Genomic DNA, 144,179 nt, shown 5'->3' on the forward strand with positions numbered 1-144,179 from the left:
TCATTGGAGAATGAGTTCACTAATTGATCCGCTTACAGAATGCTGGATGGTTGATGATACCTTATTGTCAGACAGTAATTTCGTAGTCCTAGTGGTATATCTGGTCCTTAGACTTGAGACACCAAGGATGTCCTATATAAGTGCTCCACTCTTTGATACCAGACTTATAGGTTTGGATGTACCAGATCTAGTACAGTTGGTCATTGGGAGTGATAGTCGACCTTACGAGGGCTATTGAGTGTCAATAGAGGATAATCCACTCTCGGCGTCATGAGAGGAATATCCCATGTGTTCTTTCTCAGACAAATCCCTGGCCAGGGTCATTCGGGTTGAGAGAAAAAGAGTTCTCCGAGAGAATCCGATTAGAGCGAAACTCGAGTAGAAACCGTATGGGTCTAACAACACCATGCTCGATATACGGTTTTTGGGATATTAGATGGATGAGGGACTATAGGTACACGACAATTGAGGACAGACAGGTCCAATGGATTGGATTCCCCTGTATCATTTGGGGACTACGGCGTAGTGGCCTAGTACGTCCGTAGTCGATGAGTCGAGTGAATTATTACAGAGATAATAATTCACTAAGTTAAAAGGAGTTCTGACAGGTATGACTCACAGCCAGCTCGATATTGGGCCTACAGGGTCAAACACATATGGTAGGCATTGCGATGAGTAGAGGTTCGGATATGAGATATCCGACGGAGCCCTTGTCTTATTGGATATCCAATAAGCCCCTGAATTATTGGATCCCATGGACGAGATCCAATAAAAGCCCATGAGAGATTATTGGATAGAGATCCATTAATCTAAAAGGCTTGGGTTATTGGATGCAGATCCAATACCCACTAGGGGAGGATCTATTAGGGTTTGACAGGGGACCTCTATAAATAAGAGGGATTCAGAGCCTCATAGGCTAGAGCCTTTGCTTGCCTCTCCTATTCTCCTTCCCCTCTCCACCTCAGAGCAGGCTTAGAGTTTTAAGGAGCGTCGTCGCAGCCCTACTTTGTGGATCACCACTAGAGAGGAGGATGCTTGACCTTCTTCACCCTCTCCTAAAGATCTGCAAGGAAATAGGGATATACGATCTCCCTAGGTAACACAATCTACTCTATACGTAGTTTTTCAGTTTCGCGGATTTTGTGCACCAATCTTCGCACGACGACGAACATCTCTTTGGGAATCGGGGATTTTGTTTTCTTGTTCTTCCGCTGCGCATCTGATGTTGCCCCCAAGATTTCCCAACAGTTACCCTCTCTCACCTTTTGTGTCAATGATTTTAATGACAAAAGTCTTCCAAAAACATAGCACACATAGTTCAAAACCAATCTTTCGCATGAATAACCTGGCTCTGATATCATTGTTGTGAAATCTAGGAGCGACATCACATGCATAGTGGAAGAATAGAAAATAAAATTCCCAAATTTCCCAAATTTCCCAAATATATGTTTATTGTCGTGCAAAGATTGGTGCGCAAAATCCGTAAAACTAAAAACCACGTGTGAGATAGTTGTGTTACCTAAGGAGATCATATATCCCTAAATCCCTATAGATCTTTTGGAGATGATGAAGGAAGTCAAGCGCACTCCTCTCTGGCAGTGATCCATACAGTAGAGCTGCGACGATGCTCTTCAAGTCTCCAGGCCTACTATCTAAAGAGGAGAAGGGGAGAGGAGAATAAGAAATGACAACCAAGAGAAGCTCTAGCCTATGAACCTTTGGTTCCCTCTTATTTATAGAGGCCCCCAGTCAACTTAACCCTATTGGATCCTACCTTATTGGGTATTGGATCTCCATCCAATTACCCAAGCCTCTTAGATTAGTGGATCTCTATCCAATAATCTCTCATTGCCTTTTTTTGGTTCTCATCTATAGGTTCCAATAATTCAAGAGTTTATTGGATATCCAATAAGATAGGGGCTCTAACGGATATCTCATATCTGAATCTCTACTCGTCGCAACACCTACCATATATGTGTGACCCTCTAAGCCCAATATCGAGCTGGTCATGAGTCATACTTGTCAAAACTCTTTCTAGCTCAGTGAATTATTATCTCCATAATAATTCACTCAACTCATCGACTGTGGACGTACTTGTTGAATCTCAGATTTTGATGATGAAACCAATTGATAAGTGTTTATGTTTTAATTTGTGTTTTGAGTGATGTAGGATGCTTCGATCAAGATGAGATAATTAAAGTAGGAAGAATCATGTTGGGCCGGAGGAAAACATGTCAGAAGATTGAACGTCGAGCCGGTGGATCGGTTGACGTATCGACAGAAGGCTTCGGGCCATGGATTCAGGCATCGGGCCAAGAAGAATGAATATTGCACTAAGGATATTGGAGTTACGGAGTCAACTGGCTGATTGGGCAATAGGCCGCAAGAGAGGATGACGCACCGAAGAATCGGACGAAGCGTCAAGGGACCAATGACATATCGAACAACATGATTAATGCTTAGTATTAATTGTATGGATCGAAGTATGTTTTACATGTGCAAGATTAACTATGATAGCAAGGCATGTAGCAAAATGAAGTCCTAGAGTCAATATCAAGATCACGTTGGGAGTACGAGAGTTCGTCGGTAGTCCACACGTTCGTCGGTAGTCCGGACGTTCGTCGAAAGTTCTACGAGAACCAGTTGAGAAGTCTAAGAGCTTGTCATAAAAGCTTATCAGAACTTGCCAAGAAGATTGTTGCGAAGTCCAGGAGCTTGTCGGGAGTCCGCCGAAGCATCGCCGAGGGTTCATCGGATGTTCGCCAAAAGTACACCGGAAGCTCGCTGGAAGAAGCGATTGACGTATCGGAACACAGAATTGCAGTAATCATGTCATAATTGTCATAGTTAAAGTATAGATTAAGTTAGGGTTGGGAGGTAATCCCAGTAACTTAATTAGGGACCAATTGGGCCCTTAACAGACCCAAATTGGGCCGAATGGAACAACCTATTCGGACCTAGAATTCCAGGCCGACGGTGGCACCGCCCAAGAGACTCGGTCTTCCAGGAATTCTAGATGATGGTACCGCCCCAATCAGGCAGTGGTACCACCAGAGCTCAATCTCCGAGCTCTGTCAAGCGGTGGTACCGCCCTAGTCTGGCGGTGGTACCGCCAGGACCCCGAAAATCCAGGAATTGACACTTTTATGCTCTATTTTCAAACTCATTGGAGCCTATATAAACCCTACCCTTTCCTGCATGAAAGGGCACGAAAACTTGACATTATCTTGATTCTTTGAGGCCTTAAAAGTGTTATAAAAGCTAGAATTCTCCTCCTTTCTTCGAAGTGTTGAGATCATTCAAGAGAGGAGTGAAACTTGTAAGGGTTGTCTCCTAAGCCCGGCAAAAGAAGAAAAGCTGTAAAAGGGTGGTTGGCCTTCGCCTATTGAAGGAAGGCCTTTAGTGGACGCCGATGACCTCGTCGGAGGAGGAAGCCTATAGTGGATGTAGGTCACATTGACCGAAGCACTCTAAAATCTCGGTTTGCATTTACTTTGAGCATCTTTCCTTTATAGCAAACTGCCTCTAATCCTTACTATGCTTTAAATACGTCTACATTCGCTTTGACGAAAAACATCTTCCAAGATCAGCTTTCTACGAAGACTTTATGAAATCTACGTTTTTGTGATTTATTCTACTACAATTCACCTTAGTCTTCTCTGGCATTTTTACTTAAGACTTCAAGCTCAAATTCCTTCCAAAACGAATTGAGTTGAACTCATTCTCGTTGAATCAGCTTCAATTGAAAAAAGGGTTTTTGAAATCGTAAAAATTTTTCGCTACACTAATTCAACCAACCCCCCCCCCCGGTCTTAGTGTACTATTGATCCTAACAACTAGTATCAGAGCCTCATGATTTCTCAGTTAGTTTAACACCCAAGAGAAATGGCTCTTTTTGGCTTTCAAGAGGGTCACTCTCTCATTCATCCTCTCTTTTTCAATGGGACGGACTACACTTATTGGAAAACTCGAATAAGAGTTTTCTTACTTTCTTTGGATTTGAACTTATGGAACATTATTGAATCCGGTTTTAAAATGTCTTCTCTTACAATGAAAGATTATAATGATTTGGAAAAGAAGGCTTTTTCTTTAAATGCAAAGGCTATGAATGCCTTATTTTACGCCTTAGACAAAAACGAATTCAATCGGGTTTCTTTGTGCGAAACGACTTTCGATATTTGGCACACTCTCGAAATCATACATGAACACACTAGTAGAGCAAAAGTTTCGAGGATTAATCTTTTAATATATGATTTCGAGTTGTTTCAAATGAAGCCGAGCGAAACTATTATTGACATGTACACCCGTTTTACGAATGTCATCAATGGTTTAAAAGCTCTTAGTAAAACTTTTTCAAATTTTGAACTTGCTAGTAAAGTTTTACGCTCACTTTCTAAAACTTGGGATTCAAAAGTAATGGTTTTACAAGAATCAAAAGATTTGAACCATTTCTCTATCGAAGAACTTATCGGGTCATTGATAACCTATGAAATGACGTGCAATGTACGTAAAGAACTTAAAAACCACCTTCCAAAGGGCAGGAAGGATTTCGGACTAAGAACAATCGAAGACCACTCGAGCATAAGCTCAAGTGATGGTGAACTTTAACTTTCAATGAAAATTTTAAAACAAGAATCAAAAATTAAAAATTAACTTAAAAAGAACAAAAAGAATGCATCTACTTGCTTTGAACACAAGAAGAAGAATACAAATTGGGATGAATCGAGCTCCTCCGAAGATGAGGAGAAAATCAACAAAGGCGATGTGGCAAACTACGCCTTAACGGCTTTCAATGATGAGGTAGTCAAAATCCCCCTAATTGATTTCGAAATTACATGATGCATTTTCTTTTTTAATTTAGTTTAGAATTAATTTTCTTTAAAATTACATGTTTAATAATAAAAATGCAAAAATTAGGACTCATGCTTATCATTCTAGTAATTTTGAAAATATTCATGAAAATTACATGTTTATGATAAACAAAATGATTTTGATTAAAAATACCTTATGAAATTATGTTTGATGATATCATGCATAATAAATTTATCTTTCGAAATGATGCATGATGATTTTTGTGATTTATGGATTATTGATTTTCACTATAATAAAAGTGGCTTTTTCGGTTATAAACAAGATAGATGGTTTTTATGACGAAATTTATTTTTTGATCCTAAATATTGATGCATGTTTTTAATTGGCATAAATAAAAAAAAGGACATGCTTGAATGAAATAAATCACATGAATTGAAACAACTAAAAGAGGAAAGGTTTCTCCTTGAAAAATTTATTTTTCAGACTTTATCGATTTTTCCAAAAAGGAGATTAATGAAAACATGTATATTATGCTTTCATGAATCTCATGGATTATGAAAATGATTTAAATTTAATGGGTTTTTATCGAAATCATGATCTTGATTTCTTGTAATTTATAACTTGAAATCATTTATGAAACAAGATCTCTTGTTATGGGTTCTTGTATCTTCTTACTGAGATTTATCCATATGAATCATTTTTTTTTTAATTATAATTTTTACGATTCATAATGAATGGAGAGATTAATTAATCTATCTATGTTTTTCTTTTTTTGAATCTTTTGAAAATGATTTTGATTTGACGATTTGAATTTGAATGAGTTTTATTCAAATCATAATCTTGAATTCTTCGAATTACTTGAAATTTTTTCTGAATCAAGATCTCTTCTTTTTACCCCTACAAATTTTCTTGGTATTTTATTTAAGAGGAGATGTGTCAAAATGAATCATGTCTTTTGGTATTCACATGATCTCATTTTTCATGACATGATTTTTTTTTGTCTTTGTATAACTTCTTGTATTCATCACTCAATTAATTTTTCTTGATGAGATGAAATGAATGTGATAATATAAAATTATGCATGAAATACTCTTGATATTATTTTGATGCATAAAAATGTGATGTTATGATCATGCATAGTAGGATGTAATTTAACTTCTTGATACCATCATAATTTGAATTTTTTATGATTTGTATATCGCATGATATGATTGAATCATTATTGTAAAAGAAAAAGAAGATTGTTAGCTTGCAGATTGCAAAAGAGAACAAAAAATATATGCTAGCTTGAATGATAAACAAGAGATTATGTTTATAATGCAAATTTATTTTTCTCATGATGTGAAAATTGATGTAAAGGGAAAAGAATGATAAAATTGTATTCTTCCCCTCTTTTTGACAATGACAAAGGAGGAGAAAGAGTTGCTAATGTGCACATCTCAAAGAGAAAGATGCTAGCTTGCACAACTCAAGAATGAAGCAAAATTTGCTAACTTGTGCATCGCAAAGAAAAGCAACAGTTGCTAGTTTGGACATCATAAAGAGAAGCAAAAAGCTTGCTTATCTCAAAAGATGTAATGTTGAATCTCGGATTTTGATGATGAAGCCAATTGTCATTTGTTGATCTAATCTATATGTTAAGAAACGTGTGCAAGATTAACTACAATGGTAGTAAGACATACAACAGGTGTTGTGCTGGAGTCAAGACCAAGATCACATTGGGAGTTCGAGAGTTCGTTGGAAGTTTGGACGTTCGTCGGAAGTTCTACGAGAACTATCCGATAAGTCCAGGAGCTTGCTAAAGAAGCTCATCGGAACTCGCTAAGAAGATCGTCGCAAAGTCCAGGAACTTGTCGGGAGTCTGCAGGAGCATCGCCGAGGGTTCATCGGAAGTTCGCCGGAAGCTCGCCGAAAGAGCGATTGACGCGCCGGAACACGAATTGCAGTAATGATGTCTTAATTGTAGTAGTTAGAGTATAGATTAAGTTAGGATTGGGAGGTGATCCCACTAACTTAATTAGGGGCCAACTGGGCCCTTAATAGACCCAAATTGGGCCAAATGGAATAGCCCATTCGGACCCAGAATTCTTGGTCGGTGGTGGCACCGCCCAGGAGACTCGGCCTCCCAGGGATTCTGGGCAGTAGTACCGCCTCTGTTAGACGGTGGTACTACCGATAGTTATTACTGCCAGCGGTGGTACCGCCAGAGCTCAGTCTCCGAGCTCTATCAAGCGATAGTACCACCCAGACTAAGCGGTAGTACCGCTCAGTGACAGATGACAAGCGGTAGTACCACCCAGTTATGGCGGTGGTACCACTAGGATCCCGAAAATCTGGGAATGGACACTTTTAGGCTTCATTTTCAAACTCATTAGGGCCTATATAAACCCCACCCTTTTCTGCAGGAAATATAACAAAAAACTTGCTTTAATCTTGAGTCTTGAGGCCTTAAAAGTGTTGTAAAAGTAGAGTTCTCCTCTTTCTTTCTTTCTAAGTGTTGATCATTCAAGAGAGGAGTGAAAACTTATAAGGGTTGTCTCCTAAACCCGTCAAAAGGAGAAAAGCTATAAAAGGGTGGTTGACCTTCACGTATTGAAGGAAGGCCTCTAGTGGACGCCAGTGATCTCGTCGTAGGAGGAAGCCGAAAGTGGATGTAGGTCGCGATTGACCGAACTACTCTAAAATCTCGGTTTACATTTACTTTGAGCATCTTTCCTTTATAGCAAACTACCTCTCCTCCTTACTGTGCTTTAAATACGTCCACATTCGCTTTGACGTAAACATTTTCCAAAATCGGTTTTACTTGTACGAAAGCTTTACGAAACCAATGTTTTTCAGTTATGTGATTTGCATTACTGCAAATCACCTTAGTCTTCTCTTGCTCTTTCCCGAAAGGTTTCAAGTTCAAAGTTCTTCCAAAAGGATTGAGTTGAAACCATTCCAGTTAAATCAGCTTTAATTACAATAAGTCTTTTAATCGTAAAAGTTTTCCACTACACTAATTCACCCCCCCCTCCTTCTCTTAGTGCGCTCTTAATCCTAACAATTGGTATCAGAGCAAGGTTCACTCTCAGTTGGATTAAAACCCAAGAGAGATGGTATTTGCCGGACACCAAGAAGATCACTCTATTACACATCCACCCATGTTCAATGGGATGGATTACACCTATTGGAAGACTCGAATGAGGATCTTCCTTATTTCTATAGATTTTGAGCTTTGGAATATTGTAGAAAATGGATTTCAAAAGTCTTCTCTTCCAATGATCGATTGGAATGAATTGGAGAAGAAGACTTTCGCTGTAAATGCAAAGGCTTTGAATGCCTTATTTTGTGCACTAGATAAGAATGAGTTCAATCGTGTTTCGATTTGTGAAACTGCTTTTGATATTTGGCACACACTCGAAGTAACTCATGAAGGCACGAGTAGAGTGAAAGAGTCAAAAATCAACCTTTTGGTACATTATTATGAACTATTTCAAATGAAACCGAGTGAGACCATAGGAGACATGTACACCCGTTTTATGGATGTCATCAATGGTCTGAAAGGACTCGGTAAAAATTTTTCGGATTTCAAGCTCGTTAATAAAATTTTAAGATCCCTTCCAAATAGTTGAGACCCTAAAGTCACGGCCATCTAAGAGGCCAAAGATTTAAACAACTTTCCTCTTAAAGAATTAATTGGGTCACTAATGATCTATGAAATGACATGCAAAGCTCATGAAGAGCATGAGGACACCCTTCCAAAGAACAGGAAGGATATGACACTTAGAACTCAAGAAGACCACTTGAGAGAAAACTCAAGTGATGAGGACTTTGATGTTGACTTGGCACTTTTAACAAGAAAATTTAAAAAATTCATTAAAAGAAACAAATTTAAAAATGACACTAAAAATAAATTTGAACCCAAGAAAGACCAAGTAATTTTCTATGAATGCAAGAAGTTGGGACACTATAAAAGTAAATGTCCCCAAGCCAAGAAGAGAACACCAAAGAAGAAGGCGCTCAAAGCAACATGGGATAACTCAAGCGCATCTGAAGAAGAGGAGCCCAACACCAAACAAGTTGCTCATTATGCACTAATGGCAATCGGAGAGGAGGTAACAAATTTAATTGATGCAGATTTATCATTTGATGAATTATTAAATACTTTCCATGATTTATTTTATTAATGCAAAATAATTAGTATAAAATATAAATTATTAAAAAAGGAGCATAATACTCTTGTTAGTAATTTTGATAAATTAAAAATTGAGCATAATGATAGTTTAGCTTCATGTACGAAATGTCATGATTTAGAAATACGCCAAAAGGAGAACTTGCTACTCAAGGATACCTTGAAGAAATTTGAGGTTGGTAGCAAGTCCTTGAACATGATCCTTTCCAATAAGGGTCACGTTCATAAAAGAATTGGAATCGGCTTTGTGAGAAGCTCTCACAAAAATCCAACCACCTTCATTAAAGGTCATATCTTGCATATTTCGCACCAAAACAAATGCAACTTTTGTTGCAAACATGGACATAGAGCTTATCATTGTCCATTCAAGAAGGTTAGTCCAAACAAATTGATTTTAGTTCCTAAAGGAACCATAAAGAATTCCATGCAATATGATAAGCAATTTAGATTGGTTTTTGAGGCACCCAAGATCAAATGGGTACCTAAAAATCATCCTCTTTTGTATAAACGTATACCATCACAAGCTAAGAGCAAGAGATGGTACCTTGATAGTGGATGCTCAAGGCATATGACCTGATATCTATCTCAATTCTCTAAGCTCACTAGCATAGACGAAGGATATGTCACCTTTGGAGACAACAACAAGGGTAAAATTATTGACAAATGAACCATAGGTAACAAATCCAACTTCTTTATTGAAGATGTTTTGTTAGTTGATGGTTTAAAACATAACCTCTTGTGCATTAGTCAATTATGCGATAAAGGATATATTGTTAAATTTGAATCTAATACTTGCATTATTGAAAAACCACACAAAAACACATCTATGATCGCATTAAAATTAAATAACATATACACCATTGACATTAATGACCTTTGTAATGAAATGTTTTTTCGATTTTGAATGATGATTCTTGGCTTTGGCATAGGAGATTAGGTTATGCTAGCATGAAACTAATCACCCAAATTTCATCCAAAGGACTTGTAAGAGGAATTCCTCATATCAGGTTCGTCAAAGATAATGTGTGTGATGCTTGCCAATTAGGAAAACAAATAAAAGGTAGCTTCAAACCTAAAAATCAAACAAGCATCTCTAGACCTTTGCAATTGATCCATATGGACTTATTCGGACCAATCTCTACCTCAAGCCTAGGAGGTAGCAAATACGATTTTGTCATTGTAGATGATTATAGTAGATACACATGGACTTATTTCTTGAAACACAAAAGTGAATGCTTTAGATATTTCACCAAGTTTTGTAAACTTATTCAAAATGAAAAGGGTTTTATGATTTCATCAATTCAAAGTGATCATGGTGGTGAATTTCAAAATCATGATTTTCAAGAATTTTGTGAATCTAATAGATACAACCACAACTTCTTTACTCCAAGAAATCCTCAACAAAATGGAGTAGTAGAAAGAAAGAATAGAAATTTACAAAAAATTATAAGAATCATGTTGAATGAACATAGCCTACCCAAATATTTTTGGGCTGAAGCCGTAAACACGGCTTTCTATGTCATGAATAGAGTTCTAGTAAGACCCTTACTCACCAAAACTCCTTATGAGTTATGGAACAACAAAAAAACCCAATGTTTCATATTTTAAAGTTTTTGGGTATAAGTGTTTTATTTTGAATGAAAAAGATGCCTTAGGAAAATTTGATGCTAAATCCGATGAAGGAATTTTTCTTGGCTATTCTTCGATTTCTAATCCATTCATGTTGTTTTTAATAAGATTTTTGAAATTAAGAAAAAAGATTTTGATGATGATGTTAACTTTGATACCTTGAATTTAAATGAAACCCCTTCTCCAACTAGCAACTTGGATGCATCCACTTCCGAAACATCCTTACCCAAGGATTGGAAGTATGTAGATGCTCATCCTAAGGAGCTAATCATAGGAGACACATCTAAGGGGGTTCAAACATGTTCTTCTCTTAAAAATTTTTATGTCAACGCCGCTTTTCTCTCCCAAATTGAACCTAAATGTATTGACAAAGCCATGAAAGATGATTTATAAATTATCGTAATGCAAGATGAGTTAAATCAATTTGAGAGAAATGAGGTGTGGAAGCTTGTTCCTAGGCCAAATGACAATTTAGTTATTGGTACTAAATGGGTCTTTAGAAACAAGCAAGATGAATCTAGTATCGTAGTTAGAAACAAGGCTAGATTAGTGGCCAAAAGTTTCAACCAAGAAGAAGGTATCGATTACGAAGAAACTTTCGCTCCTATGGCTCAATTAAAAGCCATAAGGATGCTCCTTGTCTATGCTAGTAGTAATAATTTTAAGTTGTTTCAAATGAATGTTAAAAGTGATTATCTTAATAGTTTTATTTTTGAAGAAGTTTATATTGAACAACCTCCCGGATTTGAGAATAATAGTCTCCCTAATCATGTATTTAAATTGACTAAAGCTCTCTATGGTTTAAAACAAGCCCCAAGGGCTTGGTACGAGAGACTTAGTTCATTTCTTATTGACAATAATTTCTCTAAAGATAAGGTTGATACTATATTATTTATCAAAAATTTTAAAAATAATTTTCTTATTGTTCAAATTTATATTTATGATATTATCTTCAGTTCCACAAATGAATCTCTTTATGAATCATTTGCTAATAGTATGACTCTTGAATTTGGAATGAGCTTGATGGGAGAATTAACCTTCTTTTTGGGCTTACAAATTAAACAACTAAGTAATGACATCTTTATTAGTCAAACAAAATACACTTTAGATTTACTAAAAAGGTTTAATATGGATAGTTCAAAAACTATCAACACTCCTATGAGCACCTCCACTAAGTTAGAAATTAATGAAAGTGGAGAAAGCTTTGATCAAAAAGCTTATAGGGGTATGATAGGAAGTCTACTATACCTCACCGCAACAAGACCGGATATCATGTTTAGTATAGGTCTTTGTGCTAGGTTTCAATCCAATCCTAAGATATCTCATCTTAAAGCAGTTAAGAGGATACTTAGATATCTTAAAGGTACCACAAATCTAGGATTATGATATCCAAAATCTGAAAATTTTAAGCTAATTGCTTATGCTGATGTTGATTTTACTGGATGTAGACTAGATAGAAAAAGCACATCAGGAACATGTCAATTTTTGGGACATGCACTTGTTTCTTGGATGAGGTCATCCATGAAACAAAACTCGGTTGCACTATCTAAAACCGAAGCTGAGTATATTGCAGCTAGTGCATGCTGTGCACAAATTGTGTGAATGAAAAACATTTTAAAGGATTATAAAATTCATCTTAAAAATATCATTAAATGTGATAACACAAGTGCAATATGTCTAACAAAGAATCTCATTCAACACTCTAAAACAAAACATATTAACATTAGGCATCATTTTATATGAGATCATGTCACTAATCATGATGTAATCCTAGAGTTTATTGATACAAAATATCAATTAGTCGATATTTTTACAGAGCCTTTAAGGGAAGAACAATTTGATTTTATTAGAAGAGAATTAGGAATGTTGATTTGTCTGAATACATGAATTTATTTCGTTTTCGGACTTTCTTGATTCGGTGCTAAAAATTTCATGATACGAAAGATTGTGTGCTTCAATAACATGTTGGAAATTTTGTGCCTTCATGCTAAAAATTTCCATGATGATGAACATGTTTACCTTTATGATTGTAATTGAAAAGCTATGACAAAACATTCTCCAAATGCATGATTTTGTTATATTTTCTTCTGGACTTAATGTATTTCTTGAATTGAGCTTTTATGAGCCTATGCCATATCGAATTTATTTCATATCTATACTCCAACACTTAATGATGGAATTAATTGAAAAATGCATCTCTCATGGATTTATCGTTTGTGAATTTTAATTAAGAAATGAATTTGATATAATGATTCTTTTACATAAATTCTTCTTTGATGATAGAAGAATTTTTTTTTTTAGATGAACACTTGCAAGGATTTAATTTCACTTGTCTATCTTGATCCTTGTGTAAAATGAAGCATAATGAAACTATCTTATCGATCTTAACTTCATTCAAAGTTGGTTCTCAATGACTTTTCTTCCTTACTTTCCTCCTTCATGCAAAGTTTTGATGATAAAGAAAATAGAAGAAGTAATAAAAGCTATCTGTTTAATGTGAGAACTTTTGAATGATACCATGTAATGAATGCTTTAAAAATAATTGGTATGAGTTTTTTTTATGATATGAATTTTTACCACACTTGCATTTATTGTTGAATCGTTCTCCTTTTTGTTGATGACAAAGGGGGAGAAATATGTGGTAAATTGATGATAGAATGAATTGCTTGAAATGTTTGCATTATGATAAGATATCTAAAGCTTAACTTGTAAGTTTACAACTTGATATCTTGTCATAGAATGAATTGCTATGATTGTTATCCTTCATATTTGAAATATAAGACTTGAAAATGGATGTCATGCCTTGACATCATCATGATAGGAATCATGATGGGTGTATTGTTAAGTTTAAATAAACTTAACTTATCAAGATGTCTCTTGAATTCAAATGCTTTAAATTCAAGAATGACATTTCTCAAGTATGGCATATAGATAGGGAGAGTTAAACTCCGTCATCAATTGATTGTCATCATAAAAAAGGGAGAGATTGTTGAATCTCGGATTTTGATGATTAAGTCAATTGTCATTTGTTGATCTAATATATATATTGAGAAAAGTGTGTAGGATTAACTATGATGGCAGTAAGACATGTAGTAGGTGTTATGCCGAAGTCAAGACCAAGATCATGTTGGGAGTTCAAGAGTTCGTCGAAAGTCCAGACGTTCATTGGAAGTTCTGCGAGAACCATCCGAGAAGTCCAGGAGCTTGCCGGGAGTCCGCAAGAGCATCGCCACGGGTTCGTCGGATGTTCACCGGAAGTTCGCCGGAAGAGCGATTGACGCGCTATAACATGAATTAAAGTAATGATGTCTTAATTATCATAGTTAGAGTATAGATTAAATTAGAATTAGGAGGTGATCCCACTAACTTAATCAGGGGCCAACTGGGCCCTTAACATACCCAAATTGGGCCGAATGGAACAACCCATTCGGACCAAGAATTCCTGGCCGACGGTGGCACCGCTAGGGTCGGCGGTGGCACCGCCCAGGAGACTCAGTCTCCCAGGAATTTTGGGTGGTAGTACCACCCCTGTTAGGAGGTAGTACCGCCGGCAGTTATTACTGCCAACGGTGGTACCGCCCCAATCAAGCGGTGGTACCGCCAGAGCTCGGTCTCCGAGCTCTGTCAGGCGGTAGTACCGCCCAGACTGAGCGATAGTACCGCTCAGTGATAGATGACAGGCGGTAGTACCATCCAATTATGGTGGTGGTACCGCCAAGACCCCGAAAATCCAGGAATAGATACTTTTATGCTCTATTTTCAAATTCATTGAGGCCTATATAAACCCCACCCTTTCTTGCAGGAAAGGTAATGAAAAACTTACATTAATCTTGAGTCTTGAGGCCTTAAAAGTGTTGTAAAAGCTAGAGTTCTCCTCTTTCTTTCTTTCTAAGTGTTGATCATTCATGAGAGGAGTGAAAACTTGTAAGGATTATCTCCTAAGCCCGTCAAAAGGAGAAAAGCTGTAAAAGGGTGGTTGGCCTTCACCTATTGAAGGAATGCCTCTAGTGGACGCTGGTGACCTCGTCGGAGAAGGAAGCCAAAAGTGGATGTAGGTCGCGATTGACCAAACCACTCTAAAATCTCGGTTTGCATTTACTTTGAGAATCTTTCCTTTATAGCAAACTGCCTCTCCTCTTTACTGTGCTTTAAATACGTCCACATTAGCTTTGACGTAAATATTTTCCAAAATCGGTTTTACTTGTACGAAAGCTTTACAAAACCGACGTTTTTCAGTTGTGTGATTTGCATTACTACAAATCACCTTAGTCTTCTCTTGCTCTTTCCCGAAAGGTTTCAAGTTCAAAGTTCTTCCAAAAGGATTGAGTTGAAACCATTCCTATTAAATCGGCTTTAATCGTAATAAGTCTTTTAAATCATAAAAGTTTTCCGCTGCAATAATTCGCCCCCACCCCCTCTTAGTGCACTCCTGATCCTAACTTTCATATATGTAAAATTTACTAGCTTGCACTTTGCAAAGGAAGCAAAAATGACACTTCTCAAAAGAGAAGAAAGAGCTTGCTATCTTGAAAATCACTAGCTTGCCTATCTTAAAAAGCAAAAATACAAACTTATAAAATTTACAATCATGTACATCTTTAAAATTAATGATGATTTGGTGATTATGCATGTTGTAAAGCGATAGAAAATTGCTAGCTTACATTTTCTAAAATGATGATAAATTTTGCTAGCTTGTATGATGTAGAACATGCTATCTTACTACCTTGCATATCTAAAACTTGATAGCTTGCATGTTCTAATATGATGTAGCACTTTCTAAATTTTTGCTAGCTTACATGATGATAAAAATAGATATTATGTTTTTCATGCAATGTATTGAACTTAGATATCTCAAACCCTGAATAGTTGACTTCTCCTTTTTGTTGATGACAAAGGGGGAGAAGTATGTTGATGTCATACATGATTTGATCATGACATGTTGCTTGAATTTTTGAATCCAAGAGTTTCTATCGATATGGCATATTGATAGGGGGAGTTTGTTTAAACTCCGGGAGTTAAGGTTAACTCCGTCGTCGATTGATTGTCATCATCAAAAAGTGGGAGATTGTTGAATCTCGGATTTTGATTATGAAACCAATTGATAAGTGTTTATGTTTTAATCTGCATTTTGAGTAACGTAGAATGCTTCGATCAGGATGAGACAATTAAAGTAGGAAGAATCATGTTGGGCCAAAGGAAACCATATCAGAAGATTGGACGTCGAGCCGATGGATCGGTCGACGTATCGACAGAAGGCTTCGGGCCATGGATTCGGGCATCGGGCCAAGAAGAGCGGATATTGCGCCATAGATATCGGAGTTACGGAGTCAACTGGCCGATTGGGCAATATGCCGCAAGAGAGGACGATGCGCCGAAGAATCGGACGAAGCGTCGAGGTACCAATGACATGCCGGACAACATGATTAATGTGTAGTATTAATTGCCTAGATCGAAGTATGTTTTACATGTGCAGGATTAACTACGATAGCAAGGTATATAGCAAAATAAAGTCCCAAAGTTAAGATCAAGATCACGTTGGGAGTATGAGAGTTCGTCGGAAGTTCTGTAGGAACCAACCGAGAAGTCCAGGAGCTTGCCATAGAAGCTCATCGGAACTCGCCAAGAAGATCGTCGCGAAGTCCAGGAGCTTGCCGGGAGTCTGCCGGAGCATCACTGAGGGTTCGTCGGATGTTCGCCGGAAGCACGTCGGAAGAAGCGATTGACGTACCAGAAAACAGAATTGCAGTAATCATGTCATAATTGTCATAGTTAGAGTATAGATTAAATTAGGGTTGGGAGGTAATCCCACTAACTTAGTTAGGGGCCATCTGGGCCCTTAACAGACCCAAATTGGGCCGAATGGAATAGCCCATTCAGACCCAAAATTCCTGGCCGGCGGTGGCACCGCCCAGGAGACTCCGTCTCCCAAGAATTCTGGGTGGTGGTACCGCCAGGACCCCGAAAATCCAGGAATAGACACTTTTAGGCTCCATTTTCAAACTCATTGGGGCTTATATAAACCTCACCCTTTCCTGCATGAAAGGGCAATGAAAACTTGACATTATCTTGAGTCTTTGAGGCCTTATAAGAGGCTTATCTTCTACCACGAAGTCTTGATTCTTAATTTCCAGCTTGCATGTTATTTTGTTCTTTTTCCAGTATTTGAGGGGATCTTCTCCAATATAACCTTGGGCCTTTAATTGATCCAATAAGCTTCCAAACTTGGCCTTTATGCTTTCATTACTTTGTTGAGTTTCTGCTGAATATAGTACTGATTCCTGGATCTGGATATAATCATCTTCTTCCAGATCTAGCTCCTCTATTGCTGCGGCTGTTGAGATGTAAGGCAGAGTGTTAATAGTTGTCAAGTTTTTATAGAATGTGACAGTGTTACCTTCAATCCTTACTCCTCCCTGCATTGCCCTTATGAAATTACAGCCTATTATCATTTGAATGTCATCCCCGAGCTTCATTGGAAATACATAAGTGTATGGTATCCTGAAGCTGTTATTTCCAATAGTCATCCTTCCTCCCCTTAACTTCAAGTTTGCTGTTGTTTTAGAGGTAATCCCACTGAAGTGCACTACATAGGGATTCTCCTCTATTGCAGCTTTTGGTACAGCCTTTTCGTCTATACAGCAAGTTGTAGCTCCTGTATCCAGTATAGCGTTAATTTCAAAGGGGGGAATATTTAGGATTTCCATGTGTACCTTTAAGTTGAAGAGCATGTTCTTAGATTTCCTTGATCCTCCAGTCTCTTTTGTCTCCATAGAAAGAATTTTTTGAGTTTCTTCCTCTAAAAGAACAAGAGCCTCTTCATCTTATTCACTTTCTTCAATTTTTACTTTTCCGAGCCTTTGTATTTCTCTTAGGAGGTCTGCCTTTTCTAGTCTCAACCTGTCTACTTCCAAGATTTCTTTTTCCAATTTACTGTATTTTTCTTTTAGTTCTGATAGCTCATTTCTGAGGTTGAGATTTTCTTGTGCTATGGCTATGGATTGAGCATTAGCTTCTTCTAATTCCTTGGCCTTTTGTTGCTCGAATTCCACGGTCATTTTGAGCCTCCGTATTTCTGCTTCACAATGATTAATAAAATCTTGTTGTGTTTGAAGCAAGTTTCTGGGTTCATACCTTGGAGGTTCTTCCATCATGACAGGTGTTCTTTTGTCAAAGTAGTATATACTGCACATTCCGCAAGAGGTGATTTTGCATAGGGGGCAATGCCTCCTATGTCTCCTTTGTGATTTTCTTTTACAGCATTTGCATTCTTCTAATACTGATGGTAGCTCTGTGTTGATTTCCCATATATGCCTGCATTCCGCTTGTTCTTGGGAGACTCGTATCCTTGCCCTGTATCCTGTCTCAGGACCTATCCACCAAGTTCTACTATCTTCTACTAGAGCAAAAATTTTATGGGTGAAGGAGTGAATACCGTGTTGTAGGTCTTCTGCATCTTCTCCTTCAGATATTGAGTAGATAGCATCGCTTTGGTTTTCTCCTTCCTGGACAGATAGTATTTCATATTCTTCAGGGATATCTAATTGTTCAAATATAGCTACCCTTTTAATATTTTTTTTGTCATTAGGACATTCTCTTGCAAAGTGTCCCTCTTCTCCGCAGAGATAGCATTTGCATTTTTTATTTCTTATCAAATGCTTTCTCTTTTCGATTCTTGCATGAGATGAGTGGGGTTTGCCTTTGTATGTCGTAGATCTTCTTACCCCGTATTTCCTCTCAGGTTTACTGTAATATCCTGGGATAGGAATTTCACTGCAAAAGGATAAATCCTTTAATGCTCTTTTAAATGCAGCATCCTTGCATTCTAATTCCAAGTATTTATAGGAGAAAAGGATCCTTGGGATTACTCCTATAGTATTTCCTCTGTATTTTGGAGCAGTCCTAGGGAATTCAAAAATCAAGCTACAACCCCATATCATCAAAAGGATTGCTGAGTATCAAGAAAAGGACCTCATGACAAAGAAGGGTCTTAGATCATGGCTGGGAATTCTGAATTATGCAAGAAGCTATATACCCAACCTAGGCAAGCTTCTAGGCCCACTGTATTCAAAGACGAGCCCAACTGGTGAGAAAAGAATGAATGAGCAGGACTGGAAGCTAGTCAGAAAGATCAAAGGCTTGGTGCAGAACCTTCCTGAAGAATGTTTCATAATCCTGGAAACAGATGGATGTATGGAAGGATGGGGAGGAATTTGCAAATGGAAGAAACAGAAATACTACTGTAAAAGAAAATCACAAAGGAGACATAGGAGAATGCAAATGCTGTAAAAGAAAATGAATGAATGAATGAGAATGAATGCAAATCACAAAGGAGCCCAACTGGTGAGAAAAGAATGAATGAGAATGAAAATCACAAAGAAAATCAGTATTAGAAGAATGCAAATGCTGTAAAAGAAAATCACAAAGGAGACATAGGAGGCATTGCCCCCTATGCAAAATCACCTCTTGCGGAATGTGCAGTATATACTACTTTGACAAAAGAACACCTGTCATGATGGAAGAACCTCCAAGGTATGAACCCAGAAACTTGCTTCAAACACAACAAGATTTTATTAATCATTGTGAAGCAGAAATACGGAGGCTCAAAATGACCGTGGAATTCGAGCAACAAAAGGCCAAGGAATTAGAAGAAGCTCATGCTCAATCCATAGCCATAGCACAAGAAAATCTCAACCTCAGAAATGAGCTATCAGAACTAAAAGAAAAATACAGTAAATTGGAAAAAGAAATCTTGGAAGTAGACAGGTTGAGACTAGAAAAGGCAGACCTCCTAAGAGAAATACAAAGGCTCGGAAAAGTAAAAATTGAAGAAAGTGAAGAAGATGAAGAGGCTCTTGTTCTTTTAGAGGAAGAAACTCAAAAAATTCTTTCTATGGAGACAAAAGAGACTGGAGGATCAAGGAAATCTAAGAACATGCTCTTCAACTTAAAGGTACACATGGAAATCCTAAATATTCCCCCCTTTGAAATTAACGCTATACTGGATACAAGAGCTACAACTTGCTGTATAGACGAAAAGGCTGTACCAAAAGCTGCAATAGAGGAGAATCCCTATGTAGTGCACTTCAGTGGGATTACCTCTAAAACAACAGCAAACTTGAAGTTAAGGGGAGGAAGGATGACTATTGGAAATAACAGCTTCAGGATACCATACACTTATGTATTTCCAATGAAGCTCGGGGATGACATTCAAATGATAATAGGCTGTAATTTCATAAGGGCAATGCAGGGAGGAGTAAGGATTGAAGGTAACACTGTCACATTCTATAAAAACTTGACAACTATTAACACTCTGCCTTACATCTCAACAGCCGCAGCAATAGAGGAGCTAGATCTGGAAGAAGATGATTATATCCAGATCCAGGAATCAGTACTATATTCAGCAGAAACTCAACAAAGTAATGAAAGCATAAAGGCCAAGTTTGGAAGCTTATTGGATCAATTAAAGGCCCAAGGTTATATTGGAGAAGATCCCCTCAAATACTGGAAAAAGAACAAAATAACATGCAAGCTGGAAATTAAGAATCAAGACTTCGTGGTAGAAGATAAGCCTCTTAGACATCTGACACCACAAGCAAAAGAAGCTTTTTCCAAACATGTGAAAGCGCTGCTAGAAATCGGGATCATTAGACCAAGTAAAAGCAAGCACAGAACTACGGCTATAATTGTCAACTCAGGAACTACAGTGGACCCTATAACAGGAACAGAAAAAAAGGGGAAGGAAAGGATGGTCTTCAACTACAAGAGACTTAACGACATCACCGAAAAGGACCAATACAGCCTTCCCGGTATCAATACAATACTCAAGAAGGTTAGTAACAGCAAAATTTATTCAAAATTTGACTTAAAATCTGGTTTCCATCAAGTCGCAATGCACCCAGATTCAATCGAATGGACCGCATTCTGGGTCCCTGAAGGATTATATGAATGGCTTGCAATGCCATTTGGTCTTAAGAATGCCCCTGCTATATTCCAAAGAAAAATGGACAACTGTTTCAGAGGTACGGAACAATTTATTGCTGTATACATAGATGATATACTTGTGTTCTCAGAAAATGAGAAGGAGCATGGGCAACATCTCACCAAAATGTTGGAAATATGTCAAGAAAACGGTCTTATTCTAAGCCCAACAAAAATGAAAATTGCAGTAAGAGAAATCGAGTTTCTTGGAGCAGTCCTAGGGAATTCAAAAATCAAGCTACAACCCCATATCATCAAAAGGATTGCTGAGTATCAAGAAAAGGACCTCATGACAAAGAAGGGTCTTAGATCATGGCTGGGAATTCTGAATTATGCAAGAAGCTATATACCCAACCTAGGCAAGCTTCTAGGCCCACTGTATTCAAAGACGAGCCCAACTGGTGAGAAAAGAATGAATGAGCAGGACTGGAAGCTAGTCAGAAAGATCAAAGGCTTGGTGCAGAACCTTCCTGACCTGGAAGTACCCCCTGAAGAATGTTTCATAATCCTGGAAACAGATGGATGTATGGAAGGATGGGGAGGAATTTGCAAATGGAAGAAACAGAAATACGACCCCAGAAATACAGAAAAAATATGCGCATACGCCAGTGGAAGGTACAACCCAATCAAGTCCACCATAGATGCCGAAATGCATGCGGTCATGAAGACCCTTGAAGCATTAAAAATTTACTTCCTGGATAAAAAGGAAATTATCATAAGAACTGACTGCCAGGCAATCATAAGCTTCTTCAACAAATCCTCTCAGAACAAACCATCTAGGGTGAGGTGGATGGCATTCGTAGACTACATAACAGGAAGCGGCGTTAAAATCAAATTCGAGCACATTGAAGGAGAAAGTAACGTTCTAGCTGACTCCTTATCTCGACTAATAAATATTTTGATTGCAGGATGGCCAAACGAATCACTCTGCCTACTTCTAGAAGCGACACAGGAAGTTCAAGCCAAACCCAAACCCAAGGCTGTTACTCATTTGAATCAACTAATGAATCAAGTGACCTCCTCCTACAATACCAACAAGAGATGGATAGACTCACATCCGGAACACGTGGAGGACTCTCTTTCAGCAAAATGGGATTATCTGAAAGGAGGCTCGGAGCAATTCAAAAGGAAGCCTCCAGACAAGCACTGGAGGCATTGCAACAATTCTTCGACATCCACTTAATCAAGACTAAAGAATATCAGAGAAGGAGCGGTGGAAAAGACAACTGGTACAGAGACTGGTTACCAGTCGTTCTTCAACAACAACGACAACTGGAAGAGGCCCTATCTCTGGTAAAAGACGTCTCACAAAGAACGACCAGCTTCAGCCTTTAGGGAATGGCGGACCCCTACAATCAGCTGAAGGAATCCACTTTCTCTTCGCCGCCAAATAAAGACAAGAACCACTTGTAGTGTCCACCAGCTGGCAACAGCTGGATGTATTTACTTTCCTTAGTGTCTAAGTAAGAAAGAGCTGAGCCTCGGGGAGCCGCTCGTAGTGTCTACCAGCTGGCAACAGCTGGATGTACTTACTTTTCTTAGTAACTAAGTAAGAACGAGCTGAGCCTCGGGGAGCCGCTCGAAAGCTGGCAATAGCTGGACGAAGGAATATAAAAGGGAACGGATATAAGTGCGATGGGGCCCAATGAGCACCCGGCTCTATCCTTCCTTTCTATATAAACCCTCGCTCATGCTCTTGCAAGGCATCGGTAGACAACCAGAGTCTTACTTGAGCTCAACCTTGTAAGCTTTTAAAGTTCCTAGTTCTAAGTTCTGAGTTCCAAGTTTTAAGAATTAAACTTTCTTTTGTGTCCATTCATATGTTTTAATCGCTTCCATTCTGGTATCAGAGCCTCTAGATTTACTATTTTAATTTAGATTTTTTTTCAAATCATCCTGACATTTGTACTTAGTATGCTTTATAATACGATCTCTTGCTCTCTAAATCTGTGAGGAGCCCGAGGAAGGCAGCCAGGTCTGGGAACCAAAGTAAGACCTTTGACGCAAGCCCTCAGGATTAAGAAAGTAAGTAGATTTAAAACAATGCTCGCTTAGTACATGTCTGGACTTTGGGAAGAATCTATTCAAAAATGGTATCTAGATTCTCGAACTTCTCATCTTGACTACTTAAACTTAGCAGAAACCATAAATCCCTCAAGAAAAGAACTAGCCCACAATATCTCTGTCATATATGATAGGACTTGTCTATCGAGTCGAGTAAACCTTAGAAATTTCAAACTCTTACTCGAAGAAAACCAAAATCTTGAAAAAAAGGATTAAAGACCTTGAATCATCAGTAAAAATCCTTTCTTCACTACTCATTGAAAACAAACCGTTAACCAAAACTGAGATACGGAAATTAGTACTTGAAATATCTAAGCAGCCAAAAATAATAGAAGAAGAAGCTTTAAGGTTATCCAAAAACTTGGACCAGAAGATCCAAAGGATTGAAATCCTGCTTTCAAAAATCGAAAAGCAAATCTTTGGATGAGCCATATATCCTCACGAAGTACCGAGTCATATAAAGAAGCACTAAAAGCTACTGAATCTATTGAACCCCCATCACTTGGTTTCCTTAAATCAAGTGACTTCCAAGGAGCTATCAGTCACCAGGTAGCAGTTATCAAACAACATAACGTACAAATCCAGCTTCTGGTACAAATTGCTGAGGACATTAGAGGAATAAGAGCAGAATTACAGACACTAAAGGAACTACAGCAATCTAAGGCTGTGCAATCCCAGGTGGTTCCTGACGAACTAATCACCAAACTTACAAATCTCAGCCTAGGACCTTCAGAAAGGCCTAAGGAAACTAAAGGAAAAATTCTGGTATTCAAAGATCCCATAAAAATCTTCCGAGAAGCAAAAGGATGACTTCCAGAACTCAAACCCAGGAAGCATCTACATCCGCTCCTCTTGTAGAAGACCAAATCCGGAGCTACAGAAGAAATCAGAGGAGGATATTCAACGCCAGAAGGCGACTGGGACAGCTTATTTTCAGAAATTCAGACACAAATACACAAATTCTGGAACAACAAATAGACCCCCAGGCACAACTACAGCTATCCATGCGAGAAAGAGCTGCAATAGCACCTGCTAAGGTGTTATACCACTCAAGAAGAGATGACGTACACCATCGGGTCTACACACACAGATCAGAGGAAGCCATGCTGGTCACAAACAACCAAGAGGACAGAGCATTTATCCAAGAACAGAGCTTTGACCAGCTCATACGAAGTGGAATGAGGTACATTCACCTCGGGATTCTACAAACAAGGATCCAAACACTCCACAGGCAAGAAGAAGGGACACTAGCTCTACTGGTGTTCAGAGACAATAGATGGGTCGATGATAGGTCCATCATTGCAACCATGGAAGTAGATTTGACCAGAGGAAGCCAGCTGGTCTATGTCGTACCAGACACAATGATGACGGTAGGAGACTTCTACCGCAACATACAGCTGTCTATATTGACCCGCGGATATGATACATGGCAAAATGGAGAAGCCAATTTGCTAATCACCAGGGGGATGGTAGGGCGACTTTCAAATACCCCGAATGTCGCCTTTGCCTATGAAATTTCAGGGGTGGTGGACTACCTGGCGAGTCATGGCGTAAGGGCTTTACCAGGAAGAAGGTACTCCACAGCAGACATAAGAGGAAGGGATTGGACAATAAGACCTACTCAGGTGTCAATCCCCATGCAACCTGCTGAACTCAGGAGCAGGAATCTCATTGATGGAAGGATCTCCATCAGTTTTGAAAATTACAAGGCGGCCTCAACATCAAACAGAATTAGCTACAACAACGCTGATGATGAAACTTTCAGTGATGAAGAGGAAATAAGAAGCCACATAATAGCTGTCAACATTCAGCTATCCGACGAAAGTGAAAATGATGCGGAAGAATTACAAGAAAATCTGAACAACTACTTCCAGAAGATCTACACTTCAAACGAGGACGTAGAAATACCGTATCCCCAGAAACTTCAGAAGGAATTAATTGCGACAGGACTAGAAGAAGATCTAGTCATGGAATACCCGCAACTGGCAAAATTATCACATCAGGTATACTCATCATCTGCCATCTCAAATTACAGGCCACCCGAAGACTCAACAATGGGGCCAGTAAACTACCCCCCAGCAGTAAATATTGAGTCCACAAGACAGCAGCCTGAATATGAGGGAAGCTCGAGAAGACCCAGGTTCAAAACCAAAAGCTTTTCTGAAGCCTGGAACCTTCCCTCAGCATTTCAACAACAGGGGGCAATATTTATCATTCCATCTCAATTAGGGATGTTTGATGAGATATTTATGAGGTGGGAATCAATAACAAAAAATCTAGTGTCTTTACAAGGATTTACTGACCCATTGGCAAAAATGGAGTTTATTGAAAATTTACTTGGAGAAGCAGAAAAACTGGCGTGGATTCAATGGCGAATGGCCTACCCAGATGAATACCAACTGCTTCTTGCCAATGCAGATGGAACAGGAGGAACACAAAACATCCTCTCGCAACTAAGGACCATCTTTATACTGGAAGACCCATTTCAAGGATCAACTACAGCACAGGAAGAGGCCTACAGAGATCTTGAAAGGTTATCCTGTACTAACCTCAAGCATATTATTCAATTTCTAAATGACTATATGAGGTTAGCATCCAAAACCGGAAGGATGTTTTTAGGACCTGAATTATCAGAAAAACTATGGTCCAAAATGCCAGGAGAATTGGGAAAAAGAATTAAAGCTGCATTCGAAGCAAAATACAGAGGAAATACTATAGGAGTAATCCCAAGGATCCTTTTCTCCTATAAATACTTGGAATTAGAATGCAAGGATGCTGCATTTAAAAGAGCATTAAAGGATTTATCCTTTTGCAGTGAAATTCCTATCCCAGGATATTACAGTAAACCTGAGAGGAAATACGGGGTAAGAAGATCTACGACATACAAAGGCAAACCCCACTCATCTCATGCAAGAATCGAAAAGAGAAAGCATTTGATAAGAAATAAAAAATGCAAATGCTATCTCTGCGGAGAAGAGGGACACTTTGCAAGAGAATGTCCTAATGACAAAAAAAATATTAAAAGGGTAGCTATATTTGAACAATTAGATATCCCTGAAGAATATGAAATACTATCTGTCCAGGAAGGAGAAAACCAAAGCGATGCTATCTACTCAATATCTGAAGGAGAAGATGCAGAAGACCTACAACACGGTATTCACTCCTTCACCCATAAAATTTTTGCTCTAATAGAAGATAGTAGAACTTGGTGGATAGGTCCTGAGACAGGATACAGGGCAAGGATACGAGTCTCCCAAGAACAAGCGGAATGCAGGCATATATGGGAAATCAACACAGAGCTACCATCAGTATTAGAAGAATGCAAATGCTGTAAAAGAAAATCACAAAGGAGACATAGGAGGCATTGCCCCCTATGTCTCCTTTGTGATTTTCTTTTACAGCATTTGCATTCTTCTAATACTGATGGTAGCTCTGTGTTTATATAGAAAGGAAGGATAGAGCCGGGTGCTCATTGGGTCCCATCGCACTTATATCCGTTTCCTTTTATATTCCTTCGTCCAGCTGTTGCCAGCTTTCGAGCGGCTCCCCGAGGCTCAGCTCGTTCTTACTTAGTTACTAAGAAAAGTAAGTACATCCAGCTGTTGCCAGCTGGTAGACACTACGAGCGGCTCCCCGAGGCTCAGCTCTTTCTTACTTAGACACTAAGGAAAGTAAATACATCCAGCTGTTGCCAGCTGGTGGACACTACAAGTGGTTCTTGTCTTTATTTGGCGGCGAAGAGAAAGTGGATTCCTTCAGCTGATTGTAGGGGTCCGCCATTCCCTAAAGGCTGAAGCTGGTCGTTCTTTGTGAGACGTCTTTTACCAGAGATAGGGCCTCTTCCAGTTGTCGTTGTTGTTGAAGAACGACTGGTAACCAGTCTCTGTACCAGTTGTCTTTTCCACCGCTCCTTCTCTGATATTCTTTAGTCTTGATTAAGTGGATGTCGAAGAATTGTTGCAATGCCTCCAGTGCTTGTCTGGAGGCTTCCTTTTGAATTGCTCCGAGCCTCCTTTCAGATAATCCCATTTTGCTGAAAGAGAGTCCTCCACGTGTTCCGGATGTGAGTCTATCCATCTCTTGTTGGTATTGTAGGAGGAGGTCACTTGATTCATTAGTTGATTCAAATGAGTAACAGCCTTGGGTTTGGGTTTGGCTTGAACTTCCTGTGTCGCTTCTAGAAGTAGGCAGAGTGATTCGTTTGGCCATCCTGCAATCAAAATATTTATTAGTCGAGATAAGGAGTCAGCTCGAACGTTACTTTCTCCTTCAATGTGCTCGAATTTGATTTCAACGCCGCTTCCTGTTATGTAGTCTACGAAGGCCATCCACCTCACCCTAGATGGTTTGTTCTGAGAGGATTTGTTGAAGAAGCTTATGATTGCCTGGCAGTCAGTTCTTATGATAATTTCCTTTTTATCCAGGAAGTAAATTTTTAATGCTTCAAGGGTCTTCATGACCGCATGCATTTCGGCATCTATGGTGGACTTGATTGGGTTGTACCTTCCACTGGCGTATGCGCATATTTTTTCTGTATTTCTGGGGTCGTATTTCTGTTTCTTCCATTTGCAAATTCCTCCCCATCCTTCCATACATCCATCTGTTTCCAGGATTATGAAACATTCTTCAGGGGGTACTTCCAGGTCAGGAAGGTTCTGCACCAAGCCTTTGATCTTTCTGACTAGCTTCCAGTCCTGCTCATTCATTCTTTTCTCACCAGTTGGGCTCGTCTTTGAATACAGTGGGCCTAGAAGCTTGCCTAGGTTGGGTATATAGCTTCTTGCATAATTCAGAATTCCCAGCCATGATCTAAGACCCTTCTTTGTCATGAGGTCCTTTTCTTGATACTCAGCAATCCTTTTGATGATATGGGGTTGTAGCTTGATTTTGAATTCCCTAGGACTGCTCCAAGAAACTCGATTTCTCTTACTGCAATTTTCATTTTTGTTGGGCTTAGAATAAGACCGTTTTCTTGACATATTTCCAACATTTTGGTGAGATGTTGCCCATGCTCCTTCTCATTTTCTGAGAACACAAGTATATCATCTATGTATACAGCAATAAATTGTTCCGTACCTCTGAAACAGTTGTCCATTTTTCTTTGGAATATAGCAGGGGCATTCTTAAGACCAAATGGCATTGCAAGCCATTCATATAATCCTTCAGGGACCCAGAATGCGGTCCATTCGATTGAATCTGGGTGCATTGCGACTTGATGGAAACCAGATTTTAAGTCAAATTTTGAATAAATTTTGCTGTTACTAACCTTCTTGAGTATTGTATTGATACCGGGAAGGCTGTATTGGTCCTTTTCGGTGATGTCGTTAAGTCTCTTGTAGTTGAAGACCATCCTTTCCTTCCCCTTTTTTTTTTGTTCCTGTTATAGGGTCCACTGTAGTTCCTGAGTTGACAATTATAGCCGTAGTTCTGTGCTTGCTTTTACTTGGTCTAATGATCCCGATTTCTAGCAGCGATTTCACATGTTTGGAAAAAGCTTCTTTTGCTTGTGGTGTCAGATGTCTAAGAGGCTTATCTTCTACCACGAAGTCTTGATTCTTAATTTCCAGCTTGCATGTTATTTTGTTCTTTTTCCAGTATTTGAGGGGATCTTCTCCAATATAACCTTGGGCCTTTAATTGATCCAATAAGCTTCCAAACTTGGCCTTTATGCTTTCATTACTTTGTTGAGTTTCTGCTGAATATAGTACTGATTCCTGGATCTGGATATAATCATCTTCTTCCAGATCTAGCTCCTCTATTGCTGCGGCTGTTGAGATGTAAGGCAGAGTGTTAATAGTTGTCAAGTTTTTATAGAATGTGACAGTGTTACCTTCAATCCTTACTCCTCCCTGCATTGCCCTTATGAAATTACAGCCTATTATCATTTGAATGTCATCCCCGAGCTTCATTGGAAATACATAAGTGTATGGTATCCTGAAGCTGTTATTTCCAATAGTCATCCTTCCTCCCCTTAACTTCAAGTTTGCTGTTGTTTTAGAGGTAATCCCACTGAAGTGCACTACATAGGGATTCTCCTCTATTGCAGCTTTTGGTACAGCCTTTTCGTCTATACAGCAAGTTGTAGCTCCTGTATCCAGTATAGCGTTAATTTCAAAGGGGGGAATATTTAGGATTTCCATGTGTACCTTTAAGTTGAAGAGCATGTTCTTAGATTTCCTTGATCCTCCAGTCTCTTTTGTCTCCATAGAAAGAATTTTTTGAGTTTCTTCCTCTAAAAGAACAAGAGCCTCTTCATCTTCTTCACTTTCTTCAATTTTTACTTTTCTGAGCCTTTGTATTTCTCTTAAGAGGTCTGCCTTTTCTAGTCTCAACCTGTCTACTTCCAAGATTTCTTTTTCCAATTTACTGTATTTTTCTTTTAGTTCTGATAGCTCATTTCTGAGGTTGAGATTTTCTTGTGCTATGGCTATGGATTGAGCATGAGCTTCTTCTAATTCCTTGGCCTTTTGTTGCTCAAATTCCACGGTCATTTTGAGCCTCCGTATTTCTGCTTCACAATGATTAATAAAATCTTGTTGTGTTTGAAGCAAGTTTCTGGGTTCATACCTTGGAGGTTCTTCCATCATGACAGGTGTTCTTTTGTCAAAGTAGTATATACTGCACATTCCGCAAGAGGTGATTTTGCATAGGGGGCAATGCCTCCTATGTCTCCTTTGTGATTTTCTTTTACAGCATTTGCATTCTTCTAATACTGATGGTAGCTCTGTGTTGATTTCCCATATATGCCTGCATTCCGCTTGTTCTTGGGAGACTCGTATCCTTGCCCTGTATCCTGTCTCAGGACCTATCCACCAAGTTCTACTATCTTCTATTAGAGCAAAAATTTTATGGGTGAAGGAGTGAATACCGTGTTGTAGGTCTTCTGCATCTTCTCCTTCAGATATTGAGTAGATAGCATCGCTTTGGTTTTCTCCTTCCTGGACAGATAGTATTTCATATTCTTCAGGGATATCTAATTGTTCAAATATAGCTACCCTTTTAATATTTTTTGTCATTAGGACATTCTCTTGCAAAGTGTCCCTCTTCTCCGCAGAGATAGCATTTGCATTTTTTATTTCTTATCAAATGCTTTCTCTTTTCGATTCTTGCATGAGATGAGTGGGGTTTGCCTTTGTATGTCGTAGATCTTCTTACCCCGTATTTCCTCTCAGGTTTACTGTAATATCCTGGGATAGGAATTTCACTGCAAAAGGATATCCTTTAATGCTCTTTTAAATGCAGCATCCTTGCATTCTAATTCCAAGTATTTATAGGAGAAAAGGATCCTTGGGATTACTCCTATAGTATTTCCTCTGTATTTTGCTTCGAATGCAGCTTTAATTCTTTTTCCCAATTCTCCTGGCATTTTGGACCATAGTTTTTCTGATAATTCAGGTCCTAAAAACATCCTTCCGGTTTTGGATGCTAACCTCATATAGTCATTTAGAAATTGAATAATATGCTTGAGGTTAGTACAGGATAACCTTTCAAGATCTCTGTAGGCCTCTTCCTGTGCTGTAGTTGATCCTTGAAATGGGTCTTCCAGTATAAAGATGGTCCTTAGTTGCGAGAGGATGTTTTGTGTTCCTCCTGTTCCATCTGCATTGGCAAGAAGCAGTTGGTATTCATCTGGGTAGGCCATTCGCCATTGAATCCACGCCAGTTTTTCTGCTTCTCCAAGTAAATTTTCAATAAACTCCATTTTTGCCAATGGGTCAGTAAATCCTTGTAAAGACACTAGATTTTTTGTTATTGATTCCCACCTCATAAATATCTCATCAAACATCCCTAATTGAGATGGAATGATAAATATTGCCCCCTGTTGTTGAAATGCTGAGGGAAGGTTCCAGGCTTCAGAAAAGCTTTTGGTTTTGAACCTGGGTCTTCTCGAGCTTCCCTCATATTCAGGCTGCTGTCTTGTGGACTCAATATTTACTGCTGGGGGGTAGTTTACTGGCCCCATTGTTGAGTCTTCGGGTGGCCTGTAATTTGAGATGGCAGATGATGAGTATACCTGATGTGATAATTTTGCCAGTTGCGGGTATTCCATGACTAGATCTTCTTCTAGTCCTGTCGCAATTAATTCCTTCTGAAGTTTCTGGGGATACGGTATTTCTACGTCCTCGTTTGAAGTGTAGATCTTCTGGAAGTAGTTGTTCAGATTTTCTTGTAATTCTTCCGCATCATTTTCACTTTCGTCGGATAGCTGAATGTTGACAGCTATTATGTGGCTTCTTATTTCCTCTTCATCACTGAAAGTTTCATCATCAGCGTTGTTGTAGCTAATTCTGTTTGATGTTGAGGCCGCCTTGTAATTTTCAAAACTGATGGAGATCCTTCCATCAATGAGATTCCTGCTCCTGAGTTCAGCAGGTTGCATGGGGATTGACACCTGAGTAGGTCTTATTGTCCAATCCCTTCCTCTTATGTCTGCTGTGGAGTACCTTCTTCCTGGTAAAGCCCTTACGCCATGACTCGCCAGGTAGTCCACCACCCCTGAAATTTCATAGGCAAAGGCGACATTCGGGGTATTTGAAAGTCGCCCTACCATCCCCCTGGTGATTAGCAAATTGGCTTCTCCATTTTGCCATGTATCATATCCGCGGGTCAATATAGACAGCTGTATGTTGCGGTAGAAGTCTCCTACCGTCATCATTGTGTCTGGTACGACATAGACCAGCTGGCTTCCTCTGGTCAAATCTACTTCCATGGTTGCAATGATGGACCTATCATCGACCCATCTATTGTCTCTGAACACCAGTAGAGCTAGTGTCCCTTCTTCTTGCCTGTGGAGTGTTTGGATCCTTGTTTGTAGAATCCCGAGGTGAATGTACCTCATTCCACTTCGTATGAGCTGGTCAAAGCTCTGTTCTTGGATAAATGCTCTGTCCTCTTGGTTGTTTGTGACCAGCATGGCTTCCTCTGATCTGTGTGTGTAGACCCGATGGTGTACGTCATCTCTTCTTGAGTGGTATAACACCTCAGCAGGTGCTATTGCAGCTCTTTCTCGCATGGATAGCTGTAGTTGTGCCTGGGGGTCTATTTGTTGTTCCAGAATTTGTGTATTTGTGTCTGAATTTCTGAAAATAAGCTGTCCCAGTCGCCTTCTGGCGTTGAATATCCTCCTCTGATTTCTTCTGTAGCTCCGGATTTGGTCTTCTACAAGAGGAGCGGATGTAGATGCTTCCTGGGTTTGAGTTCTGGAAGTCATCCTTTTGCTTCTCGGAAGATTTTTATGGGATCTTTGAATACCAGAATTTTTCCTTTAGTTTCCTTAGGCCTTTCTGAAGGTCCTAGGCTGAGATTTGTAAGTTTGGTGATTAGTTCGTCAGGAACCACCTGGGATTGCACAGCCTTAGATTGCTGTAGTTCCTTTAGTGTCTGTAATTCTGCTCTTATTCCTCTAATGTCCTCAGCAATTTGTACCAGAAGCTGGATTTGTACGTTATGTTGTTTGATAACTGCTACCTGGTGACTGATAGCTCCTTGGAAGTCACTTGATTTAAGGAAACCAAGTGATGGGGGTTCAATAGATTCAGTAGCTTTTAGTGCTTCTTTATATGACTCGGTACTTCGTGAGGATATATGGCTCATCCAAAGATTTGCTTTTCGATTTTTGAAAGCAGGATTTCAATCCTTTGGATCTTCTGGTCCAGGTTTTTGGATAACCTTAAAGCTTCTTCTTCTATTATTTTTGGCTGCTTAGATATTTCAAGTACTAATTTCCGTATCTCAGTTTTGGTTAACGGTTTGTTTTCAATGAGTAGTGAAGAAAGGATTTTTACTGATGATTCAAGGTCTTTAATCCTTTTTTCAAGATTTTGGTTTTCTTCGAGTAAGAGTTTGAAATTTCTAAGGTTTACTCGACTCGATAGACAAGTCCTATCATATATGACAGAGATATTGTGGGCTAGTTCTTTTCTTGAGGGATTTATGGTTTCTGCTAAGTTTAAGTAGTCAAGATGAGAAGTTCGAGAATCTAGATACCATTTTTGAATAGATTCTTCCCAAAGTCCAGACATGTACTAAGCGAGCATTGTTTTAAATCTACTTACTTTCTTAATCCTGAGGGCTTGCGTCAAAGGTCTTACTTTGGTTCCCAGACCTGGCTGCCTTCCTCGGGCTCCTCACAGATTTAGAGAGCAAGAGATCGTATTATAAAGCATACTAAGTACAAATGTCAGGATGATTTGAAAAAAAATCTAAATTAAAATAGTAAATCTAGAGGCTCTGATACCAGAATGGAAGCGATTAAAACATATGAATGGACACAAAAGAAAGTTTAATTCTTAAAACTTGGAACTCAGAACTTAGAACTAGGAACTTTAAAAGCTTACAAGGTTGAGCTCAAGTAAGACTCTGGTTGTCTACCGATGCCTTGCAAGAGCATGAGCGAGGGTTTATATAGAAAGGAAGGATAGAGCCGGGTGCTCATTGGGCCCCATCGCACTTATATCCGTTCCCTTTTATATTCCTTCGTCCAGCTGTTGCCAGCTTTCGAGCGGCTCCCCGAGGCTCAGCTCGTTCTTACTTAGTTACTAAGAAAAGAGTTATAGAAGCTAGAGTTCTCCTTTTTTTTAAGTGTAGAGATCATTCTAGAGAAAAGTGAAACTTGTAAGGGTTGTCTCCTAAGCCCGGAAAAAGAAAAAAAACTGTAAAAGGGTAGTTGGCCTTCGCCTATTGAAGGAAGGGCTCTAGTGGACGCTGGTGACCTCGTCGGAGGAGGAAGCCGATAGTGGATGTAGGTCATGTTGACCAAACCACTCTAAAATCTCGGTTTGCATTTACTTTGAGCATCTTTCCTTTATAGCAAACTACCTCTAATCCTTACTGTGCTTTAAATACATCTACATTCGCTTTAATGAAAAACATCTTCCGAGATCAGCTTTCTACGAAGACTTTACGAAATCTACGTTTTTGTGATTTACACTACTGCAATTCACCTTAGCCTTCTCTTGCATTTTCACTTAAGAGTTCAAGCTCAAATTCCTTCCAAAATGAATTGAGTTGAACTCATTCTCGTTGAATCGACTTTAATCGAAAAAAGGGTTTTTAAAATCGTAAAAGTTTTCCGCTGCACTAATTCACCCGCCCCCCCTCTTAGTGCGCTCTTGATCCTAACAGTACTATGCTACTATACCGTAGTCCCTAGATGGTACAAGGGAATCTAATCTATTTGACCTATCTATCCTCAGTTACCTTATATCTATAGTCCCTCATCCATCTAGTACCCTAGAGACCGTATATAGGGCATGGTACTATCAAACTCATATGGTTTCTCCTCGAGTCTCCCTTAATCTGAACGACCCTAGCCAGGGATTTGTCTAAGTGAGAACACATGAGATATTCCTCTTATGACACCAAGAGCGGATGATCCTCTATCGATACTCAATATCCCTCGTAAAGTTGGCTACCACTCTCGATAACCGATTATACTAGATTTGGAACTTCTAGACCTATAAGTCTGATATCAAACAGTAGAGTACTCATACAGGATATCCTTGGTATCTCAAGTTTAAGGACCATATACACCACTAGGACAACGAAATCCCTATCTGACATTGAGGTATCATTAACCATCCAGCATTCCGTGAGCGGATCAATCGATGAACTCATTCTCCAATTAGCACCTACATTGTAGCCCTAGTGTCCCCACACGAGCAGCTATGAGACCAGCCGCCTCCATCATATATATGGGTATACAGTACACTAGTATGTCTGGTTATCTCGATGTCCCTCTGAGTAACCTATGATCAAAATTGTTTAGGATCTATGTTTAAAAGCGAATCGGTCTCATTATCGTGATCTAATCATGATTTGATTCCCATTGCATAGATCCATGGATATCACTATATATATATATATATATATATATATATATATATATATATATATATATATATATATATATATATATATATATATATATATATATATATATATATATATATATATATATATATATAAAAGTAATATAAAGTGATAAAATATTAAAATTTAATAAGCAAAAAGAATGCATATCATGTCACACGTGCTATCACTCGTGTGATTGGTTTACAATACACCTATGACAAGCAAAAATATCATAGACAAATCTATGAATATAATGTTCGATGTAATGCTTGTGTATATCTATATTTTTCAGTTTTATTCATGCTTTACATAATATGTAGAGGGCTTACAATAGACTTAGCATACTTATTTTAGTTAGCTTTTGTGATTGTTTCAGTCTTGTAAACGTAAATTATGTGTATTCATTGTGTAGAGGTAAAATTATCGAGAAATAAACCATCCAAATAGTCATTCTGGGGGTATTTTGGTTTCGTAGAATGGTGCGGAGTATCAATCGATATAACACCCAAGAGCTACTTAGGTGGTATATGGCTAGATGAGCCTTTGGGATGGTGTCTAAGGATAGTTCACTATTTTATTCCATAATAGTATTATGTGGGTAGTTATGTGGACTTTTGACCACGACGAACTACCTTAAACCCTTTATCATATGATCCTTTAAAACTTATGAAATCTATGTTTGTAATTTGCATTACTTATTAAGTGTTTGTTGAAATGATTACTTGTGGAATCCCGAGTTAAACATTTCCTCCGTCTCATCTTCTTTTTTGCAGGTCTTTATAGGACCATAAGAGGTCTCAAGGAGGTTGACTATTTACGGATGGATATACAAAGATGCCACACAACTTAGCCAAAACCAGCTAAGTTCATGACCAAGGGGTGCTCCTTTTTTGGACTTTAACAAAACTACTCACAATATTCTCATAAAAAAAGATAATGATTTCTCTTTCACTAGGTTTGAATCATTGCATCAATTTTTTTTAGCTGAAACTAGTTCAACAAAATTCTAACTATTCGAGTTAATTTAATTAAGCCCTAGATTATCTTTTGATTTTTTTTCATTATCCCCACCTCCACTTCCACCCACTGTGTTGCTTCTTTCCCTTCTCCATTGGCTTTCTCCTTCTCACCCTCCCCGTTGACTTTCTCCTCTATCGCCTCCTCCTCCCTCTCTATTGCTTCTTTCCCTTCTTCATTGGCTTTCTCCTTCTCACCCTCCCCGTTGACTTTCTCCTCTATCGCCTCCTCCTCCCTCTCGGTTGACTTTCTCCTCCATCGCCTCCTCCTCCTTCGACTCCATCGTCACCACCTCCTCATCTCTTTCTTCGTATCCCTCATCTACCTCTCTCTCCTCCTCTTCCTTCTCCTCATAATTTACTAACAAAAGTCATTGCACTCGAGTTATACTCATTTATAAAATATATTAAAAATATATTATTTTTATATAAAATTATCTTAAATTTATCATAAAACTAAAAAAACTTAAGTTATCCTTATAGCATATTAATTTTTGTATAAAATTATCCTAAATTATCTAGAAAAATTATTAAGTTTGAATTACACTTGGGTTACACTTGAATTATATTTATTCATATAACATATTAAAAATATATTAATTTCTATATAAGATCATCGCAAATTCATCATAAAACCACAAAACTTGACTTATCATTAAAAAATATTAAATTCTATATAAAGGTATCATAAATTATCTAGAAAAACTAATATGCTCGAGTTAAATCCGTTCACATAACACATTAAAAAAATATTATTTTTTATATAAAATTATCCTAAATTCATCATAAAACTAAAAAGCTCGAGTTATCCTAAAAAATATATTAATTTTTATATAAATTTATTCTAAATTATCTAAAAAAAGTTATTATACTCGAGTTACACTCATTCACTCTTAAAACTAAATTAATTTTTATATAAAATTATCTTAAATTCATCATAAAACTAATCATAGAATCTTAGATTTTTTATTTTCTACTTCCTATATTAACTTAGCTACACTCAAAATTAAAATACTTTAAATTTGATTACAAATTTTATTTTAATATTAGTATTTTTAGGTATTTTTAGGATAATTAATTATCAAAACTTTGAAAATTCTACTATAATTTGATGTTAATAAAAAATATATTCTTTTTTTGTTTATGATAAATTTAGAATAAGTTGATATAAAAATTAATAAATTTTAGTAGATTCTCTAAATGAATGTAACTCAATTGTAATGAGTGTAACTTAAATGCAAGAGATTTGACCTGACCTAACCCAATTTAAAGGGATATGACCTGAGTTGACTAGATTCTAATCGAATTAGCTCCTAATTATTCAGATTTGAAATAGCCTAGTTCAAGAGTATTATTGAGATTAAAAAAAAAAAAAGGTGTCCTTGGTTAAAAACTAAATATAGGGCCACCATTTGATAAATGCCTATTACTATTTTTTTTATAAATTACCCAAAAAAATCCATATATATATATATATATATATATATATATATATATATATATATATATATATATATATATATATATATATATATATATATATATATATATATATATATATATATATATATCTTTATATTTATATATATTATAAATAAAATTATAATCATATCAATGAATGTAAAATAACTTTTATAAAAAAATAATATTAATTTCTAAGTAAATAAAATTGATAATTTTATAATTTTAGATAATATTATAATATACTTTAAGAATTTAAAAAATTATATTAACATTCGGTAATTACTGAAATGCTAATGCTACCCTAAGGTTGTTAGGATCGGAGCGGCACTAAGAGGGGGGGTGAATTAGTGCAGCGGATTAAAACGTTGGTTTCGACAAATCTTTCGTACGATAAGAACGGAACTTGAAAAGCTTAACATGAAAGCGTATTTTTAAAGTTGCGCAGCAAAGGTAATAAGGAACTAAAGCATGTAAGAAGGTTTGCAGTAATGTAAATAGCAATAACGAAATACAAACTAGAGATCACGTCGATTTTAGAGTGGTTCGGTCAAATGACCTACATCCACTTGCGAGGCCCCTCTTTGATGAGGCTCCCACCTTCCACTAGCAAATCTCTTGAAATGGAAGGGCAAATACCCCTCTTACAACCTTTTATAAGCAGTTCAACCTCTTACAAATTTTCAGCAAGAAAGAAGGAGGAGAACTCTCTAGCAAATTGAAAACAAGAAAGGCAAAGACTCTTCTAAGACTTTTCTCTCAATCACTTGCTACTCAAAGAGTTGTATTCTCAGCTGAGACTTGAGGGGTATTTATAGGCCTCAAGAGGATTCAAATTTGGGCTCCAAAAATTTGAATTCTCTTATGTTCCCGATGCTGGCGGTGCCACCGCCCAGCCAAGCGGTGCCACCGCCCAGCGCTCGGGTGCTGGGCGGTGCAACCGCCCAGCCCAGGAGGTGTCACCGCCCAGCTCTCGGGTGCTGGGCGGTGCCACCGCCCAGCCTAGGCGGTGCCACCGCCCAGCCTAGGCGGTGCCACCGCCCAGCCTAGGCGGTGCCACCGCCTAGGCCAATTCAGCTCACTGGTTGGGCTCCAAACTTGGCCCAAACCAGTCCGAACTCGGGCCCAATTGGCCCCTACTTGGGTTATAGGATTAACACCTAATCCTAACCCTAATTAACGTGCTAACTACGAATTAAAAGATATTTTCTAAGCTATTACAAAGTCCATAAGTCAAGACTTCTTCCGGCGAGCTTCCGGCGAACTTCCGACGGTCTTCCGATAAACTCTCGGAAACCATTATGCGGACTCCCGGCAAGCTCCTAGACTTCACGATTTGATCTCGGCGAGTTCCAACGAGCTTCTTCGGTAAGCTCTGATCTTTCTCGGTGAGCTCCGCGAACTTCCAACGAACCTTCCGGCGAGCTTCCGAAAAACCCTTCGGCAAGCTCCCTACTCATTCTCGGCTAGTTCCGGTAGCATTCCCGACGAACCTTCGGACTTCCGTCGAACTCTCGAACTCCCAACGAATCCTTCGCGCTTGACTTCGACACTTTGTTTTGCTTTATGTCTTCATCGTTATCGTAGTTAATCCTGCACACACAAGCAAAAAACTTTACTCCGATCTAGACAATTATTATAAAGCGAATTGACATTTTGTTGCCCGGCACGTCATTGGTTGGCGCTTCGTCCGATTCTTCGGCGCATCTTCCTCTCTTGCGGCTTGTTGCCCAATCGACGGTTGACCTCCGCAACGCCGATATCCTTGGCGCAATTCTGCTCTTGGCCCGATGCCCGACGTCCGAAGCCTTCCGCCATCCAATATCCTAACGTGATCTCCTCCGGCGCAATGTCAATTCCTCTTGCCTTAATTGTCTAATCCTGATCGAGTAGACCTGCATCACTCAAAATGCAGTTAAACATAAACATAATTATCAATTGGTTTCATCATCAAAATACGAGATTCAATAATCTCCCCCTTTTTGATGATGACAACCAATTGATGACGGAGTTAAACTTGACTCCCGGAGTTTAAACAAACTCCCCCTATCAATATGCCATATTGATAGAACCTTGAATTCAAACTGAATTCAAGTCATTGCAATATTCATCATGAATACTTGCAACACGTCATTATGAACTCATGCATAGACTTATGCATATCATGTCATCAACATACTTCTCCCCCTTTGTCATCAACAAAAAGGAGAAGTACAACTATTCTTTGTGTTTGTAATATAAGTTCAACTCATTGCATGAAAAACATAATATTAAGTTTTATCATCATGTAGTTTTCAAGCTATAAAATTTAGCAAGTAATGCATCATGCTTAGGACATTCAAGCTATCAAGTTTTAGATATGCAAGTTTTACAGCATACAAGATAGCACTTTTGGTAATGTTCAAGATAGTAAGTTCTACATCATGCGAGCTAGCAATATTGAGATGTTCAAGAAAGCAACTCTTGCTTCTTGAAATATGCAAATTTGTCAAGTTTTGTTAGATGTGCAAGTTAGCATTTTTGCCTCTTAAGATAGGAAAGATAGCACATTTGCTTCTTTTGAGATAGCAACTTTTTGCTTCTCTTTAGACTACAAGCTAGCAATTTTTACGATATGTAAGTTTCACAATATACAAGCTAGCAAAAATTTCGAAAGCAAATGCAAGATAGCTTTCTTGTGTAAGCTCATAATTCTTGCTTCCTATTGCAATGTGCAAGTTGCAAGTTTTGCTTCTTGAGATAGGTAAGATAGCACTTTTGCAATTTTTGTTTCTTAAGATAGGAAAGCTTGTGATGTTCAAAATAACAAGGTCTTTCTTCTAGAAGTGTCATTTTTGCTTTCTTTGCAAAGTGTAAGCTAGCAAAATGTTTGAAAAAGTGATCAAGTTTTGCAACATACAAGCTAGCAAAAATGCCAAACTAGCAAGAGATAATGTTTTACATGAGGCAAGCAAACAATTTGGCAAATGTTACATTTGCATCTTCTCTTTTGAGAAGTGCAATTTTTGCTTTCATCTTGAATTGTGCAAGCTAGTTAGTTTGCCTCTTTTCATGATGTCCACGCTAGAAATTCTTGCTCCCCTTTGTCATTGTCAAAAAGAAGGGAAGACCCTTATATCAATTTTCATATTATGATAAAGGTAAGTATCATTCTTATTTGTGCATCATTATATATTCAAATTAAAATATACACAATTTCAATAACCTTATTTTTCATGCACGATACCGAAAAATAAATCAATCATCATTAATAAGCATATCATACATGATACTCAAACATTAAAATTTTTAAGCATTTATCAACATGTTGATCATGATACCAAACATTCATCATTTAAAGCATTCATGATACACATCATATGCAATAAATACATCATGTACATCATTATCATAAGTATTGCATACATCATTTTAACTTTATGAATATTTCATCATTGCATGCATCATACCAAAACATTTCAAGCCATGCAAGCCATAAATACAAAGAAATCATGTCATGAAGGATAAAATCATTTGAATACCAAAAGACATGATTCATATAGTAAATATCTTCTTTAAATAAAATATCAAGAAAAATCATAGGAGTACAAAGAAGAGATCTTGTTTTAAAAGAAAATCAAGTAATAACTCCAAGAACTCACAAGGAAAACTCATGATTCATTTAGAAAATCTCCTCTCAAGAGAATATCAAGTAAAATCGTAGAAGATCGATTAATGAGAAATTTTGATTTATAATAAAATCTCATGTATCGAATGTCGAGAAATCAAAATGATGATTTATATAAAAAAAAATATCACAAGTTATATTCAAGAGAAAAATCATCATTCATTTTCAACTTATTCAATTTGTCACATCAATATTTCTTAGATATGCATGATACCAAAACATGGTTTTAAATCTTTAACATATAACATGCATAAATTGAAAGGAGAAGGGAAGAATTCAAACGTACAAAGATTTCAACCATCTCATAAACAAATGTAAGACCAAGTCATGAATCCAAAATTCCATGAATCAAAATGATCATCAAAGGTAATCTCATGTTATTCCAAGAAATCAATATCATGATTTTGATAAAACTCATTTCAAATTTAAATCATCAAAATCATCAAAATATCAACATTACTTTCAAGAGATTCAAAATGGTATACATAATTTATCATAATAAACATCAAGATCAATAGGATAGAGAAAAATAATTTTTCAAGGAAAAAATATTTTTCCTCTTTTTAGTTGTTTCAATTCATATGATTTTATTTCACTTATACCAAATAAAAACATGTATAATGTTTAAAACCGAAAGTGTAAGATTTATTACAACAAAGATTAATGAAAAAATCTTGATTCATAATAAATCTTAATTTGTAAATATCACGGAATCAAGATCATGATTTTGAATAAAACTCATTCAAATTCAAATCATCCAAATCATCAAAATCTCAACATTTCTTTCAAGAGATTCAAAATGGCATAGATAGTTTTATTGGTCTCTTAGGTAGAAATCAATAAGATAGAGGATTACATTTCATTTTTATAAATTTCTATTCATGTGATTTGCTTTTTATGAGCATGCCTTAGTCTTTATATGTCAAATCAATATAAGCATTAAAGTTCAAGATGTAAAGGCAAAATCTTATAAGACAACTCATTTATAAAATATTCATCATGTTTATTTTCATGAGATTCATAAGATTGGTAAAATAAATTCATTAATCTCAATAGAATAGAAAATTCATTTCCATTTCATACAATTGATTTCATGTGAGAGTGTTCAAGTCTTTTTGTGAAAACATTGTATCATCATTTAAAGTCAAAACATAAGTTTCGTCATAAAGCCGTCAAGACCAAACACATCAAAAATAAAACATCATGATATCACATCTATCATCAAAAGACTATCAAGAAATTCATACATAGATGTACATGCACTATGTCATCTTAATATGTCATGAGAATGTCATCTTAATTCGTCATAAAAATGATTAAACCAAAAATATGTTAATCCAAAATGAGAGTATCAAATCAACATTTACTTCAAAAACTCATGCATGACATAAAATCATCAAAATACACATGCATGGATTAATCATAAGCATTATCACATATCATATAACTATAATCCATAATGTTGCATACATCATTCAACATTTCAAAACATAACATGCATGAAACCTTAGCAATATACTTTTCATTGATCAAATTTTTAATTTTTTTCAAAGATGCTAAAAAAGAAAAACATGATATAATTTTTGAAAAATAATTTTTTTTTATTTCCTCTTCCTACTATCTAAATTAAGAACTCATGAAAAACTTCAAGTAATTTCAAAATAATTCAAGAGAGTTGAGTTACTTACCTTGTAGTCGAAGCCCGTCAAAGCCCAATTCGCCGTTTCACCTTTGGAAGTTCTTGATTCATCCTTGGGTGCCTTCCTTTTCTTTGGCCTCTTCCTCCATTCAAGTTCATTGTTTATTTTAGATTTTTGTTTAATGAACTTATTAAGAGTTGGTGTTCGAAGTTCAAGTTCATCATTGTCCTCATCACTTGAGTCATCGCTCAAGTGGTATTCATTTGTCCGAGGTTCCAAATCCTTCCTGTTCTTTGGAAGGTGGTTCAAGTGTTCATTGTGTTCATCATGTGCATTGCGCACCATTTCTATTGTCATTAATGAGCCGATAAGTTCTTCAAGTGGAAAAATATTTAAATCTTTTGTTTCTTGTATTGCCGTTACTTTTGATTCCCAAGCTTTAGAAAGTGATCGTAAAACTTTACTAACAAGTTCAAAATTCGAGAAACATTTGCCAAGAGCTTGTAAACCATTGACGACATCCGTGAAACGGGTGTACATGTCAATAATGGTTTCGCTCGGCTTCATTTGAAAAAGCTCGAAATCATGCATTAAAATGTTGATTTTCGAATCTTTAACTCTAGAAGTGCCTTCGTGTGTGATTTCAAGAGTGTGCCATATGTCGAAAGCCGTTTCGCATAAAGAAACCCGATTGAACTCATTTTTGTCCAAAGCGCATAATAAGGCATTCATAGCCTTTGCGTTTAAAGAAAACATCTTCTTCTCCAAATCATTCCATTGGTTCATTGGAAGAGAAGACATTTCAAATCCATTTTCGACTATGTGCCATAAATTCAAATCCAAAGAAAGTAAGAAAACTCTCATTCGAGTTTTCCAATAAGTGTAGTCCGTCCCATTGAAAAAAGGAGGACAAATGAGAGAGTGACCCTCTTGAAAGCCGTAAAGAGCCATTTCTATTTGGGTGTTAAACCAAGGTAGAAAAACGTGGCTCTGATACCAATTGTTAGGATCGGAGCGGCACTAAGAGGGGGGGGGTGAATTAATGCAGCGGATTAAAACGTTGGTTTCGACAAATCTTTCGTACGATAAGAACGGAACTTGAAAAGCTTAACATGAAAGCGTATTTTTAAAGTTGCGCAGCAAAGGTAATAAGGAACTAAAGCATGTAAGAAGGTTTGCAGTAATGTAAATAGCAATAACGAAATACAAACCAGAGATCACGTCGATTTTAGAGTGGTTCGGTCAAATGACCTACATCCACTTGCGAGGCCCCTCTTTGATGAGGCTCCCACCTTCCACTAGCAAATCTCTTGAAATGGAAGGGTAAATACCCCTCTTACAACCTTTTACAAGCAGTTCAACCTCTTACAAATTTTCAGTAAGAAAGAAGGAGGAGAACTCTCTAGCAAATTGAAAACAAGAAAGGCAAAGACTCTTCTAAGACTTTTCTCTCAATCACTTGCTGCTCAAAGAGTTGTATTCTCAGCTGAGACTTGAGGGGTATTTATAGGCCTCAAGAGGATTCAAATTTGGGCTCCAAAAATTTGAATTCTCTTATGTTCCCGATGCTGGCGGTGCCACCGCCCAGCCCAGGAGGTGTCACCGCCCAGCTCTCGGGTGCTGGGTGGTGCCACCGCCTAGGCCAATTCAGCTCACTGGTTGGGCTCCAAACTTGGCCCAAACCAGTCCGAACTCGGGCCCAATTGGCCCCTACTTGGGTTATAGGATTAACACCTAATCCTAACCCTAATTAACGTGCTAACTACGAATTAAAAGACATTTTCTAAGCTATTACAAAGTCCATAAGTCAAGACTTCTTCCGGCGAGCTTTCGGCGAACTTCTGACGGTCTTCCGATAAACTCTCGGAAACCATTATGCGGACTCCCAGCAAGCTCCTAGACTTCACGATTTGATCTTGGCGAGTTCCAACGAGCTTCTTCGGTAAGCTCCGATCTTTCTCGGTGAGCTCCGCGAACTTCCAACGAACCTTCCGGCGAGCTTCCGAAAAACCCTTCGGCAAGCTCCCTACTCATTCTCGGCTAGTTCCGGCAGCATTCCCGACGAACCTTCGGACTTCCGTCGAACTCTCGAACTCCCAACGAATCCTTCGCGCTTGACTTCGATACTTTGTTTTGCTTTATGTCTTCGTCGTTATCGTAGTTAATCCTGCACACACAAGCAAAAACTTTACTCCGATCTAGACAATTATTATAAAGCGAATTGACATTCTGTTGCCCGGCACGTCATTGGTTGACGCTTCGTCCGATTCTTCGGCGCATCTTCCTCTCTTGCGGCTTGTTGCCCAATCGGCGGTTGACCTCCGCAACGCCGATATCCTTGGTGCAATTCTGCTCTTGGCCCGATGCCCGACGTCCGAAGCCTTTCGTCATCCAATATCCTAACGTGATCTCCTCCGGCGCAACGTCAATTCCTCTTGTCTTAATTGTCTAATCCTGATCGAGTAGACCTGCATCACTCAAAATGCAGTTAAACATAAACATAATTATCAATTGGTTTAATCATCAAAATACGAGATTCAACAAAGGTAACATCAACATTTATAATTTAACATTTAGATCAAATATGATTTTAAAAAACTATTAAATAATAATTCATAGTTAAAATGCATATCAGAATGTCGCATTTCCAAACGCACGCCGAAAGACAAACCATGTGATAATTGAACACTGACCATCTCACTTGATCATCCTCTTATGCACCATAATCAGCATCAAAACATCACCTACTTTTTGCATACAATATCATTGGTTGAACCTTAGATGTAAGTCTTTATGAAGAACAAAAATAATGGCCGTAGGAATCCTGATCTTGTCAATATTGGCCCTTTATGGTTCATTCACGATGAACCCTTCCTTTAATGATGTATACTTTGTTCATCCTGATAGGTCTAGCTAAGTTGCAAAACTTGCAAAACTCAAAAAACATTGCTAGCTTGCATGATGATATATGGAGAAAGAATTGCTAGAAACACAAAAATGCTAGCTTGCATGTTTTAAGTAGATGCAAAAATACGTTATCTTGCATATATCAAAAGGTCTAAAAAGTTTACAAAAAACTCACTAGCTTGGATAATGCAAAACTTGTTAGCTTGCTTCATGTAAAACATTGTATCGCGCTAGCTTATTATCTTGCATTATTTTTCAAAAACTTGCTAGCCTTCATACTTCAAAGAGAAGTAACACTTGTCAAATTGCTAGCTTGCATGTTGTAAAATAATGTAAAATTTCGCTAGCTTGCACTTTGCAAAGGAAGCAAAAATGGCACTTCTTAAAAGAGAAGAAAGAGCTTGCTATCTTGAACATCACTATCTTACCTATCTCAAGAAGCAAAACTTGCAACTTGCACATTGCAATAGGAAGCAAGAATCGCTAGCTTGCACACTTCAACAAGAAAGCTATCTTGCATTTGCTTTCAAAATTTTTGCTTGCTTGTATATTGTAAACTTGCTATCTTACTACCTTGCATATCTACAACTTGATAACTTACATGATGTAGCGCTTGCTAAATTTTCTAGCTTACAAATTGCATGATGATAAAACTTGATATTATGTTTTTTATGCAATGATTTGAACTTGTATATCTCAAACACTTGATAGTTGAACTTCTCCTTTTCGTTGATGACAAAGGGGGAGAAGTATGATGTTATGCATAAGTTTTATGATAACATGTTGCAATCCAAGAGTTCTATCAATATGGTATATTGATAGAGGGAGTTTGTTTAAACTCCGGGAGTTAAGGTTAACTCTATCATCAATTAGTTATCATCATAAAAAAGGGGGAGATTGTTGAATCTTGGATTTTGATTATGAAACCAATTGATAAGTATTTATGATTTGATATGTGTTTTGAGTGACATAGGATGTTTCGATCGGGGAGAGACATTTAAAGCAGGAAGAATTATGTTGGGTTGGAAAAACATGTTAGAAGATTGGACGTCGCGCCGAAGGATCGGTCGATGTATCGACAAAAGGCTTTAGGCCACAGTTCCGAGCATCGAGCCAAGAAGAGCGGATATTGTGCTAAGGATATCGGAGTTGCGGAGGTCAATTGGCCGATTGGGCAATAGGTCGTAAGAAAGGATGATGCGCTGAAGAATCGGACGAAGCATCGATGGACCAATGACTTGCCGGACAATATGATTCATACTTAGTAATATTTGTCTAGATCAAAGTGTGTTTTTATGTGTGCAGGATTAACTATGATAGCAAGGCATAAAACAAAATGAAATCTCAGAGTCAAAGACGCGATTTCGTTAAGAGTTCGAGAGTTCGTTGGAAGTCCGGATGTTTGTCGGAAGTTCTGTTGGAACCAACCGAGAAGTCCAGGAGCTTGCCAAAGAATCTTGTCGGAACGCACCAAGAAGATCATTGTGAAGTCTAGGAGCTTGGCGAGAGTCCGCCGAAATATTGCCAAGAGTTCGTTGGAAGTTCGTCGGAAGCTCGCTGGAAGAAACCGAATTTATTTTGCTTAGAATATACCTTAGGAATCGAAGTTAGCATATAATAGGAGTTGAGATTGGGAGGTAATCTCATCAACTCTGTTAAGGGCCAATTGGGCCTGAAGTTGGTCTGGTTTGGACCTGATTTAAGGCCCAACCAGGATGTTGAAACCTTGACCAGCGGTGACACCGCCTGGGAGACTCAGTCTCCCAGGTGGTCTGGGTGATGGTACTGTCGGTAGTAAATGCTGCCAGCGGTGGTACCGCCCCTGTCAAGCGGTGGTACTACCAGAGCTCAGTCTCCAAGCTTTGTCAGGCGGTGGTACCATCCAATGTTAAGATACGAGGTGGTAGTACCACCCGTACCCGGGAAACCCAGGATGAGATGTTTTTAGGCTCCAAGTTTGAATCAACTTAAAGCCTATAAATACCCCTCTCATCCCTGGTTAAGATACACAAGACTTAAGAGTAAAAATAGAAAGAAATACTACTGCAATCTTGTGTGAACTCCTCTCAAAAGTTCTAAGTGTTAGAATAGTTTAAGAGAGGAGTAAGTGAGGGTTTAAGGGTTATCTCCTAAACCCGATAAAATGAGAATCGAGTTGTAAAAGGTGGTTGGTCTTCGCCTATTGAAGGAAGACTAATAGTGGATGCCAGTAGCCTCGACGGAAGAGGAATCGACGGAGTGGATATAGGTCACGACGACCGAACCACTATAAAAATCCGGTTTACGTTTCCTTTAAGCACTTTAGTTTTATAGCAAACTGTCTTTTACTTTTATAGCAAACTATATTTTCTTTTTATTGGTTTTCAACGTACGAAAGAATTTTCAGAACTAACATTTTTACTGCTGCACTAATTCACCCCCTTTCCTCTTAGTGCCGACTCGTTTACTAACATAAATCCCTAACATCATAGAACTTTAATTGAGATATTAGTTCCTCCAAAAATTGAATAAGTCTTTTGGGTTTCCAAAAGGTATCGATAAACCCATAAAATGACTTCCCAGTGAACCCTTCTCTAGTTTGCCATGCGTACAGACCAGTAAACCCATAAAATAACAAAGTTTTTTTTATTTTTTATTTTGTCTCAAGGACACAAGGACTTTGACAATCGAAAGTATATAGCCAGTAGAGCGCGAACGATCTTTAAAGATTATATACCGAATTATTTCACTACTTTGTTTATATATATCTCTTGGGATAAATAGAACTTATTGGCAGATCTAGCAGAATGAATCTTCATATTAAGAATTTTATTTTTATAGCTCTAAGTCCTTCATTTCAAACTCCATCTTTAGCAGATTCTTAAACTTATCTATTTTAGTCTTTTATCTTGTAGTAATGAGCATATCATCAAGTGATCTACTGTAAATATACTATAAAATTGTTTATCCTTTCGTATATACGTAGCCATCATAATCTAAAATTAAGTTATACCATTGGAGACTATTTGAGGGTGTAGAGAGACTTTTTAGTAAGCAAATATAATTTCCTTTCTGTTTTCCTCGAGCCCTTCTAGTTGCTCTATGTATATCTCTTTTTTTAAGTCTCCATAAAGAAATGTCATCTTTATATCTAGCTACTTTAATTCCGGTTCAAATGTTACTACCAAGGCAACTAGGACTCGAAATAAAGTATGTTTAACAACAAGAGAAAAAATCTTTTATAATTGATACCTGCTATCTAGCTATATCCCTCAACCACTAAGCGAATCTTGTAGATGCTACCTTCCTTGGTCTTAAAGATCTACTTGCACCCAACCAATTTCTTGTTGGGTGGAGACTTCACCAATTCCCAAATATAATTTTTCAATGGTGATTAAAAATCTTTTATTATTGCCTCCTGTATGATGTTGACTCTTTTATATCTTGTAACTCCATAACATTTGTATAATTTATATTTAGATGTGGTCCATGATGTGACTGGTTAAGGTCAATGCTATAGTGGTGCTCGTCTTCGACCAATTGTGGCTCCGCCTCTATTTCATCTTTAAGAGATGTAGGGGTAATAATATGTTCTTCAAGTATAGAGGATGATTTTGGAATAAAAACTCTATATTTAGTTAGTTTTGCATCTTTTATAACCTTTGTCTTCTCCTTCCGCAATAGCAACTATTTATCAAAAATAACGTCTTTATATATTTCAACTTGAAGATTCTTTAGGCACTAGACTTTGGAGCCTTTTTACTCCTAAGAGATAACCTAAGAAAATATAATATTTTGACTTAGCTTCTAGTTTATCATCATTCACACTTACATATACTTTATAATAGAAAATTCTTAATTATAAATAAGAGGCAAGAGATCCACTCCACTTTTTTTCTAGTATCTTGAACTTAGTAGTAGATAATGACGATCTATATATCAATTAGAATGCGGTCGATGCTATCTTGGCCTAGAATGACTTTGGAAGCTCAGCATTTGAGAACATGTATCATACATTTTCCAATGTGATATGATTATTTTCTCTATTATATCATTTGTGGAGTGTGAGACACTATATAGTGGTAAATGATTACTTTCTTTGCATAGTAATTGTTAAATTCACTATTATAAAATTTCAGGTTATTATCAATACAAAGTGTCTGAACATGCTTCCCAATTTGTTTCTCCATCATAGTTTATACTTTTCTTGAGAAGTCATTAACGAAGATGATCGTATAGTGAGCACTTCCTTAAAATGTTACCAATAAGGGACCCCACAAATATGAATGGATATAGTCGAGGATTCCCTTCATATGATGTTGTTTACTTTTCAAAAATACAATACTCACATTGTTTCATTTTTTATAACTTTCTTTCGCCTAATAAACCTTATTTAAAATTATCATGCTTTTCTCTCTCATGTAGCCTAACCTGATATATTATATCTTTATATATTCTTCATATGAGAGAAATGAACTAGAGATAGTCATATCTCTTATTACTGTTGAGTATTAAAGGACATAAATTTAGATTTTGTTTTCAGCCTTCGTCACCACAAGAGTCCCCTTTCTGACTTTTAAACTTTCATCTGGACAAAATAGGTGTTTCCCATATTAGGTGTTTCCCATATAGGTGTTTACCATAAGCACATCTCCTTCTCTTTGGGTGAGTTTATAGGTAAAGAACAGTCGAAAAGCTACTCATCTTGTGGCCTTATATGGCACGTGAAGGCCATAAGTACCACCGTCTCAACTTCTTTATCCATGAGACTTCAATAATTTATTTTTCTTTTGACTGTAACTTTTTTTTCTTAGAGCTTAGTAGTCTGCTTTGATAATGACCCTTTTGTTTTTGTAGTAGTAGTACTATTCTAGATTTAAATCTAAATTTGCTTTTATCTCATTTGCTAGACTCATTTTTTTCCTTTGGAGTTCAAAGCTTCAGTAATGACTTTTGGAGATTCTGATTGTCAATTGCAAGTTCATAACTTCTTTTGATACTAGGGCTAAAATAAAAAATGGTACTCTTCACATATAAAAATTGTTTCATGAAAATTTTTATATGAAACATAAATAGAACATAATAATAATAGAGCCTTATCTTCTTCTTGGATGACGATGTTCATATTTTCTAGATCTATGATTATAGTTTGAAAGACATTAATATGTTAATTTACTAAGGTTTCTTCATTCATTCGTAATATGTGCAATCTCTGTTTGAAGGTGATCTTCCTTATAGGGGTTTTGTCTTGACATATGGCCACTAATTTAACCCAAACTTTTATTGTTATTTATTTTATAGTAACCTTTCGATCTAACTTTCCAATTTCATATTTTGTGTCTACCGTTGAGGCCTAGTGACTTGGTAATCTCGCTTTAATACTATTTGTTGGGAAGGATCAGTAAGTTACGTAGTCATAAGATATAGAGCGTTCCCACGTCTGACTCTTGGCTAGTCGCCTCGCCGTCGTCCAGCACGACACGTTTCTCCCTTCCCATTCCATCTCCCTCAAGTGGGACGACCAGGAAGCCGAGTTCATCCACGCGTCCGCCCCCACTGCCAAGGTCTCGGACATACTCGACTCCGTCTACGTTCCACCAGTCGTGCTCGCGTTCCTCCCACTCAACAGAATGCTGAGCTACGGCGGCCACCACTTGTCACTTCTCGGTGTCTAAGTCACCGAGCTCGCCGGCGAGGTGTTCATTGGCCGACGGCACCTGCTTCTGGCACATCTTCAACTCGTGGTCGGAGATATGCCGCACCAGCAGCAACCATGTCATCGATCCTCCCGTCTTCGACCGGTGGTTTGTCGAATCTTGCAGCCCTCCTCTCCGGCTGCCGTTCAGCAGCGAGCGAGAATTCATTAGAAGGCCCGTGTACACTCCGGTGGAGGAGTGCGCGTTCCATTTCTCCGCTGAATCCGTGGCCAAGCTAAGGCCAGAGCCAACGCGGAGATGGGCACCGGCAACCGGATCTCCTCTCTCCAATCCCTGCTCTCCCACCTTTGGCTGTCGGTGAGGCGCGCACGCGGCACTGAGCTCACCGGTGAAAGATACGGAGTTCTTAATGAGCGTGGCACATCTGCCATGGAAATCTATCTCGCATCTTTAGCTTATCCACATATTCTCATGTGATTCGTGCTTGATTTGTTAGAGCTTCTACTGTTATATTGCATTCTGCTAGCAATTACTTTGGCTATTCATTATTGGATAAAGAGACTCAAACGTTAAATCAAGTTATAATAGATGCAAAAAATAAAGTTAATCTTACGCTATTAACCTTCAAAAATGGACGCAAAATTGTATCATTAATAAAAAAGGTTATAATAAATCGTACTGCATTGCACGGTCAAGTTGGACCGCCAATTTAACAGAATGTCGTACTGGGCCACACAGCTAGGCCAATCGATCCCTAATTGAGCCGATCAAAGCCAAGGCCACATAGGCCCAATCTAACCAGGCCCAGATTGGGCTTTTAAGACATGGCCTGTTCGGTTTGGCGTATCCCTGCCCTTGCCGCATGATCTACTTCAAGCCAAGCGTCCGAAGCTTGGACGGGGTGCAGAACATCATCCCTCCTGTTCACCGACTTAATTGGAGGAAGATGCTTGGTCCGGCCACCGCCGTCCACCTCCCACTCAGCCCACCCTCTCTCATCGTCTCGCCTCTCCTCCCGCTCCGATGCCCCGTACCTAGGAACGCCTTCCGCCCCCGCACCGCTGCCGCCCGCCCCCTCGCCTCCGCCGCCCAGCCCCCCGATCTTAGCGCTGCGGCTGCCGAGGTGGACATGTTCTGCGGCCGCGACGGCGTCTGGACCGCCCGCCAGCAGACGGTGGTGGTCCTCTGGGACCTCGATAACAAGCCCCCCCGCGGGCCCCCTTACGAGGCCGCCGTCGCCCTCCGCCGCGCTGCCGAGCTCTTCGGACGCGTCGTCGAGGTCTCCGCCTACGCCAACCGCCACGCCTTCGTCCACCTCCCCCAGTGGGTCCTCGAGCAGCGCCGTGAGCGCCATCGCCTGAACGTCCTCGAGCGCAAGGGCCTCGTCGCCCCTGCCGAATCCTACACCTGCGGCGTCTGTGGCCGGAAGTGCCGAACCAACCTGGATCTCAAGAAGCACTTCCGCCAGCTCCATGTGCGTGAGCGCCAGAAGAAGCTGGACCGCATGCGCTCCCTCAAGGGCAAGAAGCGGCAGAGGTACCGCGAGAGGTTCATCGCTGGGAACCACAAGTACGAGGATGCCGCCCGGACTCTGCTCACCCCCAAGACAGGGTATGGCCTTGCTTCGGAGCTTCGGCGGGCAGGAGTCTTCGTCAGGACGGTCGCCGACAAGCCCCAGGCTGCAGACTCGGCGGTCAAAAGGCAGATGCTGCATTCTATGACACGGGGGATTGATTGGCTGTTTCTGGTGTCCGACGACTCGGATTTTTCTGACATGATCAGGAGGGCGAGGGAGGCTGACCTGAGGACGGTGGTGGTCGGGGATGGTCGGACGGCACTGGGGCGGCAGGCTGACATATGGGTTCCTTGGGTGCGGGTGGAAAATGGGGAGGTGGGCAAAGAGTTGTTGCAGTCAGGGTGGGGGGCACAATTCTTGGATGGGGAGGAGGCGAATAGTTATTACGATGCTGATGACAACATGGAAGGATTATTTGCATCTGCTGGTTTCTATGAGGATGGTGAATTGCAGGATTTAGACGTGGTAATTGATGAGATTGTCATTGGGAATTCCAGATTGGGTGATCTTGAGATTTCAGCATTTTCGGAGGAGGAGGTTGTCGGTGAAGGAACTTTTGGGGAGGAATTTGGATATGAGGGGATTCAAAGCTTTGGATCACCAACTCCCAACAATGAATTGCTATGGGATAGCGAGGCAGAGGAGGAGGATCCATACATTTGAGTGCCAAAAGGTACTTTCAGTTTCAGTCAAATTATTATGATATATGTAGACATATTTCTTTTGTAGCCTGAGCCCTTTTGTTATTTTTATATGTACTACTTGCAAAAAGGATGCGCACACACACACGCACATATATATTGTCAAAAGACCTTAGACACTTGCTTGAGTGAAGTGAGACACTTGTGAATATAAAAATCATAATAAAATATAATTAATGATAAAAATAATCATTAAAATAAAAAGTAGACGATATATGAGTTTAATAACATTTTATATAGTCAAAATATCACCCAAAAACTTAGAATTACATACATTTAACCACTAAGATTAAGATACTACCTATGATTGTCATGATTTAAGATCACAAAACAACAGTAACAATCCAAAGGACTAGCAGTAACAATCGCAAGATCAACAATCAAGAGGGAGGCTACACCGACACAGTGCAAGAGGTGATGAAGAGGAGCAGCGGAGTTCGATTTAAGATCAAAGGCAATGACGAAGAATGTTGTCTCTACTACGGTGCCACTTAGTTGGCTGGGAGGGGATGTGCCTTCATATATATATATATATAGAGAGAGAGAGAGAGAGAGAGAGAGAGAGGGATTGCTGAGAGTGGGGAAGAGAGAGACAGGGGAGAGCAGGGAGAGATGGGGGGCAGGGGGATGGCCCTGCACCTTCAGGAGAGAGGGGGGCACTGTGGGCTAGGAGAGAGAAATAAGAGAGGGGGAGAGGGGGCCTGCACTGTCGATTGAGAGAAGTCGTCGGGGCCGACAACATCAGCAGAGGAGATCATCGGGGGAGGAGGTGGCAACTGCGTTTGTCACGTCGAAGGAGGCAGCATATGCTGTTGTATGGTATATTTGTTGTAAGTGATTAGTACCTGGATTTGGAGAACTAGATGTCTGTAGACACTATAGGACTTGTGAGTTACATGTTAGGATTTATTCCTCAAACCAGAATTTTTTTCTCCAATTTGAAGAGAAAGATCTCCCAAAGATCTAAACTAGAGAGCAAAAAGATTATTTTTTTGCTGGAAAATGGAGAGTAACTGTAGAGGATGCTAATTGATGTCTTAAGTGGCTTCAGACTCCAAATAGCATTGGTCTAAAACATCAAATACTAATGCTAAGGCTACTTTGGGTTCATGATTAGCAGATGGGTTTTCAGGAATTATTAAGAGCTATAAAAGTCTCCGGGGACTCCTATAGTGAGAAGAAGAGGTTGCTCCCCTTGTTTGTATCTTGAGAGAACTGCAATAAGACCTCAAAGAATGTCAACACTTGTTAGAAACGAAGAGTTATACCAGAACCTATTTGAGGTGGTAATGACTCGCATAAGTCAGATTGGTAGATGTAGGAAGGTGATGACTAATGTGATACAGTAGAAGCCTATGGGTTCCATGCTAATGCTTCATCTTGTTGTTTTCCTAAAAGTAATTATTATAAAGGCTGTTCCATGCTCTAAATTTTCTGTTATATGTCTTGTAACTGAAGTGAACTTTTACGTGTCTGTGACATGTTTGAGTCTTGTATTATTTGGCACTGCCAAACTTGCAGCATGTTGGCATGCCTTGATACAACAGAATATTGTATGCCTGTCTCTTCAGGCAGTGCTGAGTACAGGCTGCATGCTAAATTCTTGGTTACAACTTAAAATTGTATATCCCACTATTACCAGCTTACTTTATTAATTTTTCAGTATAAGCAGGAGCCTTTTTGTAATTGTTTTGCATGGTCTCAAAAACCACATAATACCAATTGTTACCGGCCCTACCATATAGGTTCAATATTGGACTAATACATAGTACACTGGTCATAGTGATTACTATCGGCAAGTTAAACAAATTCTGAACCTTTTTCCGGATGTACCAAGGTGTAATGATCCTACTGATCGGTTACCTACCGGTCTAATAAGTTCCCAAGATGAGTGTTGATATTCATACCTTGATGATAAGTCTGTTTATATTCACTTGATACAAGTTTAGTGACTTGTAGGTTTTGTTCAGCGCAGGAATCCTGTGCATGATTCTGAAATATGAAGTTGAAAATTGCCCGACTTGGTTGAGCTTGGTGAGAGACCACCTCGAAGCTAATAATCTCTAATCTGTTTCAAGTGTGCATACGCTAAGCAAGAAACTCTTGTTCCATCGAATGAGGTAAGTGCTCACTCGTCATTTATGGACGGAGTGCATCAAATTAGATATTTTGGGGTTTTGACATACATGTAAGTTGTATATAACAGTTGACTGCAATTTGTAACAATTCATGTGATAAATTTGATGCTTAAATCTTTTTTCTTGAACGTTCAATCCAATCATGAGATCTTTTGTTTCATAGGTCTTAGTTGCATGGACATGTTAACTAGCTGGTTGGACTAGTTAAATTTAGTGTATGGAGATTATGTTTATAACGAACATCGTATATTAGATTAGAACTTTGGATGTTTATGCTACGGATACGTTCAGATGTTGTGGGTATGGTATACAAGTTGAGGTCAGTAGCACATAGAGCTGCTGCATGAGGAGACAAAACAGTAACACTTGGTTTTTTCCTTTTTCATGTGATGGAAAGCTTTGTTAAGTTTTGGAAGTGACTTCTGCCCACGTGTGAAACACATTTGCTTTCGATGCTGCTCGAATTATTTCTTCGTTGAATGCAGAAATAAGTGCTTTGATTTGATGAGTTTTGTTTTTTGTTTTTTTTTTCTGGTAGCCATTTGCATATGATTGCTCTATGTTGTGGTTGGTGCAACTCACATTAGTTGGTCTTAACATATTTGCTTGTGAGAAGAAGAATTGAAAGTGTTCATTTGTTTGTCGTTTTTTTTTCAGTTTTATTAGATTGGCAGTCTTATCATCATAAGACATGATTAGGAGAGAGGGATAGTTACCATCTAAATTACATCTTCAAAGTTTTGGTTGGTTCAAACTACACTTCAGTTTAAGAAAGCATGTTATTGATATGATTATTATTTTCGATCAATCAAATCTAGATTATTTTCGATCTATCAACAACATGCCACATGGGCTTTTGATATGATTATTGTTTTCGATCAGTCGAGATTCGATCTATCAACATGCCACATGGCTTTTGAACCTTTAGGCATATGACACATTAGTATGATACTTAAAAGAATATATATTTTTTTTATTAAATCGATGGTTATAAGATTGATATTTTATAAAATAACATTCTCAAATATATTTTTGTTCAAAACTCATCCAACAAAGACAGAATTCTACAAGGGGTGGTACCTTGGAAATTTTTTTTTATAATATCCAATGTTTGAATCCTCAGTAATGCCTTTCTTTCCTCTTTCGAACTTGATGGATGGAATCAATTTTGTCAAATTGGAAGAAGGGCCAAATTTGATCATGTCATGTGCATCGATGCTAAAAGGTACTCATAGCTCTCGTGTGTTGATGATGTTGAAGGTAAGTAAGCCCAAAACTTAGGTTTCCTCCCACGTTAATGCATTTGATACCCTCGGTCTCTTGCTCATTAAGTTGACCTATAGTTGGTAGAGGTTATTGTTAATAGGTCTTGTCACCATTATTTTCCCATTCCCTCCTATTCGACGACTCCATGCCTCAATTATAGTTAATAGGTCTTGTCACCATTATTTTCCCATTCCCTCCTATTCGACTCCATACCTCAATTATAGTTACTTGGGGCTGGATTGGAATGTCTGTGTCTCTTCTTTCTCTCGCTAATAGTGGTGTTCTTTTTCTTAGATCAACAAGGAGAGGAGGCCATGTCGTCGGTATTTGGGTTTGTCTAATTGAGACGTGGTTGCTTACGAACTAATGTCTTTTTCTTTTTCATTTGGTAGACATTGAATATGGGAGAAGAGCAAGCAAGCGGAAAAGGAAGACTGACAAAGAAAAGAGGAGAAAGAAGAAGAAGAGCATATATTCACATTTCCACTATTTAATGGGCCGAGGAGAGGAAGATGATAATGGTATCTGTTGCCGTGATTAAATATGGAATTTTTTTTTTTTTCTGAAACATCATTATATAGATAGTTGGGCTATCATCTTCAAAAATTCTTTGAATGAGATTTCGTGTCCTAAATCTATCTCATTATGCTTTTATCGGATGATATTTTGGACAATTAACATTTGGTAAATGAGCAATGACTACCTTTTAGGTGTTAAGACTAATGAGACGAGACTTCGAGAGATGGCGGTCTTGCTTTGAATACCCCAATCACTTTGCAAGCAAACGGGGCGCGGGGCCCACATGACTTTTTTTAATGCGGTGAGGCCATTTGGAGTCGTCCACTTGTCTTTACTTACTGTCTCATCCAACTCTCCTATTCCATTCTAACTCAACCAAACTTGGCTCAATTGAACCGAGAGAGAGAGAGAGAGAGAGAGAGAGAGAGAGAGGTGTCGATTAGACCCAAATCACTCGTTGGTGCACGACCATATTCATCACCAACACTCCAAAGATTCCTATGGAAACCTCAGAAGACCACCACCCCAAACTCGATTGGGATCACAGCCTTTCGGTCTGTTCGAATCAAGCTGAGATTAATCTGCAGACGTAACCTCGAGTCAAATCGGACTTCGGTGTTGCCCTTAGTAGAATGCATTCTCGATTGAATCCTACCAATTCGCAAGTAGTGCCATGAGATCAACATGCCATGTCGAAGAGGCAAAGCGTGATGGCCACACTTGCCTGCCAAGGCGTGCGAAGGGGAAACTGCTTCCTTTCATGGCAGTGAGAGAAAGAGTAAGAAACCACGAGAGGCAATTCCAAATCAGGGCTGGCTTTTCGATTTGGTTAACGTGGGATTAGGCTGCGTAATGGTTGTTGCGTCTTCTTTCCTTCTTCCCCATCAGCACAAGGGGAGAGGCGGAGCCCAACAAGCAAATGACTTCATGGATGGATGGAGAACGTTGCTTGTATGTTTGACGGGAACAGATCGCCGAGGTATAACTGCGCTTCCACTCTATTGTGCTTAAATGTATGTGGTGGTGCTCCTCTTGGATGCGTCATAGGTGTGTTTTGGGAGCGTTTCACTGGTTGGGGGGGGAGGCACTAACTTTGGCAAAACTGGGTTCCCTCTGGTCATCAGCTTCCCCCCTCCCCGTCTGCTCTTCTTTTTGCCTCTGTCTCCTGTCCTAGGTTTTGGATTCCACAACTACAAAGTTCCTGTTGCGATAACACGACAAGCGACCGGCGAAGGAAGATTGTACTCGCATCCTCTCTTTTGCGAGGTGGAAGATGAGATCTTGAAGACGAGAAGAGAAGTAGATAAAAAAGAAAAAAATTCGATCTTGACGTGTTCTGTCTGCTGCAGTTTGGGTACCGGTTGAAGGCTATTTCTAGTTTTCTACTTCTCGAGGAAGAGCAAGAAACCGGAGGAGGAAGATTGAACCCGCATCCTTGAAAGAAGATATCTTGAACGCAAGTAAGAGAAAAGAATTCCATCTTGAAGGGTTCTGTCTGCTGCTTCTCGAGGAGGAGCCAGACACCGGAGAAGGATGATCGAACCCTCCTCCTCTCTTTTGCGAGGTGAAAGATGAGATCTTGAGGCGAGAAAGATTAAAATAAAATAAAATAAAAAATCGGTCTTCAAGTGTTCTGTCTGCTGTATTTAGTAGGAGTTGAGGTCGAGAAAGTGCAGAGGAGGGAGGGGAGGAGGGCAAAGCCGACGATGTGGAATCTAAACGACTCGCCGGATCAGATGAAGGACGCAGCTACTGATGCTGAGGAGGACAACAAAGGAAAAGCGCCGGAGACGGTGTCCACCGACAACGACCGCTGCTGCTACGACAACTCCAGCTCCTCCGCCGACGGAGACTGCAAGATATTCGGATTCACAGTCACCGGCCGCGGCCTCCAACACGTGGAAGGCAGCTGCTCCGCCGACAGCGAACCCGCCGTCATCACGCGGCAGTTCTTCCCGTTAGACGAAGTCATGGAAGCAGGCGACGTCGGCGGCGGCGCCGCGGAGAGCTCGTTGCCACCTGCGCACTGGGTCGGCGTCCAGTTCGGGCAGTCACCGCAGCGGAGCGCCACCGCGACAGAGACGGCGGTGGAGGCGTCTCAGCCCGCCAAGAAGAGCCGGCGAGGGCCGCGGTCGAGGAGCTCGCAGTACCGCGGCGTCACATTCTACCGGAGGACCGGCCGCTGGGAGTCACACATATGGTTAGCCCAATTCCCTTCTTCCTTTCTCATCTTCCTTTTTCGCTTCGCAGACATCAACGAATTCATGTACTGTTTCATCATTTACGTGCAGGGATTGCGGAAAGCAAGTCTATTTGGGTAAGCATCTGATGGATTTCGTGGTAACCTCCGTGCGTCACACCGCTTCAATGGCTTATCGCCGTCAATTCCTACAGGTGGATTCGATACAGCTCATGCTGCGGCGAGGGCATACGACCGTGCCGCCATCAAATTTCGCGGCGTCGACGCCGACATCAACTTCAATATGGAAGACTACGAGGAGGACATCAAACAGGTGAGTGCTGCTGCTGCCATAACTCGTGCAAACATAGAAGAGCAGTTCCTGAGAAAGACGATGGTTGTGGGTGGGCAGATGAACAATCTCACGAAGGAGGAGTTCGTCCACGTGCTTCGACGCCAGAGCACCGGTTTCCCGAGAGGGAGCTCCAAGTACAGGGGAGTCACACTGCACAAGTGCGGCCGATGGGAAGCCAGAATGGGCCAATTCCTGGGGAAGAAGTATGCAAATCCATCTATCTCTCTCTCTCTCTCTCGCTCCTCTTCTCTGTTTCCTTTCCCCCCTCGAAGCTCGTAATCGTTTGCTCTTCAAGCAGATACGTCTATTTGGGCCTCTTCGACACGGAAGTGGAAGCTGCAAGGTAAACTCTGTTCCACGGTTGCTACGAGTTAAAACGGAGGCTTTACGTGTGCTTCGGGTTTGCAGGGCTTATGACAACGCTGCCATTAAATGCTATGGGAAAGATGCGGTGACCAATTTCGACCCGAGCATCTACGTGGAGGAGCTCGATCCCAGCGGTGGGTTATCGGTTGCTATTTCGCAGTTTGATGCTTGGTCTAGTCTTTCTTCTCATCTAATGTTGCAGATGGCAAGAAGGAACACAACCTCGACCTGAGCTTGGGAAGGTCTAACTCTGATATCGACGATCCTCGTGGGGTCGATAAGGGTGTTGGGATGGACAGCAAGGCAAAGGTATGATGATGACCTCTGTCCCCGTAGCAACCACAATCTTCCATGCTCACTTACTTTGCCTGCCATGATCGAAAGCTGCAGCTTGCGAACAGCAGCGGTGACGGCGGTGGCCACCACCAGCAGCAGCAGCAGCAGCAGCAACGACGACAGAGACAGTGGAACTGGGGTAACGGTAGCAGCGATAGGCTACGACGCTTCGCAGACATGGCCACACCTCGAGTGATGGCCAGTTCGGCTGCAGCATCATCAGGATTCCCTCAACAAACAGCAAGGCCACATCTGACTTGGCTGTAAGAGATCTACTCGAGCCCATTGGTCCAAACTCAAAAAGAGTAAGGTCGATGCATCTTTGTTCTTCTCGACTGCAGGGAGTGAAAGTTTTCTTGCTAGTGCTAGTAAATTTAAGTTGAGTAAGAAATGGATGGATGAACGTTCCATGACTAGAAATTAATAGTTTCGACATTAAAAATAAATCATCCTAAATATTTTCCTTCATCATTTTTTCTTTTCGAAAAAGTATATTTATTATCAGAAACTTGCGTTTGTTGATATTTTTAGAACTTTTCTATATTATAAACTTTATTATTATTAACTAATTAGGTAATTCAAACTTTCTTATTATTTATTGTATGGAGATGCTAACTAGTAAGGTTTGGGATTAAATCTAAATTATTGATGGTAAGGTTTGGGTAAATTCTAAATTATTGATATTTATCATTTACAAAACAAGAAGAAGAAGAAGAAGAAAAATCAAAATCCAAGTAGTTGTGCATTTAAAGTATTTTTCATCTTCTCTGAAGCATTTCTAATTTTGTATTCTGATCTTGTTGGAAAAAAAAACTATAGTTAAGAATTTTAGAATGTTCGGTAAAATATAATATATGACCGAGCATTAATTTTCTTCTGAAAATATAATATATTCTTTGCACATATGCTATTACAATTTTTATTTTTTTTGGCTAAAAGTAAGATTGGATTCCTTGTTTCCTAATGTGGAATGGGCAATTAATGGAGTGTTGGCTTTTGGAACAACAACCAAGTAGACAATCAAACCTGCGTACAAACCAATAAAATTAATGCTGGTAAAACTTCGACTAAGATAATTCCCCAAAGTTAGTATCAAGTTGGTCAGTAGATTCTCATAATTGAAGTCAAGATGTCCTGATCTAGAGTGACCTAATTGATAGGTCCACATGCCTAACCAAGTAGTCTTTTACTACAATGTTTTTGGTTAACAACTGTCACATTAGCTTTATTAAGGAGAATGATGATGTATGCTAAAGGAGATTTAGAAAACACTTTGCGGGTGGGTTTGTGAAACCTCACAAGTCTTGTCATACGATAATAAATGTTGTGGGGTGGTGGGTATCACCATATCCCCTTTGCACATATAATTATTGGCACACGTGACGCTGTCTGATTGATACGATCTTGCACTTGTTGATGATAGTAGGGAGGATGGGCAATTTTAAATTTGATCCGATCCAAGTTGATATGATCGAGTTGTTCTTTAGTTTATGTGAGAAAACAAAGGTCCATAATCTTATACAAGTTTTCTTCTCTTGGTTTTTTTTTTTTTCCACCCCGTAAATATAAGCAACAAATGAATATGATACTATTATTAATATGGATTAAAATAATAATGATAAAAACATATTAAGATGATATCGGAGAAGGTTTTTATGTTCTAAACCCATCATACTATGCTTCCCAACAAAAAAAAAAAAAAAAAAAAAAATTCTCGATTAATTTTTAAATTTAAGCATATAAAATTATAGACCATATAGGTCGAAGCTTTTAGATGCAATGATATTAATAAAAAATTTAAGAGTAGATGTCTCTAATTTAAGAGTAGAGGTCAAGTGATCGAAACCGCCCGATAGAGGATAGTTTGAGTATTGGTGTTCTATCAGACTGATATGTATCGTCCATACTAAGCAATACGTACCGGTACAGCAAACCCTATGTTTATCTACCTAAAAAGTGTACTACATGTCCTAACTCTTAATAGTGTACCCATCTAGTAGTGTTCATAAGTTCCTAACATTTTAACAAAGTCCAGGAAATTAGAGATCGTTAAACAAAATGCACAAGCGAGCAGGATTCACGTGATTGCAAAAGATGGGAGATGGAGAAGTAACCAGTTTGCAAAAGACTATCGAGTATGGCATCTAGGAAGGCGATAGTGCATGTTGGAGGACGGTTATATTCTTCGACTCAAGTCGGGTTCACGTGATTGCGGTGGTGCTTAGGGCGGAGGAAGGTGGTAACTGATGGAGGAACAAAGTTGATTGATGTTATAAGCTACACAAGGTGGAGAAACGAAGCTTTACGCAACAGCGTAGGATGGAGAAGGCTTGTGATCGACAACGTAAGCCAAAGGAAGGCACTACACATGACGGTATAGGGCGAAGAAGGCTCATGGTAAACGACGTAAGCCGAAGGAAGACGCTGCACACAACAACGGAGGGCAGAGGAGGCTTGCAATCAAAGGCATAAGCCAAAGGAAGATGTTGCAGTCGATGGCGTATTGTCACGAACGGTCGTCGCGCACTCGCAACAACTTCGTTCAACGAACCGTTCGTCGCTTTTGCATGCTTGTACAGAGACATGGCAGCCTGTTTTACCTTGGTTTTATGTTTTTGCTTGTAAAAAGGTATGTTCGAACAGGTTACAATGCTATAGTGCGACCGCTCGTCGCGCTAGGCCGAAATGCCCCAAAATGGCTTCATTTTTGCGTGCTACGGCTTATTTTTTGCAAGCTACAACAGCACACCAAAACGTCAGCCATCTCAGCACCTTGGAACCCCCTAGGTTGCACAGGGCTGGATAGGGCTTCGGTATATTGTCGGGCGTTGAAAAATCTTCACAAGTTCGCACGTTAACTTAACGGGAACTTGCCTTCGCGCTCAGCACCCAATGACCAATTGTTTGTGGACTTGCAACTGTTCGTCTATCTTCTAAAGTCTTTGTTTTCTCCTTTCTCTCTTTTTTCTCTTGCACTCAAGGTGCTTGCTGAATTGCTTGTAAAGCTTTCCTCTTTACGAGACATCAGGACTTGTCCGTCGCTCGTTTTCAATCTAATCAACTTTTTGTTTTACAGCTCATTCGGGACTTGTACGAGGTTGCAACTAGGTTAAACCTTTACGGACGCATATGTCGCAAGGGTGCCTCATGACTTAGGCAATCCCAACTAAGTCCGAGGAGTTGGTGCAAGGGGGCTTCACGACTTAGGCAACCGCAGCTAAGTTCGTGACTTTGCCGCAAGGGTGCCTCACGACTTAGGCAATTCCAACTAAGTCTGTGACATTATGGTATCAGAGTAGACAAGTAATTCGAGCAAGCAGCGAAGAAACTTCGCAATCTCGCCATGGTCAAGCACCGTGGTGAATCGAGCAAGGCGGGGCAAGCCGGACCATTGCTCCAAGCAGTCGCAAGTGGGCTGTAAGTGCAAACTCGCTCTCATGTTGGTGGAGTCGCGTTGGAGGACTGTGGTAGCGAACATGATGAGCGAGAAGTTGGTTACTCTCTGCGAGCGGAGGAGGTATAATCTTGAGCGTCAATCGGAAAGAAGAGCCATAAGGAGAGACTCGGAAGAGTAGATGTCTCTAATCTATGCTTCAGACAGAACAACAATGATAATAAAAAATTTTAACAGATAGAAAACTATTTATTGGGTGATCAGTAACCTCAAAACTTAAACTCTATTTATACACATAATTGAGTGAATGGTAACCCTAAAAACTTAACAAGGAAAGGATTCAATAAATATAAAATCCCGATATCCGGGTTAGATTTCACATTGAACGAGGAAAAGCACTGTTGGGATTTCTGTATAGAAGAAAAAAATGTGGTGCATCTATTCTTTTTAGGTGGGGAGCAAGAAGATGATACGTTGAAGGACAACTCTCCATCCATCCACTCCGAACAGTTAAGCCATGGGGGCATTTACTCATCCCCACGGTGGTCCCAATGGGTAAATAGACACACACCGGAGTAAGAGCATCTCCAACTTTCAAGAAACTCCCTTGATTAAAATTCTCGGGAAAAGAGATCCCCCAATTCACTGACCGTGAGTGAGGTCTGCACGCCAATGACCGCTCCGGAGTCCTCTCCCGAGGCTTTCCCTATCCGGGGGGAGTTGCTTCGTTGGAACCCCTAAAGTGAGAAGGGTGGAGTGCGGTGCGGACGCAGTGTGCTCTCGTTTTCAACCCCCTTTTCCGGGCCGAAACGGGCTTGCTTCGGCGCAAGGCATCGGTCCTTGACCGCGCCAAACCGGCCGGGAATGGAAAGCGTGGGGAGGGGGAGGGGAGGGGGTGGGGGACGCTGGTGGTGTCGTAGCCTTTCTGGCGATTGCAGTCTGAACTGCCTCACGGAAAACAATAATAATGATACCGACAGCAGAGTTCTTTTGGGTGGGGAGAGAGGACAGCGGGAGAAGCCTGTCGCCGCGCGGTCCCACGGGCTGGTGGGGTGGGGTAGGGCATGGCAGGGCACGGCAGGGTAGGGTAGAGTGGAAGGAGGCTCGTAATCCTTTCTATTTCTGTGATGGAAGAGTTCAACACTTTTCCCTTCTCCTCCACCATAAAAAAAAAAAAAACCCCATAAAATTAAACAGAAGTATTAACTTTTTTGTTTAAATAATTATTTTAAATTTCACTAAAATTTTAAAGTACAAATTAATTTAGTTGACATAAATGTTAAGTTTTTAACTTCTTTATGGTCTAACATTCTCGAGTATATAACAGAATTCGAGTATCTAACCGAACTTCAACACTACAGTCTTGTGCTAGAATGTTGAGCTATTAAGAAAGTAATAATCCCCGAAGAGGATAGAGCAAGAGCTAGTCGAAAATGAAATGAATCATTCATTGTATCATGAACATGCTTATGCCTGCATCCTAATCAACATTCGAAGGAATATGTGCTTGTAAAAGATCTACGATACTATACCCCTTGCTCACCTAAGATTGATTATTAACTATTACTTGTATTTTTCCGTGCAATTTTTGTTAATTCATATGATTAGTGAATGTCTTGATTGTTGATAAGAAAATCTTGTCTTAATAGTAAATTCTGATCATACATTCATATTAATGTGTCTTATTTTAACTATGGGAAGGAAATTCTGATCATACTATATTTTAACCTTATAAAATGATTTCTCTTGCCTAAGCTAACTTGGTTAATAAGATCTCTTGAGTTAACTAGATTTGTCTCTTAATTATTACTCTTACCCAACGAACCTTGTTTAAGGTGTCAGACTCGTATTATTCTCTGGATCGACTCCATATATATCGATGTTTTGAAGAGAGAAGAATGAGTAAAGAACATATGACAATAGAGAAATAGAAAAAGAAGGATGACGAACAAAGATGAAGGAACAAGAGGCAATGGATGAAACATACAAGGAAGAAGACAAGGCAACGAAGGAGGGAGACAAATAAAGAAGAGGAAGCAAAATCATGCTTGAGGCAAAAATCATGTTCCCCATGCAAAAGGATTCACATTCACAAACCCTAATCAACAAGAAAGACTATGTTTTTGTTCTTTTACTATTTTACTAGATTAGATTGGACCATCAGAAACAGGGATAGTTCACATATCGATTCACAACTGAACCAGTATGTACTCTCCGTTTTGTATCGGTCTAAGCAAAACCTCCTTCGCTGCTCTTGCCCAGACACAGCAAATTTTGCATTAGTATTATACAAAAGAAAGAAAAAAAATCTATCCCCTAACATAGATACTCCAAAAGTATCAGCAAATAATGATATATAAATTGATCCAACTATAATTATAATTTCAAGCCTATGCAACCAATTGGTTGGAAAACTAGAATCCGTGTAGGTATGACAAAATTTACTTGGAAATACTTTTCGATCTCCGATGAACCTTCTTGGTGTTGAGTCTACTATTGAGTGATTTCTTTCTTTGACTGAAAAAGGTATCCTCCAAGAGTGAGACAAGAATTGAGGATAGGTAAAAAGAAAGCTAAGAGAGAGAGAGAGAGAGAGAGAGAGATAAATAAGCTACACTTTCAAATTATGCCTCGGGAAATACATGACCCCTTATTGATAGATGTTATGAGATGATCTAATTTTATCAACCCATAAAATCCTTTTATAACAAAGATTTCACAGCCTATTATACTTATGTTTAGAATTTCAATAAACAATGACAAAAAATAAAGGATGATTTAGACACTACGAGACTTACTGTATAAACTAGGATATAAAAACGATATAAACAATTAATATGTATCAAAAAAGATTATGAACAAGTAAATGGACAAATAAAAGAAAATTGAAAAAAAAATAAAAATCAAAGAGCAAGAAGTTCTTAAGGTTCCATTGACTCTTAGGTACCTTTACGTTCTGAAGGTAATCCAGATTACTGTTATCTCCTTCCATTAGTAAAATCCAAATCAAGTATACTCGAGCACAAACTCACACTTCTTCCACTTCCAAGCTCAAGAACAAGTTTAGAGAAAAACAAGTCTCCTCTCCGAGCTCTATACCTTTACAAGTTTCTAATGGGCAGTCTAAACCTCACAATTATAGAGGTCTATAAGCAAGGCATGCTAGACTAACAGTAAACGTACAAGAATAAGACTAGCTTACAGGAGGAGGAAAGATCTCTGAAGACTTTAGAAGCGAGGAACAAAAGCTTCTTTCTTTAGCTCTCAAGAAAAAAACAAGTTTGGAGCTTTCTCTTAAGAATATACAGTTGTAGCTTTCCTCCTCTTTTCTTTGTCTCATGTAAGATACACAAATCTTAGCTCAATGAGATCTTCCATCTACAAAGCTTGGAGATGACCGCTATTTCTAGATGTCGGATCATTCTAAATGTGTGAAATCTTCTTTTCAAAACCAAAATAATCCTCTAAATCATTATAATTTTTGCCAAATCTTGTTCGAGTAGATTTGGTCTTTTGGTGAAATAAATCTAGAAAATTCTTGAAAAATTCTCACAAATATAAGGTAACAGTAAAACAGAATCCTTCAAAAATAGTGTTTAATCTTTTGAAGTAATTGGTTTGTATTCTTTGATCATCGACATTAATCTCTACTAACTGCTTATGTTAGTAACAGATCTATTTTCAGCATAAATAATTCAAAGAGAATCAGATCCTTCAAAAACAATCATCAACTTTACTAACTTATAAAAATATCACACATCATTTATTTATAAACTATTTAAGTTCAAAATAATGAAATCTAAATTGTTTTGAGGACAATTAAACTAGTTCTGTACAATGTTTACACTAGTTTCTAATACAATGTAGATTTATTTTTTTTAATTTAATGTTATTTATTTATATTCTTAACTAGTCTATACTAAATGTTTATGTTAGCAATAAATATAACTTCAAAATAAATGCTTTACCTAAGTAACAAATACAACTTACACTAATATTCTGATGAATGGCTAGCTAAGTTTTAACCTGTAACCTTATTTGAGGATTTAATGTAACTTTTATTTGAATTTTTCTCAACCTGATTTTCAGCAATAACATTTACCAAAAACACACAAATTAAAAGTAATAAAACCTCAAATTAAGGAACTTTACATTCAAAGCCCATAGCTAAGGGCTCTTTCGAATGAATCAATCTAAATTTGAAAGATTGTCACTTGTAGGCCTTCCTAATGCAGATCATGATGGTCAAAAGTAATTCGAACTCCAAATCTACTGCATGGTGCTGTTCAAATTGTAAAATAATAACAATATAATAATAATACAAACACCACTCTGCAAGGAAAGAACTGCAAATTAGACATGTACTAAGTGCGGGGATCCTAGTTTTGCAGCAATAAAAGAAAATGTCAGTGCATGAAGGATGACCTTTCATGTGAAAAATCATTGAAAGGGTAATTGTCTTTTATGCATCCTATGAGGGTTGCTCAAAAAAATTCAAATAAAAGTTCCAAAACACAAACTGCATAGATTTAATCCTCAACTGACATTTAGCAATAAGAATGAGAATCTTTTAATATGAATTTCCGTTGAATTCTGATTGCATAGTAGCATGGATCTAAACATAGTACTATTAGGTATAAGTAAAATCCAAAAAATCTTTCTATAACAAGAATATCAGTGTACTTGCAGTACCTCGTGTTAATAAGAATGAATATACAATAGCTGTTTCGAAGATGTTGATTGATACCCACTAGGCATAATAAAAGTTAATATAACAGCACTTACAATGAGAGAATACTTGAGGATCTTGTTCAGCAGAGGTACCAGAGAATTGAGAAAAAAGACGTAGCATCACTAGTTTCCAGTGTATATCCATATGGTACTCATCGCCATAAAGAATTAGCATCCAAAAACAGCTTTCAGTGGTAAACTCTGGATTACAGGGAGCAGCATTAGAGTTTAATCAAACTCAGTAAGTTCCTGCAAAAATAACAATCAGAACTCAGTAAAAGATGAAACCAGATATTACAGAAATTTAAAGCAACAAAGCATCATCTACCAGTGTCCATGTATCAGGGCAGCTGTTTTGATTCTCTGACCACAGAGAACTTGTATCAGGATTCCTGACAATGTAGCTATGAGCTTCTGGGGTATAATGAACTGTACAACTGGCATCAACTCTCGGTAGAAACTTGTTTGCAATGTGATGAACTCCAGAAATGTAAAATGCAGCAGGCTACCATGTTATCTTCATGGAAAAGTTGGGCATCCTTTTTGTTATATATAAATTTCCACGACAATGCAATCACAGTGCAAGGTCTAAGATTTGTCTCTATTTATGATATGAGATACTAGTATTTCACAAGAGCAGGCAACACTGCATAAAACTCTGCCAGGCACTGGAAAATCCAGTTAAGAAGTTGCTCCTTTGGTAGCTCCAAAAGAAGCTCAGCCTGCATATCAGGAACAAAATTTTAATTCACCAGATGATTATTGTCAAGCCATACATTTAGAGCAATTAACTGTAGAATAAAGGTCCCTATCATGTGACTTTTTAAGTTTTCCCAAAAGTCTAGGATATGTGGGTATAGCTGCTCACTTTAATAAAAAACTAGAAACTAGAAACCAAATCCTATGTATTGATATATCCAACATTGGGGTCGTGTAAAATGATACAACAGAAAATTTCAGTAAATTAATTAAAGATGCTACAAGAATATTTGAATGATTTTAGTGATTGTAGTACAGTTTTATTAGATAAGTTTTCAGACAAACTAAAAAAATCATCACGAAGTACAAAGTTTGAGGAAAAAGAAGTAATCTGCAGCACTTTTCCTCTTTTCTGACAATGTATCTGCCAGGAGGTAGATTGGCGAAATGGACCTGCAATAACTCCTAGGGAAGTGCAAAAGTTGATACTAAAACTCCTGTTTTATTTGACCTTGAAATAAATATTTTGTGAAAATCAAGAAAGAGTGGCACATATATAGACTTAGGGATTAATATGTTTGTAAGATCTAAACTACAAGCAACCATGGGTGACCAAGAATACAACCAATCCACATTAATGAGAATACTGAGGTGTCACTGATGAGAAACCAATATTTTCTTGTTATGGAAGTTCAAAGCCTCCCAGCAAGAACAATTCAGCTGGGCCAACGAGGGTTCATGTAAATCACAAGTTTCCTATTTCTGTAGAGTTTCATGATGATTTAAATTCTTCACATTCTGTTGGAGGTAAAGGTTCTAAATTTCACACATGAAGCACTGTCACCATGCAAAAAGACATGAATGATGTTAGTAATTTTCACATGACATGTCATTAGGAATATGTTTATTCTGAGGATAGCATATCTTATTTATGCATTATAAATAATGATTCATGCAATGCAAGATTTATTTCGTAATTTATAATCAATCCTCTCATTTTGAACAGAAAAAAGAAAACACATGACAAATTTTGGGAACAGCATGGAATGAAGTTAATTGGTAACTTTGTGGCACAGCTTAAGGACACGTGGGAATACTACAACATAGTAAAAACACAGGTAGAGCAGTTTCAGGAAACCCAACTTTTATTATATGGTATAGATTTGTAGGTTTGCATTACAAAAATAATGTACAAAAATAAAATCTATATTCTTGCAGAGGGGCAAGAGAATTTCAATCAAGCAGAATTAGTTGATGATGTGCATACTTCAACAAAATTAAAGGATAATAACAATGAAATTCAAACGTAATGTAAGTAGATTGGACTAGCAGTTGCAAGTGTAAGTTCAATATATTGTTGAGGATGCAGGCCATCCATTTCATACAGATAACAATGTCAAGTTACAACAGTGATCCAAGATGACACAAAATAGCAAAGATCAAAACCTACAGGAAACAACACAAAACCAAATACTGGGCTACGACTACAAGATGATGTTATTTTCAACTCCTTATAGTCAATTGGATGAATAATTTTCCACCATCAAGCTCCAATTGGCAATGACTTCCAATTTAAGAATGTGGTAGAAAAACAATGTGATAGCATACAGCTAAAACAAACTGGCATGCCGCAATTGAACAATCAGACAAACTTATGATACACATAATCCAATTTGGACAGACCAAGATTAATTAATCAACTTATATTCTTCAATCTCATAAAATTTATTTATTTAGCCATTATATTTTATGTTTCTCAACAGGAGAAACAGAATTCTGTCAAAAATTAAACCAGGTGAGAACTTCTGGAGATTGACAATGTATACAACTATATAGCTAAATCAAATGGTCAAATGTCCCTGTTTTCTGGTGGTACTTTTGTAGCCAACCCCAATAAATTCTCACCGTTCCATCTCACAAACTGCAATCTACCAGCCATCAGTTACCCTTACTGTCATAATTTGTGGCAATTTCTTAATGAGCGATCTCAAAAATAAAGTGATAATAACATGCATATTATGTTCTTAATTATATGATTAACCTACTTAGAGATTGGTTCAAAATTGTCTTTGACATCTGTTAAGCCAAGATTTTGAAGAAAATATATACTATCATTTATGTCATACAAACTGAATAATGAAATTAATAATATAATGATCATTCCAGGATGACTCTGCTTCATTGAACAAAAGTAATATCACAAACACACCTTAATTTCGTTCCCAGTGAAATTAAGACAATTACGATATATATCAGAGGTCATCGATTCTGTCATAAGCTTGAAGACCTTCTTGCTCATTTTTGTGTCCATAATAACCGTCTTCCCACCTGTATATATCTTACTAATACCAAGATCTGCTGCCATTCGCCTCACATAAAGTTTCTTAAGCAATAACTGCATATAAAAAAAGGGAAGTACCCAATTTCAGAAAGAATCATGAAGTTTATTTAGAACTAAATTTTTAATAATTATAACTACCTCCATGGAATGAGGTTCTTTTCCATATTGTTGTCGCAATTGCTCAGTAAATTGTATTAAACTCCACATGTCATTTTCTGCAGCCCTCTCACCCTCTTTGATAAGTTCCAAAGGATTATCAAGATAAGTTATGTATTCAGAGGAGAGGTGTGGTTTTATATTTATATCAAGCTGCCAAAGAGGAAGCAAGGGTCTCAAATACCTTAAAATCTGATCTCAAAATACTCACAAATGTTTAATTTTGATAAAAATATGTTACTGGTACCTGAACTCTGTTATAAGGAACTGAAAGGAGTCTATTCTCTTCAACCTGGGAGAAAAATTAGCAACTTCTGAGTTTTCTGGAGTTACACTATTATAGTCCAGGTATTATAATTGCAAATGTTGAAAGCAAGTATTTACATATTAAATAAAAGATCATAGAGAACAGGATAAAACCTTAGATAAGCTCTCAAAGAGCATCTCAAAGAAAAGGTCAATACCAACATTCCCAATATCACCAGTCTGTTGTTCGCCAAATATATTCCCAAATCCTCTTATTCCCATATCTCTCTCTGCAAGATGAAAGCCTTGCCCTAGATCCCCATACTCCTCAATAGCAGCAAGTCTTTCCTGTAATAAAGGAACAATCAATTGTAAGTGGAGAAAAGGAATTTTCAAATATTGTTCTTTAAGAAACAGAACCAACTTACAGAAACACAAACCAAGTACAAAAGCTCAGAACATCCATTGCTATTATCATGTGAGAATAATGTTCAAGCCTAATTTACCATTGCATATAAAATTCTTTTGTAGGAACCGAAGTCTCAAGAATACCCACCGTAGCTTGGTCGGATAACAACGATTTGTCAGGATAGAATAAATATGCATAAGCTTCTTTATCCGCTCGTCCAACCCTTCCTCGAAGCTATTAAAAGATGTTAGAAGATCAGAAGCAAAATGACATAAGTAATGAGCCTTCAGGGATTTATGTGGTGGACAAGCAACAACACCCATTAAATCCTAATAAGAAAGGTGTCATAAATGGTTGGTGCTTTCAGAGTAATTATAAACAAGTCATCTTCTGCAGCATCTGCTTGTACACTTAAGTACCAAAGACATTTTAATGAATTCTTGGTGTACTACTTCCCTACAACAAAATCAGAAATTTTTTTATTTTATTGTACTATTTTTCTGAAAACAATGGAAAGATTGGAGCTTTCCAACTTGATTTTTGCTTTGTGGATAGCTTCATACTAACAGGAATACACTTGGTTGTCAATGTTAAACTAATTAATGCATGATATCATCTTGCTTTTGCACAAGAGAAACAGAAATAAGAACCTGATACAATTGAGCCAGGCCAAATTGGTGAACGTCCTGAACTACTATGGTGTTTGCATTTTGGATATCTAGTCCACTTTCAACTATATTGGTGCAAATAAGAATCTTGATTTCTCCAAGAGAGAACTTCTCCATTGTTTTTTCCAGCTGCTTTGAGTATTGCTGACAATTTAACAAAGAATTCTTTCTTCAGAATAAGAGAATAAGAGTTTAACAAAAAAATCAACATAAGAATTTAATATTTTACATTTAACGAACTAACAGCTGATATTCAACTTACCTAGATTAGGTTTTTCTTTCTTCAATACAAATTAAGTTTTTATTGACTTAGAGAAAGCCTATGATAGGGTTCCTAGAGATTTATCATTGTGGGTTTTAACAAAGAAAGATAGATTCACTAATTATATTGATGTTATTAAAGATACATATGATAATGTAGTTACTAGTATTAGAACTACAGAGAATGTGTCTAGTGAGTTTCTTATTGGTATAGGATTATACTAAGGATCCACATTAAATCCCTATATTTTCACATTGATAATGGATAAATTTATTAGTCACTTACAGGATAGACCTCCATGGTGTATGTTATTTGCTGATGATATTATTATCTTAGTTGATGAGAGTCTAAGTGGAATTAATTATAAGTTTGAGCTACGGAGGCAAGCTTCAGAAACTAAATATTTTAGATTAAGTAGGACTAAAACCAAATATATAAAATATAATTTTAGTGATTTTAGAAATAAACAAGAGAATATAGTTAAACGAATGGACAAGAAATCCCTTTAAATAAGAGCTTTAGGTATCCTAAATCAATTATTCAACAAGATAGAAATTGATGAAAATATTATTCATAAAGTAAAAATGGGATAGTTAAAATGACGATGGGCATCAGGAGTCTTGTGTGATCATCGGGTACCTTTGAGATTAAAAAGAAAATTTTATAAGACAATTGTGAGACCAATGATACTTTATGAATTTGAGTGTTGAGTATTTAAGAAAAAAATATATAAAAAGTTTGTATTACTAAGATTAGAATGTTAAGATGGATATATGGAGTTACTAGGAAAGATAGGAAAAGAAATACTTTTATTTGTGAATAACTAGGTATAGCTTCGATAGAGAAAAAAGATACGATAAAATCATTTAGGATGATATGAGTACGTGCTGAGGAGACCTTCAGATGCGGTGGTCAGAAGAGGTGAAGTAATTAATGTTAGTGGTACAATGAGAGGTAGAGGAAGACCAAAAAGACTTTAATAGAAACTATATAGAAACTATAAATAAAAATTTGAGTACTTTGAACTTAACAAAACATATGACTTTTTACAGATCTCAATAGCGACAAAATATTTATGTAGCCGACTCCAAATAGTTAAGACTTACGATTGTGTTATTGTTGTTGCTGTTGTAATATGACATAAAGTATGAGTATGAATAGTTTTATTCATTACACATCCAACATAAATTATTTATATTTCAAATTTTCAATAAACGAGACCTGAAATCGAGCTTGTCAAAAGCCTAGTAGATGCAGTATGTTTGTTCTAAAACATAAATATTGAACATGTTTTATAGAATTACATTTACTGGAATTATTTACCAAAGTTCAGGTCTGAAACAAGGCTAGTGAATTACAGCAGGCTTATCAGTTATAGCATAAAATTTTGTAACTAGCAAAATTAACATTAGAAAGAACAATTCCCATTTCAAATTTATCTAAAAAATTATCATAGACTTAGTCATCCAGATATAGTAACGTGCTGCTTTGGAGCACTAAAGACTTATTTTCAATGTATAATATTAAAAGAGCTGGCAGAATAGATAGAACCAGAGGCACATCCCCTTTGGAAAATGGATAACCGAACACAAGCTAAGATCACAAAGAAAAAACACTAACAACTAATAAGCTCCCTAAGAAAAGCTATTTTTCAAGTTTTCCATAATGCAAATGAAGACAAGAAATTCAGCCAAAACTTACGCAAATTTGTATCAGAATAAAATAACCAACCTTTCCATGAGCAATTGCAACTGTAGCATTGGGGAATGAATCCTCAAGAAAATCTTTTACTTCTTCCAATCCTGTAACAAAAAATTTGCAACAAAACAATGTCAAAACCCATGGGAAAGAAAAAAAGATTACATGTTTCATAAGCTATAAAATGAGATATTAACTTGATTTTATTGGGCTTAATTATAACTCAAATCCATCTTAACTTGATTTTATTGGGCTTAATTTGGGTCTAACAGATTTTACTCAGTCAATTATGATTGTGGTTTGTACATATCTGACCTTGAAAAGTTTAAAAATAGCTTATTTTCCTTAACAAATTTTGATATAGTATACAAGTTCCTCCACTCATTAACATCCTCCACATACCTCACATCAGCACCCATTCAGAAGACCTTGTTAACGACTAATATGTATGGTTACTATTAGCTAGTCTGAGTTTAAGAGAATAAAAATATAAAATACATAAAATATCATTAACTTGTTGCCATCATAATAATAAAACAGCAGAAGTTTCCAAAGGTATTAATATAATTTAGAGTTTCTACTAGCAATCAAATGGAAATTGACCAACAGATTAACTATAAGGGCACATATGCAAGCTTTTAGATTTGCAGGGTATTTATGTCAAACATAATTTTAGAGGACAAATATAAAAATCACTAATTTTGAAGGAATATAATGACTTATTCTGTATTGCCTTTAAACTAGACCTTGTGACATGAATTCATCTAATTAGGCATGATATAGTTTGGTTGCAGCTCTAAATGAAACCAAATGAATTCATCTGATAATTGGGTCCCTTTCCAGTTTATCCTTACACTCAAAAAACCTTTTACTTTGTTTTTCTGCATTTACAGTGATATCAATGTTGTTGCTGCAATAAGAAACATCCTGAGGTCATGCATGTACTGCAAATGCCTGATGTTTCATGATGTCACTAAGAAGAGTAAGAATACATTAGGCTTAGTATGTTATCATTTCTTGAATACGGTGATGATTGATTTCATCTATTACCTTTTCTGCACTAACTATATCTTTTTTGTCATGCATGTAATGTATGCAAATGTATTCAGATTATTGAATAATATATAATACAAGTGTATTTTTGTGCATCACCGGTACTGTGAAATACAAAGTACATTATCTAATCTTTGTAAGTAAGAGATCTACATGAAAATAAGATAAATATTTAATTATTTATTTTAATAGAAGAAGTAAATTAGAGCAAAAAATACCTCTAATTCGGGGTAAAACATAGAAAACTTGACCACCTCGATCCAGCTCAAACTTAATTGCTGATAAGACCTTCTCTTTACTATAAGATGACAAGTGGGTCTTTATACGAACTCTTTCTGGAGGTGGTGTTGAAATTAAACTGTAATGGAAAAAAAATGTATCATTAAGTTCAATGGTCAAATATGACAAGAAGTGAATCAGCTAAAAAGAAAAAAATGAATAGCTAAATATATTTCTCCATGATAAATTCTAACTCTAACCCTTCTTGAACTCCAGAAGCCCTTTCTACTAACTGTTCTTCGAACGATAGTCATGGTTGTTATCATCATAGTACAATGAAAAGAAGACATTAAAGGGATGCATCAATGAATCAGGATGATGAATCCACCAATATCACTTACGAGTTTCAGGGATGATGAATCAGAATGATAAAAACCATAGGTCCATGTTCCAGATGGACCTATTAGATAGAGAACTAAACCTTGCAGTTTTTTGTGTTCTATATGCACAATGACCTTGTGCTTGATAAAGAGAATCAGAGTCATATTTAAATCAACTCAAAACTCGTCTGAGATACATTAGCTGCTAGACTAAACCATATTAGAAAACATAAACTCAGATGTGATATTCCTAAAGATCTGTTACCTAGCATCACGGAATCCAGTCAATGCCAGGTAAAGAGTACGTGGAATAGGAGTTGCAGACAGTGTGAGAACATCAACTGAAGTCTTGAATGATGCAATCTTCTCCTTCTGTTTGACTCCAAATCTCTGAGAAATTAGACATTAGGACATTATAAATTAATCAAACTTGACAGAATTCAGTATGGAAACAAGCAAGTTACTACATTTAGCATTTTTTTAAAAAAAGAAAGGCTCATCTCTTGGAGTAGCAAAATGTATCAGATGGTTATGGAAAATAACTTTTCTTTAATAAGTCCATTACTAGAGATTTGAACACATTATTTCACAAGCAAACTTATGTAGCTTAGAGCTGTCCAAGGAAAGAATAGTTCTGTGATCATGGGCTACTCCAAAATCAACAAAAAAGAGATGGATACAAAACAATGTTATTGGAGAGGAAAAAAGATTTGGAATGATGATATGGCAGAGAGAACACATATCATGAATTATAATCTTGATTCATTACTTACACAAGAGTCAGCCTAGACCTTAACATGAATTAAAAGATTGTTGGGATCGCAAGCAACACAAAGGCCAAAGCGATTAGTTTTTATTATGCGCAAAAGCACTGAGAAACAGGTTATACAGTCACACATGTAAAGGGGTTTCGAAGATAGGTGGAAGCCCAATGTTCATTTGGCACTTTCGTCGAACAAAAACAAGCATACTAAAAATGTTGCACCACCCCCCAAACACATAACAAAAATCCCATCCAACCTAGTGCCACCTAAGTTCCTGTGTGCCACGACAGTGACATTTCGTAACACACAAGACCGTCAACTAGAATCAGCCTATGGGTGTCAAATATAGGGTTGTTTTGGTAATATTACCTCTGCGTGACACTGCACAACCGAAAACATCTTCAAATTTTACAAGACAGAAAAAGAAAACAAAAACATCATCAATAAAGCAAAATGGGGTTGACAATAATACTTCATGCCCCATACAAGCTGCGTACATTTGAAACACTGAAAAACAATGAAAAACAACACCAAAAAGGGTCATGGATGTATGTCAAACACCTTATGCTCTCCCCTCAGGAGCACAAATTTGGTCAACACTCAAAAGACCAGCTGCTATAGTACCATGCCCTTCCTTTTCCTCTAATGTTCATGGCCTTCTGTTGATGCTTTCTCGACCAAGTTCTTCTTAGCTAGTCGAGTCCTTCCTAGAATCAATGTAGTTGCAATGTCTTACCTCTTCTGATAAATTGCCTTAGTCTTATGAAGCATTTGATCTTCTGCCAATCATACTATGACTTTTCAGTGTGGCCACCACCATTAGCTTGTTGTAAGACCCTACCAACTCTGATTTTTCAGTCATCTGATTGGCACTGACATCTGCTTGCCTAGTCTTGCCCCTCGGAAGAACCAGGTTACAAAAAACAAGGTCTGAAACAATCTGTCATCCAACAAATTATTTGAGAGGTCTAAGAGATTCTCCCACTTCGGAATTGATTCCCGATATGGATGGTCAACTAGATCTTCAATTACTTCACCGAGTTTGAACTACTTCGAATCACAGGAAGGACAGGCAATGTCTTATATGGAGCACAACTCTCAACATGGTTTAAAATGCAAAACTTCTTTAGAACCCATCAAGAAGCATCTCACTCGTCATCCCCTCACATATGTTATACAAATGTTGAGTTGAAGCCATATTGGCATATTGTAGGCATAAAATTCCCTCGGGAACGAACCAAATTGACTTGTTGAAGTGCCTCCCAAGATAAAGGCCAATTGTCAATTAGAAGATGCTCTACCCCATGAAGAACAGATCATCAGATGCTTCCAAAGAACATTGACGAGGGGGTCAATGAATTAAATGGAGAAGAAGATCATGGACAACCATAGCAAGCCCACAACCGTGCAATCCATCTTCTGTTTGCTGTTACCCTTTTCCATGTACAATTATAAATAACAAGGCATGTGGTAGACCAACATCCTCATTTGGGCTTGTAATTTACTTTTTTTGTTGTATATGCAGTTTATAGACTATTTTGTCGATCATTAGCAATCCGAGGCTGAAGCAGCCAAAAAAGACTTTTTCGTGCGTGCCACAGCTGGTTTTCAGTGTACTAGTTGGTGGAGAAAACATCAGCCGTCTCAGCATGAGACTCCATCAAGTTCTCTGTTTAGTGTTCGAAACTGCACTTGTCTTCTTTTAGGCTAATTAACTTCCCCATTGCTTTTAATTTTTTGTTTCGTGTGCTTTATAGGCAATAGTGGCATTTTTTTTGTCATTACTTCTTTGACTAACCCTTTTCTTCTTTGCAGGTCATTTAGCACTACACAAAATTGAAACTTAGGCTAACCTTGTTGGATTTTCACTTCGGTCCCTCACGACTCCAGCAATTCTAGGTAAGTCCATGACACTAAAGTGATAATGACATTTGGAGACAGCAATATGAGGCAATGGCCATATTAACTTATACCAAAGGAACAGAAGGCAACAGCAACAGGGAAGCACATGCAGAGGTAGGGGCAGAGGTGAAGAAGGCTATGGCGACAGCGGAGGCTAAGGAGAGAGAGGAGAAGAGAAGCTGCAAAATAATTGCTTGGGGTTTGAGGGTTCATAAATGTCTACAATGTTGAATGATAATGGGGACTGTTGATAGACTCCTCAAGGGCTTCCGTTTATAAGCATATAATGTAGAATTGATACCCATGCTAGTATAGCTCGGTACCGGTTACCTCTCCGAGCAATATGTGCAATATCGAACTGAACTGGGAAGTTACCTACAAGATGATTTTGCACAGTCCATGACTTAAATTTTGTTGGACAAATAAATACTGAGTGTTCAATCTATGATACAAACCATATCAAACCATACAAGTCAAGCTTAAAATAAGTGGATAAAACAAGTATACTATAGATCAAACCATGGTATGCAATTTCGAATGGTACCCGCCCGATACGGGCGGTATGTACCAGTCCGACGGTATACCGATATGTGAACCACCCGCTACCGGACGGACCGTGCAACAGTGCTACAGTAATACACTGTAGCACTTCGCCTGTTACCGGATGGACAATGCTACAGTTGCTATGGTAAGAGAAAATCGCTCTGTAAGCTCTGGTGTACCGTTCGGTACGCCCTAATGTACCACTTAGTATGCTGGTACCGTACCGTACCGAGCCAACCTCGAAACACCGGTATGGTACGGTATTGCATACCTTGGATTAAACATTAACTTCTAGCATGCACTTAATCAAAAGTTCCAAATTTTTATGTAACAATTTTATGGTCAATATAAATATGGATCAAATTGTTGGATGATTAGGGAATAATATAACCAATAATTTAGTACACCTAAGATGTGATGATAGGGTTACTAAAAGAGTACAATAAAAAATATATACACGAACAATTAAGTTCCAATTAAGAAAAAATGAGGAAATATTATTTAAGGTGGTTTGTGCATTTCCAAAGGAGATTCACTGGTTAGACCAAGGTGAGTTGCTGTTAATTAGTGGCAGGAGAAGCAGCAAGGAACATCTAAGAAAACTGTATTAGAAAACATTGGAATAGATTCATTAGCTCTTTCTGTGACTAGTTATATTGGCCTTAAGAGATGGTGGGAAAAGATCCATGTAACCACTCAACTAGCTGCAACCAAAGTTTAAAATACCATTGCTAAATGTCTATGCCAATTGATGTTTACTGGTATGAGCCTAAATTGACACACAGACCAGCCCTTACCTGGTGGTATCAGTTTATACTAGGCATGCTGCCCAATAAGGCATGAATGAGGCTTTTGTCCAATAAACTTCAGGTACTAGATTGTCACGGACAAAGTTCTAAACAGGATGTTTGACATAATACTTATGTATGTCCGTGTCTTTCTGTTTGTTCATGCTTTGCACAGTATGTAGAGGAACGGTCGAAGGCATAACAACCCCATTTTAGTTGGGTTTGGTGACCTTCTAAGGCTTGTAAATAAATGTTGTGTTATGTGGACACTTGTGAGAGATAATCGGTCTGTAGTGGACCATTTTGACCCTTTGTTGTGCAACCGTTCAGAACTTGTAAAGTCTGTTTGTAATTTGCATTGTCTATGAAGTGTTTTCTGAAATGTTTGCTTGTGGATCCTGAGTGAGGCGCTTTCTCTAATTTGTTTTCTCTTTTGTAGGTCCTAAGGGACCATGGGAGGTTTTGGGGAGGCTGACATTTGCGGACGGACGCGCATAGGTGCTACACGACTTAGGCAAAACCAGCTAAGTCCGTAACAGATGGTATCAAAGCGGGACAAGCACTCATAGAAACACTTGACGTGCAAACGTAGGGGACCTAGCGGGACTGCGTTGAGAGCAGTCAGCACGCGCGACCGTTTGGGGGGAAAACGGGCATGGAGATGTAGGGAAAAGGAGTCGCTCGGAGGAGCAGGCATCTGAGATTGGCATTCAGAGGAATGGCCAACCCTTTGCGCAAGAGGCACCACGAGAACAAGCAAGCTTGGAAGAATGCGTAGCGCACAAAGATTAGAATGGCTGAGTTCGAGCTACGGCTTGACGTTGATAATAACACTTGATGGTGCTTAAGGCAAGCGAGGCGCTTGGTAAAGGATGAGACCATGTGAGGTGGTATGAGTTGCTCAGCGACCAAAAGAGTTGTGCAAAGCTTATAGAGGTGAGGGGAATTGCTAACTCGAAGAATTTGGTACTCATGCATGGGCTTGTATGCGGACGATGGAATGTTCGCGACCATTCCAAAGCGACCGAAACTTGGCGCCATGGAGCATTGAAACTTTCTCTTCGGCATGTGAAGAATACGTCCGTAGGAGGCTGAAGTGTGAAGCGAGTTCAGCATGTTTCTAGGCCTTGAGTGGTGCAGCGGGGGCTGTATTGACGTGGAGTTGCAATCTAGCAAGTGCGTTTGCAGGAGACAGAACAATACATAGTTTGTTCAGCAAATCGGAGTAATCCAAAGGGGATGGTGGTTTCTGAAACTTTCAGAGAGAGAAGCAAAGAGAGATGTTGCTCCAACGAGACAGATATCCAGGAGGGATAGGTCCCGGTTCTCCAGAGGGAGAATCATGTGCAACAGATCGCACATGTTGAGGATGAGTACCTCAAAAACAACAACTCCACGAAGCTCAATAGACCGAACGAGCGACGAGGAGTCATCGTATGATCTTGCTTGAGAGAATGTATTGGTGGATGCATTGCGAGATCAGGTGGGGGAGCGACCTAAAGCAACATAAATGAAGGCACACTTGGAGTCGATATGGAGATCAGACTCAAGGAAGGGCTGACCCGTGGAATGGTGGGCGCGAGGGCCACCATCAACTCAATGCAAAACGAGGAGCGGAGCAACTTGGGTGTAACTTGACGAAGTACCCAAGCCGCATGAAGAGAGCCGGTATAGAAGATGGAACATGGAGTGGAGACACAGAGCTTTCCTTGGACAAGGGTCAAGGACATGAACTCTTGCAAAGGCAAGAGCGGGATTATGTCGTTTTATAGGTCCTTCATTCGGATGGAGCGGACTTATCTTGCATGGTGCCAAAGACGAAGGGAGCTTACATGCACCTTATCTCGGAGAAGCATTTGATGAAGGAACTAAGGCGACTCAACTTGCGGAGGCGAAGTTAGGTTCAGAAGGCCTTGGCATGGGGCAAGAGGACGCGAAGGCGGGTACTCTTGAAGAATATGCCACAGTGTTGCCATTCAAGTTGCCATGAAGGAAGCGGTGCGCAGCGGAGATTGTGTTAGTAGGGGCAGAGGCCCAAGATCCAGACAATGATACACTAATTGCAACGACGTCGGTGGACTTTGGGAGCTACTAGGTGACGGACTGTCCTAGAGCGGTGCTTCATCTAGGTGTGACCCAAGAGTGGGTGGATGGAGGTCGATTCCCAAAGGAGCGAACAAAATCGAAGGTGGAAGAGACCCTGCGATGTATTGGCAGAGGCCACACATAGAGGGATCACAATTCGAGTTCATCCCACAATGTTCAGAATACAATAAAGATGTCACTAGGAGGCAATATGTTGTAGCGGATCATGGTGGAACAGTTCGTGGAAATGCGATACACACGACATTGTCCCGTGAAGGACTATATCATATGGAGGTATGATCAGGAGCTACTGGGAGCTCCACTTCGGTGAACAACACGACGGCAAGAAGGGCTATCGATTCAAGGAGTGAAGGCCATGGTACCGTAGAGGCGGGTCTTCCGTGCGTGCATCGAATTTTGCATCGGATGAAAGCCTTGATCATCAACATATAAGGGATGTGTACTACCGAGGGAAAAGTTCGAATGCAAGTACCAGTGAGACCCATGGGAGGGACTTGATCAAGCAGAGGTATGATCGAAGCAGTTGGAGAGTTGGACTACTCTAGGGCCCATATTCGCTTAAGGGAGCCCGGCAAGTCAGAGGACAAGGTCGAGTAAGCGAACGTTGCTACCAAGGAAGCTAAGGAGAACAGAATCGGTGCAAACCCTACAACATGATGGCAGAGGCCATACATGGAATTTGCAGTCTGTCTTTCCATCGACCAAAGGGAGCTGCTTAGAGAACATAGAGGTGTTGAAGTAGGGGGTCGAAAGAGGCGAGGAAGCGACGACGAGTCTAGAGGGACTTAGCTACCCAAACTCAAGTATCGGTTAGAATGGAGGTGGACTCGGAGGAGTGCCACAGAGACATATCTACTGATCGTGAAGAAAAGGGATGCAGATGCGAGGCGACGGATAGTAGGGCCATGGACATGGCTGCGCTATGGTACCGTAGAGGCGGGACTTCCGCGAAAGTCATTGATCCCTTACTCTCATGAAGGGAGAGTACTTGGTCGTGAAAGGGGCCGAAGAGGTAGAGCATGCAGAGGCAAACTCTAAGTATCGAGACAAGGCTGAAGGGTAGAGGCCAAATAACTTCGTAAGACCGGTGTCAACGAGCTTCTTATCAAGATAGCCGAAAGTGAAGGACTTCGGGTCATGCAAGAGTGCACGACCAAGGAACGAAGCAAGCAGTACGCCTATACCTTTGCTACTCAGTGGAGTAGGCAGTCGGGTTGATGGAGAAGACGGTACAATCCCAAAAGCGACCAAAACTATTAGAGACTTACTCTAAGTTGGGGTGAAAACTTACTGCATTCCAGAAGTTCGATGGCATTGAAAAGGTGAATCACAGTAACTAACTCAATGCTAGGAGTGCAAACACTTTGAGTGCTTCAGAAGTGTGAGCAAAGAGCAGACGAAGGTTAGTAACCAGCTTGATGCATGGAGTACAACCCTTGAGGAGGCAGGCGAAGTCAACTAACCATTGCCTTCTCAACTCTTAAGAGAATGGGTGAAATCGAGTACCCCAATTCTCTTATCTATCCAGCAAAGGAGCTCTGCACAAGTTCAAAGACCCTTCGAAGATATTAGAAGACAATAGTTGTCAAATCCTCACAAATGGTGATCAGTACTACTGAGAGTAGATTATCCGCTTTATTTCCTAATAGAATGCTAATCGAAAGCGGAAGTGATGCGAATATACTTGGAAGTGACAACTAAGTGAAAGAAAAGTCGATGGGCAAATTTTGTGGAGGAAGGACCCAAAACTTCAGAAGTTTGTGAGGCGATGCTCGTTAAAGCTCTAACAAGCATCTACCCAGTTCAAGCAACATGAGGCATTTGAGAGATTGACGCATAGTAAGGATGGTCTTTTCCTTCACCTAGAGGATCCACAGGAACCAACAGGGATCAACACAACTCAGCCAACCCCACACTAGAGTTAAAGTCATTAGCGAGTTGAAGCGACATGGCGGATCAAAGGTTCGACTACTCAAAAACAGCAGCGGAGAGCAACTGGGATCCAAGAGGCGCATTGCAGTAGAAGTAAAAGATTGAAGACTCGGCAAAGGCGAGGAGTTGCAGTGTCGACAAAGGCTTCGACGAGGACGTCGAAGGAATAAGTGGGGGAGAATATCACGGACAAAGTTCTAAACAGGATGTTTGACGTAATACTTATGTATGTCCGTGTTTTTCTGTTTGTTCATGCTTTGCACAGCATGTAAAGGAACGATCGAAGGCTTAACAACCCCATTTTAGTTGGGTTTGGTGGCCTTCTTAGGCTTGTAAATAAATGTTATATCATGTGGACACTTGTGAGAGATAATCGATCTGTAGTGGACCATTTTGACCCTTGTTGTGCAACCGTTCAGAACTTGTAAAGTCTGTTTGTAATTTGCATTGTCTATGAAGTGTTTCCTGAAGGGTTTGCTTGTGGATCCCGAGTGAGGCGCTTTCTCTAACCCGTTTTCTCTTTTGTAGGTCCTAAGGAACCATAGGAGGTTTCGGGGAGGTTGACCTTTGCGGACAGACATGCATAGATTCCGCAGGACTTAGGCAAAACCAGCTAAGTCCGTGACAAGATGGTAAGCAACCCCTTCTCGATTATATCTTTCATTCAAGCACTAGCAAACCGTTTCAATAACAACTACTTCTAACTTTCTTTCTCAAGAATCTGATACAAATAATGCCTCAATCTCAAGGAAAAGAGGCTTTTCTACGTAACCAAGGTAATATGAGCTTATAATTGATCCGTATTATCACGAACTTAGCTGGAATTGCCTAAGTTATGAGGCATCCTTATGTTATTCGTCCACAAATAGTCAGCCTAGTTGCAACCTTGCTCAAGTCCTGAAGGACTTGTAAAAGAGCAAATTGATTAGTTCTGAAAACAAGCGGCGACCAAGTTCCGACATCTCGCAAAGAGAGCAACTTTACAAGCAATTCAGTAAACGTTTGGTGTGCAAGAGAGGAGAGAGAAAACAAGGACTTTAGAAGGCAAATGAACAGTAGCAAGTCCACAAACAACTGCTCATCGGGTGTCAGGCGCATTGGCAAGTTCCCGTAGGCTTAACGTGCGAACTTATGAATCCAATCAACTCCAACACTACCCTAAACTCACAATCAGCCTTGTGCCACCCGAGTGGTTCTGGGGTGCTAATATGGCTAACGTTTTGCTCCGCACCGCAACCTGCAAAAAATAGGCCATGACAAGCGAAACTAAGTCATTTTGAGATAGATTTGCTCATTCTGGTGAGCGATCGCTCTGCAACACAGCAAACTGTTCTTGCTCATAGTTTCAAGCAAAAACACACAAAAACAAGCATTTGTACAAGCAAACTAAAGTGACAAACAATTCATTGATAAAAGTGTTACGTGTGAATGCCAACAATCTGTGACAGTATGGGGTTCGAGCTCAACGATCCATCGACTCAATACCAATTTTCGGATGAAAATTTTGGCGGAGGAGTTGCACTTTTGCTACAATAAACACAAGTTAAAAAAGGAATTAATCTACTCTTGTTGTGAATTAAAAGTGCTTCAAATAGGGAAAAGCAAAGAGTTCTCAAGCGACGATCTGTCACGAACGATCATCGTGCACTCGCAACAACTTTGTTCAACGAACCGTTCGTCGCTTTTGCATGCTTGTACAGAGACAGGGTAGCCAGTTTTGCCTTGGTTTTATGTGCTTTTGCTTGTAGAAATGCATGTTCGAACAGGTTACAACGCTACAATGCGACCGCTCATCGCGCCGAGCCAAAAAGCCCCAAAATGGCTCCGTTTTCGCATGTCGCGGGCTGTTTTCTGCAACCCGCTACAGCACTCAAAACGTCAGCCATCTCAGCACCCTGGAACCCCCCGGGTGGCATAGGGTTGGATAGGGCTTCGGTATATCGTCAGGCGTTGAAAAATCTTCACAAGTTCGCATGTTAACTTGATGGGAACTTGCCTTCGCGCCTGGCACCCGGTGAGCAGTTGTTTGTGGACTTGCAACTGTTCGTTCTACCTTCTAAAGTCCTTGTTTTCTCCTTCCTCTCTTTTCTCTCTTACACTCAACTAGCTTGCTGAATTGCTTGTAAAGCTTCCCCTTTCCGCGAGACGTCGGGACTTGTCTGCCGCTCGTTCTTCAAACTAATCAACTTTCTCTTTTACAGGTCCTTCGAGACCTTAGTGAGGTTGCAAACTGGTTGACCCTTTGCGAACGCATAACGCAAGGGCGCGTCACGACTTAGGCAATCCCAGCTAAGTCCGAGAAGTTGGCGTAAGGGTACTTCGCGACTTTGGCAACTCAAGCTAAGTTCATCACTTGGCCGCACGGGTGCCTCACGGCTTAGGCAATTCCAGCTAAGTCCGTGACATTATGGTATCAAAGCGGGCAAGCAATTCGAGCAAGCAACGAAGAAACTTCGCAATCTCGCCATAACAAAGCATCGTGGCGAATCGAGCAAGACGGGGCAAGCCGGACCCTTGCCCCAAGCAACCGCAGGTGGGCTGCAAGTGCAAACTTGCTCTCATGTTGTTGGAGCCGCTCAAGAGGAGCGTGGCAGTGAACATGATGAGCGAGAAGTTGGCTACTCTCCGTGAGCGGAGGAGGCGCAATCTGGAGCGCCAACCGGGAAAAAGAGCCATAAGGAGAGACTCACAGCGGTGGAAACCCGCTTGGATGTTCTTGAAGTGAGCTTGGAGGAACTCTACCATAGCCAAAAAAGGCTTCTTAGGGTAGAGAGCTCGCAAGAAGAAGCTGAATCCCGAATCGACAAGGTGGAGGCCCTAGTCGATCGACTGTCGCACGACACCAAAGACTCCGTGCAACATCTGCACGAAGTTATAGCGGAACTCACTTCCAAAGTGACAATGCTCACAAGGGCACTAAATGCGGGAGGGAGCAACACCCGCGTTGCGCTGCCACAAAACTTGAGGGCACCTGAGCCGCATTGTTATGGGGGTGCCAGATGCTAAAGAGCTCGAGAATTTCCTGTTCGACATGGAACAATACTTTCGAGCTACGAGGCCTGATTCTGAAGAAACCAAAGTTTCGATAGCAACCATGTATTTGAATGGGGATGCAAAACTTTGGTGGAGAACCCGTTGGGAGGAGATCCAACAAGGTCGGTGTCGGGTAGACACATGGGAGGACTTAAAGCGGGAGTTGAGAACTCAGTTTCTACCTAAGAACACAGAGTTCGTCGTAAGGAGGAAACTAAGACAACTCCGCCAATGTACTTCCATTCGAGAGTACGTGAAGCAATTTTCTGCACTAATGTTGGACATATATGACATGTCCGAGAATGATAAGCTGTTCAGCTTCCTCGATGGTTTGAAGCCTTGGGCTCAATGAGAACTGCATCGAAGGAATGTCACCGATGTGATCGGAGAAATTGCCATCACAGAAAGACTCACTGACTTTGTTACCTCTAAGGACCCGAGAAAAAGGAAACAATCTTCAGGAAATCGCCCCCCAAAATATTCTCGAGAGGAGCCCGAGGGTAAACAAAGGAAAAAGAGTTCCCACAAAGGGCCAAGCTCAAAAGGCAAAGCCCCAAAACCTGGTGGATGCTTCTTGTGCGGAGGGTCGCACATGGTGAGAGAGTGCCCACAGAGGCAAGCACTCAATGCCTTAATAGCTTCTATCCATCCTGTAGCAACGATGAGGAGTCGCAAGGACCCCGGATGAGAGCAATGCGTTTGTTGAACGCTATGCGGGGTCAAGTGGGGGAGAACATGAAGACAAGGCCACAAAAAACAAGAAGCAGCGAGCTGATGCACATAGACATTAAGCTCAATGGCCAAACGACCCGTGTGATGGTGGACACGGGTGCTACCCACAACTTTATTGTCGATCGAGAAGCAAAGCGACTTGGGCTAATCTTAGAGAAGAACCCAAGTCGAATAAAGGCGGTGAACTTGAAGGCCAAGCGAATCTCCGGGTTAGCATAGGGAGTTCCCATCAAGATCGGAATATGGAGCGGGAGCACAAACATGATGGCGGTGCCACTGGACGACTTCCAAGTGATTCTTGGAATGGAGTTCATGCACGCGACGAAGTTGGTGTCAATGTCGTTCCTAAACTCCTTATGTATGATGGGAGGTGACGACCCTTGTGTGGTTCCCGTCTCTCGGAGAGGAACCAGGGAACCCCAACAGATATCGGCATTACAACTGAAGAAAGGGGTATGAAAAGGTGAATTAACATTCGTAGCTGCTATGAAGCTAGAGCTACTCGACGAGGAGGCCATTCATGAACCTACTGTGGTGGCTAACGTTCTGAAGGAGTTCACAAACATTATGCCACCCGAGTTGTCGAAGACTCTATCGCCACGCAGAGGCGTTGATCATCATATCAAGCTAGAGCCAAGAGTGAAGCCTCCAGCGAGACCACCATACCACATGCCCCCTCCGGAGTTGGCAGAGCTCAGAAAGCAATTAGGTGAACTACTAAGCGATGGTCTCATCCGTAGTTCCAAAGCACCTTTCGGAGCTCCAGTTCTCTTTCAAAAGAAACAAGACAGGAGCCTCCGACTATGCGTCGATTATTGAGCCCTCAACAAAGTGACGGTGAAGAACAAATATCCCATCCTGCTCATCACGGACTTGTTCGACCAATTAGGCAAAGTATTTATCCAAACTCAATCTCCGGTCAGGGTACTGGCAGGTGCGCATTGCTGAAAGCGACGAAGCGAAGACTACCTACGTGACCAGGTACGAAGCGTTTTAGTTCTTGGTGATGCCTTTCGGCTTAACCAACGCTTCGGCCATGTTCTGTACTCTTGTGAACCAACTATTCAAAGAGTATTTGGATAAGCTTGTGGTTGTCTACTTGGACGATATCGTCGTCTACAGTCAAATGCTCGAGGAGCATTTAGAGCACCTTCGGACAATTTTCAAGGTTCTCAGGGAGAACACTTTGTTCGTGAAAAGGGAGAAGTGCTACTTTGCTCAAACGGATATCTTATTCTTGGGGCATCGAATTGGTGATGGCTCCATTCGGATGGACAAATCAAAGGTGCAAGCTATTACGGAATGACGAACTCCAAAGAAGGTGCCAGAGCTGAGATCCTTCCTTGGTTTCGTCAACTACTATCGACGCTTCATAGCGGAGTATTCGAAGCATGCAACTCCACTGACGGAGTTGCTAAAGGAGCAGCCTTGGAGGTGGTCTGATAAATGTGAAGCTGTATTTCAAGATCTGAAGGCTGTTGTGTTGGAAGAACCGGTGCTCAAATTGCCGGACTACAGGGAGCCCTTCGAAGTCTATACAGATGCTTCAAACTTCGCTATTGGGGGAGTACTCATGCAGGAGGGTCATCCGGTGGCCTACGAGAGCCGCAAGCTCAATGAGACCGAGCGACGGTATCCGGTGCACGAGAAGGAGATGACAACGGTGGTCCACTGTTTGCGAGTTTGGCGACACTACCTTCTTAGATCGCGATTTGTGCTAAGGACAGACAACACCGCTTTGAGCTATTTCCAAACTCAAAAGAAACTCTCCCCAAAACAAGCACGATGGCAGGACTTCTTAGCTGAGTTTGATATGGCAATGGAATACAAGCCCGGAAAAGCAAATATCGTGGCCGATGCATTGAGCCGAAAAATGGAGCGAGTGAATGCCATACAGTTGGAGGGCAAAAGCCAAGCAAGTCAATTGCACTCCAACTTCCTTTCCAGGATCAGGGATGGACTGTACAGTGATCCTTAAGCAGTAACCCTGATGCAGCTCATCAAAGAAGGCAAGGCACGACGATTTTGGGTCTATTAGAGACTTGTTTACACAAAAGGGAATAGGGTTTATGTTCCTTGAGTGGACAATTTAAGGCGTGAACTCTTAAGAGAGTGTCATGATTCCCTTTGGGTTGGACATCTAGGTATTCACAGAACCTTGGCTCTCGTGGAGAGGGCCTTCTACTGGCCGAAGATGGGGACTGATGTGGAGGAATATATTCGAACGTGCCTCACTTACCAACAAGACAAGGTGGAGCAGCGGAAGCCGGTGAGACTTTTAGAACCGTTACTGGTACCAGAAAGGCGGTGGGAGAGCATTTCCTTGGACTTCATATCAAGCTTGCCGGCGGTAGGGGGACTCGGATCAATACTCATGGTGGTCGATCGATTTTCAAAGTATACAACTTTCATTGCTGCACCCCTACACTATTCAGCAAAGGAGGCGGCAAAGCTAATGATGAAGAAAGTGGTGAAGTATTGGGGAGTCCCGCACAACATCATCAGTGATCGAGACGCTTGGTTCCCGAGACGATTCTAGACCAAGCTATTCAAATTGTTGAGGTCTAAGTTATACTTCTCCACAAGCCTCCACCCTTAGACATATGGCCAAACTGAAAGGATAAACTCGCTCCTTGAACAATACCTTTGGCACTACATGAGTGCCAACCAACAAGATTGGGTGAAGCTATTGGACATAGCTCAATTCTCCTACAACTTGCAGCGGAGCTCTGCGTCCAACAAGAGCCCCTTCAAGATCATTACTAGACAACAACCATCGACTCCTCACACCTTAGCTATCAGGTATACTGGGAGTAGTCCATCAACATATCACTTTGCAAAAGAATGGCACCGGAATGCAGATATTATACGGGCTTACTTGAAGAAGGCGACCAAAAAGATGAAGAAGTGGGCCAACTTGGGAAGGCGACCGCAGGAGTTCAAAGTCGGCGATTTGGTGTTGGTGAAACTCCAACCAGTATCACTCCAATTCTTTAGGAACAAAGTACACAAAGGATTGATGCGTAAGTACGAAGGGTGTTAGGACTCTAGCTAGGAGAGTCCTAATTGAGAGGGACATTCATGTAAAACCTACTTAAGCCGACCCCTATTAAAGAGGTAAAGAGGCCGGCTAGGGTTAGAAGGTTGTTTCTTAGAGAAGAATTAGGAGTTGTAAAGGAATAGGAGTCTTGAGTAGGAGTCCTATTAGGAGTTGGTTAGAAGTAAGAGTCTTGAATAGGAGTCCTATTAGGAGTTAGGGTTTAGAAGCCCAATAAATAGCCATGTTTTCCTCCTCTTTTCATAAGCAATAGATGAATCTTTTCTGCAGCCTTTGAGCAGCAACTTGGAGGGAGGAACCCCTATAGAGTTCCAAGGAAGCCAATCCCCTAAAGAGATCAACCCTAAGTTTAGAATCTGTAAGGGTTCTAACACCTGGTATCATAACAGCGTTCTTGGCATCTCGCTGCCCTTCCACAGCCATCCATCAGCCCTCCACAACAACCCAAAGCAATTCCCACAATTGCTTAAAAGATCGTCGCCAAATTCCGCCGTCATCTCCACCATCGCGGATCATCCTTAGATCTCCCCGTGAATTGCAACAGGTTCTGATTTCCTACCTTACTGCTGTTGCAATTTAGTTATCCTTATTCGAAAATCCAAAAAAAAAAATTGTTCCAAAATTGATGCGTAAACTTTTCATCGCAAAGTTTTTATCTCTACGACGAAAGATACATTGCAAAATTCCAACTGCATAGCACAGATTGTTTAATCTTGCTACTACGTTTTTTCTATCCAAATCTCTACGAAATTTTTATGACAGCTTTTACACTTCCTAACAGCAGATTTTCTTTTGGTTTTGTCAAAAAATTCTCAATATAAACCATTGATCTTTTACGTCTAATCTGCTATACTTGAAAATCTGCACTGTAAAATTCTAACAGCATAGCACAGTTTGTTTGATCTTACTACATTTTTTCTGTCCAAATCTCTATGAAATTTTTATGATAGCTTTGACACTTCCTAACAATAGATTTCCCTTTGGTTTCGTCGAAAAATTCTCAATATAAACCACTGATCTTTTATATCCAATCTGCTACACTTGAAAATCTGTGCTGTAGAAAATTTCAGCCGCATATTATTGCCTTAACCCATCTATTTACAATCTTTTTTTAATGAAATTTCTTATATACTTCATAGATCATCTTGGCATCCATTTAAGATTGATCTATTGAGAAATTAATCTCTAAAAATGATTTTGTTGCTGCAAATTTTCGTTGCAAACCGCTGAAATTTTTCGACGGGAATTCTGCTATTGCAACTTGCACCAATTTCTTTGTTGTTATACTGCCGAAATTTTCTTGATTAAATTGGACATCCTTGCTGTCATATAAACTGAGATTTTGCTGTCAATTACCTCCTCAAATTTCTCAAGTTTTTGGTGGAAATTTCATCGAGAAACCGTTGTTTCTTCGACGACAATTCTGCTCTTACAAGACAACACAATTCTACAACAAACTTCCACTGATTTCTATCAAACCTTTGCTACCATCTACCACAGATCTAAAACTTTCATCCACAACCCTAAAACTCCACAAAACCACACCCTCAAACTGCACCCAAAACAGCCACAAAACAAGCATAAACCGTAGCCTACATCCACCAACCCTTTCAACCATCACTTCTCACAACCTATACATGCCTTTAACCCGACAACAAAAGAGAGATCTTAATATCATAGATTTGGAGGCATATACTATGGCATCTGAGGAGGTAATCAATGCTAAATTTGAAGCCTTCGAGGCACGAATGGAGGATAAGATTCGGACTCTCTTTACCAAACTCAGTTTGGGCCAACCACCAAGCCCGAAGAAATCACATCCAGGAGAGAGCTCTAACCAATCCCACCAAGCCCGAAGAGATGACCTCCAAGAGAGGGGAGACTCTATGACCGACCCCAACCATCTACGCATGAGAGTGGACTTCCCTAGATGGGAAGAAGGAGACCCGATTGGTTAGATCTCGCACGCGGAGCGATATTATCGGTACTACAAAACCGCCGACGCATTTATAGTGAAAATTGCAGCTATACATCTTGAAGGGGATGCCATACAATGGTTTGACTGGTTTGAATACACTCATGGAGTTCTCTCATGACGACAATTCAAAGAAGGACTGCTGATCCGCTTCGGACCAACCGATTATGAGAACATTGACGGACAACTAGCAAAGATCCGACAAACCTCCACCATTCAAGAGTACCAAACCAGGTTTGAAAGGTTATCTAATCAAACTCGTGATTGGTCTCAAAAACAGCTATTGGGGACCTTCATTGAGGGCTTGAAGCCGAAGATCCGATGAGAAGTTAAAGCGCGACAATCGTACACGCTTATGGCAACCATCTTTTTCGCACGATTTCAAGAGGAGCGATTGAATCATGAAGCCCAGAGGACTAGGGTTGCTCCCCAACCTGCAATACCGAAGCCCTCAGCCCCCCCTACTATCAACCGAGTCCTTGCACCAAAAAGTTTGACAATACAAGAACTTCGGGAGCGATCTGCGAAGGGGTTATATTGGCATTGCGACGAGCCATGGAGCCGTGAGCATCGCTGTAGTAAAGGGAGACTTCTTATGATTGAACCAGTAGAAGAAGAGGTCATTGAACATCGAGAAGAGAGCCTTGAACATAAAGAAGAAGATGCAAAAGAAGAGCCACAATCGACCGAAGTTACGGTACATGCACTAGCCAGCTACTCAAACCCGTAAACGATGAAAGTTGGAGGCCTTCTCAAACAACAACCGATCACTGTTCTCATCGACACGGGCAGCACTAATAACTTCCTAAACAGTAAGGTTGCTGTCCAGATGGCCTTACCTATCGAGAATTGCAGCAAGTTTGACGTTAAGGTCGCCGACAGATGGATTTTGAAGTATGATCGTAGGCGCCCGCGAGTGAAACTGTTGCTGCAGGACCAAGAGATAATTGCATATTTATTCCTCCTCCCTCTTGATGATCATGAGGCCATGCTCAGAATTGAATGGTTGACGACATTAGGTGATGTTTCCTAGAATTTTATGAAACTAATTATGAAATTTTATAGTAAGATGATACTGCACGGGAAACGTGGACGCGACGTAACAACAATTTGCACACAACAAATGGAGAAGGTTTTGCATAAAGCATCCAGCGGCTTTTTGGTACAACTTGAACCGCAAACTAAGGGAGAGCCAATAAAATTTGAAGATCCAAACCTACTTCCTTTACTTGCTGAATTTTCAAATATATTTGACGAACCACACAACCTACCTCTTACCCGTCGGCATGATCATTATATAACGATTCTTCCAGACAAACCTCTAGCAAATACTCGGCCATATCAATATCTATATCTCCAGAAGGATGAAATAGAAAGGATTGTAAAAGAGATGCTCGAAACAGGAGTTATTCGGCCAAGCTGCAGCCTCTACTCTTCACCGATGCTACTTATACGCAAGAAGGACGGAACATGGCGAATATACGTTGATTACCGAGCTCTCAATGGCATAACCATCAAGGATAAATACCCTATTCCAGTAGTAGATGAATTGCTAGATGAAAGGGAGCACAAATCTTCACAAAGCTGGACCTTCGATCCGGGTATCATCAAATACGAGTGTGCGAAGAAGACATACCAAAAACTGCCTTTCGAACACACAACGGCCACTACGAATTTTTGCTTTCTTCAACAAAAGGTAGAATATCTTGGCATATCATATCAGAGGAAGGTGTGACGGTGGACCCCTCCAAAATAGAAGCAATGCAACACTGGCCAACCCCGAGGAACATAAAATTGCTACGTGGCTTTCTCGGTTTAATAGGCTACAACCGCAAGTTCATGAAAAACTATGGAAAAATCAGTGCACCACTCACTTCTCTACTGAAAAATGATACCTTCCAATGGTCGGACAAAGCCTCCACTGCCTTCGACAAACTTAAGGCAGCCATGACGACGATGCTAGTGATAGCGCTACCAGATTTCAGCTGACCCTTCATCATTGAGGCCGATGCATCTAGAGTCGGAATTGGAGATGTTCTCATGCAAGATGATCGACCACTCACATACACTAGCAAGGCATTGTCTCCCTCCCATCAAAACATGTCAACATATGATAAGGAGATGCTCGCCATTGTGCACGCAGCAATGAGGTGGAGATCGTACTTGATCGGGCGATGCTTTCAAATCAAGACCAACCATAAAAGCCTAAAATATTTCTTGGAGCAGGAGATATCTTCCCCCGAGCAGCAAAAATGGGTAACAAAGCTTCTTGGATATGATTATGAAATAACTTACAAAAAGAGGAAAGAGAATGTTGTTGCAGATGCGCTTTTACGGCTATCTAAGCAAGCTGAATTTTTAGCCATTTCACTTTCGACTAGTGACTTCCTTAAGGATATTAAGAGGGAATTGCAGGAAGATCCGGAGACCACTAAGATCATAAAAAAATTGGAGGAAGCACCAAGCTCCGTGGCTTATTACAATTGGGACTCAAAAGAATTACGCTATAAGGGACGCATTGTGCTTGTGACAAATTCTACTTGCATCTTCAAGAGCAGATTTTGGACAAAGTTATTTCATATGCAGGGTACTAAATTGAAAATGAGTACGGCATATCACCCATAAACCGACGGCCATACGGAAGTTGTAAATAGGTGCCTGGAGACAGCCCAAAGCCACCCACCAAATATGACTACCCAAAGAGAACTCTAGACCCAGTCAAGTGCCATTATTGATCGACGAATCGTGACTCGACGACAACGACCTACTACTGAAGTGCTAATACAGTGGGCGAATCTACCAACAGAAGATACCACTTGGGAGAACTATGACGACTTGAAGATTAAATTCCCAGAATTCATGAATCGTTAGCCTCGAGGATAAGGCTGATTTGAAGAGGGCGGGTCTGTTAGGACTCTAGCTAGGAGAGTCCTAATTGAGAGAGACATTCATGTAAAACCTACCTAAGCCGACCCCTATTAAAGAGGTGAAGAGGCTGGCTAGGGTTAGGAGGTTGTTTCTAAGAGAAGAATTAGGAGTTGTAAAGGAATAGGAGTCTTGAGTAGGAGTCCTATTAGGAGTTGGTTAGAAGTATGAGTCTTAAGTAGGAGTCCTATTAGGAGTTACGGTTTAGAAGCCCTATAAATAGTCATGTATTCCTCCTCTTTTCATAAGCAATAGATGAATCTTTTCTGCAGCCTTTGAGCAGCAACTTAGAGGGAGGAACCCTTATAGAGTTCCAAGGAGGCTGATCCCTTAAAGAGATCAACCCCAAGTTTAGAATCTGCAAAGGTTCTAACAAAGGGCCCTTCCCAATTATCAATAGGGTGGGCAACGTCTCCTACAAGTTGCAGCTGCCGGCATGGCTCAAAATTCACAATGTTTTTCATGCCAGCAACTTGAAAGCCTATCACTCAGATCCGCAAGATGCTTCCCAAAGTGTTCCAACTCGGCTACTCCCCACCAGAGCCTTCTACGAGAAGCGAGTTGAAACCATTCTGGCGGATCGTAAGATAAAGCTAACCAATAGAGCTGAGCAGACTAAGTACTTGGTGAAGTGACGAAAGCTTCTCCGAACCAAAGCCAGTTGGGAGCCCGAAAACGCCCTACGACATGAAGAAGCAATCATCAATAACTACTAACAAGTGTCGACGAGGGCGTCGACAATTTAAGTGGGGGAGAATGTCACGAATGGTCATCGCGCACTCACAACAACTTCGTTCAACGAACCGTTCGTCGCTTTTGCATGCTTGTACAGAGACATGGCAACCTGTTTTGCCTTGGTTTTGTGTGCTTTTGCTTATAAAAATGCATGTTCGAACAGGTTGCAGCGCTACAGTGCGACCGCTCATCGCGTCGGACCAAAAAGCCCCAAAATGGCTCCGTTTTGGCGTGTCGCGGGCTGTTTTCTGCAGCCCGCTGTAGCACCCAAAACATTAGCCATCTTAGCACCCTGGAACCCCCCGGGTGGCACAGGGCTGGATGGGGCTTCGGTATATCGTCGGGCATTGAAAAATCTTTACAAGTTCACACGTTAACTTGACGGGAACTTACCTTCGTGCCCGGTGAGCAGTTGTTTGTGGACTTGCAACTGTTCGTTCTACCTTCTAAAGTCCTTGTTTTCTCCTTCCTCTCTTCTCTCTTGCACTCAACGTGCTTGCTAAATTGCTTGTAAAGCTTCCTCTTTCCGCGAGACGTCGGGACTTGTCCGCCGCTCGTTCTTCGAACTAATCAACTTTCTCTTTTACAGGTCCTTCGGAACCCGAGTGAGGTTGCAAATTGGCTGACCCTTTGTGGACACATAACGCAAGGGCGCATCACGACTTAGGCAATCCCAGCTAAGTCCGAGAAGTTGGCGCAAGGATACTTCGCGACTTAGGCAACTCAAGATAAGTTCGCGACTTGGCCGCAAGGGTGCCTCATGGCTTAGGCAATTCCAACTAAGTCCGTGACAGATCGCTCAGAAGTTCTCGCGCGACAAGCATGGACAGATTGCTCTCAGCAGAACATAGGTTGCTTCGTCAATTCTCCCCTTCTTCCCTCCTCTCACCAATCGAATGCACCTCTATTTGGCACCATGAAAGGGGCAGAATATGTTGTAGCTATTGCTGCATCTTTGGATGTCGAGGATGAAGATGAAGCTGCAGGTTTTGCGACAGTTCTATGCTACAGAATTCTACTGCAATCTAAAAGAAGAGGATTCCTTGCTTGCTGATTTCGACTGCTATTGGAGATGAGTTGTCGAGGCTTTCTTCCTCTTCTCTTTTTCTTCTGCTGCTACTCTCAGCTAGGAAGCTGTCCTAGATTGGGTGGAAGGTTGGATAGAAGGAAGAAGGGTGTTGTTGTGGTCCTCTTTCTCTTCTCTCATCTCTTCTCAGCTTAGGGCCGATTGGCTTCTTGACAGGGGAAACGACTTAGATTGCTTTGGGATGCTTTAGATGGGCTCTCCTCCTCCTTTTATAGCTAGAGAAGGTGTGGAGTCTTAACTAGGTTAGGACTCGGAGAGTCCTAATCAAGGTTCATAATTTCGTACCGTACCGGAGTTTCGAGCTTTGCTTGATATGGTACGGTACAGGCATACCAAGCGGTATGCTGGGGTGTATCATTCGGTATATATATATATATATATATATATATATATATATATATATATAGTAAAAAAAGAGGCGTACGTTGCCTCGGCGACGTCACTTCCCTTTTCTTCTCCTCATCCGTAGCGTTTGGCGAAGAGATCGAAGGCCACAAACGTCTTCAGCCTTCGGCGAAGAACGCGGCGAAGGTCGTAGGCATCTCCAGCCTTCGGCGAAGAACGCAGCAAAGAAGCCGAGCTGCCGCCTCTCCGTTACCTCTCGGATCGGGATCGTCAAGGGAAGGCGACGCCGGATCGGGAAGCGTCAAGGTTCTCCTAATTCTCCCTCTTCTTAGAGCGCCTTCTCCCTCTTCTCCCTTGACGTATCTTTTTCCCTCGTCGCAACCAGGCTATAGCCAAATTGATACCACCCGATAGCGAGCAGTCCACGTACTAATCTGCTAGCGGACCGGTAGGTACCGCCCGGTAAGGGCGGTATCATTCGAAATTAAAATCCTTGGTCCTAATATAGTTAGGACTTAGAGAGTCCTAATACTTTTTAAAACTTAGAAAGTCCTAATCCTTGGTGCCACTCCTTCCTTGTGGCTGCCCCAATTTGGGTGAGGGCTACGCTAATCCTAGTCCTAGTATGACTTGGATTGAGGTACTTAAGCTGTTGTGATATGGGCTTTGCTTGGCCAAATAGGGCTTTGAGGCTTTAAGAGGCCCATTAATAAGGGTTGGCCAGTCTGGTTGAGTGATGTTGAGATTATCCCCAATCAATAATCAACGTATTTTGCTTATTTGACTTATGAATGCCTTGATTTATGTCTATTTGTGCTCAAACTCATGCTTATTTATCTTTTTCTCCAGATTAGTATATCATTTTCCTTGCATTTTATATTCATATGATGCATTGTAGATCTATCGAAAGCTATGCCAGGTCTATGCAGATATATGCAGCATAGATCCCTGTTAGATTGATGAAAATCCAACTCAGATCCATGGGATCCAAGTAGGAATTGTGTCATACAGTCTACATTCAAGCAAATATAGACTAACCTAGCATAAATATATGCTAAATATGATCAAATTCTACCTAGATTTGCATAGATCTAGGCTACATCCACACAGAGCCAGCCAAGATTGATGCATATCTAGGCTAGCTCTATGTAGATCTAGGTTATATCAATGCAAAGATAGCCTAGATCCCTATATCGTGCATTAATTTTAACAGTTTTTGAAGTTCTTTTACTTATGTATTTTGATATATATTACATAACAGGTTTTCTATTCATTTATTGAGGCAAATATATATGCAAAACTATGTCTAAGATGGTCTGGATGGGTTTGGAAGTAGGCACAGAAAGTCCGGCCAATGTCAACTAGTACCAACCTATATAGAGTGTCAGTATGGTATGATGTCAGTATTTTACCAACCCAATGGAAGATCAATGTTGGCGCTCAACCAAGATTTGAAAACCTTGGCTGCGAATTCATGAATCATTGTTGTTTTTAGCATTTCGTTACGATAAAAAAGAAAAGGTATTCTATGAATTTTTTAATCTAAACAAATGCTAGAACATTAATTTTCTCGACTTCGATGCAGAACCAAAAGCCATACTGCAAAGGCCCAAGACAAGGAAGCAAGATATCATGTTCTTGCCACCCATATATTCTCTAGTCCAAAGTATAATACAAGATATTCTTATAACTTAGAAGAGACAATATCCAATCAAATTTACACAAAGATAGGGATTTCACCTGTTCCTCATCAACAACAAGCAGGCCCAGATTGTTGTAGACCACACGGTTCCCGAGAAGTGCATGGGTTCCAACAATAATATCCAAATGTCCACTTTTAATCATTGAAATATACTCTTCTTTCTCTGCCTTAGTCTGCACAATTAATCAAAACTTCATAATTAGTGCAACCTAGGAAAAGCAAACTTCGAAATGTCTTCAATGAACCACTAGAAGTTAATTAAACTTCAAGTCAGAAAAAATGCATCTGAAACTAACAGCCTTAAAATGTGATAATTTTCTACAGCCAAAGTGATTTAGCTAAGCAATCCAAGAGAGCATTTAAGAATAATTCTAACTATTAAATTTTTTTCTTGTATTACACAAACAATCTTACACCATCGTAGATAAGTCTAAATAGACTGAAAGAAGAGATTCTCTGTGGGCATTTAAAAGTGAATTAGAAAAAGCTGTGAAAGTTGATGAAAAAAAAATCAAAGAACAATAGATATATTGATAAGCTGCTGAATAATATATTATGGTTGAGTTTGATGCTCTTTTTAATGTACCATTCAATAGATTCAGAGCAAACTATTGTAATCAACGAAACAATCTAATTGTCAATCAGGTATAGTTAGGCCCAGATGAAGTCACACCAGGTTTAGGAATAAGAACTGCATGTCTAGATATGTCTTTCATATTCTCAGATTTTCATCATTATTCCTAGATAATCTTGCTTCTAATTTCACAATTTGAAAGGAATTAATGAATTTTTTTCTGTTATATCAGTCCTAATGGAATTAATGTCTTTCATATTCTCAGTTTCACAATTTGAAACTGACAATTGGAAGAATGAACTTATATGCGATAAGAGGAACAAGTAATTCTCTTTCCTATCTCAGTAAGTCCACCTATATTTTACTTGTGGAATTTGATCACAAGTACCAGAATATCTGATTGCCCACACCACAAGTTTTAGTTAAATCTCTAATTGATCTCAACTGAAGCCAGCTGCACCCAGTGTGAAGTTAGGACAAGATACAAAAGCAATAACACCATAGAACCCAATGTTTGCATTATCGTACCGTACCGCTCGGTACGGGTGGTACATACTGGTTAGCCAGCAGACTAGCACATAGACCGCCCGCTACCGGGCAGTATCAGGCATTTGGCCCCGTATCGGGCGATACAGGGCTGTACCGGGCAGTAACGGTCAAAATTTTGACCGTTACCAACCTGTATTGGCTGGTACTGGTCGATTTCGACCGTTACCGCCCAGTTGAAATCAACCATTACCGAATGGCAACAGTGCTCCAATGGTCAATTTAACCGCTGGCGCACTCCTTAAAGGTTTTTAAACCATTTTCTCCCCTCTATTTCAATCCATTTCACTTTCACACTCTCTTAAACTCATTTTTTCTCACATTTTCACTCTCCTAAACTCAACAAAGCAACGATTTATGGATTGAATCAAATTTATGAGGCTAATTTGAAAGGATTAAGAGGAAGAACCTTTTAATCAAGAGGTATGTATTCTCTTTCTAGATTTTTTTTTATTTATGAGATGATTAAGCTTATTTTAAATGATATATGATTTATTGTCTAATATATTGTTTGACATGTTTTTGATGGAAGAATAATATTAATTATGGAGTAATTAAGATCTTTAATATTGTGATTAGTCTGTTTAATATTGATTTATTCAAAATTAGACAGTTAATAGGTCAAATGTTTATATTTCATGCATATTAAGTATTGGATCATGTGTTTGTGATGGTATAATAGGTTTAATTAGGTTTTAATAAAGTTATTTAATGCTGTGATTAGTGATTTTAATGGTGATTTAATCAAAATTTGATCGATATTAGGTCAATTCAATGTCTTTAATACCTATTAGGATGTTTGACATGTTTAGAGTGTTGAAAGAGAAGTAATTAGTGGGTAATTAACAATGTTAATAGTGTGAGTAGTGAATCTAATGATGATTTCATCATAATTTGATTTATATTAGATCAAAATTACGTATTTAATGTTTCTTTTATGTGTTTAACATATTTATGATGGTAAAATAAGTTTAATTAGATTTTAACAAAGTTATTTAATGCTACGATTAGTGAATTTAATAATGCTTCAATCGAAATTTGATCGATACTGGATAAATTAAATGTCTTTAATACCTATTAAGGTGTTTGACATGTTTAGAGTGTTAAAAGAGAAATAATTAGTGAGTAATTAAATATGTTACTAGTGTGATTAGTGTATCTAATGATGATTTCATCGTAATTCGACCTATATTGGATCAAAATTGCATATTTAATTCTTCTTTTATGTGTTTAACATATTTATGGTAGTAAAATATAGTTAATTAGGTTTAAATAAAGTTATTTAATACTGTGATTAGTGATTTTAATAAATGATTTAATCATAATTTGAACGATATTTGGTAAATTAAATGTCTTTAATATCTATTAGGGTGTTCGACATGTTTAAAGTGTTGAAAAAGAAGTAATTAGTGGGTAATTAACTATGTAAATAGTGTGATTAATATATCTAATGATGATTTCATCGTAATTTGACCTATATTTGATCAAAATTATGTATTTAATATTTCTTTTATGTGTTTAACATATTTATGATAGCAAAATAGGTTTAATTAGGTTTTAATAAAGTTATTTAATGCTTCGATTAGTGAATTTAATGATGATTTAATCAAAATTTGATCGATATTGGGTCAATTCAATGTCTTTAATACCTATTAACGTGCTTTACGTGTTTATAGCTTATTTGATTTCAATTTGGTAAGAATATAACACCAAAAGAATAGTCATATGATGACGCATAGGCTCATGCCCGAAAGATGGAGGGGAACCGTCATTATTGGCAATATATTTATTGTGACTACATTGGCAAGGTTGGAGGAATTATTAGGTAAAGATGTATTTGACTGGTGGGTATCCCGATGTTGCAAAATGCAAGGAGGTTCCGACCGAGGTTCGTAAATCATTTCAAAACAAGTTACAATAAACAAGAGATGATACAATAAAAAAGAAAGCAAGAGCTGAGGAAGAATATTGTAGGACTACGCAAGAACCAGTTTATGACAAGTATGAGGGCCGCGGCGATGAAATCGACCTGAATTTCACAACTGATATTCGTTCATCACTGGAGCATCAGTATATGTACGACGAAGCATTGAGGCATCGATAACCTGACTCACAATGGGAGCACGGTGGTGGCAATGAAATCTAGAGGTCGACCAGGATGAGGTAACCAACTGCCCCTCCTCAGTTAGGCCGAACTAGTAGCATGAGGCATGGTGGACTCCGTGGTTTTATGAGAGGTCTTAGCAGGAGGTCCGCACCAGATATTGTTGATATTGATTTACAAGCCTATCCTCCACAAACAATAAAACATACACGGATTGACGATGCACATATAAAAGAAAAGCGAGATATTAAGAAGGCAATTTCAAAATGGTTTAACTTTTATAGGATTCTAGCAAACACAGCCCAAGGTCTATATTATCAAAGCATAGTCACCTCTAAGTCTGGCACGAGGATCTAACCTCCAACACTGAGGGAGATTCACGATGTGTATTTAAATGAGGAGGTAGTAGAACTTAAGGATTGGATCAAATCCTTCAAGAGGCAATGGGAAGAATATGGGGTGATATTGATGTGTGGCAATTGGACAGGGCCAACAAGAATGAGTATCATCAACTTTCTTGTTTATTGCAATAGACAGGTGGTGTTTCATAAGTTAGTTAATGCTTCTAACAAGATCCAAGATCCAATCTATATTGAGAGCTTGATGGACACTGTAATAGAGGAGATTGGACCACAATACATTATCCAAATAGCCACCGACAATGGACCAAATTTCAAGAAGGTCGGTTTACAATTAATGGCAAAAGAAAAATATTGTTTTGGACTCCATGTGCAGCTCATTGCATAGATCTAATATTGAAGGATATTGGCGAGCTTTCAGTTATCAGCAAGTGTGCAGCTCGAGCACAGTCAATTACAAAGTTTATATATAATCATTATTGGGTCCACTCTTTAATGTAAACGTATGTAAATGGTGTGAGATACTCTGACCTGGAGTCACTCGATTTGTTATCAATTTCATTGCATTAAAGTCATTACAACAAAAGAGGTAGGGCCTCAAGGCAATGGTCACCTCACAGGAATGGTCTGATTCCAGGCATTCGAGATTGAGCGATCAAAAGAAGATGGAAAAGGCCATTCTTTCCTTTAGATTTTGGGAGACCATGATTGAAATCATAGAAAGTGTGGAATCACTTTATGTTGTCCTCCGTAAGGTCGATATGAACAAGCATCCACAGATGTCTTATCTTAAACATATGCTGATTACAACAAGAGAAAAGGTCAGGAAAGTATTCAAGGATGATTTTAAGGTTGACTAATACTTGCAAATCATTGATCGTAGGACTGAAGTTCATATAAATCAAGATATCCATAATGCAGGTAAATTTATATTCAGTTTAATTTAATTCATAATTTTTTTATTATATAAAAAATTCTTGCTAACAAAATTATGTCTTGCAGCTAATTATCTAAATTCGACAATTCAATATCGGTATACTCTTGGAATGCAAAATGATTTACTAATGACACAATAATTAATATCATATATAGTTGATTATATATCGACTCTTGTTAAATACTGTTGATGCAGCTGATGCTATTATGGAGGGTCGATTCTTCCGAGCTACAATTGGTTCATTCTCCGATGTTGTAGTTGTATCGTGTCGTTACACTATGGATCCGAATGAGAAAAAATTACACATATTGATTATCAACTATATATGATATTAATTATTTGTTATGCTAATAAAGTGTTATTTATATCTTTTTACAGTCAAGTGGTGACTACAATTTGAAGGGGATGCACCAAATTTAAGGAAGATTGTTGTTCGTGTGCTTTCACAGACGATAACATCTTGTGGCTGTGAATATAAATGGTCAATGTTCGCATTGATTCACACGAAGGTCCGCAACAGACTATTGTATAGACGATTGGAGAAGTTGATACAGTGATTGCAAAAGGCGCTCGGGCGCTCGCCTAGGCGCTCGGGCAAGGCGAGGCGAGGCGAGGCCCGAGCGCCTCGCTAATGTCCCAGGCGGCGCACTTCAAACAGGCGCCGCCTGGGCGCTCGCCCGAGCCCAGGCGCTGGGCGCTTCGGGCGAGCACCTAGGTAAACCAAGGCGACCGAACCAGAATTTTAGGTCTGGTTCGATCCTGGTTCGGTTGTTAGTTGGTTCAATCGAACCAACTAAATCGATATAACCCCAACCCTAACCCTAACCCTAACCCAACACTAACCTGCTGCCGCTGTCGCTCTCGATCCCGATCCCGATCTCGATCGCGACCTTGTCGCTCGCTGCCGCTGCTCGCGCCTCCCGTGAGCCCTCCCGCGAGCCTTCCCGCTGCTCGCGCCTCCCGCGAGCCCTCCCGCTGCTCGCGCCTCCCGCGAGCCCTCTCGCTGCTCGCGTCTCCTGCGAGCCCTCCCGTGAGCCTTCCTGCTGCTCGCGCCTCCCTCGAGCCCTCCCGCTGCTCACGCCTCCCGCGAGCCCTCTCGCCTCCTGCGAGCCCTCCCGCGAGCCTTCCCGCTGCTCGCGCCTCCCTCGAGGCCTCCCGCTGATCGCGCCTTCCGCTCCCTTTCCCTTTCCCGCTGCTGCTGCCGCCGCTCGCTGCTGCCGCTGCCGCCGCTCTGTCACGGACAAACTTTGAAACAGGGTGTTTGATGTAATGCTTATGTATGTCCGTGTCTGTTGGCATGTTCATGCCTTGTACAATGTGTAGAGGGGCAGCCGAAGGCTTATAAGTCCCATTTTAGTTGGGTTGGTGGCCTCTTTAGGCTTGTAAATAAAGGTTGTGTCATGTAGACACGTGCGAGAGCTTTTCGGTCTGTAATGGACCATTTTACCCTTTGTTGTGCCACTGTTCAGAGCTTGTAAAGTCTGTTTGTAATTTGCATTGTCTATGAAGTGTTTTTCGGACATGTTTGCTTGTGGATCCCAATTGAGGCGTTCTCTTTTGCCTGTTCTCTCTTTTGTTGGTCCTAAGGGACAATGGGAGTCTTTGGGGAGGCTGACCTTTGCGGACGGACACGCAAGGGTGCCGCACGACTTAGGCAAAACCAGCTAAGGTCGTGACATATGGTATCAGAGCGGGACAAGCACTCATAGAAACACTTAGCATGCAAACGTGGGGGACCTAGCGGGGCTGCGTTGAGGGCAATCAGCACACGCGCGACCGTTTGGGGGAAAACGGGCATGGAGATGTAGGGAAAAGAGTCGCTCAGAGGAGCGGGCATCTGAGATTGGCATTCACAGGAATGGCCAACCCTTCGCGCAAGAGGCACCACGAGAACAGGCAAGCTTGGAAGAATTTGGAGCGCACAAAGGTTGGGATGGCTGAGTTTGAGCTACGGCTCAACGTTGACAACTATACTTGATGGTGCTCTAGGCAAGCGAGGCGCTCGGCAAGAATGAGACCATCCAAGGTGGAATGAGTTGCTCAACGACCAAAAGAGTTATGCCAAAGCTCACAGAGGTGAGGGGAATTGCTAACTCGAAGAATTTGGTACTCATGCATGGGCTTGTATGCGGACGACGGAATGTTCGTGGCCATCCCAAGGCGGCCGAGACTCGGCGCCATGGAGCATTGAAACTTTCTCTTCGGCATGTGAAGGATACGTCCGTGGGAGGCTGAAATGTGCAACGAGTTCAGCATGTTGCTAGACCTTGAGGGGTGCAGTGGGGGCTGTATTGACGGGGAGTCGCAATCTAGTAAGTGCGTTTGCAGGAGGCAGATCAATGCACAGTTTGTTCAGCAGATCGGAGTAGTCCAAGGGGATGGTGGTCTCCGAAATGAAGAGAGATGTTGCTCCAATGGGATAGTTATCCAGGAGGGATAAGTCTCAGCTCTCCAGAGGGAGAATCATGTGAGACGGACTTCACATGTTGAGGAGGAGTACCTCAATAAACAACAACTCCACGAAGCTCGATGGACTGAGCAAGCGGCGAGGAGTCGTCGCATGATCTCGCTTGAGAGAATGCATTGGTGGATGCATTGCGAGATCAAGTGGGGGAGCAACACAGATGAAGGCACACTTGGAGTCGATATGAGATCGGACTCAAGGGAGGGCTGACCCGTGGAATGGTGGGCGCGAGGGCCACCATCGACTCAATGCAGAAATGAGGAGCGGAGCAACTTGGGTGTAACTTGGCGAAGTACCCAAGCCGCATGGAGGAAGCCAGCATAGAAGTTGGAACATGGAGCAGAGGCACAGTGCTTTCCTTAGACAGAGGTCAAGGACATGAACTCTTGCAGAGGCAAGAGTGGGATCATGTTGTTCCATGGGTCTTTCATTCTGACGGAGCGGACTCATCTTGCATGGTGCCAAAGACGAAGGGAGCTTCGGGACACATGCACCTTATCTCGGTGGAGCATTTGATGAAGGAACTAAGGCGACTCAATTTGCGGAGGCGAAGTTGAGTTCAGAAGGCCTTAGCACGGGGCAAGAGGACGCAGAGGCGGGTACTCTTGAAGAATATGCCACAGTGTTGCCATTCGAGTTGCTAGGAAGGAAGCGGTGCGCAGTAGAGATTGTGCTGGTAGGGGCAGAGGCCCAGGATCCAGGCAATGGTGCACAAATTACAGCGAAGTCGGCGGACTTCGGGAGCTACTAGGCGACGGACTGTCCTAGAGCGGTGCTTCATCTAGGTGTGACCCAAGAGTGGGTGGATGAAGATCGATTGCCAAAGGAGCGAACAAAATCGAAGGTGGAGGAGACCCTGCGATGTATTGGCAGAGGCCACACATGGAGGGTTCACAATTCGAGTTTATTCCACAAGGATCAGAATGCAATGGAGATGTCACCAGGAGGCGACATGGTGCAGCGGATCGTGGTGGAACAGTTCGTGGCAATGCGATACACACGACAGTGTCCCGTGAGGGATGAGATCATATGGAGGTATGATCGGGAGCTACTGGGAGCTCCGCTTTGGTGAACAACACGACGGCAAGAAGGGCTATGGATTCAAGGAGTGAAGGCCATGGTACCGCAGAGGCGGGTCTTCCGGGCGTGCACCGAATTTTGCATCGGATGAAAACCTTGGTCATCAGCATATGGGGGCTGGGTTCCACCAAGGGAAAAGTTCGAATGCAAGTACCAGTGAGTTCCATGGGAGGGACTTGATCATGCAGAGGTATGATCGAAGCAGCTGGAGAGTTGGACTGCTCCAGAGCTCATATTCGCTTAAGGGAGCCCGGCAAGTCAGAGGACAAGGCCGAGTAAGCGAACGTTGCTACCAAGGAAGCTATGGAGAACAGAATCGGTGCAAACCCTACAATGCGATGGCAGAGGCCATGCATGGGAGTGCAGTCTGTCTTTCCATCGACCAGAAGGAGCTGCTTGGAGAACACAGAGGTGTTGAAGCAGGGGGTCGAAAGGGGCGAGGAAGCGACGACGAGTCCAGAGGGACTTAGCTACCCAAAATCAAGCATCAATTAGAATGGAGGTGGACTCAGAGGAGTGCCACAGAGACATGTCTATTGATCGTGAAGAAAAGGGATGCAGATGCGAGGCGACGGATAGTAGGGCCATGGGCATTGCAGCGCCATGGTACCGCAGAGGCGGGACTTCCGTGCAAGTCATTGATCCCTTGCTCTCACGGAGGGAGAGCGTTTGGTCGTGAAAGGGGCCGAGGAGGTGGAGCATGCAGAGGCAATCTCCAAGTACCGGGACAAGGCTGAAGGGCAGAGGCCGAGGAACTTCGTAAGACCGGTGTCAGTGTGCTTCTCATCAAGACAGCCGTAAGTGAAGGACTTCGGGTCATGCAAGAGTGCACGACCAAGGAACGAAGCTGGCAGTACGCGGTGCTGTACCTTTGCTACTCAGTGGAGTAGGCGGCAGGGTTGATGGAGAAGACGGTACAATCCCAGAGGCGATCTCATCTATCAGAGAATTACTCCAAGTTGGGGTGGAAACTTCCTGCATTCCAGAAGTTCAATGGCTTTGAGAAGGTGAATCACAGTAACTAACTCAATGCAAGGAGTGCAAACACTTCAAGTGCTTCAGAAGTGTGAGCAAAGAGCAGGCGAATACCAGTAACCAGCTCGATGCATGAAGTACAACCTCGAGGAGGCGGGCGAAGTCAAGTAACCTTTGCCTTCTCAACTCTTAAGAGAATGGGCGAAACTGAGTACCCCAATTCTCTTATCTATCCAGCAGAGGAGCTCTGCACAAGTTCAAAGACCCTTCGAAGATAATGGAAGACAATAGTTGTCAAATCCTCACCAACGGTGATCAGTGCTACTGAGAGTAGATTGTCCGCTTCATTTCCCAATGAAATGCCAATCGAAAGCGGAAGTGATGCGAACCTACTTGGATGTGACAACTAACTGAAAGAAGAGTCAATGAGCAGATTTTGTGGAGGAAGGACCCAAAGCTTCAGAAGTTTGCGAGACGATGCTCGTTAAAGCTCCAACAAGCATCCACCCAGTTCAAGCAGCATGTGGAATTTCTGAGAGACTGGCGCAGTAAGGATGGTCTTTTCCTTCATCTGGGAGATCCGCAGGAATCAACGAGGATCAACACAACTCCGCCAACCCCACACCAGAGTCAGAGTCATTGGCGAGTTGAAGCAGCATGGCGGATCAAAGGTTCGACTACTCAAAAACAGCAGCGGAGAGCAGCTGGGAGCCAGGAGGCGCATTGCAGCTGGAGCAGAAGATTGAAGACTCAGCAAAGGCGAAGAGTTGCAGTGTTCACAAAGGCTTCGACGAGGACGTCGAAGGGATAAGTGGGGGAGAATGTCACGGACAAACTTTGAAACAGGGTGTTTGATGTAATGCTTATGTATGTCCGTGTCTGTTGGCATGTTCATGCCTTGTACAATGTGTAGAGGGGCAGCCGAAGGCTTATAAGTCCCATTTTAGTTGGGTTGGTGGCCTCTTTAGGCTTGTAAATAAAGGTTGTGTCATGTAGACACGTGCGAGAGCTTTTCGGTCTGTAATGGACCATTTTACCCTTTGTTGTGCCACTGTTCAGAGCTTGTAAAGTCTGTTTGTAATTTGCATTGTCTATGAAGTGTTTTTCGGACATGTTTGCTTGTGGATCCCAATTGAGGCGTTCTCTTTTGCCTGTTCTCTCTTTTGTTGGTCCTAAGGGACAATGGGAGTCTTTGGGGAGGCTGACCTTTGCGGACGGACACGCAAGGGTGCCGCACGACTTAGGCAAAACCAGCTAAGTCCGTGTCAGCTCGCCGCTGCCGCCGCTTCTGCCGCCGCCGCCGCTTCCTCGTTTCTCCATCAGGCTCAGTATACTCTTAATATTAAGTTTATTTGAATTTTGAAATGATTAATTTTCTGTTTATAGATTAATAATATATTATTTTGATTTTAATGTTGTTAATTTTTATTTATTTGAAATTATTGTTATAATTATATTATATATTTTTATAATTTAGATAATTTTAAATAATTATATTATATATTTTTATAATTATATTATATATTTTTATAATTTAGCGCCTCGCTTCGCTCGAGCGAGCGCCTAGGCGAGCGCCTAGCGCCTCAGGCGTTTGTGGACCTTGGCGCCTAGCGCTTTTTAAATCACAGAGTTGATATATGTCCACTATAACATGCAGCTAAGATTGTGGTGTGTCGAGCTAAACAAGGAGCCAGAGGAACTAGAGATTGATACCATCGACCTCCATTTCTACAACGAAGATTCAAAGTCAATGTTAGAGTGGGTCGAAGTGACGGAGAACCAAGAGGATCCTCTACTTAATGAGGTGGGAGATCCTTAATATCCTTCGCGTTTTATCACCCAAGCAATAGAAGAAGAGGAAGCACATCCCCAGCAAGAAGAAAATCCCCCTCGGTCAAAACGTGGCGGAAGGAGCCAAACAAGATCGAGTCAAACTACTTTAGGAATTATAAACACCCAATTGTCACAGTCGTCCGCCCAACATACAAAGGCAAAGGCAAATGGGAAAGCAATAGCATCAGCTGCACCGTTGGAAAGAATCGAGTCAAGCGACGAGACACATTCAGCAACTCACTCGGTCCATAAACATGGCAGCGACGTGGGCAGCAGTGCCTCGACTGATGATGGTGGCGACGTCGGGGAGTCGTTGATCCCGTCTACATAATTTGAGGGTGGTGCATGGACTGAGCAACAACATTTTACACATGTCATCAAAGATTCAAATCATGAAAATCGACGAGATACTAGTCAAGTTTATGCACGGAAAGAGAAGGGAAAACTAATGGTTGATTTTGAGCAGATGCCAGAGAGCCTACACGACATAGAAACAGAACGAAGCTCAACGTATTCATAGTCATCGTATTATGGGGAATCTTACGGCCAACAGCAGTATGGTGATAATTAGTCATACTTCTCCGATCAATAGTATGATATGGAGCAACAGATCAGTAGTGAAAGTAGAAGTTCTGACATTCACCAATACATGCCTTAGGAACCGCCTCGGACACCTGATTCATGACGATCAACCTACAACCATCACCACATTAATGCACCAATGACATACAGTGTATCAATACACTATGTCATGGGATCAATTTCAGGATTGGGTCCGACAAACATATCATATTGATATATATATACATAGAATCAAAGACCCCGATCCACCACCTATGGAGGCCCATTTTTCGTTTTGATGGTAGAATTAGGTATATCTACACATGTGACTAGTTAGTTCATTTGAATCTTAAAATTTAAGTTGTATAAAAAATAATCTAACAATTCAAATAATTTTTCTGTAGATAATTCAATATTAACGGAAGGACAATCCGAAATTACGAACCTTCCACAAGGCTACTCCTCAAAGCTCGAAAAAGATATATAGCACTATTCTTAATTTACATTATTTTTACTAAAACTATACTTAATATATATTTATTTATAACTTAAAAACCCTATCCTAACTTTTTTTCTATTTTTCAGATATTTTCGGAGAGATTTACGCCTAATTTAGGCATACCGTTTGGTATGCTGTACCATACCGAGCAAAGCTCAGTACACCGATACATCGTACGATATTCATAACAGAACCAACCCTCACTGATGGTGACAAAGAATGCAAGACAAAGTGTGAACTGTATGAAGGATTAGGAGTCATGAGAATTGGCATCATAATAAACTAAAGCATACAGTTGGAGATCACTATCAGTTAAATTCTACTATAAGAGAAAAACCAAAAAGCCATGTTATTTCCAAAGTTCCAATGCTAAAGGATTACAACTTAAAAATGATGTTGGTGAAGAGACAAGTCAAGGAATAAATAATAAATGTCAATACCTAGTTTGGCACACCACTGCTCAATAACTTGGATATAACAGGCCGTAATTACATGACCTCCCAAATTATTGATGATAACCATTAAGTCTTGTAGACCAACATACTGATAGATAGGATATGACTCTCCTATCAGGGTAATCTCCAACTCAGGAAATTTGAGAATAAATTCTCCAAGAATGAAAACGAGAGAAAGGTCTTAATTATACTAAAATCAGTGCACAAAAGGTAACCAAAGTTCAAGACATAGTCATAGAGGCTTATATCCATTTTCTATTTTTAGGGTTATTAGTGGAAAAATGCCTAATCTTTCTAGGACTTGAAGTATTCTAGGGTAATCCATAAAATACATGAATGGTATGCTGAAAATCATGGTTCAAGGATACACCTGATGGGTACATAACAACCATGATTTACCGGCTATGTTTTTCTTCCCAAGTTTATAAATTCAAGGATGCAAACTCTTCCAACCAAGATCCATCATATAAAGGTAGCTGAAAACAAATCATCAAAGTTGCAAATTAATCAAGCAAAAGTCAGAATTAGTTCAAGTAAATAGATCCTGAGGTTCCAATAGCTGATCAAACACTTGAAGAACAATTAGAAGCTCACAAGGAAGAGAATGAACTAAACTGATGTAGTCCTTCAGCTACAGCCACTCTGGGTTCCTTGGGAAGACTCATATTGGCTTAATATTGATCCCTAATATTCTATCTAAAACCAAGTGTATGGTTCAGGCACACAACCCTTCTGCTAGATGCAGACTCTTCCACTACTCAAATCTTATTATAGTGCCAAGGGCTATTTTTCATCATTATTGTGAAGATTCTTTTCAGATTAGTTATAAGGTCATGCACATATGTGCTATTTCAGATATGTATCGGTTTGAGTTCGAAAGTGAACAAGCCATCAGATTATCAACTACAAAGATCTGTCTTCTTATCTAAGATTTATTGGACTCAGATCTCTAACTTCAGAGATTTCTTCTCGAAATTTTCCTACAAGCTATATTATGTAGTGGTACAAGCCTTGGACTATATGGCCTACATCAAGGAGATGCCCTTAAGCTTCAAAGGGGGCAAAATTGAGATGTATATGCAAGTTCTAACAAGAAAACCTTAAGCCGGTAATTACAAACTAGATCTCAGATTTGTGTCAATTTTCAGTTATTGCCAAATCATATAGCAGAAGGTAAGTAGTGAACACAGAATCTGATCTCACGACCTTGCTATCAACGGTCAAGATTTTTCCCAGCTACTCGAGTTGACATCTTCAAAAACTTGTCAAATTGGTAAGTGGGTCTGGTACACCTGTAAACCAATATTTAGGTATGTTTTCCATGTTCTCAGCACCATAGAATTCAACAATCTTCATAATGTACTCTTCAAATGATCTCAACAAGTAGAAGTTTTCACTATTAAAATCAGACCGACAGTCCTTCCTTCATGCATACACAACAATAAAGACAAGAAAATAACTGAAGGTGTAGAACAGTAAATCAAGATTTTGAAAAAAAAGAAAAGAAAAAGATAAACAGTAAAATTGATATAGAACACATTTAAACCTCCTAAAGACTAGCATACCTGAAATCTGCTCAGCAGCCCAACCTTTATATGAGGATACTGAGAAAACCTCTCAGAAATTACAACAAAGTGTTGTTTGGCTAAAACAATAGTTGGTGTGAGAACCATAGCTTGTTTTCCGGCAGAGACAACACAGAAAATAGCACGCAATGCTACTTCTGTTTTACCAAAGCCAACATCTCCACAGATCAACCTGTCCATTGGAGTTTCTCTTTCTGTCAAATCTCTTTCAACATCAATAAATGCCTGTAAGTAATAAAAATGCACAGAGTCATCCAAGAAAGCTCAAGTCTATTTCCATGCTGTAATGACAAAAAAAAAAAAAAAAAGCATGCTAGATTTCAGCTAGATTAAGTGCACAGATGAAATAGAAGAAAGAAATCATCCACCTTTCCACACTAGATACACTCCACAATTCAAAAAAAAGTTAAAGAAAAAGGATAAGGAAGCAAGCATTATAATGCCACTCAATCTTAACCAAAACAGAAAAGCAAGTCAATGAACAACAGGCACACGCATGATACCTTTTAAAGTCTTCCAGGTTGGTGCTCCCTCAGATGAAAAATAGAAATAAGTCAAAGAGATGGAACATTATTTGGCTCTGGATTCAGAAGGATGTTATCATCATTATTCATTAATAAGCCAGCTTATGGATTTAGTTATACTGCAGGCCTAAACACCAAACCAAAGACTCACTCAAGTCAGCCTAAGAAAGCCTGAGTTATCTAATCTTAAAAGGCTCATGGGTTTTGCTGTGGTTTCATAACAATACTGCTCTTTTACCTACCTGATCACTCGGTACTTTGACCAGTGATGCCTGCTTCTCCCATGACCCATTATTGAACAGCAATACGAAAGAAATGCACATGGTATTGCAGCTATTGTTATTCCCTACATTGAATGAGTCTTTACTTGCCTCTCTTTGTTTCTTTGTTCTTTTTTTTCTCCTATTTGTTGTCACTAAAAAGCCCATGTCAGTGCAAAGGCATATGGACTGTGCAAACAGCATGTGATGTGTCAAACATCACCAAGATGATGGGCACTAATAGCCTAATAGAACAAAATTTTGTTATGAACCTATCTGGTTTTGTTGCCTGAAATCTTCAGTTATAATCTATGAACACTTATTTTGAAGACATCTATCACATGACTCTGCAGACTAGTTCTATAGCATTTTTTATTGCTCTAAACATGAAAAGAAGGTTGAACCATCAGAAGTTAGCAAAATCTGCTCACCTAGTAGATCATAAACTGTAAAGCACTACAATTGAGGCTCAGGATATGGCACCACAAATAGGAATCCCCAAAACCAGTGCTACGAGATTCATAACTGTAGTGAGAATAGACGAACCTGTTTTTGGTCTGGGGTAGGCTTATAAGGAAAGTGAGCTGCAAATTCAGCCATGGATGGGCTCTTTGGATATGGTGGCCTTTTCTGTTTCAGCCTATGCAAGTATAGTTCCATCAAGTCAACAATCATTTTCTGAACAGCAATCTTCCCTTTTATCCTTCTCCTTTGCCATGTAGTAGGGTCACTCAGCTTGCTCAATGCTCGTGGCTTTTTTGTTTCATTTGGACTGCAAAAGGAATAAGCTGAAGAAATGTTTAATATATATCCCTAAGAACAAAATACTCAGTTGATCTCAGGGTCAAGTTAATGCTCATAAATGTATATCCTAAATCAACTGCAGCATGATCTGATGGAATGAGACATGCAATGTAAAAACTAAAAATGACTATCAAAAAGGTACAGTGAGGATTCAAAAGAATATTTGATAATAGGTGAGTGTGATGCATACTCAACAAATAAATTTAGGAATACCCTGTATGCTACAGAGAAAATTACATCATATGCTACAGAAAGGATTGGTAGATAGAAGCATGTAGTTCTTTTCTTCAGAAATGCAAGGAAAATTATGAATATTTGAAGCAAACTTGAGTATATTCTACGATAGACTTCCATGATATGAAACCTAATTGCATATGCAAGTCCACATGCAACAAATATTTACTCTCAGAAATCGATTCAAATCTCAACCATACCACTCATATGGTCTGGTATTGACTGGTCTAACAACTGATCGATACATGGACAAGACAATTCTGCAAGGTCTAGTCCAATACCAAGCTCACCACCTGATATGCTTGGCACTTGGAACTAACTTAATGATTTGCCTTAACTTGTGCTGAACTCTTGTGCTGGACCTATTAGCAAGGAGCCAGCCAACTTTTAACCTTGAGGCAGCACTTGGAAGAGAGAAAACAGAAAGTAAATCAATAAGTGCATGCACAGCTATTTACAAGGCACTCGATATAGATTGAACAAGCAACAAAAGGCAAATAAAAGTTTTATCAAGCAACAAGGGACAGTCGACAAGCTTGAATGAATGCTGTGAAGGGCCCAAAGGTAGAGAGGAGCAAAATGAATGCCAAACACACATGGTGATCAAACAAAGCAACATGTAAGGCTCACTTAATATGTCTTCTTGCCCCTCGAGTAGCACATCAAACCCTTATTCCACCTAGAGAGTTCCTTGGGGCTGAGAAGGCTAACATTTTGCTAAATGCTCTGCTCACCAAAAACCTCCTATGACGGTCTTGGAAGCGGGCTATATTGGCCCAGTTGCACCCTGTTCATTAAGTTTCAGCTCGCAACAATCTTTTCTATTATAAGGACTCAAATACAAGCAAAATTGACAATACTAGCCTACCGTATGCCTCTCAAGTTTATGCTGTATAAAACACATAACAAAAATGAAAGTGGCAAACTGCTCATGCAACCAAAGTTGTTATTGCTGCAGTAAAGGATGTGGCTACAATCCATGATATGTCCTCCCACTTACACTGTCAATGTCATTGTTGACATGTGCTTGAATGTTAATATAATATATTCTTCATGCCTCAAAGCATTATCTAGCTCCCAACTTATTTCTAAAGTGGGAAGGTTCTGCCACTTCACCAAGTGTTTTGAAGTGTTTTCTTAGGCAGATTGTACAGGCATGAAGCATTGCCAGTCCTATTTTGCTTTATTGGAAGTGTTTTGTTTTTTGTTTTTCTTGAGAAAACTTGGAAACGCTTCTGGCTATGCAGCTTTGCACACAAGGGAAACAGACAAAACAACCACATTCTTGTGTGTTATGGCTGAATGGGCATGAAATGTCAGTTGTCTCGGCACCTTGAAACCCCGTGGATGGCACCAGACCAAATGAGGCCTTGGTTATATGTCTAAGGAATGGTGCAACATCTTTAGCATGTTCGTTTTATGTTCAACTGATAGATTAAGCAAATATTGGGCCTATACCTACCTTCCGAACCCCTTTGTACATGATCATTCAGCTCATTTGAGTAAGTTTTTTGTGCTTAATAAAAACTAGTTGCTTTGTGTTGCTTGCAATCCCAATTATTTTGTCTTTATGTACGATAGTAGCATATTATATGTGTGTTCGTCTTTCTAAACTTTTCTTCTCTATGCATGGTTTTTGTGGATTGTACAAGGTTAAGGTCTAAGCTAACCCTTGCGGACGAATATCACTTGAGTGTCACACGCCTTAGGCAATCCCAGCTATGCTAGGCTAAGGATGTGATAGCAAAGGCTCCAATTGACCCACTAGCTTTTGTCCCTCCACCTTGTCATATTGACATGTGACGCATATCTGCACATACTCCTATGCTTCCTAACTCATCATCAGCTAGAAAAATGCTCTCTCCATACGAGCAAGGTTCGATGCATGTCCAAAAGACCTACGTAAAGAGTATCATAAGGTCATGACACCTTTTCAAAGGTATCTTCCAAACTCTTATAAACACCTTGAAAAGAGTCCAGATATGAAGAAACAAATTCTTTAAACATCCTTAAAGGAGAAAGATGAAGGCTTTATAATTGTGGTCGTGATAGAAATCAAGGGCATGGTAGAGGCCATAGAAGTGGTTTACAAACATGGTCAAAGCGGATGAGAAAAAAATGAAGGCTTTATAATTGTGGTCTTGATAGAAGTCAAGGACATGGAAGAGGCCAAGGAAGTGGTTGACAAACGTGGTCAAACTGGATGAGAATAAAATGAAGAAATAAAAGATGAATGTAGAAGAAGAAAGATAAAAGAAGATGTTATTTAAGAAAGAAGAGACAATATCAAGTTACATCAAACTGGATGTCGATATTTTCAGAAGCCCCTTAGTTCAAAATTAATTTTCAAATTAAAGAGCTTGTTGTGAATACATGTTTGAAGAAAACTAAGGAATTATGTTGGAAAATAAATTTATTCTATTTATCTTATGTCTTTTGTCGAGATGAGACACCAACAAAAGGCATATGAAAATGGAAGGTCATATTGAATAGGGTCATTATGAAAAGGTACATGAACCTTATCATAGGTTCATGATAATGATTGCAAATTTAAAGGATTTGTCTCCTAATCCCTACAAATAAATGGAACTTCATGGTGTAGAAATTGTAGAGAAAAATTGTAATTATGTGAGGATCAAATATTATCTTATATCTCATCCACCATAGTCCCACTACTATTTCTCTCTTTCCTACTTACTACAATCAAAGGATGCATTTTTTAGTGGAACATGCAATTCCAGCGATCAGAACTTATTCCCGTTGTTTGCACCATTTGTTGTCTAGGTGAAAGAAAATAAGGATACAGTTTGATGCATTTTCAAACCCAACAAGGTATGTGTCATTACAATGCACTTAGTTATGGGATAGCATCACCTATTCCCTTAACCCTTATACATGTATCAAACGACCACTGAGGTTCGATGTGCATAATCTCTTCATCTCTATCTTCCATTACTACAATTTTCTTTTAAATATCAAATGTTATAAATTCAAATTCTGGAAGATATTAACTCAACTAAGAATGTGAAAGAGAACCAGATAATATTGATGTGATGAGAAAATTCTCACAGATTGTAGCGGTACAGCATCCGGCATGCCTGCTTGACAGGAAGCTTAGCCATGCCATCAGCATACTCGATGAAGACATACTCAATGGGGCCCGAGGATGAGTCCTTTGGCGCGTCGAACTTGATGGCGACGAACTTCCCAATCCCAACCTTCTTATGCACAACATAATCCCCAGGCCGAAGCGTGTAGGGATCAACCTGGTACCCGAACCCGCCCACATTGCCATGTTTATCCCCCTTGAGCTTCTGCAAGCCCCTCTGCTGCTGCTCCTTCACCAGCTTGATGTACTTATCGGCCTCGACGGAGTCCATCGAGCTTCCGTTGTTGGCTCCCTCCCTGCGCTTATGCTCCCTTCGGATCCTCTCGTTGAGGATAGCAATGTCGTCCGGCTCGGCCTCAGGCCTCTCTAACCGGGGGGCGACGGCCCCCTCGGTGTAGAAGGCGGTGTTCCTGAGCGAGAAGATCAATCGCGGATTCCCTCTTGTGAAAGGGCACTTGGGGGCCGGAAGCCATCCCAGTCTGGAACGAGAGGGGTAGCGGAGGGAGAGGCGCTTCGGCGTCGAGATTGGAGGCGGAGGGGCGCTCGCTGCAGCCATGAATCAACTGATGGGGCTCGGCGAAGCAGCGCTCAGAAGCATGGAGAAGAAGACGGATTCGCCATTACCGAGGGAGATAGAGAGGGTTTTGTGGAGGTTTAAAGGTGTTGTTACATCTGTGGATAGTATGAGGCCTTCTGTGGACGAGACTAACAGAGACGGAGGGAGAGATATTTTATGGAGATAAAAGATGAAGCAAGCGTCTGTGGGATTCAACCGGAGGTAGTACGCCCGTCATCGTTACCTGCACACGTCATCGACGGACAAAAGAATACCGACCGATCCTTGTCAACCGGACTTTGACCACGATTTCTCTGGCGAAATAATTAAAATATTGTCATTGTAAACGGCAGATTGATAAAGAAAATTCAGAAATTCGAGGAATTTATCGGATATTGATTTTTTTTTTGACATTTTATGAGCGAGCATTTTGTTTTTGGACGTTTGGACCTTTAATTCAGATTTGTATAAGAGTTTGATTTGAAAATCAAATTTGGATGAATTTGATTTTGATATTTAAGAATAAAAATTAAATAAGTTCTGGCGTATCATAAAATATCCTCTTTGAAGAGATGGCTTCATCAACTCTTCCTCGCTCGTTAAGTGACTCTTCTCCTTTTACTTGTAAACCCTTTAACTTCTATCATTTTTGCTCTCGTCGTGATTTTATTTTTCGCCGATAATATCATTGGACTTATATTTTTTAAATATATTATCCTGTAGAGAGAATCTCATGAAGGCCTAAGTATGTAGGCAAGCCTTTTCCATAGTGCACATCACTATGAATTTGAAAGCTTTAAAGAATATGAAAAAGTTCAAAGAATCTAAAATTTATTCCGTAAATGTGCTAAAGTTAGAATCCTAAGACATTGTTGATGCTAAGGAACAATGACAATTTGCGCCTCATTGTAAATATTTAGGGTGTTCTTTGTCACTTGATTTCTTAACGACTGAACTACTAAAAAAATAAATGTTAAACTTGACTACTAGATCATTTATCGATTTGAGAAACTTCGTACGATAAAAATCAGTTTAGACTTAAATCATTTGTTTCACTTTAAATAAGTAAAAAAGAAAATATTGGACAATTTGTAATATAGTAAAGTTGAATTCAGTAAAGAGAATTTGCAGTAAGGAAAGAACACACCGGAATTTATAGTGGTTTGGTTGTTGTGACCTACATCCACTTCTGATTCCTCCTCCGACGAGGTCACCGACATCCATTAATGATCATTCTTCAATAGGTGAAGACCAACCACCTCTTTACAGCGCTTTTTACTTTTCACGGGTTTATGAGATAACCCTTACAAGCCTCACACCTCTCTTAAATGATTTCAACACTTAGAAAGGGAGGATGAGGACTCTTGCTTTTTTACAACACTTTAACACCCCAAGAATTCAAGATTTGTTAACACTTTTGTGCCCTTTTAAGTAGAAAAGGGTGGGGTATTTATAGGCCCCAATGGCTTCAGAATTGGAGCCAAAAAGTGTCACATCCCCATATTTTGGGATACTAACAGTATCACCGCCATTATTGGGCAGTACTACCACTTGCAGACTGACACTAGGTGGTAGCACCGCCCAGTCTGGCGGTACCACCACCTAATAGAGCTCTCGAAGATTGAGTTCTAGCGATACCACCGCTTGATAGGGGCGGTACCACTACTAGCAACATTAACTGCCGGCGGTACCACCGCCTAGACCACCTGGGAGATTGAGTCACCAAGCTGTCACGGCCTTAGCTAGAATTGCCTAAGGCGTGAGGCTCCCTTGCGGCCAAAGACGCGAACTTAGCTTACGTTGCCTAAGTCGCGAGTCACCCTTGCGACAAAGACGCGAACTTAGCTTGCGTTGCCTAAGTCGCGCTTCGCCCTTGCGATATTGCTCCGCAAGAATCAGCCCACTTGAAACCTCTCGCAGGTCCCGAAGGACCTGTAAAAGAGAAAGTTGGTTAGTTCGAAAGAACGAGCAATGGACAAGTCTTGAAGTCTCGCGAAAAGGGGAAGATTTACAAGCAATTCAGCGAGCACCTTGCGTGCACAAGAGAAAAGAGGGAGAGGGAGAAAACAAGGCTTTAGAAGGATGAACGAACAGTTGCAAGCCCACAAAACAGCCGCTCACCTGGTCCCGGGCGCGAAGACAAGTTCCCGTAAAGGCCACGTACGAACTTACGAAAGAGAGTTCAACGCCATGTATATAACCGAAGCCCCATCCAGCCATGTGCCACCCGGGGGGTTCAAAGGGGCTGAGATGGCTGACGTTTTGGTGAGCGGAGGTAGTTCTCCGCAACCCTCCCGTGGCATGCGAAAACAGAGCTATTTTGGGCTGTTTTGGGGCTGTTTTGCTCGGTTCGGTGAGCGGTCGCTTTGTAACGCTGTAGCTTGTTCGAACTTACATATTTACAAGAAAAATGACCCAAAACCAAGAGAAAACATGCTGTCAAGCAGCTGTACATGCAGGTGTGAGTGACGAATGGTTCATTGAACGGAGTTGTTGCGGGTACGCGACGACCGTTCGTGACATTCTCCCCCACTTAAACTGTCGACGCCCTCGTCGATGCTTGTTGGTAGTTGTTGATGACTTCTTCTTCATGTCGTAGGGCGTCTTCAGGCTCCCAACTGGCTTCAGTTCGGGGAAGCTTTCGCCACTTCACCAAGTACTCTGTCTACTCAGCTCCGTTGGGTAGCTTTATCTTGCGGTCCGCCAGAATGGTTTCCACTCGCTTCTCGTAGGAGGCTGTGATGGGAGGTAGTCGAGTTGGAACACTTCGGGAAGCATCTCGCGGATCCGAGTGTAGGCTTTTAGGTTGCTGGCGTGAAGAACATTATGAATTTTGAACCACACCGGCAGCTGCAACTTGTAAGAGACGTTGCCTACCCTGCTGATAATTGGGAAGGACCCTTCATACTTGCGCACCAATCCTTTGTGGACTCTGTTCCTAAAGAATTGGAGTGATGCTGGTTGGAGCTTTACCAACACCAAATCGCCAACTTTGAACTCTTGCGGTCGCCTTCCCAAGTCTGCCCACTTCCTCATCCTTTTTGCCGCCTTCTCCAAGTAAGCCCGCGCAATATCTGCATTTCGATGTCACTCCTTTGCGAAATGATAGGCTGATGGACTACTCCCAGTATACCCAATTGCCATGGTGTGCGGAGTCGACGGTTGTTGTCCTGTGATAATCTCGAAGGGGCTCTTGTTGGATGCAGAGCTCCGCTGCAGGTTGTAGGAGAATTGGGCAATGTCCAACAGCTTCACCCAATCTCGTTGATTGACACTCACGTAGTGCTGGAGATATTACTCCAAGAGTGAGTTTATCCTTTCAGTCTGGCCATCCGTCTAAGGGTGGAGGCTTGTAGAGAAGTATAACTTCGACCCCAACAATTTGAACAGCTCGGTCTAGAATCATCCCAGGAACCGAGCGTCTCGATCGCTAATGATATTGTGCGGGACTCCCCAATACTTCACTGCATTCTTCATTATCAGCTTGGTTGCCTCCTCTGCTGAACAGTGTAGGGGAGCAGCAATGAAAGTTGCATACTTTGAAAACCAATCGACCACCACGAGTATTGATCCGAGTCCCCCTACAGGTGGTAAGCTTGATATGAAATCCAAGGAAATGCTCTCCCACGACCTTTCTGGTACGGGCAATGGCTCCAAAAGTCCCACCGGCTTCCGCTGCTCCACGTTGTCTTGTTGGCAAGTAAGGCATGTTCGAACATATTCCTCCACATCAATCCCCATCTTCGGCCAGTAGAAGGCCCTCTCCACGAGAGCCAACGTTCTGTGAATGCTTTGGTGTCCAGCCCAAAGGGAATCGTGACACTCTTTTAAGAGCTCATGCCTTAAATTGTCCACTCAGGGAACATACACCCTATTCCCTTTTGTGTAAACAAGTCCCTCCTGGACCCAAAATCGTCGTGTCTTGCCTTCTTTGATGAGCTACATCAGGATAACTGCCTGGGGATCACTATACAGTCCATCCCTGATTCGGGAAAGGAAGTTGGAGTGCAACTGACTTGTTTGGCCTCTACCCTCCAGTTGTACAGCATTCACGCATTCCACTTTCTGACTCAGCGCATCGGCCATGACATTCGCCTTCCCGGGCTTGTACTCCATTGCCATATCAAATTCAGCCAGGAAGTCCTGCCATCGCGCCTGTTTTGGGGAGAGCTTCTTCTGAGTTTGGAAATAGCTCAGGGCGATGTTGTCCGTCCTCAGCACAAATCGTGACCCAAGGAGGTAGTGTCGCCAAACTCGTAGACAGTGGATCACTGCTGTCATCTCCTTCTCATGCACTGGATACCGCCGCTCGGTCTTGTTGAGTTTGTGGCTCTTGTAGGTCATCGGATGACCTTCCTGCATGAGTACCCCCCCAATAGCGAAGTCCGAAGCATCTGTATGGACTTTAAAGGGCTCTCCATAGTTCGACAATTTGAGCACCAGTTCTTCTAGAACAGCAGCCTTCAGATCTTGGAATGCTATCTCACATTTGTCAGACCACTTCCAAGGCTGCTCCTTCTTTAGCAACTCCGTCAGTGGGGTTGCCCGCTTCGAATATCCCGCTATGAAGCGTCGATAGTAGTTGACGAAACCAAGGAAGGATCTCAACTCTGACATCTTCTTTGGAGTTCGCCATTCTGCAACTGCTTGCACCATCGACTTATCCATCCGAATGGAGCCATCACCAATTTGATGCCCCAAGAATAAGATCTCAGTTTGAGCAAAGTAGCATTTCTCCCTTTTATGAACAAAGTGTTCTCCCTGAGAACCTTGAAAATCGTTCGAAGGTGCTTGACGTGCTCCTCGAGCGTTTGACTGTAGACGACGATATCGTCCAGGTAGACGACCACAAACTTATCCAAATACTCCTTGAATAACTGGTTCATGAGAGTGCAGAATGTGGCCGGAGCGTTGGTTAAGCCGAAAGGCATCACCAAGAACTCAAACGCTCCATACCTGGTCACACAGGTAGTCTTCGCTTCGTCGCCTTCAGTAATGCGCACCTGCCAATACCTCGACCGAAGGTCGAGTTTTGAGAAATACTTAGCCTTGACCAATTGGTCGAACAAGTCCGCAATGAGCGGGATGGGATACTTGTTCTTCACTGTTACTTTGTTGAGGGCTCGGTAGTCGACGCATAATCGGAGGCTCCCATCTTGTTTCTTCTGGAAGAGAACTGGAGCTCCGAAAGGTGCTTTAGAGCTGCGGATGAGACCACCGCTTAGCAGTTCACCTAACTGCTTCCTGAGTTCTGCCAACTCTGGTGGGGGCATGCGGTAGGGTGGTCTCGCTGGAGGCTTCACTCCTGGCTCCAGCTCGATGCTGTGATCCACGCCTCTGCGTGGTGGAAGAGTCTTCGGCAACTCGGGTGGCATAACGTCTTTGAACTCTTTTAGGACATTCGCCACCACAGCAGGTTCTTGAATGGCCTCCTCATCGAGTGGCTCTAGCTTCATAGCAGCCATAAATGTCAATTCGTCTTTTCGCACCCCTTTCTTCAGTTGTAATGCCGAAATGTGTTGGGGCTCCTTAGTTCCTCTCCGAGAGATGAGAACCATGCAGGGGTCATCGCCTCCCATCATACATAGGGAGTTTAAGAACGGCATCGGCACCAACTTCGCCGCGTGCATAAACTCCATTCCAAGAATCACTTGGAAGTCGTCCAATGGCACGACCATCATGTTGGTGTTTCCGCTCCAAGTCCCGATTTTGATGGGAACTCCCTTCGCCAACCCGGAGATTTGCTTGGCCTCCAAGTTCACCGCCTTCATTCGGCTTGGGCTCTTCTCCAAGGTCAACCCAAGTCGTTGTGCTTCACGATCGGCTATGAAGTTGTGGGTAGCACCCGTGTCCACCATTACACGGGTCGTTTGGCCATTTAGCTTGATGTCCACATACATCAGCTCACTACTTCCTGCTTTTTGTACATTTGTCTTCATGTTCTCCCTCACTTGACCCTGCATAGTGTTCAACAAACGCATTACTCCCATTCGGGGTCCTTGCGACTCCTTGTCGTCGCTGCTGGATTCAGAACTGCTCGAACTAAGAGCAACAGCTTTGCCCTTGTCCGATCGGGGGGGGGGGGGGGGGGGTGTGTGGATGGAAGCCGTCAAAGCATTGAGTGCCTGTTTTTGTGGGCACTCCCTTACCATATACGGTCCTCCGTACAAGAAGCATCCTCCAGGTTTTGAGGCCTTGCCTTTCGGGTTCGGCCCTTTGTGGGAGCTCTTCTTCTTTTGTTCGCCCCCGAGCTCCTTCTCTCGAGAATGCTTTGGAGGTCGATTGCCTGAAGATTGTTTCCTTCTTGTTGGGTCTTCAGAGGAAACAAAGTCAGTGAGCCTTTCTGCAGTCGTAATTGCCCCGACCACGTCGGTAACATTTCTTCGATTTAGCTCCTATTGAGCCCATGGTTTCAAACCATCGAGGAAGCTGAACAACTTGTCCTTTTCGGACATGTCCTGTATGTCCAGCATTAGTGCAGAAAATTGTTTCATATAGTCTCGAATGGTGGTACTTTGGCGGAGTTGTCTCAACTTCCTTCTTGTGACAAACTCTGTGTTCTCCGGTAGGAACTGAGTTCTCAACTCCCGCTTCAAGTCCTCCCATGTGTCGACTCGACACCGACCTTGTTGGATCTCCTCCCAACGAGTTCGCCACCAAAGTTTTGCATCTCCGTTTAGATACATTGTTGCTATAGAAACTTTGGTATCTTCAGAATCGGGCCTCGTAGCTCGAAAGTATTGTTCCATGTCGAATAGAAAGTTCTCGAGCTCTTTGGCATCTTTGGCCCCTCCATATCCATGAGGCTCAAGTGCCCTCAAATTTTGTGGCGGTGCAACGCGGGTGTTGCTTCCTCCCCCATTTAGTGTTCTTGTGAGCATGGCCACCTTTGCAGTGAGTTCCGCCACAACATCTTGTAAGTGTTGCACGGAGTCTTTGGTGTCATCAGACAATCGGTCGACTAGGGCCTCGACCTTGTCGATCCTAGACTCCGCTTCCTCTTGCGAGCTCTCTACCCCAACAAGCCTTTGTTGGCCATGGTAGAGTTCCTCCATGCTCGCTTCAAGAACATCCAGGCGGGTTTCCGCCATTGTGAGTCTCTCCTTGTGACTCTTTTTCCCAATTAGCACTCCAGATTGCGCTTCCTCTACTCGCGGAGAGTAGCCAACTTCTCGTTCATCCTGTTCGCTGCCGCGCTCCTCTTGAGCAACTCCAACAGTATGAGAGCGAGTGTGCACATGCAGCCCACCTGTGGCTGCTTGGGGCAAGGGTCCAGCTTGCCCCGTCTTGCTTGATTCGCCACGATGCTTTGCCATGGCGAAGTTCGTTCGCTGCTCGCTCGAAGTGCTTGCCTGCTCTGAGACCACAATGTCACGGCCTTAGCAGGAATTGCCTAAGGCGTGAGGCACCCTTGCGGCCAAAGACGCAAACTTAGCTTGCGTTGCCTAAGTCGCGAGTCACCCTTGCAGCAAAGATGCGAACTTAGCTTGCGTTGCCTAAGTCGCGCTTCACCCTTGCGATATTGCTCCACAAGAATCAGTCCACTTGTAACCTCTCGCAGGTCCCGAAGGACCTGTAAAAGAGAAAGTTGGTTAGTTCGAAAGAACGAGCAACAGACAAGTCCCGAAGTCTCGCGAAAAGGGGAAGCTTTACAAGCAATTCAGCGAGCACCTTGCGTGCACAAGAGAAAAGAGGGAGAGGGAGAAAACAAGGCTTTAGAAGGATGAACGAACAGCTACAAGCCCACAAAACAGCCGCTCACCTGGTCCCGGGCGCGAAGACAAGTTCCCGTAAAGGCCACGTGCGAACTTGCGAAAGAGAGTTCAACGCCCGGTATATAACCGAAGCCCCATCCAGCCATGTGCCACCCGGGGGGTTCAAAGGGGCTGAGATGGCTGACTTTTTGGTGAGCGGAGGCAGTTCTCCGCAACCCTCCCGCGGCACGCGAAAATGGAGCTGTTTTGGGCTGTTTTGGGGCTGTTTTGCTCGGTTCGGTGAGCGATCGCTTTGTAACGCTGCATCTTGTTCGAACTTACATATTTACAAGCAAAATGACCCAAAACCAAGAGAAAACATGCTGTCAAGCAGCTGTACATGCAGGTGTGAGCGACGAATGGTTCGTTGAACGGAGTTGTTGCGGGTGCGTGACGACCGTTCGTGACAAGGCGGTGCCACCATTGACCGAGACTTCAAGTGTTGAATGGGCTATTCAATCCGGCCCAATTCAGTCTTGTTAAGGGCCTAATTGGCTCCTAAATTAGTTAGTGAGATTTCCTCCCAATCCTAACTCAACTTAAGGTCTAACTACAATAATTAAGATATTTAATAAAGCATTTTTGTTCTGGTTCATCAATTGTTCTTCCGGTGAGCTTCCGGCAAACTTCCGACGATCTCTCGACAATGTTCCGGTGGACTTTCGGCAAGCTTCTAGACTTCATGACGATCTTCTTGGCGAGTTTCGATGAGCTTCTTTGGTAAGCTTCTGGACTTCCCGGTTAATTCCGATAGAACTTTCGATGAACGTCCAAACTTCTGACGAACTCTTAAACTCCCAATGAAATCTCGATCTTGACTTTGGCATAACATTTGCTTTATGTCCTATCGCTATCATAGTTATTCCTGTATACTTTTTTCAACATACAGATTAGATCAAATAATTTACCAATTGATTTTATCATCAAAATCCAGATTCAACAATCTCTCCCTTTTTTATGATGACAATCAATTGATGACGGAGTTAACCTTAACTCTCCCTATCTATATGCCATACTTGAAAAGACATTCTTGAATTCAATGCCTTTGAATTCAAGCATCAAATCAATAAGTTATATTCATTTAAACTTATCAATATGCACATCATGATACTTATCATGATTTATCGATTTTAAAATACGATACCATGTATTTATCAATAAAAATGATATCAAGGCATGACATCCATTTTCAAGTTCAATATAAAAAGATGATAAATAATTATCATTTTTTCGTATGATAGAAATTTCATAGATGAAGCTTTCTAAGATTCAAATTTCAAAAAATGATAATTCATCAATATGAGGCATGATTCCAATACTAAATAAAGCATGGTAATTTTGAAATTTCACCGTAATGGTAGATATTTATTATTTTGATATGAAATCAAGCATGATACTAGGAATAAAATATTTATAAGTAATCATGCCACATTACAGTACATTTCAAGCAAACATTTGATATTTTTCAAGTATTTGTATTTGACGATAGCAATTATATTTCAAGCATTTATGATAAGATACATTACATATATTTACAATGCTAATGTCAATTGGTCATCAATTTTGCTATATTTTGGTATCATTTCTCTCCCTTTGTCATTAACAAAAAGGAGAACAATTCAATAATGTAAGTGTGGTCAAGTTTCACACACTAATTTATCCAATATATATTGCATTGTTGTAGGGTAACATTCAAAAGTTCTTAACATAAAAAAGTTATTAACATTAACGAGAGATTCTCCCTCTTGTCATCAAAACTTTGCATGAATAAGAGGAAGGAAAGTAAGGAGGGAATCCATTAAGAACCGAATTTTTGAAGTGATTTGAATCAAAATATGTGAAATCAAATCGCCATTTAATCATCCCATACTAAAATTCATCTTTCAAGGATCAAGATATTCATTGGAATTCATAAAATTCATCTTTCATGAAAAGAATAAGGAAGAATTTATGGGAAAGGAAGATCACATGAAATAGAAATTCATAAATAAAACTTCATAATTCAAATCCGTTAAAAATTCATAAGATTGGAATCCGTGAAAGATGCATTTGTCAACGAATTCCATGAGTGAAGGGACTAAGTGTATCAAAAATCATTAAGTGATGAAGCAAGGATATGAAGTAAACTTGATATCAAGGAAGATAAAAACGAAATAAACTCGTGAAAACTCTATTCATGAAATACATTAAGAGAAAGATAGTTTGGAAAAGAAATACAGTAAACTCATGCATTAAAGACAATTTAACATCCCGAACTCTGTAAATACATCGAGTTGTAAATACCAAAATCTTTTCTTTTGTAAACATTAAAAGAAAAACGTTCTTGATTCAAAAAAGAAAACTGAGAAGTTTGAAGAATGTATCAAGGAAATTATCCATTCAAAAGATTTATCAAGTCTAATTCTTAGAGTGATGCATGCATTGAGCCATCATCAAGAAATTCATAACATCAAAGGGTGTGTCATAAGAAGCATAGTGTATCAAAAAGTACAACTCATCATGGTACCTTTTAGTTCTCTACCCCCTTTTATCAGTAAAAGGAAACACATAACTTATTCAGGGGGGTAGTAAATCAAAATGCCTAAACAAAGTATACAGTTGCCGACAAATTTGCTACATCTCGGTTAAGCTTTGATCTTGACGTAATTCAATTTGCTCTTGACGTAGTTCAATTTGATCCGGTCAAGTCACTATTGGATCGGCAGAGGGTGCTTGCTCTGTTGAAGGTGCTACCTCAAGGGGACTGGTAGGAGGACAATGACTTTCCCTATAGATAGGTGTTTCTGGTTCTGGTTTTGGTGGGGGAAGTTCGGTTCTCCTAGGTAATCTAATCCAGATTTCATTTCTTACTATGCATCTTAATCTCCTTAGCAGGTTTCTATTTATGATATTAAACCTATCTAATTTTAAGATTTCTTCGTCAGGTGAAATGACTATGTCATATGCATGGATTAGTCTAGTGATCAAGCCACCATATGGAAGCATCATATCTTTTTTCGATAGTTCAATCATATTTTGTTGTATCAAGTGACCAAAATAATTGTCATGTCCTTTCATAATCCAGTACATCATTTTTAATTTCATTTGACTAATTTCATCACGATGGTATTGTTTTGGAAGTAGGATCCATATCACTATGTGATGTAGCAATTTTATGTTAAAGGGTAGCAAATGTTCATAACTTTTTTGAACAATGGAAAGATTTAGGTTACCAAAGATAGTTCCTAATGCCTCAGAATACATAACCCCAATGGATTTTTCATCTCATAGCCTTCTAAAGTAACATCTTTTTTTCTCAAGAATTCCTATAAGGTTACAAATTATACTATCCGTGATGAGTATGTGATGCCCTAATAGATAAGTGGACACCCTATCATTTTCATCTACTTGTAAGTTGTTGTAAAACAACCGAACAAGTCCATGATAAATGAGTTCACTTATTTGGAGGATTGGAATGACATCTAAATTGGCAAACCACTGAATTGGTTCTAAATTATCTAATTCTTCTAAATCTACATATTTTCCCTTATGAACACTTCTAGATTCAAAGATTGAAAATTTAAGGACATATTGGAGGGAATCAAAAAGTGTGGAGTCATAGGTTTCATCTACTCTCCTTTTACCCTTGTCTCTTAAGGATCTTCTAGATGCCATAGAACTACATATATTATTAATGAGAAAACGGTAAGAAGCACGATCTAAAAATTGAGAGAGATTTTTTAGGATTACCTTTATAGTGATCTCTTGAAAGGTTGAGATTGATCTTTAGATTCGTAAGAGACAAGGATTTTCTTGAGTTTCTAGAGGATGAGCAAAGAGAATGAGAGGTGGAGAAAGGTTTTAAGGTATGGGAAAGAGGACTAGGAAGGCTTGGGGGCGGTTCTACTGTCAGCCCTAAAAAGCCCTTTTATAGGGTAGAACTATGGGTGGTGCTACCGCCAACTGGTAGTGTGCTCTGGTGGTGCCACCACTAGTCTAGCGGTGCTATCGCTGGTGCATAATTTTCAGCCCATTTTCAGGCTGTAATTTTTACCCTTCAACCTAGCAACTATGATTAATATTTCAATCATCATTTTGTGCTTAAGGAAAGTGTAAGCTTTGTAGTACTTTTGCAGGCCAATACTTTTCTATCCATGTGTATTAATGATTTAATCACACAAACCATAAATATCGAAAAACAAACATAAAAAAATAGTTTATTCATATAACTCCTTTCCTTGGTTAAAGTAGGGTAGAATAAGGTGAAAGAATCAAAATTTGAAGAATATCTTCGAAAAATAAATAGATTATTTTATATTTTGTACATTCGACATGTCTCAAAGTCACCATCACTTTTTTGTGAAACCCAATGGAGGCAACGTAGATGGTTTCGCTTCAGTATTAAAAAGAATTGTGCATCATCATTTAAATCCAAAAACCAAACAAAAGTCAAATGCGCAGCACATAATTTCAAAACATATGAATTCAAATCACATCATCAAGCATGATTTCATTAAATGTAAAATATCTTCATTTAAATTTATTTTATTAGGAATAATTCTATTTCCAATGATATTTTTAGAGAGCTTTATGAAGTATTTTGGATCTCCGGTCATAAGCCTTGAGCATTCACTATCAAACTAACATCTTTGCTCCTAGCTTGTGATGGTAAATATTTCTACAAAAGAGAGTGATTTTTAGGTAGCCATTTGACCTTGGGTACCTCAAAAATCGATCTACTCAATTTATCATTTTGCATATAGTCCTTTATGGTTCATTTAGGAACTCAAATCAATTTATGTGTACTATATCTTTTAAGTGGACATTTATAGATAATATGTCCAAGTTTGTAACAAAAGTTGCATTTGGTGTGGGGATATACATGCAAGGTAGGGCTTTTAACAAAGGTGGTTAGATTTTGATGAGAGCTACTCACAAATTTGATTCCTCCTCTCCTATGAACTTGACCCTTATTGGCAAAGATCATGTTCAAGGACTTGCTACCAATCTCAAACTTTTCTAAGGTTTCTTTGAGTTGCAAGTTTTCCTTCTTAAGTGCCTCTAAGTGTTCACACTTAGTACATGGAGGCAAAGAAGGATTATCATGCTTAAGTTTTTCAAATTCAACATTTAAAATGGCATGATCCTTTTTCAAAGAGTTATACTTTTTACTCAAAGATCTATATTCATCAAACAATTCATGAAAAGCACTTAAAATTTCATCAAAAGATAAATTTGCATCTAATGAATTGCTTACCTCATCTCCATAACCATTAGTGCATAGTGAGCAACTTGCTTTGTGTTGGTTGGCTCCTCTTCTTTGGATGCACTTGAGTCATCCCAAGTTGCTTTAAGAGCCTTCTTCTTCTTTGCTTGGGGACATTCGCTTTTGAAATGTCCCAGCTTCTTATTTTCGTAGTATATAACTTATTCTTTCTTAGGTTCAAATTTATTTTTAGTATTAATTTTAAATTTATTTCTTTTTTATGAATTTTTTAAACTTTTTTGTCAAGAGTTCCAAGTCATTATCATAGTCCTCATCACTTGAATTTTCTTTCAAGTGGTCTTCTTGGGTTCTTAGTGTCATATCATTCCTGTTCTTTGGAAGGTTGTTCTCAAGCTCTTCATGAGCATTGCAAGTCATCTCATAGGTTATTAGTGATCCGATTAGTTCATCGAGAGGACAGTTGTTTAAATCCTTGGTCTCTTGAATGGTCGTTACTTTAGGGCCTCAACTCTTTGGAAGGAATCTTAAGATTTTATTAACAAGTTCAAAGTTCGAAAAATATTTGCCAAGAGCTTTTAAACTATTGACGACATTTGTAAAATAGGTATCCATATCGATAATAGTCTCACTTGGCTTCATCCGAAACAATTCATAAGTATGAACTAAAATATTTACCTTCGACTCCTTTACTCTACTAATGCCTTCGTGAGTGATTTCAAGTGTGTGTTAAATATCAAAAGTCGTTTCACAAATAGACACTCGATTGAACTCGTTTTTATCTAAAGCGTAAAATAAGGCATTTATAGCCTTGGCATTTAAAGTGAAAATCTTCTTCTCCAACTTATTCCATTCGTTTATTAGAAGAGAAGACTTTTGAAAGCCATTTTCTATAAGATTCCATAACTTAAAATCTATTGAAATTAGAAAAATCCTCATTCTAGTCTTCCAATACGTGTAATCCGTTCCATTGAATATTGGTGGACGTGTAATTGAATGACCCTTTTGGTTATTGACAAATACTATCTCTCTTGGGTTTCAAACCAAATGAGAGTGATCTTGCTTTAATACCAATTGTTAAGATCAAGAGCGACACTAAGAGGGGGGGTGAATTGGTGCAATGAAAAAATTTCGTCGATTCGATAACTTCATATGATAAAAATCGATTTTGACTCAAATCGTTTGTTTCACTTTGAATAAGTAGAGAAGAAAAGGTTGGGCAGTTTGCAATGTAGTAAAGTTGAATGCAGTAAAGAGAATTTGCAGTAAGGAAAGAACACACTGGAATTTATAGTGGTTCGGTCGTTGTGACCTACATCCACTTCTGATTCCTCCTCCGTCGAGGTCACCAGCATCCACTGATGGTCCTCCTTTAATAGGTGAAGACCAATCACCTCTTTACGAGATAACTCTTACAAGCCTCATACCTCTTTTAAATGATCTCAACACTTAGAAAGGGAGGAGGAGGAGGACTCTTGCTCTTTTACAACACTTTAACACCCCAAGAATTCAAGATTATGTTAACACTTTCATGCCCTTTCATGCAAAAAAGGGTGGAGTATTTATAGGCCCAAATGACTTCAGAATTGGAGCCAAAAAGTGTCACATCCCCGGATTTCGGGGTACTAGCGGTACCACCGCCATTATTAGGGGGTACTACTGCCTGCAGACTGACACTGGGTGGTACCACCGCCCAGTCTGGCGGTACCACCGCTTGATAGAGCTCTCGAAGATTGAGCTCTAGCGGTACCACCACTTGATAGGGGCAGTACCACCGCTGACAGCATTAACTATCGGCGGTACCACCGTTAGCCGTGACTTTAGGTATTGAATGGGCTATTCAATCTGCCTAATTCAGTCCTATTAAGGGCCCAATTGGCCCCTAACTAAGTTAGTGGGATTTCCTCTCAATCCTAACTCAACTTAAGGTCTAACTACAATAATTAAGACATTTAACAAAGTATTCTTGTTTCGGTTCGTCAATTGTTCTTCCGGTGAACTTCCAACGATCTCTCAGCAATGTTCCGATGGACTTCCAGTAAGCTCTTGGACTTCACGACGATCTTCTTGGCGAGTTCCAACAAGCTTCTTTGGCAAGCTCTTCCGATGAACGTCCGGACTTCCGACGAACTCTCAAACTCCCAACGAAGTCTCAATCTTGACTTCGGCACAATATTTGCTTTATGTCTTACCACTATCATAGTTATTCCTATATACTTTTCTCAACATATAGATTAAATCAAATAATTTACCAATTGATTTCATCGTCAAAATCTGAGATTCAATAATCTCCTTGATGACAATCAATTGATAGCGGAGTTAACCTTAACTCTCCCTATCTATATGCCATATAAGATTTTTATGATTTCATCTTTTCAATTCATCTAATGTATTTGGGCTTTCATGAAAATAATTTTACTTGGACTAATAAATGTTTTAGTTTTAATCAGTGAATATTTTGTCTCCTACCATCACAATACCTATGTTAAACATCTCTCCATAGTTACTTTGGATGATGCCTTCTTTTCATCACGTTAGATTACTTATCAAGATCTCTCAATAAAAACCCCTCTTTTTAGTTTGAAGCATTTTGGAACAATTATCCTAAAACCAAGTATATGATTCATTCCACTATTGACATGCCTACTGAATTACCCAACTCTACGTATATCTGGATATGACTTCTTGAACCTTAAGCTTCGAAAGTGAGAAAGAGACAGGATTGATAGTCTTGAATCTTCAATAAAATATACGCTTAAAAAGATTGAGAAAGTTGAATCCAAGAAGGACTTGGGTGCTTTGTTTGATCATGATTGTCATAAGGTTATCATATTAGATAGATAGAAACACTTAAAACGATAAAATATAGTAAAAACCCAATGGTCGGTAGAGAGTAGAGAGTGACAAAAATACAAGATACTTTCACAAACTTGTTAACCTTAAGAGAATGGAACAATAATGTTAAATTCCTTAAGATGCATAATAATAACACTATTATTGATCCTTGAGTCCTTTGTTGCTTGGTACTATAGTCTTTAGACTAAGGATCACTATGTTGGCTCTTCCTTACCCCTCTTACCTGATTTGCCTTCCCTCATCGACAACAACCATAGCAAGTTGATCAAATACTTCTCCCTTATGAGAATTCATAATACTCTTAACTCAATATCTTGGGGTAAAAGCCCAAGGCTTGATGAATTCTCTATTGAGTTTTACATTAGCTATTGAGATATAGTCAAATATCACATTATGAAAGTTTTCATCTTCTCTGTTGAGTTTTACATTAGTTATTGGGATATAGTCAAAGGTCATACTATGAAAAATTTCATCTTGTTTCATCACTACTCTTGACTCCTAGATTCTTGGGGTGAAGTTCCTAGTTTTTATCTCCAATACCGAATCCTCATTTGATAAATGATTTTTGTCTCATATCATTATGCAACGTGATTTATAAGACTTTTATTGGACAAATTTATTCAACCTATACAATTTGCTTTTGTTGAGGACAAAACTTATATGATTGTTAATAAATAAGTCCACAGCCCTTATAAATCTAAATGTAAAAAACATCTCGTTATAATCAAAATCAATTTTCAGAAAGCTTTTGAACATATTTCAAGAAAAGTCATCATCAAAGTTATCACCTTCATGAATTTCTCTTATAAATTCATATGTTAGATTCAAGTTTATTTAAATTAACTCTCCTCTTGTTTTATCAATGATGTCACTCTCTATTAGTTCAAAGGATAGAGGGGGTATTAGGCAATGAAAGATCCCCTACCTTTCATCGTGATCCAATAGGTTCTTTCTTTCTTTTTTTCTTGAAAAATTATCCTCCTAAAATAAGATTACTCCTTTTGACTTTAGAGAAGTAATAATCACATACCTCATATTTATAAATGATATCATCATATCTATTAGAGGGAACAAAAAATCTTGTACAAACTTATTTATCTCTCTCGGGCTATGGAAATGTTAGGAACATTTTGACACTAAGAGGGGGGATGAATTAGTACTTACGTAAAAATCTTAGTTTAAAAATTCTCATTCGATGAAAATCGATGTTGGAAAAGAGTTGAACTTAAAACATTCGTAAAGTAGTGAACAAGTAAATCAGTTAGTAATATAAGAATGAAAAGTATAATAGAAATAGCAAATCGATTTATAGTGGTTCGGTCGTTGTGACCTATGTTCACTCTCGATTCCTCTTCATTCGAAGCACTTCCACCACCGATCTTCTTTCTAACAGACGAAGATCAACTATACTTACAAATATTTTTTCTTTTTACAGGCTCAGGAGAGAACCTTTATAAGTTTCACAAGTCTCTTAGAATGAACTCTAAACTCTAAGAGGTAGAGGGGAACACTCGACACTTTTTTAACTCTTTTTCGTCAAGGATTTTTTCCTCCTTTCTATTATTTTTTTCTTACCCAAGTAGGAAAGAGTGGGGTATTTATAGACCCCAAATGACTTCAAAAATAGAGCCAGAAAAAGTCTCATCTCAGGTTTCTCAGGTCTTAGCGAAACCATTACTTGTACTAGGCGGTACTATCACCTACAGCACTAACATTAAGTAGTACACCCAGTCTAGCGGTACCACTGCTTAGGCTAGCTATAGGTCACTGAAAGAGCCTTCTACTTGGCCCAAAATAGCCTCAATTTGGGCCTAGTTGGCCTCTAATTGAGTTGGCCTAATTACATTCTAAACCAATCTAATTAGATCCAAAACTACTTCAATCCAGATAATTATTATAAAGCATTAATCACATGTTGTCCGATATATTATTGGTTTATCCAGCACTTCGTCCGACCCTTCAGAGCATTTTCCTTTCCTTTGACATATTGCCCAATTAGCATATTGTCTTCCTGCAACATTCGATCTCCTTAGCGCAATATTTGATCTTCTTAACTCGATGCCCGAACTCATGGCATGAAGCCTTTTGCCGATACATCGACCGATCCTTCGACTCAACGTACAATCTTCTGACATGTTCCACTTCGGCTAAACATTGATTCTTCCTACTTTAATCAAATTATCTCTCCATGATCGAAGTTACTCCCGCGTTACTCAAAAAAATATATTAAATTACAAACTTATCAATTAATTTCATCATCAAAATCTGAAATTCAACAACCAAAATCTAAGTCAACAATAAATTTTTTATCTACTTTTTCAAATATTATAATTGTTAGGATCAAGAGCGGCACTAAGAGGGGGGGTGAATTAGTGTAGCGGTAAAAACGTCAGTTCTGAAAAATACTTCGTACAATTAAAAACGATCTCAGAAAGATGCTTAGGTTGAAAGCGTGTTTGTAAATGTATTGAAGACAGTTTGCAGTTAATGTAAATTGCAATAAGCAAATACAAACTAGATTTTATAGTGGTTCAGTCATCGTGACTTCATCCACTCCGCCGATTCCTCTTCCGTTGAGGCCACCAGCATCCACTATCGATCTTCCTTTAATAGGTGAAGATCAACCTCCTTCTTACACCCCTCTTTTCCTTTTACCAGGTTTAGGAGACAACCCTTACAAGCACTCACTCCTCTCTCAAACTATTCTAACACTTAGACTAGAAGAGGAGGATTCTTGCAAGAGATTATAATAGTGTTTTTCCCTCTTTAAATTCTCTGTGCTTGTGTATCTTAACCAGGGATGAGAGGGGTATTTATAAGCCTCAAGTTGATTCAAACTTGGAGCATAAAAATATCTCATCCTGGGTTTCTTGGATTCAGGTGGTACCACCGCTTGTGTTAGTCTGACACTGACACTACACTGGGTGGTACCATCACCTAGTCTGGCGGTACCACCACTTGGGAGGCTATGCTGGGTGGTATCACTGCCCAGACTAGTGGGACCACCGCCTATAGCCTCTCGGAGGCTGTGTCTGGGTAGTACCACTGCCTGACATAGTCTTAGAGATTATGCCACGATGGTGCCACCTCTTGGGTCACTATTTGAGCCTTTCATTGGGCCCAACACAGTCTTTACATGGGCCCAATTGGCCCCTAATTGGGTTAGCCCAAATCCATTCCCAATTACATACTAACTACAAAATCTAAAGCATACTTAAGCTAAACAAGTCCCTAGGTCTTGGTTTCTTCCGGTGAGCTTCCGGCGAACTTCCGATGATCTCCCGGCAATGTTCCGACGGACTTCGACAAGCTCCTGGACTTCACGATGATCTTCTTCGCGAGTTCCGATGAGCTTCTTCCGGTAAGCTCCTGGACTTCTCGGCTGGTTCTTGTAGAAATTCCGATGAACGTCTAGACTTCCGACGAACTCTCGAACTCCCAACGAAATCACATCCTTGACTCTAGGACTTCATTTTGCTTCATGCCTTGCTATCGTAGTTAATCATGCACATATAAAATATACTTCGATCTAAACAATTATTACTAAGCATGAATCATGTTGTTCGGTATGTCATTGGTCCATCGACGCTTCGTCCGATTCTTCGGCGCATCGTCCTCTCTTGCGGCGTATTGCTCAATCGTCTAGTTGACTCCGCAACTCTGATATCCTTGGGTCAATATCTGCTCTTCTTGGTCCGATGCCCAAATCCATGACCTGAAGCCTTATGTCGATACGTCGACCGATCCTCCAGCCCGACGTCCAATCTTCTGACATGTTCAATCGACCTAACATGATTCTTCCTGCTTTAATTGTCTCATCCTGATCGAAGCATCTTGCATCACTAAAAATGTAGATCAAATCATAAACACTTATCAATTGGTTTTATCATTAAAATATGAGATTCAACAATCTCTCCCTTTTTGATGATAACAACCAATTGATGACGGAGTTAACCTTAACTCCCCCTATCAATATGTCATATTGATAGAACCTTGAATTCAAGCTGAATTCAAGTCATTTTAAATTTCATCATGAATATTTGCAACACGTCATCATGCATAACATGATCATACTTTTCCTCCTTTGTTAATCAACAAAAAGGAGAAGTGTAATTTTTAAATATTTGGAAATACAAGTTCAAATTATTGCATAATAAACATAATCTTTAGTTTTATCATCATATAAGCTAGCAATAATTTCATAACATTTTAAAACCTACAAGCTAGCAATTTTGAGATGTTCAAGAAAGCAACTCTTGCTTCTTAAAATATACAAGTTTGTAAATTTTGCTAGATGTGCAAGTTAACATTTTTTGCTTCTTGAGATAGGCAAGATAGCACTTCTTGGTGATGTTCAAGATAGCAAGTTCTACATCATGCAAGCTAGTGAATCTTACAACATTTTAGAACCTACATAATCACCAAATCATCATAAATTTTAAAGATGTGCAAAATTACAAAATTTGAAAGTTTGCATTTCTGTGTCTTGAGATTTGCAAGATAGCACTTCTTGCTTCTCTTTTGAGATGAGCAAGCTAGCAAGTTTGCTTCTTTTGCAATGTGGAAGAATACAATGTTGTAATTCTTTTCCCTTTACAATAATTTTCAAATCATGACAAAGGTAAAGAATTCATTCTTTTTTCAAAATTTCATAATTGAGATAAACCTTGAATTCAAATCAAAGCAATTTCAATCATCATATGCAACACATCACATACATCATCATAATAAAAAGTATAAGTATTGCAAGCATCATTATCATAAGTTGAAGTATAGTATGCATAATACCAAATCATCATTCATAATTGTATCAACATTCCAATCATTATTTCAATCATCAAAAAAGAAAGATCAAGTCTAAAGTTTGAGAAATCAAGAGAAACTATGATTCATTTTAACAAATCTCCTCTTAAATAATTAATGAAAAGAATTCTTAGGAGATCATGATATAGATAAAATTCATTTAATCTTGTAGGAGAACAAGATCTCAATTCATTCATATAAAATTTTTAATCATCAAAATCATGATTCATCTAGAAAATTCTCTTTAAATATTCAAAGAGAGATCTTAAGAGATCAAAAGATATTCAAATGAAATTTTAAGTCACGAATTTTGAAAAAGATATTCTCTTTAGTAAATTGTAAAAGGAAACATAGGAGAAAAAGATTTCAATTTATAAATCTTGAGAAATCAAGATGGTGATTTCGATAAAACCCATTAAATTCAAACCATCAAAATCAATTTCATGGTTCACAAAATTCATAACATAAATTGATTCATTATTTTAATTCCAATGATAATATATTTTCTTTTTTATGTCAAATAAAAACATGCATCATCATTTAAAATCGAAAGAGCAACTTTCATTATGACAAAGATCAATAAGCCATGAATCATAGAAAGCATCATGCATAATTTTGAAATATGAACTTATTAAGCATGATCATTATGCATGACATCAAAACATAGTTTCAAAGTTTTCGAGGTATAACATGCACAATTTCAAACTATAAACTCTTTAAGCATGATCTCAAATAATCATTGTTTTAAATTCTCATGCATAGTATAAAATCATCAAGCATGGTACCAAGACTTTTAACATTTTTATTATACATCATTAAATCATTAAACATGATTTTATTAAACATAGAGCATTTTCAATCAAAATAAAAGCTATATAGAAATCATAAAAATACACATTATTGCTTCTTAAGAACATACATAGGATTTATCTTAAGTATTAGATTTAAGTCTAACATTTTTGTTCATTTATCATAAAACATGTAATTTTCATGATCATTTTCAAAATTACTAGAAAGATAAGCATGATCCTAAAACTTTTAACATTTTCATTACATCATTAAACATGTAATTTTCAAGAAAAATAATTATTCTAAAATAAATTAAAAATAACTCATGAAAAGCATTATGTAATTTCAAAGTAAACTAAGGGCATTTTGATTACCTCATCGTCGAAAGCCGTTAAGGTGTAGTTTGCCACCTTACCTTTATTGATTTTCTCCTCGTCTTCGAATGAGCTTGATTCATCCCAAATAGCTTCCTTCTTCTTGCGTTCATAGCAAGTAGTTGCGTTCTTTTTAAGTTTATTTTTGTTCTTTAACTCTTATTTCATGAACTTTCTAAATTTCATAGTGAGGAGTTCATGTCCACCATCACTTGAGCTTATGCTCGAGTGATCTTTGATTGTTCTTAGTCCGAAATCCTTCCTGTTCTTTGGAAGGTTGTTCTCAAATTCTTTACGTGCATTGCACGTCATTTCATAGGACATTAGAGACCTAATAAGTTCTTCGATCAAAAAAGTATTCAATTTTTTTTATTATTGTATAACCGTTATTTTCAAATCCCAATTCTTAGAAAGCGATCGTAAAATCTTGTTAATGAGTTCAAAATTAGAAAAGCATTTGCCAAGAGCTTTTAAACCATTGACAATATCCATAAAACGGGTGTACATGTCAACAATGGTTTTGCTCGGCTTCATTCAAAAAAATTCAAAATCATGTATTAAAATATTTATTTTAGAAACTTTTAATCTACTAGTGCCTTCGTGTGTAGTTTCAAGAATGTGCCATATACGAACGTTGTTTCACATGTAGAAACCTGATTAAATTCCTTTTTGTCTAAGGTGCAAAATAAGGCATTCATAGCCTTTGTATTTAGAGAAAAAGTCTTCTTCTCCAAATTATTCTAATGGTTCATTGAAAGAGAAGACATTTGAAAACCAAATTCGACTATGTGCCATAAATCGAGATTTAATGAAAGCAAGAAAACTCTCATTCGAGTTTTCCAATAAGTGTAGTCCGTCCCATTGAAAAAGGGAGGATGAATAAGAGAGTGACCCTCTTGAAGTCATTTTCCTTTGGGTGTTAAACTAAATGAGAAAACGAGGCTCTGATACTAATTGTTAGGATCAAGAGTGGCACTAAGAGAGGGGGGGGGGGTGAATTAGTGCAGTGGTAAAAACGTCGGTTTTGAAAAATACTTCATACGATTAAAACCGATCTCGGAAAGATGCTTAGATTGAAGCTGTGTTCGTAAACATATTGAAAACAGTTTGCAGTTAATGTAAATTGCAATAAGTAAATGCAAACCAGATTTTATAGTGGTTCGGTCATCATGAGCTACATCCACTCCGTTGATTCCTCTTCCGTCGAGGCCACCGGCATCCACTATCGATCTTCCTTTAATAGGTGAAGATCAACCTACTTCTTACACCCCTCTTCTCCTTTTATCGGGTTTAGGAGATAACCCTTACAAGCACTCACTCCTCTCTCAAACTATTCTAACACTTAGACCAGAAGAGGAGGATTCTCACAAGAGATTACAATAGCGTTTTTTTCCTCTTTAAATTCTCTGTGCTTGTGTATCTTAACCAGAAAGACTATGCCATGACGATGCCATCTCTTGGGTCAATATTTGGGCCTTTTATTGGGCCCAACATGGTCCTTACATGGGCCCAATTGGCCCCTAATTGGGTTGGCCCAAATCTATTCCCAATTACATGTTAACTATGAAATCTAAGGCATACTTAAGCTAAACAAGTCCCTAGGTCCTGGTTTCTTCCGACGATCTTCCGATAAACTTCCGACGATCTCTCGGTAATGTTCCAACGCACTTCCGGCAAGCTCTTAGACTTCACAACGATCTTCTTGGCGAGTTCAGACGAGCTTCTTCCGGCAAGCTCCTGGACTTCTCGGCTGGTTCCTACATAACTTCCGATGAACATCTGGACTTCTGATGAACTCTCAAACTCCCAATGAAATCATGTCCTTGACTCCGAGACTTCATTTTGCTTCATGCCTTGCTATCATAGTTAATCTTGCACATGTAAAACATACTTCGATCTAGATAATTATTACTAAGCATGAATCATGTTGTCCGGCATGTCATTGGTCCATCGACGCTTCGTCGATTCTTCGGCGTATCGTCCTCTCTTGCGGCCTATTGCCCAATTGTCCAGTTTGATAAGTAGATGAGATTTTCCTAACTGTTTGAGGAAATCTCTCTACTCTATTGAGGGAAATCCTCTAACCCGTTGAGGAAAATTCTCCCTCCTAACCTGTATAAAAGGAAGGGGGATATGTTAATAACAATCAATTTCTTCTACAACTTGTTTATCTATTTATTTTCTAACATGGTATCAGAGCAGTTCCTCCTTGGCGACAGCAGTATCGCCGTGTGTTAGCCAAGCGACCACAGTAACACACTGCTGCCTCAAGCGGAGTCATTGAAGAAGCACATGACACGGATTCAGAGCCAGTGCTAACGAGCATCGTCGCACCGTCTTGGCTCTGCTCATCCACTCCTTCTCTTCCTTCATCACCGGTCTTGCTTTTCTTCGCTGGCCTTGCTCCCTCTCCTATTTGCTGCCTACAGCAGACACTCTCCGTCGCCGTCACGCAAGGAGGAAAACATTCTCTCACTGCCTCCTCAATAGCAGTGAACGGCGAACAATGGTGTCTTCCTCGCTTCCTGGCCAACAGCAGTCGCAACTGCTGCATCTTCCTCTACCGCAGTAGCTTTCGCTGTCACTTCCCTCTACACAACGGCGCCTCCTTAACGGCGGTGTCCTCCTCCTCAATAGCGATGAACGACGAACAACGGTGTCTTCCTCGCTCAGTCTTCCTTGCTTAACGATGGCTACCGCGTCTTCCTCCTTCGTTGTCGCAGCCGCTTCCTGGCCAGCAGCAGCCGCAACCGCTGCATCTTCCTTCCTCTACCGCAGCAGCTT

General features: G+C 39.8%; 3 protein-coding genes across 12 annotated transcripts; 2 read left to right on the forward strand and 1 right to left on the reverse strand.

The window, feature by feature from the left end:
* The first annotated feature begins 51,694 nt into the window (after positions 1-51,694).
* Positions 51,695-57,180, forward strand: LOC135645617 (uncharacterized). 5 transcript variants are annotated; one of them, XR_010498837.1, is made up of 3 exons: positions 51,695-53,086; positions 55,074-55,234; positions 56,911-57,180. XR_010498837.1 is itself a non-coding variant. In XM_065164184.1 (2 exons), the coding sequence occupies exon 1, from the start codon at positions 51,700-51,702 to the stop codon at positions 53,074-53,076; it is 1,377 nt and encodes a 458-aa protein (XP_065020256.1). In that variant the 5' UTR covers positions 51,695-51,699; the 3' UTR covers positions 53,077-53,086; positions 56,911-57,180. The 5 variants fall into 5 exon arrangements, 2 of the variants coding, with proteins under 2 accessions (XP_065020256.1, XP_065020255.1); XR_010498836.1 differs by having other exon boundaries at positions 55,085-55,234; XR_010498835.1 differs by having other exon boundaries at positions 55,090-55,234.
* Positions 57,181-57,555: 375 nt separating this feature from the next.
* LOC135645618 (AP2-like ethylene-responsive transcription factor TOE3) lies at positions 57,556-60,741 on the forward strand. 6 transcript variants are annotated; one of them, XM_065164186.1, is made up of 10 exons: positions 57,556-58,016; positions 58,387-58,601; positions 58,688-59,237; positions 59,329-59,354; positions 59,432-59,550; positions 59,629-59,774; positions 59,867-59,914; positions 59,980-60,071; positions 60,140-60,246; positions 60,322-60,741. In XM_065164186.1, exons 2-10 carry the CDS (start codon positions 58,571-58,573, stop codon positions 60,538-60,540), a joined length of 1,338 nt encoding a protein of 445 aa, XP_065020258.1. In that variant the 5' UTR covers positions 57,556-58,016; positions 58,387-58,570; the 3' UTR covers positions 60,541-60,741. The 6 variants fall into 6 exon arrangements, 5 of the variants coding, with proteins under 5 accessions (XP_065020258.1, XP_065020257.1, XP_065020260.1 ...); XM_065164185.1 differs by having other exon boundaries at positions 57,556-58,601; XM_065164188.1 differs by having other exon boundaries at positions 57,556-58,601; positions 58,691-59,237.
* A 7,480-nt stretch (positions 60,742-68,221) lies between these two features.
* On the reverse strand, positions 68,222-119,754 carry LOC135644763 (ATP-dependent DNA helicase At3g02060, chloroplastic-like). Its single transcript, XM_065162651.1, has 15 exons — positions 119,021-119,754; positions 115,460-115,685; positions 114,109-114,354; positions 100,195-100,329; positions 76,795-76,919; positions 76,149-76,288; positions 74,911-74,981; positions 72,900-73,061; positions 72,397-72,483; positions 72,015-72,188; positions 71,842-71,886; positions 71,577-71,747; positions 71,307-71,492; positions 68,727-69,120; positions 68,222-68,647 (listed from the first exon to the last, which is right to left on the reverse strand). Exons 1-14 carry the CDS (start codon positions 119,614-119,616, stop codon positions 69,019-69,021), a joined length of 2,466 nt encoding a protein of 821 aa, XP_065018723.1. The 5' UTR covers positions 119,617-119,754; the 3' UTR covers positions 68,222-68,647; positions 68,727-69,018.
* Positions 119,755-144,179: the final 24,425 nt, after the last annotated feature.

Source organism: Musa acuminata, chromosome BXJ3-8 (genome assembly GCF_036884655.1).
Source record: "Musa acuminata AAA Group cultivar baxijiao chromosome BXJ3-8, Cavendish_Baxijiao_AAA, whole genome shotgun sequence".
Lineage (NCBI taxonomy): Eukaryota > Viridiplantae > Streptophyta > Magnoliopsida > Zingiberales > Musaceae > Musa > Musa acuminata.

Coding starts and splice junctions, on each gene's coding strand:
- LOC135645617 (XM_065164184.1), top strand. CDS start 51,700: ATGATCTACTTCAAGCCAAGCGTCCGAAGCTTGGACGGGGTGCAGAAC.
- LOC135645618 (XM_065164185.1), top strand. CDS start 58,571: ATGATCGAACCCTCCTCCTCTCTTTTGCGAG. Junction 58,602..58,687: donor CTCCTCCTCTCTTTTGCGAG/GTGAAAGATGAG, acceptor TGCTGTATTTAG/TAGGAGTTGAGGTCGAGAAA. Junction 59,355..59,431: donor CGGAAAGCAAGTCTATTTGG/GTAAGCATCTGA, acceptor CAATTCCTACAG/GTGGATTCGATACAGCTCAT.
- LOC135644763 (XM_065162651.1), bottom strand. CDS start 119,616: ATGGCTGCAGCGAGCGCCCCTCCGCCTCCAATCTCGACGCCGAAGCGC. Junction 76,920..100,194: donor TTGTTGTTGATGAGGAACAG/GTGAAATCCCTA, acceptor CTAATTTCTCAG/AGATTTGGAGTCAAACAGAA. Junction 71,887..72,014: donor TCTTTGAGAGCTTATCTAAG/GTTTTATCCTGT, acceptor TTTTTCTCCCAG/GTTGAAGAGAATAGACTCCT.